We start from the raw sequence: 114,671 nt of genomic DNA, 5'->3' as shown, positions 1-114,671 counted from the left end.
CAAACTATTCCGGTGTTTAGGCGGATATAGCCCTTCTTGTAAATCCCTACGAACGGCTCTTCTTCTTTGATCGCCCAATTAGGTCCACGATCGAAAACTGTTTTTCTCGCTTGGATTGCACTAGAAATCGCAAGCGATTTGTGCGTTGAGATTGTATTCTCCAAATTTCCAAAATTCGGAGTTAGTGCGGCGCGGCGTGGATGAAAGCACTTGACCAAAAATTTTCTCAATTTTTCTTCAAGGTGGCCGTGAACCTATTGGAGGAAATTGGAGAAGATTTTTTTGAATAAATCTTATTTATTCTCAATCCATAATTAGCCAAACAATAATTGATTCTCAATCAATAATTTAAGCAAATCCAATTTGCTTAATTTGGGCAAAAATTTCTTCCAATTCTCAAGATGATGGCCGTGACTTTCAAGGAGATATTGGAGAGGATTTGTGGTGATTTTGTGTGCAATTTTTCATCTCCCAACAATGAGCCCTAATGTTGTATTTATAGAAGGAGACTCCTAATCTAATTAGGAGTCCTTTTCCAACAAGGACTCTAATAATTTCATTATATTTAAACTCTCATATATTTAATATATAATGTATTTATTAACATTTAATAATACATGATATAATAATATCATATACACATATTTTATATCACCATATAAAATATATACATGTATATGTTTATTAAATTAAATAACCATTATTTAATTTAAAAACTAACTCCTTGGTCAATTTAATTCTAGACTCTTCTAGAATATTTATGGGAATTTGTGTATGTTAGTAGTCACCACTACTAGCACAATCATTTAATTAGTAAATTCTAAATTCACAAAAAAAAATGATTCCGAACTCATTATAACCCCAATCGACGATCCGAGGGCGCCGATGTATCAATGATACAAATCTTGTTCATATAATGAAAATTGAAAATTTCGAAGATCAAAATTTTCATTTACCAAATTTAGAACTTACCATATATGGCAGTTACCATATTTGGCAGCTGCCAGTTTTAGTGAACTCCTTCACAAAACAGGCAGTTCCACTCTCCTTCCATATTTAGCAATCATGCTAACTTCCACTTCTTCCATCCTATGGAATCAGCTCATAAACTCCTTTATAAGCTTCTCGTTGGATCTCCATCAAACTATAGTCGCCAAATTCCAACTTCTTAAAATTTGACTATCTCAACGAGAACACAGAATCCGATACTAGTGTGAACCTCAATGGTTCAGGGATACAGCTAGCCGTGGGTTCACATCTCCATGTGATTCAGAATAACATTTATTCTTATTCGGGTTTACCCTAGTTAACCCCATCCTTTTCATCAACTCTTTGATCAAGAATGTCAGAACTCATTTCTGATTGCACCCATCGGATCATGGTAAGAGCGTCTAGTTGCATCGCCCCATGATCCCCTAGGTATCACTGATAGTGCCTGCAAGAACCTTTAGTCATGGTTAGCGTACAGTACGGTCCCTTCAACACATATATCCCGATCGAATCTGCAACCATTGGTATATCGAGAGTTGCATATGAATTCGATAACGATGTGATTTATCTTTGAGTATTAATAGTCGCATGGCATGTGCAACTAGGAAAACACCTTTTCCTAAAGCACATTTCTTGCTCTGGCCAGAGACTCCTTGCACTATTAACTCATCAGATCACATAGGATATCTTCACCCGTAGGCGAACGGTGAATCCCCGGCTACAATGCATTTGCTCCTACGTATTTCGAAACTGCACCCAACCTCGCCACCTGATGACCCTCGATGGAGTCGGTAAACGGATCAAAGTGCATGCTAGTACGTATAGCCCCTACATTGCCCCGGGTCAAAGGACTAATGGTGTACAACCATAACTGCGAACTATTCCACTCGATAAGTGGGAACCACTTGGATAGTCCGAGGGAGGGTTGTTCAGTGCATCATCATATGATCACCCATCTGTGTGAATGGACATCTCCATGCCCTTGCCAATGAAACATGGCGTTTACATCACAGATGCTAGTCTCGAGCTCGAGCGACCTTTATCCTTGTTTTAGACGGCTGATTCGACTAGGAACCTGTTTAGAATATACGGTACACTTCCTAATGAATTTCATGATCTTACGTTGAGTCGCAGACCTCATGGTACCTATTGTATATTCAAGGACTTTATCTATGCAGCTTGCATGAGTATACAGATAAAGTATAATGTCATAATCGAATAAAATCGTAAAATAATATTAAAATAAAGATTGTTTTATATTAGAGTCAATAAAGCCCAAGCCACAAGTTGGCTTGCCGGGCACCTACTCTAACAATCTCCCACTTGCCCTATAGCCAACTACCCATAGATCTTAGGCTCATTGCTTTGCGATGCTTCTCAAACAATGGTCCTGGCAGGGGCTTCGTCAGTGGATCAGTAACGTTATCTGCGGAGGCGACTCTCTCTATCGAAATGTCTCCCCTTCCCACAATCTCTCGGAATAATTGGAACTTCCTCAGTATATGTTTGGATCACTGATGAGACATCGGTTCCTTTGCTTGCGCTACGGAACCGGTGTTGTCACAGTAGACCGGGACTGGATCAACTGTTTGAGGAATGACACCCAACTCTTGGATGAAATTCCTCATCCAAACACCCTCCTTTGCCACATCCGATGCAGCTATATATTCGGCCTCAGTGGTTGAATCCGCTGTGGTGTCTTGCTTGGAACTTTTCCAAGAGACAGCACCACCATTGAGCTTGAAAACAAATTAAGAGGTTGATTTCAAATCATCCACATCTGATTGGAAGCTTGAATCAGTGTAGCCTTTCAATTTTAGTTCTCCACTCCCGTATACCAAGAACAAATTCTTAGTTCTTTTCAAGTACTTAAGAATGTCCTTCACTGCTTTCCAATGCAGTGGAACGGGATTCGACTGATATCGGCTTGCAATACTCAGTGCATATGCCACATCGGGTCGAGTAGATATCATACCATACATAATACTGCCTATGGCAGACGCATCTGGAATGCGGCTCATGGTTTCTATCTCTTCATCAGTCTTAGGGCACATAGACTTGGATAGATTCACACCATGAGACATTGGGAGATATCCTCTCATGGACTCCTCCATAGAGAATCTCCTCAGTATGGTATCGATATGTGGATTGGGTGAGCCCTAGCATTCTCTTTGATCTATCTCTATAGATCTGTATTCCTAATACATATGATGCTTCACCCATATCCTTCATGGAGAATTTACCAACTAACCATACTTTAGTTGACTGCAATATCTCTACATCGTTCCCAATGAGTAGTATGTCATCAACATAAAGCACTAGGAATGTCACTACACTCCCACTAACTTTCTTGTATACACAAGGTTCCTCGGGATTTTTGACAAAATCAAACTCTTTGATATTGTTGTCGAATCTGAGGTTTCAGATCCTTGATGTCTGTTTGAGTCCATAAATGGATCTCAGAAGTCTGCATACTTTATGCTAACTTCCTACTGATGTGAATCCTTCAGGTTGAGACATGTAAATCTCTTCCTTAATCTCCCCATTAAGGAACGTTGTCTTCACATCCATTTTCCATATTTCATAGTCATACCATGCTGCTATGGCTGGAAGTATCCTAATGGACTTGGATATTGCGACTGGAGAAAAGGTTTCCTCATAGTCAACACATTTCCTTTGAGTATATCTTTTTGCTACCAATCTAGCTTTGAAGGTCACACCTTCCCATCCGCTCCAAGTTTCCTTTTGTAAATCCATTTACATCCTATTGAACAATTCCATCAAGTGGATCTACTAAGGACCATACTTGGTTCGAATACAGGAAGTCCATTTTGGGCTTCATGGCTTCAAGCCATTTAGATGAATCGACATCAGACAATGCTTTCTTGAAATTTCTTGGATCACATCCAGGAATGGGCTCACCTTGGCCCTCCTTCAAGAAGTAGGCTCAACATATTAGGCGGCCTCGAGATCCTTTCGGATCTTCAAAGAGCTTGTGTTTCTTTGATTGGATGTTGGGGTGTGGATTCTACTACTTGTATAGTGGGTGGTTCTCGAATATCATCGAGTTCTATCATCCTGCCTTTTCTATGTAATAGAAACTCCTTCTCTAAGAAGGTGACATTCCTTGAAACAAACCCCTTTGTTTCATTAGGATAAATAGAAGTAGTATCCAACAGAGTTATTTGGATATCCCACAAAGTAGCAAAAATTGTCTCTATTATCCAATTTGTCTCCCACTGCCTGCTTCACATAAGCAAGGCAACCCCATATTCTTAGATAAGAATATTTGGGCGGCTTTCCAATCCATATCTCATATGGAGTTTTATCCACTGCCTTTGTATGGACTTGATTCAACAACCTTGCCACTATATCAAGCACATATCCCAAAAGGATGGTGACAACTCAGTGAATCCCATCATAGATCGGACCATATCCATCATTGTCCGATTACGATGTTCTGACACACCATTCAACTAGGGTGTGGCAGGCGGAGTCCACTGTGAGAGAATCACATTCTCTTTAAGGTAGTCTTGAAACTCAGTACTCAAATATTCTCCACCTCGATCTAATCGTAGTGTTTTAATACTCTTTTCTAATTGTTTCTCTATTTCTGCTCTGAATTCTTTGAACTTTTCAAAGGCTTCAGACTTGTATTTCATTAAATACACATACCCAAACCTCGAATGGTCATCGGTAAAGTAATGAAGTAGAAAAGGCCAAATCTCGTGCTAACAATTAGCGGGCCACACACATCTTTATGGATCAAATCCAACAGATCATGTGCACGTTCCACTTTCCCTAGGAAAGGGGCCTTGGTCATTTTTCCTTTCAGACAGGAGTCACACGTCTCTAGAGAGTTTATGTCAGACGAGTCAAACATGCCCTCTCCCACTAGTTTGTGCATCCTTCTTTGGGAAATATGTCCTAGCCTAACGTGCCACAAATGTGTTTGGTTTAGACTATCTTGTTTTCTTTTGGTTGTCGTTGAAATCGTGTTTACTTGGACATTCACTTATCATTGCCAAAATATTTCTGGCCCAGATAATTTCTTATGTCCAGGCTTCTAGCAGTGAAACATACATGTTCTAAATTATCGGGCTTTGTCAAATTTCAGGCCCACCACCTTCTCAATAGGCTCAATCATACATACACTATGCTCATGGGCAAGAGCCCCATCTTGCATACGTGTGGTCATGAGCTCCTTGAAAGTAGTGTGCATCATTATGCGAGTTTCATGCACCATGCAACTCTTGCATGTGTTATTCGAATGTCAGCAGCATTCAATATTTCCTCAAACTGTCTCTACAGTTCATTTGACATAGGCGCGAGCATATAACACTTTAGCTTGCATACTATGGTCCTACCATCTTGCATGCTTTGTCAGTTCAGCAAGACTGACATTAGTGTGTATGCTATTCTCTCCGAATTTAGAACAATTTTCTCAGCCAATCTTGAAAATTAATGTTCGGTTAGCTTGTTTTAATGATAGAAATGGATTACGTGACGAAATCTTAAATATACTGATATGGAAACAGAATAAACGTTACCGACTATTTTAAAATATTTTGTAAAACGTAAAATATGGACTTTTGTTTTTACGAATTGCCTCCCACTATTTTGACATTTTCACCACCCTCTGATGACAAACGGGAAATCCAATTTCCTTAGTGAGTACGCAAGGCCCAATTGCGAAATTATGATCCCGAATAATATCAGCCAATCATAACTTCCAAAAGGTAGAGCCCAATTGCAACTCCTTGCAACCCTTACGTAATTTTGCCTCACGTTTGAGGAGGGTCCAATAATATGATCCCCTTTCTCTTCACGTGTCGAGCCCGGCCCATCAAATATGTCATTGGAAGTCACAACTTTCCGGCGTCCAGGCCTCCCCAATAATATGAGCCAGACACTGACCGCGGGTAGCGTTCATCATGCAACCACCGTTGATGGAAGGCAAGGAATTATTAAACTTTCTTTTAATTATCCTTTTAATGGGCTTGATTTAAATTTTGGATCTCATCCAAAATGAGGGATTTTAATTTTAAAAATTTTGTCTCATCATTAATTTTAAAAACTCGTGCCATGATTGTTTGTATGATTGCCGGATTCATGCAACTCTTGTCATTATATTAATAATAACGCACATACATATTATTTAGAATATATCACATACATCATAAATAATAAAGGATGATCGATAACCGAGAGCTAATTGATCCGTACGAGCCACATACGGATCCATGTCCATAGCCTAGGGAAATGCAAATGCAACTATTACATAAGCTTCCAAAATTTACATGTCTTCGATCTTCAAAACTCCTTTCGAGGATCTCGGGCCCACCGTCTTCAAATCTTGATCTCCCACTAATTCTAATATTTACATTAAATATCCATGGCACATTGGGATACAAATTTAGGGGGTGGGAACAGACCATAAACCAGATCCACTTTTAATTATCAAAAAATCAAAAATTACAACATGTAAAAACCTAACATACACCTAGCAAATTGGTCATGGCTCTCGATCATCCTTTTAACATATAATATCATATATTATATAACTCCGATAATATCACATACTATCAATAAATCGTGTATCTCGTAAATTATCACTAACCGCCATAATTATCAAATTAAATAAACACTTTTATTTAATTTCAAATAATTAAATTTCTTGTAAAATACCTTTTACCATAAATAATTAAAATCATATTTCAATTATTTATTTGGTAAGAAATTGATTTTATAAAAATTGTTGTAGGGGTAAAATCGTCCGTATTTTCACAAAATATCAATTTAACCCAAAATTTTAAAAAAAATCAGAAAACCGCCCCAGGGCCCGAACAATTCAAGCCCACGACCCAGCACGGTACCCGAGACGTTCCCGGGCACCCGCCCGCGCCGCCCGCCTGCGCCGCCCGCCCGCTGCCCGATCCGATCGGGCGCTGGCGGGCGCGCTGTGTGCTGGCCGCGCGCACGGCCTGGCGTGCAGGCCGTGCGGCGCCGTGCAGGCCGTGCGCGCACGCCGTGCAGGCCGTGCGGCGCCGTGCAGGCCGTGCGCGCACGCCGTGCGCGCCTGCTGTGCGGGCGCCGCGCGCCTGCCGTGCAGTGCCTGCGCACGCGTCTGCCCAGAACAGTTCCGGGCAGACCCAGAAAAAAAATATTTTTTTTTCAAAAATAATTTTTAGGGGCGTTTTTCATAAAAATTCTTACGCGGTTAGAAATAATAAACTCAACACAATTTAATTAAAACACACGATAGAGAATAACCTGGCTCTGATACCACTGTTGGGACATCATATTCTCGCACCCAAAACGCAGCGGAAGTTTAAAAATTTTGTTCTTGGGCGTCGTATGTTCAAAACATTCATAGGATGATTGATTAATTATACCTTCGCGTTCTAGACGCTGGACTCCAAACTATTTCGGTGTTTAGGTGGATATAGCCCTTCTTGTAAATCCCTACGAACGGCTCTTCTTCTTTGATCGCCCAATTAGGTCCACGATCGAAAACTGTTTTCCTCGCTTGGATTGCACTAGAAATCACAAGCGATTTGTGCGTTGAGATTGTATTCTCCAAATTTCCAAAATTCGGAGTTAGTGTGGCGCGGCGTGGATGAAAGCACTTGACCAAAAATTTTCTCAATTTTTCTTCAAGGTGGCCGTGAACCTATTGGAGGAAATTGGAGAAGATTTTTTTGAATAAATCTTATTTATTCTCAATCCATAATTAGCCAAACAATAATTGATTCTCAATCAATAATTTAAGCAAATCCAATTTGCTTAATTTGGGCAAAAATTTCTTCCAATTCTCAAGATGATGGCAGTGACTTTCAAGGAGATATTGGAGAGGATTTGTGGTGATTTTGTGTGCAATTTTTCATCTCCCAACAATGAGCCCTAATGTTGTATTTATAGAAGGAGACTCCTAATCTAATTAGGAGTCCTTTTCCAACAAGGACTCTAATAATTTCATTATATTTAAACTCCCATATATTTAATATATAATGTATTTATTAACCTTTAATAATACATGATATAATAATATCATATACACATATTTTATATCACCATATAAAATATATACATGTATATGTTTATTAAATTAAATAACCATTATTTAATTTAAAAACTAGCTCCTTGGTCAATTTAATTCTAGACTCTTCTAGAATATTTATGGGAATTTGTGTATGTTAGTAGTCACCACTACTAGCACAATCATTTAATTAGTAAATTCCAAATTCACAAAAAAAAATGATTCCGAACTCATTATAACCCCGATCGACGATCCGAGGGCGCCGATGTATCAATGATACAAATCTTGTTCATATAATGAAAATTGAAAATTTCGAATATCAAAATTTTCATTTACCAAATTTAGAACTTACCATATATGGCAGTTACCATATTTGGCAGCTGCCAGTTTTAGTGAACTCCTTCACAAAACAGGCAGTTCCACTCTTCTTCCATATTTAGCAATCATGCTAACTTCCACTTCTTCCATCCTATGGAATCAGCTCATAAACTTCTTTATAAGCTTCTCGTTTGATCTCCATCAAACTATAGTCGCCAAATTCCAACTCCTTGAAATTTGACTATCTCAACGAGAACACAGAATCCGATAATTGTGTGATCCTCAATGGTTCAGGGATACAACTAGCCGTGGGTTCACATCTCCATGTGATTCAGAATAACATTTATATTTATTCGGGTTTACCCTAGTTAACCCCATTCTTTTCATCAACTCTTTGATCAACAATGTCAGAACTCATTTCTGATTGCACCCATCGGATCATGGTAAGAGCGTCTAGTTGCATCGCCCCATGATCCCCTAGGTATCACTGATAGTGCCTGCAAAAACCTTTAGTCATGGTTAGCGTACAGTACGGTCCCTTCAACACGTATATCCCGATCGAATCTGCAATCATTGGTATATCGAGAGTTGCATATGAATTCGATAACGATGTGATTTATCTTTGAGTATTAATAGTCGCATGGCATGTGCAACTAGGAAAACACCTTTTCCTAAAGCACATTTCTTGCTCTGGCCAGAGACTCCTTGCACTATTAACTCATCAGATCACATAGGATATCTTCACCCGTAGGCGAACGGTGAATCCCCGGCTACAATGCATTTGCTCCTACGTATTTCGAAACTGCACCCAACCTCGCCACCTGATGACCCTCGATGGAGTCGGTAAACGGATCAAAGTGCATGCTAGTACGTATAGCCCCTACATTGCCCCGGGTCAAAGGACTAATGGTGTACAACCATAACTGCGAACTATTCCACTCGATAAGTGGGAACCACTTGGATAGTCCGAGGGAGGGTTGTTCAGTGCATCATCATATGATCACCCATCTGTGTGAATGGACATCTCCATGCCCTTGCCAATGAAACATGGCGTTTACATCACAGATGCTAGTCTCGAGCTCGAGCGACCTTTATCCTTGTTTTAGGCGGCTGATTCGACTAGGAACCTGTTTAGAATATACGGTACACTTCCTAATGAGTTTCATGATCTTACGTTGAGTCGCAGACCTCATGGTACCTATTGTATATTCAAGGACTTTATCTATGCAGTTTGCATGTGTATACAGATAAAGTATAATGCCATAATCGAATAAAATCGTAAAATAATATTAAAATAAAGATTGTTTTATATTAGAGTCAATAAAGCCCAAGCCACAAGTTGGCTTGCCGAGCACCTACTCTAACAGTTGTTATTCTAGATTTTGGATTCTTATTTGAATATCATTTAATGTTCTAAGAATTTATTTCTGTTTTTCAATGATTTCTTCAATTTCATGTACTACATAATGTAGTTTATTGTCATAATTTTAACGTCTTTTGGATTTCTATAACATCTCCCGAAAGTTTAGAGAAATCATCCGATCCTTTATTATTTGCTCTCGATATCTAACATTTGTTAGATTTCCTTGTTTCCGATACTCCGAAATATTGGAATAAAATCTGAAAATAATAAATCTCGAACATATGTTCAGATTCATAAATTTTGAGAAATGTCACCTCCTCGAACATTAAAGTTACACAATAATAATAATAATAATAATAATAATAATAAAAGTATGTTTGAACCGTTCCACACACAAACTCTGATACTATACCCAGCCCAGAAGAAAACCAAAAATATATTTAATATTTTTGTCAAGGTTGGGTAGTACAAACTAAATTCTCATGCCTTAAGAACTGAACATTAACTTATTTTTATGATCGAATATTTTTCTCCAATTTATCCATTTTTAATACCACTCTATTAATTTTTATACTATTCATTTTTAATATGAATAGATTATTATTATGTTTTTAATGCGCTCACTGTCTGTAGTTGAGAAAATGAATTAAATGACTACATAACTAGGCAGTGTATTTTTGCAGCCAAACCAACTAATCTTCGATAAATTAAACTAATTATTAATTTGTGTGTTGAATGCGTGATCGATCTTCGATAAATTAAACTAATTATTAATTGATAATTCGTGTGTCACGATATAATATTACATTTTATGAATATTATTTTAAAGAATATGAAGCCAACTAATCTTTTATTTAATTGTTTTTTCATCTTTCACTTGAAATTTTAATTAAGGCAGCACGTAATTTGTTGAAATTAAACTAATGGGTTGGCGTATACCTCTTTCAGAAATAATTTGAGTGGGTTGGGTTGAACTGAAAAAAATATTATTTACACAATTATTTTTCAAACGTGACATTTAATGAATGAATAAATGTATACAATTTATTTGAAAAGGAGATGGTATTGTAAGTCAAATACAGGGGGTGATATATTGTGTCGAAAATGTCATATTGAAAATTATATTCATTTTTTAATGAATAATTTGCATAGAGATTCGGAATGAAATAACATTAAGGGGGAAATAATATTATTACAATGCTGAAATTTTAATTTTTATAATCACACTCTCTTACATTCAATTGGGGTTAATGAGATTTAAACGGGTAAAATCTTGCCACACATACAATTTCAAAAAAAAAATGGGTCATATGTATACATGGATAAATCTTGAGCATCCATGCCCACGTCGATGAAGTAAACCTTCGATTGGCTACTCATTCCGTCTCCTTTTCTGAACGATATGAAGTGAATCAGCTAATAACTATTTATTCAACGTCATCCTAAGAAAAATTCTAAACAAAGAAGAGCAAGCAGATCAAGAAAATGGGCTCTGCGGTTCCCTACGATGAATCTCTGCACAATATCCATATTTTCATGGTAACTTTTCCAGGTCAGGGCCATGTAAACCCGATTCTAAGGTTGGCCAAAAGGCTCGCATACTCGGGTCTGCTCGTCACCATTTCTGCTCCTGAGTACGTGGGTCAAAGTATCCGGAGATCCAATAGCATCGCCGAAGACAAGCCGACTACAGTGGGTCGGGGATTGATACGTTTCGAATTCTTTGACGACGAGTGGAGTTTGGACGATCTCAACCGAGGTGATCTCGACTTGTACTTGGGTCAACTCGAGGTTACAGGCCGAGAAAATCTCATCAGGATGATTAGAGAGCATGAAGAGAAAGGCATACCGGTTTCTTGTCTGATTAATAATCCTTTCATCCCGTGGGTTTCTGATGTCGCGGAGAGTTTAGGGATCCCGAGCGCCATGCTTTGGGTCCAATCTTCTGCTTCTTTTTCAGCGTATTACCATTTCTGCCATAATCTCGTGCCTTTTCCCAGTGAAAATGATCCGGAAATCGACGTGCAGTTGCCGTTTATGCCTCTGTTGAGGTACGATGAAATCCCCAGTTTTTTACATCCTAGTACTCCATACCCTTTTCTGAGAATGGCCATTTTGGGTCAGTTCAAGAACTTGACGAAACCTTTCTGCATATTGATGGACACATTTGAAGAGCTGGAGCACGAAATTGTTGAACACATGTCCAAGAATTGCCGTCCAATCAAGACTATTGGCCCTCTATTCAAAGATTTGGACACCCCACCTACGTCCTCAAACGCGACAGTTCGTGTCGACTTTTTGACCGCAGACAATTGTGCAGAGTTTTTGGACTCGAAACCAGTTGGCACAGTAGTATACATTTCATTCGGAAGTGTTGTCTATTTGACGCAAGAACAAGTAGACGAGATTGCTTACGGGCTTCTGAGTTCCGGGGTTTCGTTTCTATGGGTTCTGAAGCCTCCGGGGCCGGAAAGCGGCCGGCCACCACATGTTCTGCCTGAAGGGTTTATGGAGAAAGCAGGTGATCAAGGAAAAATAGTGCAGTGGAGCCCACAGGAGGAGGTGCTGGCGCACCGTTCCATCGCCTGCTTCGTCACTCACTGCGGTTGGAACTCGACGATGGAGGCGTTGGCCAGCGGTGTCCCAGTAGTGGCGTTCCCTCAGTGGGGTGATCAGGTGACGGATGCTAAGTTCTTGGTTGATGTTTTTAAGGTTGGGATCAGGTTGTGTCGGGGAGAGGCTGAGGGGAACATTGTTAACCGGGAGGAGGTGGAAAGGTGCTTGAGAGAGGCGACAGGCGGAGGCCCAAAGGCGGCGGAGATGAAGGAGAACGCCCTCAAGTGGAAGAAAGCGGCAGCTGAGGCGGTGGCAGAGGGTGGGACTTCTTATCGGAATATGCAAGATTTTGTGGACGAGATCGTTAGGATAAGAGGATCGCGGGACCAAAAGGCAAATTCTTAGCTTTTTGTCCTTTGTTTTAAAAATTCTCGTATCGTTATCATTATTATCATTACAATAAATCATTTTATGTAATTTATTATATTTAATTAAAAAAAATTTCTACAAGAAAGTGGCATATACAACATATTGAGTACGTGTCTTTGATACGATCTCACGAATATTTATCTGTGAAACGGATCAACATTATCGATATTAACAATAAAAAATAGTACTCTTAGCATAAAAAATAATTTTTTTCCATGGATGACCAAAAGAAGATATCTGTCTCACAAAATACGATTTATGATACTGTCTCACACAAATTTTTGTCCAAACATATTTTGTCTTTCTCCTTTTAGTCCACGTTGAGTTGCTCGTATCTTCATTTTTGAAAAGTCAGACAAATTAAACGATGGACACGTAAATTTTTGTCTGGGCATTAATAATATGTGATTAATGAGTGGCCTAACAATACAAATATAACATATTTTTTCATTTATTTAAGTGAACATAGTAAAATTGTACTTATATGTGAGGAGATTTTTAAAATGTCCATATATATAATCACACACTCCAAATAATAAATTTATATAATTATGACACACTGTCCCTCTTCATCTATAACGTGTGAAATTAGAATTTAATTTCCTAATCAAATTAAAGAGGCACGTTCCTAGGAAAATATAACCAAATCGACAAGATCAAAGGTAGGAAAGTTAATTTTTTCACACACGTTCGGGGACCTGTAGGAAAAACTCGAAACTGGAACGATGATCTCTGATATTTTTGAGTTCCAGTTCAATAATTTTTTTAAAAAAACCCAATATAGTTCGGGGCGGATACGAGGATATTATCCTCATATCCGAACCCGTCTCAAAATTAATATTAATAATAAAACTAATATTATTATTAATATTAATAATACTATTATTTTTTAAAATAATAATAATAATAATAATAATAATATATAATAATAAGTTTTGCTTTGTAAAATTCTTGTACCTACCCACGTCTGGCTCTATTAATATTTTGAAACTAAGATATAGACAAAGATGATGATTTGATCTCCGCATTCCCCGAACCCTAAGAATTCGAAAACGAAGATGAGAATGACAAACCATCTCAACCCACCTTATTGCCGTATATATGTAATCAAAAGCTTGATACAGTATTGATCATTGACCGCCATTGACAAAGAATTAATTGTTTTACAGTGGAAAAGCTTAGCGTAATAATAATTGAAAAATGACAGCTTGAATCGCGTGATTTGAGTAAATGAAAGATGATGGCTCCATTTCATATTTCATTACGGAAACATAGAGCAAGTATAATGTTGGCAGGTTATTCTCAGTTATATGAACTAAATTAAGGCATAAAAATCATAACCTAATATTATATCACAAGTTTATCACTTTTATTTATTTATAACTAGATCTTTTGTGATACAGCATTACAAATTTTTATCTGTGAGACGGGTCAACCATACGAATATTCACAATAAAAAATAATATTCTTAGTATAAAAAGTAACATTTTTTCAATGGATGACCCAAATAAAATATCCGTCTCACAAAATACGATCCGTGAGACCATCTCAAACAATTTTTTGTCTTTATTTATTTTTCTCTTTTTAACTATTGTCGTTTTTAAATTCACTCATGAGGTTCGTTACGATAAAAAAATCTAATTATTTTTAAATGTTATACTTACGTGGAATAAAAATTTAAAGATGGTGTGTGTAATATTAAATTTGATTTATTTCTTAATTTTCACAAACTTCAACAGAAGTTAATGTAATATCTAAATATAATTGGTTTTTTATTGATATGAAAAATTATAGGGAAGATATATGTAATTGACCCTGTATTTTATTATTTTTTATTAAAATTTCTCTCCTTCAAATATGAATAATATAAGAAAATTTCCAAAAGTTAATACGATGAAGGTGAGATAACTAGCTAGCCAATAAGTATAAATTTTCTATTGGTTGGTTATTTATCGAAATATGCATCAGTTTTGATTGTGGACAAAAACTTATGTGAGACGGTCTCACGGATCGTATTTTGTGAGACAGATCTCTTATTGGGGTCATCAATGAAGAAAATATTACTTTTTATGCTAAAATTATTATTTTTTATTGTGAATATCGGTAGGGTTGACCCGTTTCACAGATAAAGATTCGTGAGACCGTCTCACAAGAGACCTACTATTGATTGTGTTGACTTAATCTACATTAAGGCGGAATTAGCAACCAACAATTACATCATCGTTTGTTTTAAACACTTTTTAAATTATTCGGATCAAAATTAACAATGAGAGTAAATAAAATAAACTTTTTTTCGGGACAAAATCATAATTTTTTATATTTATTGGAGTGTTTTTAACCTCTAAAAAAAGTGATTATTTATTTGTTATTCTCAAATTTAAGAGTTCAGAATCATGGGTTGGTCTATGCTACCCATATATCTAAAAAGAGTAGGTCTCTCGTGAAACGGTCTCATGAATCCTTATATGTAAGACTATGTTAATCCTATCGATATCCAACATAAAAAGTTATTTTTAGCATAAAAAGTAATACTTTTTCATGGATGACCCAAATAAGAGATCCGTATCACAAAATACGACCCGTGAGACCGTCTTACACAAGTTTTTTCCATCTAAAATATATAAAATTCTAATGGAAAGAATTCGGCCTTTATTTTCTTAGATATTTAATTTCTTATTAAAGATGATTTTATAGCAATTTTCCTAGTATAAATTTTTTTTTTTCCGGCTAAATCTATGTTGCACCAGATATATGTGTTTCAAAGCAATTTATAAAATATGTTTAGAAAAAAATATTAATTTATTTATAAAATAAAGTCGACATTGCATGCATGAGATGAGATGGAAAATCTTTTGCTTCCTCCAAATAAAACCCTTCCTTTCCAAATAAAACCCTCCACAATTTTCAATCTCAAATTTATCAGAATCGAGCATATCACAAAATCTACAAGTATGGATCTTTTCATTTTGAAATCTTTTTCATTCTAAAATTCTCTCTTTTCACCATATCACAAAATCTATCAGTATCAATTCTCTTTCTTTAAAAAAAAAATACCAGAAAAAATCAAAGAAGATGGAAGAAAGCTTCTCCGCCGCCCTTTATTCCGTTCCAGTTCATCCCCATTATGAGCGTCCACTCGAGTCGGTATTCAGTGATCTGAATCTCTCCGAAACTCCACTTCCGGCGGCCTTCATGGGGACGCCACCAGATTACGGTCGCGCTTTTTATACCCGTGGAGATCCTGTTAATTTTGATAGCCAGTTTGAGTTGCCACGAGGGATGGGTTTCTCCTATACAAATCCACAGGTTTCTAATGGGAGTATACAGAAACTTAGGGCTCAATATGCTGCAAACGGGAACATGGGATTCTTCATCCAACCCCAAAATTATACCGTTTATGAAAATCTTCAGAATTCAAACCCTTTGCCTGTCAATGGTAATTTGAACCCAAGTCCTGTTTGTGATTTCAATAGCGCGTACAATCTTCCACTGAACCTGAACGGTAACTTTTATCGAAACGGCTTCAGGTTGCCTGAAAACAGGAATTGGTACCCCAATTTTGAGGGGGTGAATTTGCTAATGGCGGCCAAGGATCAACAAGGTTGCAGGCTACTGCAGAAGAAGCTCTTACAGGGAACCCCTGAAGAAAAGAACATGATTTTCTCTGAATTGTTAAGTCATGTGTGTGATTTGATGATGGATCAGTTCGGGAATTATCTTATTCAAACAATATTTGAAGTATGCAGTGTGGAACAGATGGATCAGTTGCTTTGGTTGGTGACAGATGATTTATTAAACCTCTTTCATATTTGTCTTGATATTCATGGGTAAGTTAATGCATGGTTTTCTTAAATTATATCACCTCATCAATATTTGTCTTGCTATATATCCGAGGGGAACCAACAGATAATCCTAGAATGATATATTTATATGACTTCCTAGTAATCCTCGGTCTGCCCTTGCTTAGTATCTCGATTCATCGCGATATAGAAGATTGGAAGCCTACATTAGCCTGAATGATTCATAATGTAATGTAAGGGGACTGGAATATTGGTCACAACAACTGTGCTCACTATTCTTGCATTAGATTTTATCAAGTTTATACTATTGAGCTATGAGAATGAATATTTTCCTCATAGTATTAAAGTTTTTATTTTGTTTAGTCAATCTAATTAGTTTTCTGGCCTAATTTGCAGGGCAAAAGCTATGCAGAAGATGCTCGAACATCTGAGAACACGTGAACAAACGGCTCATGTTCTGTCTGTTTTGAGGAGATTAACTGTTCTTCTCTCGAAGAGTAATATTGGTCAACATGTGATTCTTCACTGTTTGAAATCCTTCTCTCATGAGGAAAACAAGGTATTTGTTATTTCATTATAAAATGCTTGTCTTTTACATAAATAACACTTAGGGAAGCAAGAGAATCATTCATTAAATCGACCCTAATATTGCGAAATAATGACAATGTATACCTTATCTCAAGATTATTTTATGTTGTTCCATCTAGAACTATTTATATTTAGAATACTTTCACGTGACACAAATCTTTATATTTTTTTCGTTGTATGAGAAATAAATGTATCTTTTCATTGACATTGATTTATTTTTCTTGCTCCTAAATGAGGGAAACCTTGTATGCATGTTTAATGGAATATCTTGTTTCATAGCACATTCTCAACGAGGTAGCCACTCATTGTGTGGAAATAGCTACGGACCAAAACGGATGTCGTGTTCTAAAACAATGTGTATTCCATGCTCAAGGAGAACTCCAGGATCGACTCGTGGTTGAGATAGCAGTGAATTCGGTGTTCTTATCTGAACATGCTTACGGGTACAATAGTCTTTTAGCAAAATAATTCATTTCATCAGATGCATACCGTATGAAAGGAAAAATGGGATTCCTATTTCCTGGATTTTAATACATTTCACTAGTGTTCCTCCTTTTTGTCCTACTCTAGGAACTATGTTGTACAGTATCTGTTAGAACTCAGGATCCCGCATGTGACAGCAGCTATTTTAGCCCAGTTATCAGGAAACTTTGTTGCTTTATCCTTGAACAAACATGGAAGCCACGTGGTGGAACAATGTATGAAAAACTCGGGAGGCGATCAAGTGATAGAGATTATCAATGAGATCATTAACAATCCAAAGTTCTTGACAGTTCTTCAAGATCCTTACGGAAACTTTGTTGCTCAATCTGCGCTAAAATTTTCCAAGGTTCCGTTATCTTAACAAAACTATGAAAGTTACATTTGGCACTTCCACATATTATGGGCATGTCTTTATTTATGTACCATTTTAATCAAGAATTTGTCATTCTTGCAGGGAACATTTCTTCATAAAAATATGGTCGCACTCATTCTTGAACACTACCCGTTCCTGCACAGTCATCCGCATGGACAGAGAGTTCTAACAAAGATCAAAGGAAGAAAGAATTTGGGAGATCATGTAAAGTATGTTCTACGTTCCAGTCACATGTAAAATTCTATGTAGCACTAAATGCAGTAGTTTGTGTGCCTATTGCCTGTGTATCAAGAGATATGCACACACACTAGGTTTTACTTGCATATAGTGTTACATAGAATTACTATCTTGTCCATCCACCTATGTCCATTTTTCGTGAAATCTTATGTTTTGTTGTAGGAATTTATGTTCAGTAACTTTGAAGAGTTGATGCCCATGGAATCAGGGTTTTGTTGTTGTTTCATTTTGTAGTTTGTTTTCTGGTACATATCTGAAATTAAGTATGCGCGTCTGATTTCTTGGATTTTCTTGAAATAGCGTGTTGGTATTTGTTGTTGACCAAAACCATGTGCAGTTTTTAGGTCAACTTTGCCATAGTTTACTGATTTTCTCTTTTTTTTTTTGTTGGAATGTGGAAGTGTTTGGATTCGCCGTTTACCGAAGTTCAAGTGTAACTAATATTTGGTAGTATATCTCTTGTGAGACGATCTCACGAATTTTTATCTGTGAGACGGGTCAACTCTACCGATATTCACAACAAAAAGTAATATTCTTAGCATAAAAAATAATATTTTTTTATAGATGACGTAAATTAGAGATTCGTCTCACAAAATACGACTCGTGAAACCGTCTCATACAAGTTTTTGCCAATCTTTTGGATTGTAAAAAAGCTCAAAAGCTACTTCTTGATCTCGTAGTATAGACAAATATTATACTCAATATCTTTTCTTAATAATTACACTTCTCCATTGAAATATTTGAGAATCAAAAAAGTGATTTTGATTCTGATATTAATTATAAGATTAAGTGACTTTGTATATTTAATTTTTGACAATTTTATTTATTTTTAATGGAAGAAAACTCGATCTTAATCATATATGTTGAATCTTTGACAATTTAATTTGTTTTTAACCGATTATGCTAATGTGATATTGTGCACGTGTATAGAGAAAAAAATCCAAAAAATATACATAAAAGTTTGAATATTACATTAAATTGTTTTGGTAGTTCATTTAATTATCCCCATCAAATATTTGGTGAAAAGTAAATTAATTAGAAATTTAATTTCAAACAGATGAAAAGGAATTTATCTAATTAGAAAGGGCATATATGTGTGTGTGTGTGTTTGTGTGTGGATGAGTAAGATCAGAATAGAATATTTAATATATTGACACAATTGAATATTGACTGTTAAATGCGCATGAAATAAGTTACGAAGATTCAAGTATAAGAAGTGATCACTTCCTGATACTGCACCAAATGACTATAGATCTGCGAAGAAATTGTTTGATGTGCTTAGATTCTGCGATTTGCTGCTGTTTTTCCTCTTCGTCCCTGCAAACGTGCATGAAACAGACTCATAGCATCTTGAGAGAACGACTACACATCAATATGAACCAAGCAAATGAATAGAAAAATAACGCATTCAAGAATCAAGAATGCATAAAGCCAATATCCCAACAAAAGCTGTCTAAGCTTCCATTTGCATTGGTATGTAACAGTTCACCTTTAGTTGTCAGGGATAAAGTGAACCTGACTGTTGACAAGCAAATTTTTCGTTATAAAGTCGGAGCTGAGAGCGTAAAAACTCATTTAAGATCATTCAACTACAACCACGAGTGTACTCCAATAATCATCACAAATGAATAAGCTCCACGCAGCCATTGTATTTTTAAAAATAATTTATGAAAGACATTGGATTACCTTTAGAAGATTTCGGAATGGTATCCTCGATATCCATGCCATCACTATCGCTATCTGCACTAGCAGAATGATTTTGGGTAGGATTTCCAGACCCTTGCAGCAAATCATCCAGATCCCACAGCAATAATTAACGGGAAAAGGTACGTCATGGACATACACATGTAAACCAAGATTACTTTAGAAACGATGCAGACAGGAACAGCTAGAGAAAAAACTAGAGGCATATGGAACCTTTAACGTCTGATCATGCGATACGCTACCAAGATATTTTCTATCATGGGAAAACGCTGCATTATCAATTAAACGACACATGAATAATATTAGTACAAGAAGCTAATGTTATCAATTTGTTTTTTTATTGTAATTGTACTCTCATCGTATGATGATAATGGTCCAATATGCTAAAATTTTGATGTCTTCTCCAATTAAAAGGGTGTATGAAAGTCATACGTACCAAGCTGTTCCACGGGATACTCAGAATGTTCGGCCATTGGTTGAATCACTCTGTTGGGTAATATACCGACCAAACTATACAAATTGATGAATAAATTAAGTACAATGTCCAGGACTCCAGGCGTCAATTAATTAAGGAAATTATCTCAAATATGGAGGAAAATCTCACCTAATAATTCCATTCTCGGAACCAGTTATCACTCTATCTCATCGAGCTTCACACAGAAATCAGTAATCAGAAAAAGAAATGGAGTTAAGTGGATTCCAGTCGGATAAACCATTTAACCAGCTTAAACGGCTTGTTCAAAATGGTACAGCTAGTCCACTAGTCTTGATTTTATATAAACACAAAATTAATGACTTCTTTAGCTTCAGTGATAAAAAATTCATTCCAGAATAAGATGACACACCTGCAGTCTTTGAAAAAACCCCACGAGTACAACAGTAAAGTTCCAGTTTGAGTCCCACATACAACCTTTCGACCATTCTAGATATAAGATGTAACAGTTAAGTGCATCTCAGAATAGCAAGGGACGTCAAAATTTCAAGTTTCTAACAGAAGACAGCAATTTCATATCATTAATAAGCCACTTCTTTAATCTAAAAAATGGCCAAGAGCATGTGGTAGACGCAAAAGCTAAAACTGTCAGTTGGACACCGAGAATAAAGCATGACAGGAAATGGATTAAAGTTCTACAAGATACTCAAATAGTGAAAAACAATAATCTTTATACAAATATACATAAAGGAAGTGTGGACATATGACTCGAACATGATTAAACTCTTGTCGGAGTGGGAAGTGCGCAAATGCCAACAAAATCCGGTAGGAAAAATGTACCAAATTTTTTAGATTCATTATTCTACAAAGGCGAAAAGACCATTGGAAACAAGAAAAAAAATAAAAAAATAAATAAAAAACAGCAGAAAATTCTGTCACTTAACGAACCAGAAAATAGTAGATTATACTGATTTTTATAAAACAGACCTCTATCCAACCTTCTTACTAACATAAGAATCAAAGCAATTATTATCATTATTATTATATACGGGCATATCTCTTTATATGCAATCTGGAAAATTTATTTGTGCACTTCCAGTAGTTGAATCCAACCTTCATAATCACAACAGAAAGTAGTTCATTCTCAGAGAACTCTGAACTCTTCTGAACCTGCAGTATAGTAATACCAAAAAAGAAATTATTTATCAACTGAAATAAGTTGGTTAATGGTCTAGTCCAATAAGCATTAGAAGATCAAACGCAAAAGAACAGATAAGTTAACCTTGTTGCTCCTTAAATTGCAAACAGAGCGTACCATCTCCACTGAGGCAAAGAAAGCAAAAAGAATAAGCGCATTTTATTCAAGTGAAAGGAGTGCATTGCTAAGATGAGTTGAGTACAGCTCAACAAATGAGTGGAATTAATATTTTTAACAAATGATTTCAACTTTTGCAACATTACTAAAGTTGGAGTTCTGTCTTAAAAGAAAAATCACCACATTTATGATATCATAGTAAAATTATAGCCGAATCATTAACTGTGTGAAGGAAACAGTCTCAAAGACAATTTATTCACATCTGCTGCAATATGTGAGAATGCTCACAGAAAGACCGGCTACTCTAATCTGCGCAAAAAGCACAAAAGAAATCTACCCAATATATTATATATGTTAAAACAAGAATATGAGTGCAGATAAACTGAAAATGGATGAACCACAAAACACCAGAGGCATCCGTCCAATTTGTAGCCATATCCATTAATTGGTCTACTAGTCACCTCCAAACAGATATCATGCAATGCAAGAGATTGGGGTAACTACCCAGGAAAAAAGACGACATGTCACATAGATAAAAGGAACACACACAATGAAGAAAGAAGAGGAAGAGAGGGGGACAGAGAATATAAGACAACCTTGTTCCTAGTAATTTCATTAAATCAGATGCATACATCATATCAGATATGTATTCTTCATGAGCATCGAATGTGTCACAGCAAGAACGTTGCCTGGTATCCCATACCTGTTTACAGATGAAAGTGAGGATCATAATAACAAAATAAAGGGCCAAGAACTTCAAATTCCTGGCGGGGACTTTGATAATGCCTCATAGGAACAGAAACAGGAACTAAAAAAGCCCAATTAACTGGGACATAAGGTAAATATAACTTCTTTTTTAAAATATGTAAATATTAACTTAGATGTCCTTTCTCATATCCAAACTAATCGACAAAAAGAATATATGATTAAACTCTCTCTCCTTTATAAAAACAAGACAAGATGCCAAATAATACAACCATGAAATGATCTTTGATGACAGGTATATGCTCCAGTTGCTAGATCAACAAAGAAAGTTATAGTGAACTGGAAACAAAAGGAGGAAACAGATGGAAATGAATATCTACAGCTAATATATCATCCAGTTCATTGCTAGCCAGAACACGACTTTTTCAGAAATAAGACCATAAAAACATAGGGTGGTCATACGAAGCTTGATTAACTGGATGCACATCTATGCCAGTCCTTTCAAAGATTTACCATAATGCGTTATCACTGGCAAATAATTCACTAATTAAAATATATTTTTTGATACTTGGTTGTCAGAATTTAAACATTACTTCTGCAACTAAAGGCCAAAAACAACACCATGACGATAATAGCTTTTCTCTTCAGAGTACTTTGATAAAGTGATTTTAGGGAAATGAACCCAATAGCCCAAAAAAAAAAAAATCAAAACAAAACAAACAAACAAACAGCTACTAGATCATTCGACGGATGAAAACCCAAGTCAAATGGAGGTTTTCCCAGATCAATCTCCATTTAGTTGTCGTGACAATCGTGTGAATGATTAAGTAAACTGTTACCGGAGTCTTAAACCCTAGAGAGGTTTAACTGGTTTTTTTTTTTTTTTTGTTCGTTCTTCTTTCTAATTGTCTGAAAAAGATTTTGAAATACTTTCAAAAGATCGAATGAAGTTCAATTTATTAATACCTAAAGTAATTATTTAATTTTTTTATTTTTAATACTCGAGAATGAAAAAATTAAAAATCAAAAATTTTATAATATTTAGAGAAAATGGGTTGGAAAATATATTTAAAATAGGGAGTATAAATTTCTATTTAGGAGAGTAGAGAATGGAAAAATAAAGATTTGGGTTGGACGAGCCTCGTGTATTTTTTAGAGATGGGAAGCGTGCGACTCAACTTGGAAGCTAATCCATCTGAGACACGATAAGTTAATTAGTCACGGGAACCTAGTTTACTTCAAGAGTTCTTGCTTAAAATCATCATAATAATTAGTAGTATAATATATTACATAAAAATCCCAATAACAAAAATTTATCAAAATAATTTCTGGGCAAGGCAAAATGAAATCTAATGCTACAACAGATTGTCATCAACAACAATACCACAGTAGACTTCCAATTCATGTTTTCTACTCAGAGTCCGAGGAATAGGAAGTCGAGCTTTGCCGAACGTTCCTTTTTGGGGCTTTGGACTTAGATGGATTGAATGAAGATTCGCCTTCATAAAAGATTACTTGTGCTTTCGACAATCTCTCTTCCAATTCTTCTGTGCTGAAATCTTCCGTCCCCCCGAGCTCATCAAAGCCAACCTAATTTTAACAAGGTGAGATCGATTGATCTTATCAGAGTAGTTGTAAACTCCAAGATGATATAGCAGAACAATGCTTACCACGTAATCCTCCACTTTAGCGTTTTTTACAAGAGCGAGAGTTGGAAGAACAACAATCCTCAGCTTTTCAGCCAAGTATTGACTTTTCTCAGCATTAAGTTTTATGAAACGTGTCTCAATATGTTGTTTTGCCAATATACCCAAGTGCTTGTCCATGACCTGTGAATAAGGTGTGCATCTATCAGAAATTACTTACTTTCTTAGCTCAAGAAATTTTGCAGGTAATATACAGGAAAAAGATTCATACTTTACATTCAGAAAAATACTGCTGAGAAAGTTCCATTATACCATACCAAAAAATCATAGCAAGAGCGAAAAATAGTTACTAGATTAGCGTACATAGTTCCTAGGACATGAGTCTGAAACTCCCTCGGTTAACATCTCAATTACAATTTGGTTGTAGACATGGTTTTCACTATTTATGAAATCTTTTAACAGCTAAAATCTAACTACACTAACCACAGTGTAACGGGGACACGGTATATTCCCCATCTTCAAAAAATCGAGTAGAACACAACCTACTTTAACTGCAAATGAAAAGCACTTCTTTTACCGTAAGGATATCATCTTTAAACTTAATATTCTACCTTTCCCCATAAACTAGATGATCACCTGTAGATCTTATTTTGCATGTAAGATATACTGGAGAGCAGTCAAAATTTATACACTGAAAACACGCCATTTGCATAAAACAGATAGCCAAGAAGGAAAATACAATACAAAACTCAAGAAACGATGGTACAAGGAAGATAAATGTGAAATAGGATCTAAAATGTTCAAGTGTAGATCAAGGCAAGGTGATGAAGACACAAAGAAAGACACAATTTTGAAGCTTAGTTTATGCCGAAGTGCCTAGACTGGTCCTCATGTAGTTTATTGGGTGAGGATGAATACTTTGCACCTATTAATGTTTAGCTTAAAAGCTCATCCAAGAGAGAGAATACATTCAAATTCATATTTTTCCTCGTGTAGTTTATTGGGTGAGGATGAATCCTTTGCACCTCTTAATGTTTAGCTTAAAAGCTCATCCAAGAGAGAGAATACATTCAAATTCATATTTTTCGGAAAAATAAGGCTATTCTTTCAGTATCCTCTGAGGCCAAATACATTTAGGAATCTTTGGAAGATCATTACCCAGTGCAGTAACAAACAATGCAACATTTATGAAATACATGTCTATTGAGACTTTGGACACAATAAAAATTCTTGGAACAGTACAACTGTGACAATAGATTTCAAACTGTGACCAATCTAAAACATAATCAAGCAACACACGTATTTAGCATATCATCTGCATTATAAAGTTGATAAAAAACACAGGAAAAGAACATCAGGATCAGTCATTGCCAATAAACATTGTTAAGAAAAAGACAATAATGATCCACGAGAAAGTGCACCAAACACATAAAAACATGACCTACACAAGCAATGGGTAAACCAAACAGTAGATATCACAGCGAGGAAAAAACTAATTGCCACTGTTAGTTTTCAAGTAGACAGTCCTCTAGTAGCAAACTACTTAACTTGAAATTTATCAATCATGATTAGCAAAGTTTACAGCCTAGAATTTCTATTAAAAAAAGTATGCATCAATGATATCTAAGATAGATCAATAAAGATATGATCTTGAATCGTCCAATACTGCCACCCAAAATAAATAAATATATATCTAAATGGGGCATGCACTCAAAGACCTAAGGGCTAAGGCACATATAAGAATTTGGTCAACGAACACCACTTGATGTGTTTTGGGCATTCTTATATAGAAACTAAATATAAAAATTGATATTTATAAATTCGAAAGAGACTCATTACTCAGCCACATTGGTTCTGTTACGAACCAAAATACAACGGCTTGTAAGGTGATAGAAATGAAAACAATATCAGCTACCACGCATCTATATCGTGATTATAATTTGTGATTGCTATTCAGAATAATTACTAAAAAAACACAACATAGCTATTCAACGCAATGTCGGTCCAGCAAAAAGACATAACTCAACTCGAGAATCCGAAACGGTAAAAAATCTTAGTTTCCCAAATATCGTTCATAAAGTTTAATCACAATGCACAAATAAGGTACAACCATCCAATTCGTTCAAAAAGGTCTAGCTACTTCTCCATTTAATTTATTATCTAACAGTAACAATAATGGGGCAAAATTACCTTGCAAGGCCAATTTTCGCGGTAGAAATGGCAAACAACGCGCTCACTGGCCTTAACCACAGAGAAAAATTCCTTCTCCGTTGGGATCTCTGAGTACTCACCGTGGCCGAGTGCGACCCAGCCTCTTCTTTTTTCCGCCATTTTCTTCATCTGCTGTAACCTCCGCTCCCTCAACACCTCCACATCGTCCAAATCTAGCCGATCCAATGCCGCGATCTCGTCATCTATCTTGTCCTCTACCGCCTTCGCCACCGTCAGCAGTTGCTGCTCCAATATCTGGCAAAAGACAACGAAATTAAACAAAATCGGATCTTGGTAATACAAATTCCCATTAACGCCTCCTACCTGCTGAATGTTTGGATTATCCATGAGTGATTTGACGGTAAAAGGATGGACGAGTGACTTGAGAGGAAATATTTCAAAATTGAAAATGAGATTTGAGGAGCTTATTGGGTCGAACATTGAAGTTGCTTTTTATACTAGACCGGGCCTATTTGCATTACAAAATCGGCCCATGTTGACAAATTAGTTTTCCCATACAGTCCAAGCCCATACAATAATTAGGTTTGTGTGTGTGTGTGAGCCAAATTTGGGAAAATTTTAATTTTAATTCGAGAAGTTTCTATGATTGGGATTTTAATATTGGAGTTTGTCAATATTTGATTATCATTTGATAATTTGGATTTTTATTATTTTATTATTTTTTAATTCAATACCATTAAATCCATCAAATATTAATTATTTCTATTGATGTTCTCCTTAGGATGACTATTATGACAAAAATAAAAGTTATATTATAAAATTAAAATCTATTTAAACAAAAGCAAAAACCTGTGCGAGACGATATCTTATTTGGGTCATCCAAGAAAAAATATTACTTTTTATATTAAGAATATTACTTTTTATTGTGAATATCGGTAGGATTGACCCGTCTCACAGATAAATATTCGTGAGACCGTATCACAAAAGACCTACTTATTTAAACAAAAAAGAAATGATAAGACTTTTTTATTCTATTTGGAATATTTTGTGTCGCTTTGTTTTATTTGTTTTTGTTAATATTTATTTTAATGTATGTAATATATATTTATTTTCACTATAGGAGTTGGTGAAAGAGATCATTAATGTCAAATAAAATTTTTTGACAGTTTAGTTGTTTTTGGCAAAAAAACTCTAAAGATATTTTATAATTTTTCAGTCAAATTTTTACTTAATTTAATCTGAATAAATAAAATATATGTAATTGTGAATAATCTTTGGCACAAATTTGCATGAAACGGTCTCACCGGCTGTATTTGTGAGACATATCTCTTATTTTGATCATCCATGAAAAATATTACTTTTTATGTTAAGAGTATTATTTTTTTATTGTGAATATCGGTAGAGTTGACATGTCTCGTAGATAAAGATTCGTAAGATCGATTCACAAAAGACCTACTCGTAATCTTTTGTCAAGTAACTTTTCCAACTTCAATTTTTATTTTTTGAACTATTTTTTAAAACAACCATTTATTTAATTTCCAAAAAGAGCCAAATTACTTTGTTTTTTTTTTTTCCCAATCAAAGATATGTTTTTGTAGCATATGAGAGTACAAAAGCTCCACCCGTGCCTCCTGGTGCACCAATGGCAGAAAAAATAGCTCTCCCCCTCCTCCTCCCAAACCCACCACCGCCAAAACCCTTCTTCAACGATTCCCACCCCCACTCCTCCGCCGTCGTACCCTCAAACTCTCCGCCGAAGTTGACCCCTCTTCTCCCAGAATTGCTCCACCAGAACCCCTCAACCTCCTCCACTTCCCCCGTACCCACAAATTCTCTGAGCCTGCCTTCCTCCGTCCCCAGAACACGACATCGCATTGGCAAACACCGCGACGCGAACAAGGGAAAACCCTGGCTCCACCACCACCTATCCCCTCAAGGTGAGCTCACACTTCAATCCCTTACTGACGATGGATTTAACATTGAAAACCTTGACGAGGTGTTGGTTCCTTTGTTTGATTCTCATAATCGACATAATGAATTTTCGGAAGTGTTTATGGGAGGTTTTTCGGCTGATGTTTTGTGTATAATTAAGGCATTGGGGCATTATAGAAAATGTGATATGGCTTTAAGTGTTTTTGAGTGGATTAAGAAACGTTGTGGTTCGAAAGATTTGATAAAAGGGTCTGTTGTGGCTGTGATCATTTGTACGTTAGGCAAAGTGGGTCGGGCTTCTGAAGCGGCTTCTTTGCTTCAAAAATTGCAGAAAGATGGATTTGGAGTCGATGTTTATGCTTATACATCTATGATATCGGTTTATGCAAGGAATGGTAGGTATAGGGAAGCCGTGATGGTTTTCAAGAAAATGGAGGAGGAAGGCTGCAAACCTACTTTAATTACATATAATGTGATTTTGAATGTATATGGGAAAATGGGCATGCCTTGGAATAAGATCTCTGCGGTTTTTGAAGGAATGAAGAGTTCAGGTGTTGTTCCTGATGCTTATACATACAACACTATCATAAGTTGTTGTAGACGAGGATCTTTGTACGAGGAAGCAAAAGGGATTTTTGAGGAGATGAAATTGGCTGGATATATGCCAGATAAAGTTACATATAATACACTACTTGATGTTTACGGGAAATCCAGGAGACCTAAGTTGGCAATGGAAATTCTGAGGGAGATGGAATTTAATGGGCTTTTCCCTAGCATTGTGACGTACAATTCTCTCATTTCTGCTTATTCTAGGGATGGTTTGTTGGAGGAGGCGATGGAGCTAAAAGCCCAGATGCTCGAGAAAGGGATTATACCAGATGTGTTCACATATACTACTCTATTGTCAGGATTTGAGAAGGCGGGGAAGGACGAGTCAGCATTTAGGGTGTTTGAGGAGATGCGGAGTTCAGGCTGTAACCCAAATATATGCACATTCAATGCACTGATTAAAATGTATGGAAACCGAGGAAAATTTAAGGAAATGATGAATATTTTTGATGATATAAAGGAATGTGGATGTACCGCGGATATTGTTACATGGAACACCCTTTTGGCCGTGTTTGGGCAGAATGGGATGGATACCGAAGTGTCAGGGGTGTTCAAAGAGATGAAAAGATCAGGTTTTGTGGCCGAGAGGGACACTTTTAACGCCTTGATCAGTGCTTACAGTAGGTGTGGATCCTTCGACCAGGCCATGGCTATCTACAAGCAAATGTTAGAAGCAGGGGTCACTCCTGATCTTTCCACTTATAATGCCGTTTTGGCAGCTCTGGCTCGGGGAGGACTGTGGAAACAATCTGAAAAGGTCTTTGCTGAAATGAAAGATGGGCGGTGCAAACCTAACGAGCTGACTTATAGTTCTTTGCTACATGCTTACGCTAATGGGAAAGAAATTGAGAAGGTACATGATCTTGCCAAAGACATACGTGCGGGTGCAATTGAACCTCATGCTGTGCTCTTGAAAACTCTCGTTCTAGTATATAGCAAGAGTGACCTGTTGAAGGAAACTGAGCAAGCTTTTCTAGAGCTTAGAAACAGAGGTTTTTCTCCAGATATCACCACATTAAATTCCATGGTTTCCATATATGGCAGGAGGCAAATGATTGATAAGGCAAACGAAATTTTGAGCTTTATGGAGACAAGAGGGTTCACACATAGCTTGACAACATACAACAGCTTGATATACATGTATAGCCGTTCCGTAAATTTTGTGAGATCTGAAGAAATACTAAGGGATATGTTGTCAAAAGGAATGAAACCGGATATCATTTCATATAATACAGTAATATATGCATATTGCAGGAATGGGAGAATGAGAGATGCATCACGGGTTTTTCTTGAAATGAGGGAATCTGGTCTCATTCCCGATGTTATCACATACAATACCTTTGTTTCAAGTTATGCAGCCGAGGCAATGTTTGTTGAGGCTATTGATGTGATCCGGTACATGATCAAGCAGAAGTGCAAACCAAATGAGAGCACCTATAATTCTATCATAGATTGGTACTGTAAGCGTAGCCGAAGGGATGAGGCTATAACCTTTGTCAGTAATCTTCGGACACTCAATCCTCATGTTTCTACCGAGGAAGAACATAGATTATCAGAAAGATTGAAGTTGAAGTGAATGCGTACGCAATGGCTCGAAAAAATGGTACCAATTCTTGACAGATTCAAAGGTGGGAGCATGGAAAACTAAAATATACTGTATGTATAGTGTTTTCCGAGCAAGTAGGTATGTAAATGTAGCACTTCATAGATAGTGGATAATTCAAGATCGTTGTACGATTTTGGTAGCTCATCAAATTATAAATCGACACATCTTGAAGTCACAAGATTCACAACAAAATACCTGTTGTTTCGTGATAATGGAAACTTTCTTCGGTTCAATCGGGCTTGCGATGTTAAACCTTGGACCGTAGCAAGGCTAATTCCTCATCACACACTTTAGCGTCGACGCATGCTCCAGTCGAGGTTGCAATTCCTGCTGCAAGTTGATGTTTACATTCCCCTCGATTCACCGCGTCATAGAAGAAGGAATAACAAGCACAATAGTGTTCTCCATAGCACAGATAGTCCTCCTTTCTCCGAGATTCTCCCACAACCTGTTGAACAGAATTTGAAGAAATCCGAAAGCCTTGTATTACGCTTTTCACGATACCCAACTTAATCGAAATCAGTGAAACAAAACAAATAAAGTAATATAGATACCTGAAAAATGAAGCGACCACTGGGCTCCCCGAAGATCCTCTTGACACCCCTTTGATCAACAATCCTCGTCGCTCTCTCGAAATTAAAGACAATCCCAACACTCGAGTTGCAAAAAGGAGTGATAGCTACACAGCCAGCTGATCATCGATCACTGTTCCCATTTTCCATCAGCGTCGTCAAAATTTGATAAACCCAACGGAGAATCCAAAACACAGGAAGATGAGTGTGGAGATTCGAAAAAGATATTGGCATTATTATTGTGAATTAAATGGAATAGATCCGTGAGATGGAACTCGATATCCTTCCACACCAATTCTGCCACCAATTTACAAAGCAAAGCTTTCGAGTGCGGAATACTGAAGAAGGAGGTCACACAATTTGTTTCTGTTTTGTGTCTGTTCCTTAATGTCGGAGCGGGAAGGTATGTTCGAGCTTTAAAAAAACACACACAAATAAAATATACATATACTTTTTATTTTTTAAAAATTAATTGGGGTCAAAATGTTCATGACGATTTCAAATACAAGACATCTCAAATAATAGCTCGACTCGAAAAAAGTTTTCAATTAAATATTAATTTTCAAATTTGAGCTCGACTCAAAGAATATATTTTGTTACTAAATCCGAGCTCAAAAAGCTCTATTTACGTTATATTTTAATTCTAAATGAATATAATATATAATTATATATATAGAATAAACACATGCAAAACTTGATTTTGGATCGAATTTTCAACGAATAATTAGAGGAAGGAAAACCAACTATTTTAGACAATAAAATACAAGAGATAAGGAAAGCAGTCTACTTGACTGTCCATCTGAGATGAGAGCAGGACGGTAGAAAGGAAGACGAAGTCATTCGACTAGCTTGATTCATTTGTCGAGGCCGATGCTACTAAACCAACATGTAGTGTGTGCGTGCAATTATCTTTATGAAGTGAGACACTTTGTGAATATTAATATTAATTAATAATTAATTTACTACAAAAATATTTTGGCCATGAACATTCAGATTAATACTATATTCTACTTGTATTATTTGATCATATGATATTTTTCTACGGTGGTAATGTTACATATTCATGATAACAAATTAATTGATATGTTTAAGAGAATCAACTTGACAATGAATGTCAAATAATAATGATATTCCCTCTAATATTTTTTTTTTAAATTTAAATCTTTTTATATATAAGCAACCTAAAAAGTTTTAGATGAAACCATAAAAAACCAAAATTTGTGAACCAACCCAGAAATTTGTTCAACTACCAGACTCTTTTGGCAAAAACAAGACGAAATTGATGACCAAATAACAAAAAGAACGTGCAATTTAATGCCAAAACTACCTCAATATACAAGCCGAAATGTACACAAAAAGTTCCATTACATATTCAACTACCAGCCTATCAGGCTAAGAAGGCACGGTCAATGGGCAACCCTTGATAGGAATTCCTCGTTGGGAAAAACCTTGTCGCCTGAATTCTCTACTACTTCGTTTGAGTTAAAAGAATATATGTCAATGGGAGACATCACGCAGCCAAAAGAACCTTGTCTATTATTAATATTTGAAGGGTTTTGATGATCGAGATAAACAACTATAACAGTTATGTCGTCGTGGAAATGTCGTCTGGTTCCCCTCTCGATCTTCTGAATGGCTTTATACCTCATTTCTTTCTTTTTGGAAGCAGCTTGAAGTGCAGCTACTACTAATCTCTTGGCTATTCCCTGCAAAAACATTCACCACAAGATAAGTCAGGTAGCTCATTTAAGAATCGATCAAATGATTCATGGACCACGACAAGAGTGAAATCTCGACCAAAATTGAAAAGAAAAGGGACAAGCATACAGCCTAACTCATTGAAGTACAGAGTATGGGTAATAATGCAATATGACAGTTCAAAACTTTTGTACAAAAGATAGCTTGTCGATGTGGCAAAACCTATGATTAATTGTACAACACTGTGTTTCGATTGTCATACCACATAGAGGACGTTATAAGAAAGAATAGACAGACTTCTAGTTGGGATTCAATCAAGCATGCAGATGCAACCTTATCATGATAATAATCCAAGCAAGAATTCAGTATATGTATGAGCACTCATGGAGAACAATAAGACCAAAACAATGCAAATCACAAGGCGAATGAACGAGAATTATTCCATGTTGGTCGCCCAAGAGAACATGGCGCTTGATTGAATTACAAAAAATGCAAGACCTCAATTGTACGTTTACAGACAGCTATCAGAAATTTACAACGTTTAGGAAGGAAACGACTTACAGATCTTGGACTTTTTGATACTATTTCCACAGCTGTTTCATCACTGAGGTGTTCCCAGAGACCATCAGAGGCAAATATTACAAACAAATCCTGTGGCTTAAGGTTTCTAGTCACAATGGAAGGTTCAGCTGTCAACAATGGTTGCTTCATGGGAATGTAGCTTCCATATTGTAGGAAATTTGGGTCTCTGTAAAAGTCGGGTTTCTTTAAATAAACATCGCCTATGGATCTTGACACCTGATTGTTACAAATAAAATTATTAGTGTTTTCTCGTCAATGGTGTATGTAATAACAGATAAACAAGAATGGGGAAAAGTGAGCAGACCACAATTCTCATTAAATCACCATGCAGACTTCTAACTTAAACGTGAAGAAACAAAAAATAGAACCTAAAAGCTTGAAGACCTTTGAGTAAATATGGTTATTCGTGATCTTCAGGTTGGGCAAACAGAAAGGTAAAACACTTTATATTCACCGGAATCACAAAGCTTTGCTTTACTAAGTCTTCATGTGCATCTCATGTGGCGGAAGGCACAGTACTTTGACTTCAGCTACATGAGACAGGCAAGAGGCAGAGCATGTGATTCTTGGAACAGTAGCCAATATATAATAATCCTTCAGAAAAAACTCGATGGTGTGCCTTACATGCTGCTTTTCATAAATCATAATCCATAGATAAAAAAGAAAAATGTAGAATCAGCCAATGCACAGTGACTGATTCGACTCATCAGAAGAACCAGTTCATCAATCAAAATCTCATTAACATCAGAACTATTGCCATGAATAATCAAGAGAAGCAAATAAAACACTAGTCCACCAATTAGGAGAGAAGCAAAGAAAAAACTACTCCATCAATTAACTCATGTTTAGCTATGTTGATACGGGTACAACTTACAAGTATCGTATTATCTGTAAATTTTGAAAATATTACACACAATATGGCTGAGATACTGCAATTATTAAAATATATATAAATATTAAAATATAACTTCAGACGAGTGATTTAAAAAGAAAAATAAAAAAAACGAAATGTATCCAGAAAACGTATCCTCGCCGTGTTCATGGTGTATCTAGCCGTGTCCAAGACATAACTGACCGATCAAACGTACAAAAAGTCAACGATATGGATTTTACCGTATCCGACACGCATATCGACGTTTCGTATCCGTGTCCATACTTCAAAAGAAAAAAAATTACGAGTATTCGTGCTACATGGATGTTTAGAGAAAAGTTGTGCCATAAGTTTTCGGAAAAAGATATTTCAAGTCACAAGAAATATAAGTTAGCAGCTTGTTTCAAAAATGAATACAGCTATAAACAAGAAGCCTCGGATGATCAAAGGTCCGTTGTTCCATCAATCATCACCGATAAAAGTTGGATGACAGCCAATGGTAGATATTATCTATTTGAAATCAACTTAATATATGAACTGAGAAATACACTGAGAAAAGTCATCAAGGAATCATTAACTCAACGCTGTTAAGGCCACCGATCTAGATTCTAAGGTGGCATATGTCAAAAGTGAGGTTGAATCGTCAATACATCAAAAATTCAATGTACCTTTCAATGAAGAAATTGATTCACAAATTGATTACCTGAATAATGCCCTTGATTCTCCAAACACCGCGGCAATTAATCACTACAGGCGAATCATCTGGGTGAAGCTCTTCAACCTCCTTCCTGACGGTTTCATAGGAAACATTATGATCTATCGTCAATCTTTCCGCCATAACAGAATTCCTCCCCTGAATAGAACCTCTTTTGCCGAGAACCGCTCTTGAATCACCTAAGTTTGCTACATATAACTCACCATTTGAAATTACTCCGACTAGGCAACATGATCCTACCAAAGTTATCTGGGGTCTCATAGACATTGATCTCTTTACTAACCGAGTAAAATCCTCTTCCGTTTCATTAAAAGCCTTCTTTATAGCATCTGGTGATAATCCCCCCAGTTCCTTAGCAAATTCTGCAAAATAAAACTAAATTTCTGAATTTTGGAGCAAACAAAAAATTAATGGTTGAGAATATATCAAAAGTTGGAACATTAAAGAAAGAGAACTATGTGAGCAAATAAGCGAAACATGCATCTATACTAGGTCGGACCGAGGAAGGAATATCAAAATTTATGTTTAATTTTGCCAACGCTAAATCATAGAGACCATATTAAATCATCAAAAAACATCCAGAAAAATTCACGATAAAGAGCATACTGCGAAGGGAAATTTCAAAGAAAAGAACATTACTGCGTATATAAGGGAAGAGGTAGCGGTTGACAAAGCGGGAGGCCTCATATCCCCCATGACCGTCGTAAACACCAATATAAGTCGCAGAAGGGGACGTAAAAACCTGACTTTGATCTTCAAGGTTGGAATTCGCCTGAACCATCGCCATCGAGAAGTCCCCGGTGGCGTGCGGCTTCAATTCCATTTTCCACATCAATTCGTCGCCATTTTGACGCCCGAGGCAATGATCAAGTAACCTCATATAGCGTAATCGCGTATTTCCTTTCGAATTGGGACGTGTTTCCGATTCTTTTCTGGTTGCAGTTTGAGGCTTTCGAGGTACGGTTTTGCGAGAGGTTTTACGTCTGAGGTGGAGAGGTTTTTGAAGAAGAAGTGGGAACGCCGAATGCTTAATTCTGCTTTGGGGTTTATAAACGCGTTGTATACTTTGAATTCTCCAAAAAATTAAAAAATAAAAATAAACATAAAAAACAATTTATGGAATATTTTTTTTATATGATAAACATTATTTGTCAAAATTGCGGATCACGAGTCGTGTATTGTGATACGGATATCTTACGTGGATCATCTATAAAAATTATTATTTTTTATACTAAGAGTATCACTTTTTATTGTGAATATCGGTAGGATTGACCCGTCTCACGGATAAAAATTCATGAGACCATCTCATAAGAGATTTACTCTTTAATTTTACACATAAAAATAATGTATATCTAAGTATATGATTGCTATGTTTTAAAATTGTGAGAAACTCTTAAAATACATTTTATTTTAGATGCATAACCTTTCAAACACGTAAAGGGAAAAAATAATGGTAAGTTGGTGCTTCTTTATCTTAGATATTGACTTGGCCTAATCTGGTGATGCAAAATTTATAGTGGTGGCCCGTTGGTGTTTGGTAAGAGTTGCGACAGCGGTAATGCGTAATTGAGGGGTTATCATCGGTAGATATAAGAGCGTCTTTTCAGAAAAGTTTATTACATAATTGAGTCTCGAACTCGATATTTCATAATAATTTTGATATATTAGTGTCAGATGAGTGTTTCATCCTTCGAATAAGTGAATGGCCTAACCATCACAATGATTTCAAAGTATGTGGTTTTGAATTGGTTTGTTTTCGTTTTATGATGATTTGCGGTTTTGGTTCCTAACTCTTACTGCGAACCAAATTGTTGTTAGTTCGATCCGAGTTCCATACCTATATTATTGAGGAATAATGATTATTGTTTCTCACGATTAGAAAATCTATTATAACATGATGTTTTGATTTTTTTATAATTTATTATTATAAGAATCTAATTATATTGTCACCATAAGTTATAGATTTTATAATATAAAAATACTTATTCAATAACTGATATTAACACAATCATATATTATGAGTAGCAAAAAAATTATTTGGTGACATACTGTTAAAACCAAAAATAATCTTGGTTAAAAGTTGTAACAACAAGAAATTTAAGTTGTTGTATAATTTAAAATGATCGAATTCTATAACATAGATCGAATATTTGAAATTCATTACAACAACATATAAAAAAAAAGTTAGGAATCTCATAATTGTTGAGAATAACTTCAATGGACTCACAACGTCCTAGAAGGAAAAAAAAAAAAAAACTTCCACGGAGTGATCTAATTAATGATGTAAGTTATTGTTTGACTAATACTTAAGAGTTTGATTTCCTCTGTCAACACATTCTTAAACGAGCTTGTCACACATGATTTGTCCACTATGATTTATCTGACTAACATGATTTGTAGACTATTGCGTTTCTCAAAGATTTACTCAATATGCACGTAACAAATGAGAGTTTCACGTCATTAAAAAAAAAAAAACACACACTTGTCACATAACTAGCATTAGACAAAGTGGGCAACGAGTGACTTGACTTTGAATGAATCAAACATTTGAAGTCTCCAGATAATTACAGTCAAATTTCCATGCAATTTAGTTCAAGGGATGACTTCGAAATGGGGCCATATTGCAACCATTTTCTAATATTTCATGCTAGATTTGGATTTTAACAGGAATATAGGATTCTAAACAAACGAACAATTAACTTCCATACAATTATTTAGTTATTTGAAAATTGCGAACTATTTAATTTCTTGTTTCACTTAGGTTAGATCGTGGGAGATGCATGTCAACATATTTTTATTGTTTGAAACATACGTCCCGAACGACACTCGATGTCAAAGACTTATCTTCCGAGAAAACTGCCAAGTAACTGTAAACTTTCTACTCACTGCTCACATCGGACGTAGTCGACTCTCTTCGACTCCATCCACATTTACAACAATGCCCCTACGGCAATATGGGCACTCCCCACAGATTCGGACCCATGGATCCAAGCAGCAAACATGATACCTATGAGCACAAGGCAGGCGTATCAGCTCATCTCCCTCCAAGAAACTCTCTAGGCATATGCTGCATTCCATTATTTCTCTTGATGTGTCTTCTTTGTTTCCTTCCTCTAGCACTCCGAACACCTCAATGCACAAACTGTCCAGTGCTTCTTGTGTGAGTCCTGGGGGTTTTTTGCTCGTTAGTCGGCTGATGGAATCAGTTACAGAGGTCATCGTGTCTAGCCAGTCTCCGGATACATCCGTTTCCCCATATCCAGCATCAATGAGTCTGAGCACATCGCCAATCACCGTTTCACTACGGTGGTCAATTTGGGAAGTTTGATTTCTCTGCCTACAAATACAAGAGTTACAAGTTATCCTATCGCCACAAATACGGAGAGACAAATCCAAAAAGTCATAAAATCGAGTCATCTACAGACAGCAGTTGATCAAAGGATTTACAGGAATGAAATTAAGTGCATATTGAAGAACTCAGACTTGAGAGATCAATATTAAACAAATCACATAGAGAACCATAAGCGAAATATAACACAAAAAATTTAATTTTGATTAGAAATTTTGGTCAATTTCTGAAAGCATTTAGCAGTATACTAACTTTTAGCTAACAAGAACATAAGCATAAATGATAGTGCCACCACATTCCTGCACGTGGATGCAAGTGCTGCCACAGAGAAAAGAAATTAAGACGCATCTGAGGGAGGCAAGCAAGTTGAGAAGCTCGTTATCTACCCGCTCTAAGCTCAGCTTGAAGTTACTTCTACCCGCTCTAAGCTCAGCTTGAATTTGCTTCTAACCGAATCCAAATCAAGATCGAGTACCTCAAGCTCCCTCTTGAGTCTACCACGAGCTTTATTATCTTAGGCTCAATCCCCCATTGAGTATTTGAGCTCAAATAATAATTTTTTAACATGTTATTTAAATTACTGTTTAGCTTTAAATTTGATCATAAAATTCCAGTTATAGAATAATTAAGCGACACAAGCTCGAGTTACTCAATAATTACTCGAGTAAAGCTTGAATTGAGAAATATTTGCTTGGTTGAAGTCAATCTCGACCACTAAAGAGCTACGTGAATTCAACCAGCTTGAATGCACCCCTAGTTGGGACACTGAGAGGAATTATTCTAAATGGTGATGTAACATCAAGGACAAAGAACGAGGTAAAAAGTATGGAAGAAGTGGAAAACAGTCGAACAGGAAGAAGACAAAGAATAGACGAGGGCAGGGCCATGGCTACTCGATAACAAGAAACACAGAGCTGGAAAAATAAAAAAATGATCTCTTATAATTCATATTTTGATATGGTTTGTTGGAACTAATAATGGATTCTCTCCGAGGTAGCAACTGAATAACCAATATAATTTCAAATCATAGTAAAAATATTTACTCATGCCATTTCTGATCATGCAAACCAAATTATGCATGTCCCTACTATCTGAAAGCTCTTGGGGTTGGGGTTGGGCGGTGTTTGATGGGACCCATATACCTGCTACCGGGATGAGCGACACCTCTCAACCTGTGTACAAGCCTCTCTCTAGCAAGAAGCACAGCTCCAGGGAGCCTGTCATTCCCACTGAATTGCACCCTATCTAGCCCATTGCTTTGATTTCCAGAATGTATAGCATTTCCCGAAGCAAATTGATGGCCACCATGTTCAGGCCTAATAAACTCACGATCCTGAGCAATTCAAGGAGAAAAACTGAGAACAGCAGAAAGGACTGATCCGGACGGACTTTCCTCTTGAATAATTAGTAAAGAAAGCGCAAATGTCAGTGAAACCCCATAAAACTAGACCTCGAGCACCAAAGTTTCAGTTTCCTGATATAGTTAATGATTCGAACTTAAATTTCGAAAGGATCAAATAACATGAGACATTATAATATAACTTTTCTTGCTACTTAAGCAGCCAAATTACCAAATCCATTTTCGTGGCTTGGCTCATACATGATAAATCGTTTTTTTTATCTCATGAGTTACAACCGTGAATACATTAGGCTTACAGAAACAAAAAGCAACTTCGGACCTCATAATCAAAGTTAATCAGCAAAAGGCACATAATATACTTCAGGTTGACAATATCGGAAATTGGGTTGCAATCGAATCAAACTGCTGGTGAATCCCTAGGTCAAAACACTCATTTTTTAGCAAGCTCGAATAAAGTTCACACAAGCCCAAGTACCTACTTGAGTCAAACTACAGTATTTTAGTTTCAGTTTCGGGTGTGATCGAACTCAAGTTATGAACTTTCAATAATGTATTTAAATTACTGTGAAGACATTCAGAAACTCAAACTTTAGCTCACCAATTTCTATTCTATGAAGCTTGATGAAAGAACTTTCTTTCAGATCGAACTCGAGAAGGGTGTTGCAGGAGATTTGATTTCTTTAAAATGGTAAAGATAGTAAATCAATAATATGAAGAGAGCATTATTTCTATTTAGAATCAAACCAAAGGACAGGCCTCAATATTGAAGCTACGAGCTGACTTAAAGCCAACTGGGGCAGATTTTGCCCACTTTAATCAACGGAAAAAGGGGATATCATTTATAACCAAAATACCCATCTTAACTTGTTTATCATAAAAACGAAAGAGACTTGCAAAAAATCTTCATAAACTCAAATATCTCCCAATGCATAACATGCTGAATAGACAAAGTCGGTCCCTCAAAAACGAACTTAAAATTCAAAAGCTGAATCTCACCTGAGGCGAATGGGAAGGGCGATGGAAATGGGGCTGCCTGGAATGATGAGGAACACGGCGCGGCGGATCGCAGCCGTCGAGCTCGGTTCTATCACGGCGCGTGTTAGTGCTCTGATGGTGGGAGTTGGGTGGACAGCGGCTGCGGCGGATGCCCCGATCAACAGGCGAATGAGACCCGACCTCAAATGGATCCGAATTCCGACCGAAACGCGACCTTCTGGTGTAGAATAACTCCGAAGCGCTCGTCATACAAATTCAACAACGCACACCCGCTGAATCGCCCCGTTAATATCCCTGCAACACGAAAAAATCGAAACTTATGCACATCAACGCGTCGGAGAAACGTACACGCACACAATTTATCGCATTACAATTTCTTGGAAATTTCTAAAATCCCCAGAAAAGAAAAAAGAGAGATAGAACAACCGCTGGGCCAGGGTGATACGTTCGAGGAAATGCAGAGCGATAACGGAGGAGCAGAGAACGGGAAAGTGAAGTATCTGTCTTTCTTTAATAAATTCATACGGGATTTGCGGCACTAAACTCACCCAAATCCCAAACATCCAAATTTAATGGCTTTCCATTTATAGTCGTCATCAAATTTCTTGAACACTTGTAACATAACAACGTACGCAACCCGAAATGAATCAACTCCTTGTCCTGTCCAGTATCAGATATTATCTTAATTTCCATGCGATAAGGTTACAGAATGTGCGACAACGCTAGTTTATCTCATGTCACTTTGCTTATTGTCAGTAAAAAATGAGATATCAGTTAATTATATTTTGGAAAAAACTTGTGTGAGACGGTCTCACGGATGCTATTTCGTTTGACGAATTTCTTATTTGGGTCATCATGAAAAAATATTATTTTTTATGCTAAAAATATTACTTTTTATTGTGAATATCGGTAGGATTGACCCGTCTCACAGCTAAAGATTCGTGAGACCGTCTCACAAGAGACATACTCTTATATTTTTGTTTTAACTGAAATTTTAAAAAAAATATCTATGCATATTAATTGATCATAAATCATTCATCATCAACAAAATAATATATGAATAATTCTTTTTGACTTATGGAAAACAAAATTTAGGAAATAGACCCAAAAGTAGAAAAATCAAAGCATAACTATATTAGTTTGACAATTGTGAACCTACGAACGACACTTCAAAATCTTACAAGTGATCGGATATTCGCATCCAATGAAGATGACGTGAGTGATTAATATTTCATTATCAATTATTTAATTAAATCAAAATATCTTGTGTGTAAATTTAATGTGCCTAGGCTGATAGGCACCTTTTTTCGTTTTTTTATTCGTTTTTTTATATAAAAAAAACATGTTTCGGGTAACAACATTCTATCATTCATAATTATAGATGTAATAAGTCGAGCGGAGTCAAATTCTTGAATATTTTAGTTTGATTTTGTTTATAATCGAACTGAACTTCAACTTTATTTAACGAATATTTTCGAGTTTTTATTGAGCATAAACGAACTTGATAAATATATTTACAAATTAAAATATTCATTAAAAATTAAATTATATTTAGAATAATATTATATTCTTATTAAAATCTGTAATTCTATTTTAATAAATAAATTTAATAGATTTTTCTATATTTTTTATTAAGTAAAGTGTAAGATCGATAAATTAAATATCAATGCTATTATTTCTCAACTAAAAGTTGACTTGTGAGTCACAAATAAACATGTTCACGAGCTAACGCGTCAAATATTATAAAACTTGAGCTTGATTCGTTTATCTTAACGAAAATCACGAAATAAGCTCAAACGAGTTTTTATCGAATCTTTCTTCGATAACTTACAAATGATTTGATTCATTTACATCCGTGTATACAAAAACTCATTTCTGTGTTGATACCTCTCTTTTTAATTAAACAATATAATAATGTTCCCACGTCTAATTATCAATAAACAAAATATAGCATTACACATGACATCCCAAAAAAAATTCTGCAAAAATTCGTGTCTGCTGATCTTAAATCACTAACATGTTATTGTACATCACAAGTAACTCGAAAAACAATGCTCAAAACCCACAGAAACTAAGACACGCTAAACACTGTCAAATGTGTGAAATCCCTAGCTTAATGATTCCCTTTTTAACAACTGACATCGGTAACATCTGTATGCAGAGATAAGGCAGACCTTGCTCGAATCCTGAGCTTTTTTACCTCCAGCGATGCTTGGAGGTACTGCGTTAAAAATCGACAATGCAATTCAATCGTCTCTGAATGTATTAGCCAAAACTAGTCCTAACTAAGCCGTCGGAGTGGTGTCAATGGTACACTGTTTACTTCTCTAGGGGGTAAGTGCAGATCTTTTCAAGTTGTGTAGGCCAGTCATCCCCAAGTATACGAGGATTTGACTCCATTGCAACACGGAAATCCAACATGCTTGCAGAAGTTGGACATAATGGTCTTGGTGCGAATCTTCCTTGCAAGATTTCGTTTGTAGAGGAGACCATCCGACCATTTGAGTGTGATCTAGCAACTCCCAAACATGGTTCAATCAATCTCTTCAAGAAAACATCCAAGCTATTGTTTATCAAGTTAACACAATCTAATGAAATTCCAACTCCCTCCGAAGCCACCTTTTCCTGCAGACGACTCGATAAAGATCTAGTATCGGGCAACTCAAAACTACTTTGACATGTCTCTGCAAACTTTCTACGATTAAGAGCAAGAGGGACATTTGGATAAGCATCCTTAATCTGAAACACACCAAGAGGGGCTGTGATATCACCCCATCTTCGAAATCTTGTACTTCCTGCAACTTGGTTCACCTCTTCCCCATCGTCAACCAAAGGCCTACTATTGAGAGAATGCAAATCTTTCCCATTTGGTTGTTCTAGTGTCATTATTGTTTCTTCAACTGTGAGACTTGGGCTCTTACCCAACGGCCCAAGAGGACTTGGCCGATCCCGAAACTTACGATCCCTATTAACAGGAGACCGACACTTACGAGGAGACTGAAGCAACATATCACCATAAAGAGACTTTGAACAAGATTTTTGGTAACCACTGGAAACTTTAACTCCAAGCCCTTCAACTTTCCGAGGTTTTTGAGGAGGAACTTTAGCATGACAAGCATTTTGGAGTATAGATTGAATGAGCCGATTATGAAGAGACAGATTCTCTCTTCCAATTGTCTCTATGCAGCTTTTATCAAAATCAGCCTTGTTAACCTTAAAGCTGAGAAACTTCTTCAGCTGATCAAAGTAGTTATCCGCTCTTTTTTGCCCAATTTTTTTATATATGAAATCTTTAAGCTTGGGTGTGTCCACTCGACTAAAATGGTGGCTAGCCACCATTTTAGCTTAAACTGTTCAATATCCAATTCACCAAATCCAAGTCAAAACTCAAAAGAAAAGATATATATTCAATATTCACAATAAATCTCCTGCACTTCGAGAATGGATGCACAATGGCCATCACACTACAGATTCAGGATCATATCGAACGCAAAGACACAATTTTGCAAAATTGTCATCTACAATGCAACTTAAAACACAAAAATATACACATCATAGAGATGGATCACTGTATCAACAATTCGCAATCAACGCAAACACTTGAAGCACAGGGAATTTGTTGTTCAGAAAATAATAATTAAATTCCCAATCACGACTACCAAAAAACTCAACTTTCATCATCAATTCGTAAGGGACCGTGTTAGATCGAACATTGCAGGTACATCAGCTTGAAACAACGACACCGCAATAAAATAAAGAAAGAAAATCATGTCTAAACCAAGATTCTCGGAATCGATTCAAACCCATTTCACGCAAACAATACCTACTTGAACAAAGTCTAGAATTATAAATAAAAATTTAAAATTGATTCCTGATACGGACCCAGTTCACATTTGGCCGAGGAAGTAAAACCCATATATCGAATTGAATTTTCCAAGAAAATTAGGGTAAACATGAAGAGAGAGCTTGACCTGATTGGCAGAAGTTCGAATTGTGCGTAAAGTTCCCAAATTTCCTATTTGATCCGGGGCCTGAGTTCCCTACCGTGGGTTGAATTTGTCTCTAAACTCTGAGCCGAGGAACAGAACAAAGCCAAACACGAACTTTATGGTCCGTTTTGATCATCCTCTTAGGTTCGTACAGAGAGGAATCTGATTATTACAGACGTGTTGTTTATATAAGGCTCTGTTTGGTTGTATACTTTTGGTCAATGGTTCAATTTTTTCCCTCATAAATTGAACCGGTTTCGATACAAGGTCATTGACTGAAAATACTTTGAATAAACACATTTAGAATAATTTATTTTGACAAATATAATTACTTCTTACGATAACTAGAATGTAAATTTAATAATCAAGTGGTGCACACTCTTTGCCCGTTGTTGGTGTGGATTTTTTTAATACCTTTATTTGAATTGCAACGTAAAGATAATTAAACTCGTGAAAATATGTTAGCAATTGAAGTTGAAGTAAGAGGATACTATCTGTCCTTAAAACGAATTTGTCTCGCAAATGGTATCCACGGGATATGACAATCTTCTCCCAAGATACAACACTTCTAACCTGTGATAGTAACACTACAAAATCACAAGATTTATAACCAGAAAATGAACAAACTCCCTTTTGACAAAAAGAAAGAAGAAGTTTAAAAAGATTCGAGTAGTCATTTATTTGGGACCTCCCAATGAGCAGGAACTGCCATTCTAATACAAAATACTCTTCTTTTGTTGATTCTCTCAAAGTTGGTGTTATTTGTCTCTCTTATTGTTAGTTCATTCAAATGTATTGATATTTAAGAAAAAATCTAGAAAATGTGACCAAAAGACACTTTTTTGGTAACAAAGATTCATGAAAACTCGCAACTCTACAACGTTTCCCTCTCTTCTTTGTAATTATCAGGGCAACAAGGGAGGTGCTAAGGCGCCTCCCTTGCTCTTTGGGGAACTTCCTCGCAGTTTTAAAGCGCACATCTGAACGTTGTCCGGTCGATTTTTTTTGTCTTTTCTTTTAGTTAATTTATGTTCAATAATATCAAACATCCCAACAATCCCCACGCGAAAAAATTAATGCATGAATGCATGTGATGTCGAAAGAGAGTTTACTCGGAAAATCATCGCATCAGGAGATGTGGCTTTTGGTTTTGAACATTCCTTAGTATAACACTATCGGATTTACTAGGCCACGAAGCGAACATAATGTTTTGAATTCTTAGCAGTTTGTGTAAAACCAGAAAATAGTACATACACAATAACTTGCATATCATTTTCTTTTGATTTTTCGGTTGTCTCTGTTTTGGCTATGGAACATATCTTGGCGTGTTAAATGTTTTTTTGAAGCGACTCATCCTCGCTCTCACATAGGTTAATTTTCTTTAAGAATATCTTACCATACTCTATCTTTTACAAGTAAAAGAATCATTGAAAGTATAATACTTAACTTCACTACATTTGTATGTTACAACACTCACCGTCTTAGAAATGAGAAGGGAATAATTCTCGGATGTTAGTTCAAATTCTCATAATTTTGTTATCGCATTGAACCAATATCTTGAGATCTCCAATCAACAATGTTAGGTTACCACTATGAAAATTTTATTTTGTATATTTAAAGATCATTCATCTTGACAAGCTATACATTTGATCTTCTTCCAAGACTTTATACAACAGATCCATTCAGTTATCTTATGATTTCACTCAAACAAAATGATAACACCATTGAATATTAAGTTTAACATGATATTCTGTATTTGACGTACACATCCAAACCTACCATCATTCATTTAACTATCATGTTGTATTTTAACATTATATTTTTACCTTAAATACGGCACCTCCACACTTCGAATTGTTTATAGGACTTTGTGACATTTTGAAGTTACACATACTTTGAAATGTATAGAGTGCTATTAAATTTGAATTTTAAGCGTTGAAACTTATAAATCCAAATCCAAAAATTATTTTATTGCAAATTTGGATTTAAGCGAAATTTCTTAAAGAATTCAAAACAACTCTATAATATAATTTTAAATTTCAAATTTAAGATAATAAATTAGAAAATATAAACTCAATAGTTTATATATTATAAATTTTGGATTTTTTAAGCGCTGTCCGCATGTAGAATTAAATTATATAGAAAAAAGATAAAGAAGAATGTTGTAGTTCAATTAAAATTGTCAAGTACTCCCCCCACAAATTTGTGTAAGCATAACTTTATCAAATTCTAAGCAATATGAACTTATAAATCCAAATTCGAGATTTATATCTTGTTAAGTTTGAACTTAATCGTTATAGCTTAAATAATTCAAACATTACACATTATTCTCAAATTTGACATTTATATCGTATTTTTCAAATATATTACTTCACTTATCGTTGGATTGATAATGAAACTTCTAAGTTTTCAAATTTTAAGCATTATAAGTTAGATATATAATTTAAGTTTTTAAACATCTTGAAATTTAGATTTAAGCGTGTTTTCTTACAAAATTTTAAACTTGGAATCTCAAATTCTAATCATAATTTGATTTTTAAGCGTAAAAGCTTGCAAAACTTAATTCAAGACTTAATATCTTGCAAATTCAAAGTTTTAAGCGTACATAGCTTACAAAATTCGACTGGATTAAAAAACAGAGAGTACAACTATTTTTCACAATATATACAACATGTTGTATATAATTGATGGATCATTATTATGTCCATGAGAATCATTAAAGATTCATCTTTCATTTCGCAAGATATGCATCTTGTATCCTGTAATCTAATCAATAAATATGATGAAATACTATTTTGTTATATTTAAGGATCAATAAAGCTTTCAAATAAAAGTTTGAGACAATTTATGTTCGATGCATCTCTCATTTGATGTTGTAAAATTTTAGACATATAATCGATTATCTTTTTTCAATCAATAATATAAATTTAAGATCTCGAATCTCATTCCGATTTTTTGTTTCTTTAATTTAAGAATCTTCTTAAAATCAATGCACATAGTATTGAATTCTTAAGCCAAGAAACTGCTTGAATGGACTTACTCATATTCATGCATTTAACATGATTCTCCTGGTTTATAATTTTCAATATTTGTATATTGCGAATAAAAATTAACATATTCTTAGTTCTGCAATAAAAAAATTCGAAATAACGTCATATTTAAGGATTATAATAATAAAAATAATGAAAAAATTTCAAAACTTGATATTTAAAATTCAGAGACTCACAAGTTGTCTCATTGTCGTGAGACTACATGACTTGAAATCATTAATGTTCACTGTTATACATCTTCAAAGTTGCAACAAAAAAAAAAAAGGAATCCAAAGAATATAAATTTGTCTTAAGATTTTTGGTGTCGATTCTCCTTAACATCTTCATTTGAACTGCAACATGAAGATATGTTAGAAATTTTAAATTGAGGCAAGAGAAATTTTTTGTCCTTGAGACGAATTTGCCATGTACACGGTGTTAATTGGATACGCTAATCATTACCTAAAATACAACAATTTTCAACTTATGATACTTCACAAGTTTCATAAAAAGAATAGTTCATATTATATTATCTATGTTAATGTTAATTCTTTCAGATATATTAATATTTAATTCAGAAATCTCGAAAATGTGACAAAAATATATTAGTGGGTTATCAAAGTTTCAATCAATAGATCTCGAAAAAGAAAAAGAAACCAAATTACATAATATGGGGCGACTGTCGAGTAAACGTGTTGCCATTGGCAGCGCACGATGTCCAATCCGGTGCAGCATCTTCTCGAAGCATTTACAGGGATTTTGCAATGTATCCAAACTCAGCTCTCAAGATATATTATACGCTCAGAATCAGCCTTCAACTTCGCTCAACAAGAGTCACAGTTTTGTTGTACTCTGTAATGCTTTTGGTTTGGTTGAATGGAGTGCTGTTTGATAAAAGTTTGAAGGGGAATTATGTATAGACAGCATCATTGTTTACGCGAAATTTCACGATTCATGTGATTTTTCTTCTCGGGATTCTTCTAAGTTTTGAGGAACTGTCCTTTCAGCTCCATGCTAATTACTAAACTGCAGATTGACGCATGTGATCAAGAGACATTTGTCATTTTTTGTTGATAATCAGCAAAAGTTTTCTGGACCTACGACGAAATAGGAACTTGGGAGGGCCACTTGGACGTTTCTTCACACTCTTGCTGCCAGGGGCGGATCCAGGATTAAATGTTTGGGGGAGCCGGTTCATCACCAACTATGAAAATTTTAAGTTGGGCCTTTGACCCTTTGTAAAGGCCCGTTATTTAGTTTTTCGAAAAAAAATTGCAGAGAATAGAACGCGGACAATATGTGTAAACCTTTAAAGTCTATAACTATTGAACTAATTATAGATACTTTATTTTTTTTATGGTCAAATAATATATATATACTAAATAATAAAATATATCTTATATAGTAATAATTTTTTAAAAAAATTTCGGGGAGGCCGTTTATAGTTACTCTATCCTTTTTATGGTCAAATAATATATATATTAAATAATATAATATATCTTATATAGTAATAATTTTTTTAAAAAATTTTGGAGGGGCCACGACCCTCCCGGGTCCTACACTGGATCCGCCTCTGCTTGCTGCTCAGTTCCTTTCCAGACATGCATTTCATCCTTGACTTGTTAAAGGAAGTTTTTTCATCCTTCACTTGTGCATAATTATCTCTGCATAATTATTCCATACATGCATTTCATCTTTGACTTGTTAAAAATAACGCAGAGATAATTATGCACAAGTGAAGTAAATTGCATCATAAAATATCAATAACAAAAATAATCAAAACATAAGAATGCAAATCCATGTGATCGAAATTTTGAGCAACAAAACAATTCTTCAATCAACACTTTGTATGAGTATATATTCTCTCTTTGTTCTCTCGTATCTCGCTTGTACATTGTGCAACAACTATTTTTCAATACACAAAGACTTGTTTTGATCTTGATAGGATTCCTTGAGTAAATTCTTATAAGATAAAGGAAATAGCCTTTCATACAATTTCTTTAAATCATCAGAGATCAAATCTAGAGTTTAAAAAACCGAATATTTTAGAAAGATAAAACTCTTAATGTACAATCTCATTTAAAAGGAAAAATATTTTTAAGTAATTGTGTCTTGTAATGCAAGTTATGTTTTTCCTTTCTTTCTCCGTCTGTCTTTATTCATGCATGTGGTTACACCAAATGACTTCTTTTAAATATCAAGTCGAAAAACCTACAAGGAATGTGTGTTATTGTTCTAAATCAGTTTCTGATGAAAAACAGATGAGATTAGGTGCTCTCAAATCAACGTTTTAAGCAGTATGTAGGAACCATCTAACATCTTTGCATATTTCATGCAGATGACCATATTGTCTCGGATGTATCCTTGCAAGGAATGTGCGGATCACTTCCGAGAGGTGTTATTGTAAGTGTTATCTTTTTTATTCTTCAGTGCAGCAATTCTTCTCCGTTGTTTCATTTATTGCAGTGCAGTTTTTCATCTCAATGTATCATTTTTCGAATATCCATTGCCATTTTTTTCCTTTTTAAAAATATTTCACTTGCTTGAACTAAATATCACGTGCCCTTTTTAAAACATAATAATTTCTCGATATGTCTTTCTTCACGTTACTGACTGTTTCATGATGCGACATACTATCTCATCAACTTCGATACAGTTGCCAAAAACCATTTTAAAAATTATGGAAAGAAACCTACACTGCGGTTTCGTAAAGTTTGAGATGAAAAGTTGAAAGACCAATCAAAACACACGTCTCCCTCTGCCTCTAAAAACATGTTTGTTTTCTGAATCTGTCGCAAAATACTAATTTTATGATATTGGAACAATCTTTTTTGCAATAAGTTTAGGCAACAAATGCTAGTTTACCTGTAGTGGTAGCCTAGAGTTGCAGAAAATGACACAATTGAGTGCTATTATCTTGGAAAAATCAATGATTATTATAGCTGTTGTCTACACTATCTTTTGATCGTCCCATACGTGCTTACTCATGCCTTGTTGTTTATGATTCCAAGGATTTAGATGTTACGACCATAAAATTATTTTGATGCAAATTTTACACAAAAATAGTTTGATTTCTGCACCAAATACAACATTCATCTCCAACCCATTTACTTCAAATCTTACACCAACAAGAATATTCTCAAAATATTCTTTTTATTTTACATATATTAATTATTATATTTTATTTAATATATTTTTAATTTTGTATTTGTATTAAATTATATTAATTAAAAATGATAAAAAAATTAGTTTTTAAATATTATAATTAAAGTAAATAAATAAATATTTTAAAAATGAACAATTATTATTTTATAATTTTTATGATTAAATATCTAATTATTCAAATAATAAAATCAATAATATACTATTATTTAAATAATATTTATAATTTTAAATATAAATATAAATAAAAAATCAAAAATAAAAATAAAAAAGAAATAGAAAACCCCTGGCCGGTCTCCATTTGGCGCAGTAGGAAGGCGCTGCGCTATTTTGGTTAAATAGCACAGCCTCCATTGGAACAATCGAAGCTGAACACCATTTTGGTGCAACGTTTGAGATGGCCAATAAGCAACGTAAATGGGTTTCTAATACTTTGGTTCTCTTTACACTGATATTTTTGATGATGCTAAACAGTGGCGAGCCACCTGCATGTATTTTATAATACTTTGGTTCTCTTTACACTAATATTTTTGATGATGCTTAACAATGGCGGAGCCACCTGCATATATACAGTGGCGGAGCCACCTGCATGTATAAAGCCCGGGTGGCCCAATTTTTTTAAAAAAAATTTATATGTAAATTTTGTATAATTCTGGAATAATATGTTATTTGCCCAGTTAGATCAATTTAAAATATTAAAAGATTCTAGAGTTTAAAATTTTAGTCCGATATAGTCATATTCTGGCTCCGCCACTCACTGATGCTAAATGCTTCCAAGTGGCAGGTAATTCTTGTTTCCTAATGAGAGAATTTTTCTCCAAATCTTATGCAGAGCAACTCCCGTAAAGGCTGGATCTCATGACGAATTCTCCAAGTACTGGTTATGCTTGCAGGTTCATAATGTTGTTAATCGAAGGTACCTAATGCATAACATAATCTTTTATATTTTGCTTCCTTCATTTCTCGCGAGCTCAAGACAACACATGGATTCAATATCCAAATACTGTCGAACAAGGGTTGGGTGTTTCCATTTTCTTGCTTACACGAGTTAGTAATCTTATTCTTGTTTCAACAACCTGGCAAGCTCACTTTTCCATGTGAACGAGTTGATGCACGATGAGGGAAGCTAGAGTGTGAGCATCGTGCTTGTCATCTACAAGGGGCTGCTTCAATGGATGTTGCCGTTGTTACAGAAAATCGAAGATAAGTCCCCCATAACCAATTTAGATGCAGGAACCACACAAGACTAATGCCTGTTTTGCTCGGTTTAGTATAGACTAATCCTGTCTTTCCATATATATCTTTAGTCTTTTCTACTTTGTCTTCGTATTTCTCCAACACTGATTAAAACTCAAAATCTTTTACATTAGTTTGAATCATATATTATGGTTTATATATATTTTTAAATATATATAATGACACAATTTTTGGTAAAAGTAAGGCCATTTGCCAACTTGCACCCTCTGATCTAACTTTTTTGACATACTCTATCATTAAATTATTATTTTTGACAGATTCCACCCTCAAATAAAATTAAAATCATTATTTTTATTATGAATAATGAAATATACAGAGACGAGAGAATGAATTGGAATGTTTATTCATCATTTGAAATTTTTATTTATAGAGTACATAATTTGAATATTTGATAACATGATAAAAAATATAAGTATTGTCTAAATAATCATCTACAATATTTTATCTATAACAATTTTGCAATTTTTTTTTATATTTTTTATTATAATATTTTCTCAAATATTATAATTAAAGGGATAAATTTGTCAATTGAGAAAAAAATTATTTAACCTAATTATTACACAACAGCTTTAGGCGTCACTTGGATATCAAGCACCCATTTATGGTATGTTTTTCAATTTCTAATTGTATTTTCTTTGATATCAATAAGAATGCAAACTTTCAATTTCAAATTTTTTTTCCATTTCGAAGTTGTGAAATCCATTACAAACATGGGAAATTTTCTAATGCATTTTTGTCAAAACATTTTTTTAATTTGAAATTAGTTAATTATATTTTAGAATAACTTCATTATTTTTAAGTTTTGTTGCAGATGATTAAGATCTATTAATGTATAACGAGGATCATTATTTTATTCTCAATTATTTTGTTCAACATTCTTTGCAGATTCTATTCAAATTATTTAATTATTCTTTTCAAACAATTTAATAATTAATCACAAATAAATTATATTTTAATGTTTGAAAATAAAGTTAAAAATCAATAATTGATACTCTTTATAGTTTTATTTGGTATCTTGTAAGATGGTCTCACAAATATTTATTTGTGAGCTGAGTCAATCTTACCGATATTTATAATAAAAAATAATACTATTAACATAAAAAGTAATACTTTTTCATGGATGACCCAAATAAGATATATGTCTCACAAAATGCGATACGTGAGACAATCTCACACAAGTTTTTGCCTTATTATAAAATTATTCAAGTTGCAAGTGGAAAAATCAATGAGAGATACCTAAAGTTGGTCAATACCAGCCGATGAGGCCATGATCCAATGATTAAGGTTGAGGCTCTGAAATTTGTCGGAGAAATCAAACTCATACATGATCAACTGCTACCCTAAAGGCAATCGAGCAAATATGGATGCCTCATGATACTCACGGGAAATTTAGAGTCCGCTCCCAACAAGTGTCACTAGTGCAGACGCAGGGTTTTGCAATTTTCCTGAGCCTGAAATCACGGAAAAGACCGTTAAAGGGGGCCAGGAGGGTGTCCTGGCGTAGCCCCTCCGACGCTCAAGTCAGTGACTGAGGATATATAGGGGAAGCAGTTAAGGGTGCTGCTGAAAATAATATAGTGAATGAAATATCATACGCTCAAACCTGGTATTTATAAGAGAATACATGGGCCCTTGATGGGCCTGTCTTCCATTTGGGCTAGGGATGGGCCAGGGATAATGGGCTCATCCATGGGGTATCACCAGTCTCCCCCTCCCGAGTCGAACTGAATCGCAGGTTCGAAGTTCGATTAGTCGTGCTATCCTCGAGTTACCGGGTGCGAGTTGTGCATTATCTTCCAGCCTTTCGTCAGTCCCCAAAAATTTGGAAACAAATCAAATCGTAATCCTAGCACCGCTTCATCATCACCTCGCCATCACCCGAGCTACCGCTTCACCCCGCGCGCCGGCCCCGCCTCGCCCAAGCTACCACTCCACCATCGCCTCACCCGGCGCAGCTCCTGCTCGCCCAAAGCTTCACCCCCGCTCACCCGGCGCACCTCCTGCTCGCCCGAGCACCACGCTCGCCCAAAACTTCACCCCCGCTTGCCCGGCGCACCTCACGCTCGCCCAAGCGCCACGCTCGCCCAAGCTTCACCCCAGCTCGCCCGGTGCAACTCCTGCTCGCCCAAGCTTCACCCCAGCTCGCCAGCTCTCGGCGCAGCGGTCGCCCAGCACCGCGCGCAGACGCTCGCCCGGCGCCATGCTCGCCCAAGCTCGCCCCGCGCATCCTGCTCGCCCGAGCTTCACCCCAGCTCGCCCGCTCTCGGCGCAGCGGTCACCCAGCACCGCGCGCAGACGCTCGCCCGGCGCCATGCTCGCCCAAGCTCGCGCCGCGCATCCTGCTCGCCCGAGCTTCACCCCAGCTCACCCGGTGCACCTCCTGCTCGCCCAAGCGCCACGCTCGCCCGCCTTCTGCTCTCGCCATCGCCTGCCGCGCTTCACCCTCGCCCTCTCGACGCTCGTCTGCCATCACGCTGCATTAACGCCCAAGAACCTTCTTCGCTCTCGCACGCTCGCCCAACCAGCGCACGCTCGCCCATCACACCTGCTGCGTGCTCGCCCCGCTCCCTTCACCTGCTCGCCCCATCCCCTTGTCAAGTCGACCTGCCGAACGCACGCTCGCCCGAGCACTCGTCCAGTACTTTGAGAATTTTGATACATTGCCTTGCGAATGGTTGTGTGATTTCTGAAAAATTTTTATGGGGGCGTTGCAGTGGCAAACATTGTTCGTTAACGACAAACGAAATAAATTTTTCTAACACAATATGCCCTCGTCGCCCCCATCTTCAAGGTCCTCTACTAAGCTTTTGAAGGGAAATAGTTTCCACTTCCCCGTGCCCTTGACTCCTCTGCTAAAATAGTTCATAGAAGGAAAATAAAATCAACACCTCCATCCTCTAACTCCTCTGCTAGGCGATGCCTTAGCAGGAAAATAAAATTCAACGCGTCCACCCTCTAACTCCTCTGCTAGGCGATGCCTTAGCAGAAAAATAAAATTCAACGCCCCCACCCTCTAACTCCTCTGCTAGGCGGTGCCTTAGCAGGAAAATAAAATCAACACCCCCACCCTCTAACTCCTCTGCTAAGCCGGGCCTTAGCAGAAAAAATCAAACTCTCACATCATCATCTCATAACTCCTCTGTTAAACCGGGCCTTAGCAGAAAAATAAAATTCAACACCTCCACCCTCTAACTCCTCTGCTAGGCGATGCCTTAGCAGGAAAATAAAATCAACATCTCCACCGTCTAACTCATCTGCTAAGCCGGGCCTTAGCAGGAAAAATCAAACTCTCACCTCATCATCTCATAACTACTTTACTAAGCCGGGCCTTAGTAGGAAAATAAAATCAACACCTCCACCCTCTAACTCCTCTGCTAAGCCGGGCCTTAGCAGGAAAATAAAATTCAACACCTCTACCCTCTAACTCCTCTGCTAGGCGATGCCTTAGCAGGAAAATAAAATTCAACACCTCCACCCTCTAACTCCTCTGCTAGGTGATCCCTTAGCAGGAAAATAAAACTTCTCCTCATCCCCAACTCCGCTCACCCCCTAACTCCTCTGCTAGGCGACACCTTAGCAGGAAGACAAAGATTCTCCACCCTCACCCCTAACTCCTCTGCTAGGTGACGCCATAGAAGGAAAATAAAATTCAACGCGCCCACCCTCTAACTCATCTGCTAGGCGATGCCTTAGCAGGAAAATAAAATTCAACGCCCCCACCCTCTAACTCCTCTGCTAGGTGACGCCTTAGCAGGAAAATAAAATTCAACGCGCCCACCCTCTAACTTCTCTACTAGGCGATGCCTTAGCAGGAAAATAAAATTCAACCCCTCCACCCTCTAACTCCTCTGCTAGGAGATACCTTAGCAGGAAAATAAAAATTCTTCTTTTCCACTCCGCTCCTCTCATCGCCGACTCTGCTCCTCTGCTAGGCGATGCCTTAGCAGGAAAATAAATATTCTCCACCTCACCCTCTACTCCTTTGTTAGGCGATGCCTTAGCAGGAAAAATTTAACTTTTCTCCCCCCCACTCTTCTCCTCTACTAGGCGCAGCCTAAGTAGGTAAAATAAAATTCATATAATCCTCATAATACAATAACAACCACGTACTTAATATAAGAACTTGGCTTTATTAAATATCAACTGATAACGTAAGACAAATTCAGGAACGAAATACATAAAAAATGAAGTAAAGATATTCTCTAAGGTGGTAAGCGTTCCCATGCCTCTTTAGAGCCTTACCCAGCGCATTCTCCAACTTTCCTCTCAGCTCCTCTTGTACCTCCACATGACAAAGTTACCCATTTAGAAGCTTCTCCGAATGACTATACAACTGCAAGACTGAGCTCAAGCTTCCATGCGAATGCTCGTGACCTCTCTTTTCTTCTTCCTTCACGATTCTTTCATAACAACGACGTGCGACTTTTTGATCCCCGCACAGGACTCCAACTCCTTTTCCCACAGGAAACTTAAGCTTCTGATGATAACTGGAAGCTACTGCTCTAAAATCCTTCAGGACTGGTCGTCCTAGAATTCCATTATACGCTGACGGGGTATCTACTACAGTGAAGGCTATCATCTTTGTTACCCGCTGAGAATCAGTCCCCAAGGATAGGGGAAGAACAATCTGACCCAAAGGCAAGATGACGTGTTCTGCAAACCCATACAGCGGGGTGGATATCGGCTCAAACTCAAATCCTCCCATCTTCATTTGATCCAACGTGCTCTTGAACAAGACGTTCACAGAGCTTCCATTATCAATAAATATTCTCGCCACATCATAATTGGCAATGGTGGTTGTTACCACCAAGGCATCGTTATGTGGAGTCACAACGCCTCGGAGGTCATCCAGCCCAAAGCTGATGACAGGGTCTTGTGGTAAGTCTGCACCCCTAGATATCTCAAAGTTCTCCAACCTTCTCCCATGTGCCTTCCGAGCTCGCCCAGAGTCTCCATCAGTAGCACCCCCCGAGATCATATGAATCATTCCTCTCGTAGGGTGGTTATCCTCATTCATTCTCCTCCTCGGTTCGACGAGCTCCTGAGGGACATCTTGACATCGACCTTCCCCTCTCTGCTCCCCGATCCTCTGATTTATCCATGGAGGGCCTTGACCACGCCTAGGGGGCGAGCGAGACCTTTGTCAACTCCTGAATGAGGATCCTTCTCGTCTATCCCGTGAAGGCAATCTAGCACTGCACCCAACCCTTCGCGACTTCTCCCACCTCTCCGCGGGCTCCCTCACCTCCATCACCTCGTCCCGACTCCTATCCAGGGGAACATGGGATGAGAATTGTCTTCTACTACTAGTTCTGTCTTCCTCTCTTTCCCCCGCACCCCTCTTCCTTCCTCCTTTCTCCGCTCCCTCAACTCTACTTCCTCCGGGCCATTTCTCCATCCTTCTGTACCGTTGGGCATCTTCCAAGTTTACATATTTCTCAGCTTGAGCCAACAGATCATCATAGCTCAACGGAGGCTTCTTGACCAGCGACTTGAAAAACTCCCCTCCCCTCAGTCCTTGTGTGAAGGCACTTATCATGATGTCAGGGGTAGCCGCTGGTATTTCCAGCGCTGCACTGTTGAAACGCTGGACAAATTCTCGCAAAGTTTCATTCTCTTGCAGTTTCATCATGAACATGCTCAAATAATTTTTCTGGTGCCTCTTGCTGCTAGCAAATCGGTGCAAGAAGGCAACTGAGAAGTCCTTAAAAGAACGTATAGAGCTGGGCTGCAAAGTGTTAAACCACTGCTGGGCTGACCTCACCAACGTGCCCAGAAACACCCTGCACCCGACTCCATCCGAATATTGGTGCAACAGAGACGCATTCTCAAACCTCCCCAAGTGTTCCTCGGGGTCAGTATGTCCATCGTACTCTCCCACATTCGACTGTCGAAAATTTGGATAAAGCCCTTCTTCTAAAATGGTTAGTGAAAAAGGACTTCCTCTCTTGGGTGTCGGCGCTCTGCTCCCCAACTGCTGCCTCAACATCTGTATTTCTTTCCACATCTCCTCTATCTCCGGATTCTCCTCACTTGGGAGGGGTCGCGTCTCCTCCCCCCTACTCTGACTGCCCTCCACATTCTCCTCTTGCTCCTAGCGAGCGGTTTGTTCTTCTACAAACATAGACTTTTTATTCCTCTTCATTGCCTCATCCACTGTCCGGGTGATAAATTGGCCCAACTGTTCCAAAGTCAAGTTCCCAACATTCTCATTGGGATGGGTTTGCTCGACCCTTGTATCCTGAAGGGGCTGCTCGGTTCTTGTCTCTGGACGAGGTTGTTCCTGTCTCGTCTCGAGACGCGGTTGTTCCTGTCTTGTCTCAACATGAGACTGTTCGGGTCCCCTTTGAGAACGCGATGATGCTGAGGTAGCTCTTCTACTTCCTTTATTGCCTACCATCTCTACGTCTCAACTCAAGTTTTCCCACAGACGGCGCCAAGTGATACTCATGGGAAATTTAGGGTCCGCTCCCAACAAGTGTCACTAGTGCAGACGCAGGGTTTTGAAATTGCCCTGAAATCACGAAAAGACCGTTAAAGGGGGCCAGGAGGGTGTCCTGGCGTAGCCCCTCCGACGCTCAAGTCAGTGACTGAGGATATATAGGGGGAGCAGCTAAGGGTGCTGCTGAAAATAATATAGTGAATGAAATATCATACGCTCAAACCTGGTATTTATAAGAGAATACATGGGCCCTTGATGGGCCTGTCTTCCATTTGGGCTAGGGATGGGCCAGGGATAATGGGCTCATCCATGGGGTATCACCTCAAAATTTTGTTGGCGGGGTAGTTGATTCACAAAAATTCCAATGTGTTATGTTCTTCATAGTTTCATAATACACTCGGTATCGATTGTTTTTCGCTACATCCTTAATTCTGTCTCAACTCTCAACTAATGCAAAACGAAGATCAACAATTTTTCACTGTCAGAAAAGCATTTATCACAGAGAACAGATGTGATAGTCCTCTTTTGTTAATTAGTGTCAAAAATTAAAGCATGCAGCATAAAGCGACGTTGAAATTTTTGTGGTTTCATACCCATTTTAGTGCCGTTTGTGTTCACTGATCATACATTGAATGTTCGGTATTTCTTTTTACTATTGTTCGCACGATTTGGCGCGCGGGGTTGCACGAGCAGCCTCGTTTTAGCTTGCTTGGTGCTTTACTTCAGTTGGATATCACAACTCTTGGATAATCCCTTGTTATATCTTTATCTATAGCTGTGCAATAAATCATGCACGGGAAATTTATTGGCTTCTTTTTCTAGTTCTTTTTTGTAACGATAATTGATCATGGGTCGTAAGCTGGTCCAGCACCATCACTCGTAGAATATCTCACGTCTGGAAAGCAGTTTCTTTCCACTCCAGTCGGTTTTGGCAGTGGTGTGAGAGGGTTGTTGAATTCTTTCACAAAAAGTAAATTATTGTGGAGAAAAAAGAAAGTCGAAAAGGCAATAGGTTAGGGCGCTATGATTCTTTCGTCTACGGACGTAAGTTATGGCCTTTTACTAATTACTTTTAATAATCACCAAACACGACTTAATGATGGTTTAACCGATGTATTGTACAACGTTTTAACTAAATTCATTTAAACAACTCACATGCCCTCTAAATCTAATTCTGCAACTACCTTTCCTTTGTTTATATCATTGGATTTATACCAAATAAATATGCAAAACCCCAAAATAAAATCCGATGTAGATAAACGATTTCACAAAAAAAAAGTTTAAATATAAGTCATCGATAAAATTTACATAAAAGTTCATGTAAGACCATTTCACGAGTCAATTTTATGATACAGATCTCCAATCCGACTCAACTCATAAAAAAATATTAATTTTAATGTAAAAAATAGGTCGGGTCGATTTTAAAACCGAACACTAGCCATATATCCTCAAGTCAATTTACAATAATAACGTCACATGGAACGTAAATCCCAGAAATAAATATAACATCGATTAGACAACGATTTATGTGTACCACCACCAAACATAATTTAGGTCCCGAGTTTATATCAAAATTTAAAATAATAGTAACTGCGTGAAAGGACATATAAGAATTCCGAATTTTTTTTACCAATTTTAAACGTGCTAAAATTGCAGAAAATAAATAAATAATTTTAGAATAAGAAACTTATTTTTTTTTTAAAAAATGTGATTTAGTACTTAAATAAACAATCTTATATAGTAATAAGTATAATTATAAATTTATAATCCATCAACAAATCAATTTGTATCGACTAGGTCTTCTGTGAGACGATCTCGCAGATTTATACATGTCGATCCGATTAAAATTTTGAGCGCAAAATAATATTTTTCATGGGACAGGCTGGACCGGATAAGAGATATATGTCACAAAATTGATTCATAAGACGTTCTCGTATGAATTTTTGTGATTTATATTTACTAACTAGTTTCAACTTTTGTCCTTCTAGTTTTTATTAATTCTCATTAATTAAATGGTATCCTCAGTCCTTCCATTTGTTATTAGTAATTAATTAATAATAATAACTCAAATGAAAGAGAAATGAATATAATTAAAGACACAACGATTTGGTGTGTGAGAATGGATTTATTGAAAAAATGAATATTACCCTAAATATTGCTCTTATTTAACTCCTTTCAATTAATTATCTACAAATATTTAATTTTACTCGTACTATCAATAAAATAATTCCATTTTCTAAAAAAAGTTATCAATGTAAAAAGAAATTAAAACAACTAACCTTCTGATTATAGATAATGCTTGATAAATAATAAACAATTAGTTTCTTCGAATTAAAAAATAAGTTAATTAAACAATTAATAACAAAGTTCTTTTTTTTAAAAAAGAGACCTTTAAGTGATGGGGGATTGGGGATTAACTTTACTCATCTATGTCATGAATAAGCCAAGTTTTAGCCCAAAATGATCTAGAGAAATTAAATAAAAATAATTTTTAGTATAATATTTATTATTATTGTTATTTTTGTGAATTTTTTATTATGTGTTACCAAGATATTATTTCTGTTCGATTAGATATCTTATAAGATAATCTCACACATCTTTTTTATTCGTGAGACTGATTAATCATACTCATATCTACAATAAAAATAATATTTTTGACATAAAAAGTAATATTTTTTTCATGAGTGACCCAAATAAAATATATATATCACAAAATTGACTCGTGAGATCATCTCAAATGAGCTTTTAAGTTTTCATAATTACTCATACTTCATTTGGTTTCAACTAATGAAAATATTTTTCGACTCCAAAAATAATGACAAATATTATTGTCTTATTTTTTTCATTTTCCTCAAAACTATAATATTTACCGATGTAATCATGGTAATGTATCACAATTAATCTATATATATTTGTGTGTACGCGTGCGTGTGTAAAAAAGTAGAGTTATTCTTATACATAGTATTCCCGTAAAAAAATTAATGTTAAAAAAGAAATAAATGTGAATTTGTGCTATATTGAATAATGTCCGATTATCATTAAACAAAAAAAATATTTATATATAAGTAAAGTAATAATTTACATGAAAATATAATAGTACAAAAAATTTATTATTTCACTAAAGAAAAATTTATTCAAAAAACTTAAATATATAATGACACACACCATAATTACGAATTATGTAAGTATTTACAAATTTTTTTTGTAATATATAAGAGTTTTTGTACTGGATTAGAGTATACATTAAGTATTTTATAGCTTTTTCAAATTAGTTCATAAGAGTTTCACAAGAGTTATTGTGAAATAGTTTTAATATTTTACTATATTTAATAAAAATTATATTTGATAAAAAAAATGTATAAAAGACATTGTATGTTTATATCAATATTTTTAAAAATAATTTGAGTATATATTAGATATTTTAGAGTAAAGAAAGAAATATCAATTGTATTTTTTTAAAAAAAGTGGATTGTAAATAACATTCTCGTAAATTTTGCATTGATCATATCATTTAATTTAATTTCGGTTATGATTTTGGGTATTGCATCCAATAAAAGTTTTTAATTTTTTTAAAAATATTTATTTATTTATAAAAAATTTTGACCGACAAATAACATATGATTTTTAATATTTTTTATTAATAACAGTTTTACTCAATCAATATATCGAATACAATGATAAATATTCAATTTGACGTCGTAATTGTTATCCTTATTTGAATATGATCTCAAATTGTATAATATATCGAATACAATGATAAATATTCAATTTGACGTCATAATTGTCCTTATTTGAATATGATCTCAATTGTATAAATTTTTTATATAATAATTAAATTATTCATTACATCAATAAGGTTAAGTAATTATGTAAATGCTCATACTTACTAATTGTAATATGGCATACATAGCAGAAGTGAAAAACTAATATAATATATACAAAAGTTCTCAAACATCCTCAAACCAGTAAAAAAAAAAGTGAATAAATCTACATTATATGAATTTTACAGTGAAAAAATTTCTTTAACAAACTTTAACCGGTACACATATTATAGTTTTTGGTTACAACACACTTATATAAAATGTGCTTCATAAGCACTAGCTAAACTTTCGAGCTTAATGAATTTCTGCAAACCACATCTAATTGGATAAACCGTACTATTCAAATCATGTAAGATAAACTTTATTGAAAAAACATGGACAAAAGAAATCGAACTCGTGACATTTTCTAGTCAGTGGGAATTTGATTGAAAAGATTTTAAGTATAAATTGATAAAATTAAAATACCGGGACCAGATTTGTTAAAAAACCAGGGATGAAAGTAATCTTAAACGTGTAAAACAATGGTTACAAATCAACTCAGTTTTTCATTATGCTCTCACTTTCAAATTGAATCTCAATTATACCAATTCATATTTATTAACATTTTTTAAAAAAAAAAAAAAATCATTACAAGTTTTCCTAGAAAACTAACACTTGGGCCACGAAATTGTACTATGATAGGAAAGTTGACCAGGAAAATTTAAGACCAAAAGAAGATAAAATTACATAGTTGTCATCCAAACATTCAAAAATCTTTTTTGGCAAAATTTTAAATATCACAATACATTATTGGTGATAATTACTCGAATTTTTTTAAAAAAATCAATGAGACATCATTACGCAATCCCAGCTAGTTAAAATACCCGGTCTCGAGCTAAACTGAATCAAGATCGAGTTCAAGTGGACCTCTCCAACCAGCTACTTTAAAATCTGGAACGACGCGATTCGAGTTCGAGTTCGACCACAACCCTGTTTTATCCCATCAATGCAGAACGAAGGCGATACATACATTTGCAGTATATATTGCCAATAAATATGACAAAATAAAACTTAATCATATATAAAAATACAAATTGTGAAAAGAAAATGAATGTGACGGTGCATCCTATACAAAATATGTCTTGTGTAATAACATACAAACTGGCAAACTTTGTTACAAGGAAATATTTCCTCTAATTATTTTCTCCCTGATAATTACATATTTTGGCAAGGTAATTAACTCCATGGTTTTCTCCAGGTACTATATCCTCCCTAAATTTGATAATAATTATTTTAATCTTGGGTTTTTAATATAATAATCGTGTCCAAAATTTGAGCCTAGCTAGATTCTTGATCTACACATCATTCCACACAATTATCATATTTCTTTTGATTAATTAAAAGAAAAAACTTGTGTGAGACGGTCTCACGAGTCGTATTTTGTGAGACGGATCTCTTATTTGGATCATCCATAAAAAAATATTACTTTTTATGCTAATAGTATTATTTTTTATTGTGAATATCGGTATGGTTGACCCGTCTCACAAATAAAAATTTTTGAGATCGTCTCACAAGAGACCTACTCTTAATTAAAATAGACATTTTAAGCTAAATCATAGCTTTGGTCAATATTTATGGTAGGGTGATCGAAATTCAACCTTGTGGAATCATCGTAGCAGTTGAGGAATTTATGATGCCATATGAAAAGATTTATACGAAATTTAATGAAGCATCACTAATTCCCAAATCATAATAGGCTAAATAAGTCAAATATTGGTTAAATAGTCACAAAATTTTCTTGAAATTTTGAATGGAGTGACGTATGGGATGTTTCGTAATGGGACAAAGTGAAATGCACTAGAGAAACCCAACCCGCGTGCGTTTGTGGGGAAGTTCAGATTTTAATTAGTTCAAGTATAAATAATTTTTAGAAATAATAACTTAGTCTCATCTGATACAAGTTCACTGATCTATATATATATATATGAGAAGTTTCGATTAGATCCATAACTACAGTATTTGTGTATTGTCTTTTCTCACCGCCATTCTGGAACGTCTTGACTTTAAGCTTTGCTACAACGTTCATTATTGTCCTTTGACTGGACAACTGCTTCACTTAATGCGCACAATTGGATTTCACTTAAATAAGCTTGTCGTGTTCTGCAAACTGGTCGGCTTCAAACTGATGCTCTGAACTGGTTTGATGAAATCAGTTGGCTCGTCAGCTGAACTGATTTCACTGCTTCAGTTGAACTGGTCAGCTGGACTCTTCATCAGTTGAGCTCTTCATCAGCTGACCGGGCTTTTGAAGGTCTTCTGCTGGACTATCTATCAGCTAAATGATCAGTTGAACTGATCTTTGATACATCAATTGAACTGGTTCAGTTTGGACAACCAGTTGATGCTTTTAGTTTGCGTCTCGATAGGTTCAGTTTAGGCTCGGTAGCTTTCTACGCACTTATGTAAATTCATTAGAAACAAAATAACAAGTTTTGTTAACATCAAAATCAAGATTGCGAATTTAAAATGTTCCAACAATCTCCCCTTTTTGATGACCACAAAACTTGAGCAATTAAAATGATTTTTTAAAGATAAAATTTTAATACTAATTCTATCCCTTTCTGAGAATAAAAACATTTAAATCATTCAATTGAAAAAAAGTCAATTCGATGGATAATTAATGAAATCTCCCTTCAATAACTGAATAAAAAAAAATTTAAAATATTTTTCATTTCGAGAGATAAAAAAACTTCTTCTCAAAGACTGAATAAAAAACGCACCTTGAAAAATATCACACACTGACGAAATTAACAAGATTTACATGACCTTACCAAATTTATCACACAATATTTTGGAAAAATTAATTAAGATTGCACTTTTGATTAAGGATGGCTTAACGTCTCACCAAAGCTCACTAAGCTCCAAACCACCCCAAAGTGTACATACGAACAAATATTGTGCCCTTGGTCTCTCAGTCCCCCACACCAACTCTCTCTCTAAAGCCTTGCCGGAAAAATCTCGGAAGTCTCAAAATTTCTTCAGCTTTTCTAACATAAAATCAAGTTTGGTGCAATATAGCTGTGTTACGTTCATACGAAGAAATATTGGTGAAAAATGTGGAATCTTTCAAAGTTCCATTATGGATTTCTCAGCTACAGTGCGATTTCTTGATCTTTCTTTCAGGTGTATTGTTTTGGAAAATGTCGATGCCTAAAGGGTTTCTGGGTAAGTGTAATATGTCGCCGAGCAAAATGTGAGTTGAATTTTTACGTTTGGTGTGTGTTTGTATGTGTTTTCTTGGTTGCGACGATGGTGGCTGCTGTTTCTGGAGCAGCTTCAATTACAGACCTAGAAAACCCTAAAAGACCTCCATTGTTACCTTCCGAGAAAGATAATAATGGGGTTTCAAATAATCAGAGAAAGCCCAAATCCAGAATGGTTTCTTCTAGGTACATGTCCTCCCCTTCAACTTCCACTTCCACTTCGAATTCATCATCTGTTTCCTCGTCTTCATCTTCATCTAGAAGGTTTCCCTCCCCTCTCCTTTCAAGAAACTCAACCGCAGTGTCCAATTCGCCATCTGTTGTTCCCAAGAGGTCTGTATCTGTAGACCGCCGCCGGCCGGCTGTGGCCAGGCCATTAATACCCGATCTTGACTCCAAGAATGACAGTGCCTCTGATGTTTCAGCTGCCACAAAGCTCCTTGTCACATCTACCCGGAGTTTGTCGGTTTCCTTTCAGGGTGAAGCCTTTTCACTTCCTATTAGTAAGACTAAGGTGACCCCTGCGTCACCTAATTTGAGTAGTTTTAGGAAAGGAACCCCTGAGAGGAGGAGAACTAGCAGTCCTTTTAGGGGAAAGGGAGACGTGGGAGGAGATCAGGCTGAGATTGCTAAGCATGTTGATCAGCATAGATGGCCTGCAAGGAACCGGATGATGGACTCGTTATCGAGGAGTTTTGATAGTAGAGGCAGTGTTGTGGGGAGGAGCGAGTTAATAGGATCTGGAAACATGATTCGAGCTTTGCAGCAGTCGATGATTGATGAGAGGAGGCCTTCGATTGATGATAGATCGAGTCTTGGTTTGGGCAGTTCTGAGCTTCTAAAGGCCGTTCAACCAGTCTCTGATGGAAATTCGGTTAATAATGATTCATCGGTGCCATCTGATCTCACAGCTTCTGATTCAGACAGCGTTTCTTCTGGTAGTACTTCAGAAGTTCAAGAGTGTGGTGGGGCTGCCAGTAGGCGAAATGGTCTTCGTGGGATTTCTGTTTCAGCGAGGTTTTGGCAAGAAACAAATAGCCGATTGAGGCGGCTTCATGATCCAGGTTCACCTTTATCAACAAGTCCTTCGTCCAAACTTATTATGCCCCCAAAATTTAAAATCTATGCTAGTGACGGTCCATTATCATCCTCACGAACAATGTCGCCTCCTATACATGGAGGTATTAGACCTGCATCACCTGGCAAGCTGATGCCACCCGTGGGTTCATCTCCATTGCGAGGCCATAGTCCATCTAGGATCAGGAATGTTGTTAGCACTATTAGTAACCATTTTTTTGAAACACCTTCAGTTCTTAGTTTTGCTGTTGATGTTCGGAGGGGAAAGGTAGGGGAGAACCGAATTGTTGATGCACACTTATTGAGACTTCTGTACAACCGGCATCTCCAGTGGCGCATTGTAAATGCTAGAACTGAAGCAATCTTACTGGTGCAGAAACACAGTGCAGAGGTGAGCTTTTTTTCGTTCTTGTTATAATTGCTTGATCTTGCCAAATGCAAGATGTAATTTTGAAAATCTCTATTAAGAGTTACATGGTTTCCTGATTTAGAAACAAAAAAAAAAAAAAATTGACTCCAACAATGCAGTGTATCCTACTTTTAAAATTACTGGGAGATCTATGAATTTGCCGTCGACTCGATGTTTGTTCAGAACTCGGTGATTCTCTTTTATGCACTCACGCTAAACATTTCCTGTGCAATGTGGAGGGGATTTTCATTAAAAATGGCCCGCAATATACCTTCTTAATTATGACTCGGGCTTGGCTGAGTGATTTATGTACGATGTTATCTTATGATGCTTCTAAGATCAAACGTTTTCATTCTAGCTCATGTGAATAAATTTCCTTATTTAGTTAAATTCTACATTATGATTAAGTAGTTAGAGAAATAATCAGATAACCAATCATCGGCAATCTTAATTTCTTGTTTCATCATGTTATATGATTATCTTGTAAAACTTCACAGAATTGCTGGAACCTCTTGTAGGACGAGGTGTAAGATAATTGAACCATGTTCTTTGTGAATGTAGATGATGTTTGGTGAAGAAATTTTGCAAGTTTTTAGGACAAAAGCTGATAATATCGAAGAAGTTTCTCAACTTAGTTATTTAATTTGTTGACTAATGCTAGTGCAATATAAGTTATTTGGATAAAGAATTATGGTGTAGGTGTGATTTGATTTTTTTGTCTATGTTACTTCTCTACTGGATCCTCTGGCTTTTAACTTAAAAAGTTTCTGACTTGGTTTTTGCACAAGCACATGCTTTGTCATCATTCTTTTTTTTACTTATGATTATAGAGATTTTGTTGTTCCCAATTTTCTTTTTTAGTATCTTATATTGCCGATGTATTTTATGAACGGTATCTTTGTCTGTACCAGAAAAATCTATGGAATGCGTGGATAACAATCTCTGATTTACGTGACTCTGTTACCAAAAGAAGACACAGATTGCAATTGCTGAGGCAAAAGCTGAAAATAGTTTTCATTCTGAAAGGACAAGTAAGCTCGATCCTTGACTTCTATTTATATAATATCGGAAAATTTTGGCTCACAAGGAAGCAATTTTGTTTCATAAATTGATATTATGATTACTTTAGAGAAGCGTTGTGAAATCTGACTTTTAGCATTTAAATCTTTATTCAACTGATGTTAGTTTTTAAGTATTGACTTCCACTCACACACCAAAAAAGAAACGGGATCTTATAACTGCAATCCGTATCTACTTCTATTTTTTCCATCAATAGCTTGCCGTATTTGTCTTCAAAGTCTTAAAGAAATGTTGAATTACAGCGAAAACTTTTTTTGATCTTCTTGAATCACATTCAATTAGTTTCTATATAGCTTTAATAGGTAGTCATATTGAATAGTACTTCTACTCCACCGGTTGGCAGAAGAAGAGACTAATAATTATATGTTAAAATCTAGTGTTGCATTGAAACTTGAGGATTATAAATCTAAATTTACCATTTTTTAATATGGCCACTGATTTCTTTTGACATTTTCCATGGTGTCTTTATGGTTGTAAGAGGTGGTGTTTTGAGTTGCTTTATCATTTAAAATATTTGAACTACATTTTTCTATCAACTATAATTTTTGTTAGACAACAAGATTCTCAATCCAACAACACTATTAGGTTGCTGCTTATACTGGATGAGTTTATGTACTGATTTTTCTCTAACCCAAACTGATTTGATTCTACCGCGCACCTCCTTGTGCGTTTGTTTTTCTTGGTCAAAATTTATTTGAAGCTGGACAAATTTTTTTTTCCATTTAGATCTCCTTTTTAGAAAATTGGGCTTCTTTGGACAAGGATCACTCAACTGCTGTTCTTGGAGCTATCAAGGCTTTGAAGGCCAGTACCCTCCGTCTTCCAGTTGGTGGAGGAGCAGTTGTATGTATCTTGCAAGCATCTTGTAGTGTAAAAACAAAAACTTGTCCGAATATTTTACTAAATCAATTTTTTTTTTAAATTTTGACAGACAGAAGTCCAAAGCTTGAAAGATGCAATCGGTTCAGCAGTCGAAGTTACACAGACAATGGCATCCTCTATATACTCACTTCTGCCAACTGTAATTTTTGAACCTCCTATTCTTGGATATCCTATGTTGGTTTTTTAGATATGAACAATTGTAAAATGCAAATAAATTTAACTTGCTATGTTCTACATTAATTTCCAGGTTGAGGAATTGAATTCTCTAGTGACCGAGCTTGCAAAGGTGACGGCAAAAGAATGTTCTTTGCTCGAACAATGCAAACATTTCATATCCTTGTTAGCTTCCATGCAGGTAGATCCACTTTTTGCTCTTGCCATGGAAACATTTTTTTGCCCCATTATTTGACGTTCATTTCTGGTTCATACAATCGAATTGTACAGGTTAAAAACAATAGTCTGAGAACACACATACTGCAACATAACCGTGAAGAACTGATATTGTACTCGACTGTCCACCCTAATGCTAACCATACCGAAACATCTCGACCCAAGTGGGGGCAGAATAAGAAAGACCAAATGTCTGGTTTTTGGCTTTTCGTTTGGCAATTTTGTAACACGGTGGCTTCTAGTCCTGTACTCTAGGTGATCCAATATTACAGGAGATGATGGTCTTTATCCTTACTAATTAGCTGCACACACTCAGCTTTTTCTTCTCCCAACCTCTGGGAGGACTGGAAAACTGTTGTATATATGTAATATTCTAACTGCATTGTCATTAAGCATTTGTTACTCCATTTTAGTGTTGTCTAAATGTTTCTTGGTATTAGCAATAGTTGCAGCCTCTTTATGGAACTCATATAAAACTATTCTCGTGTGTGCTGTGGTGGTTAAATTGCATATCATCCCCTTGTGTTGTTCCAAAAACTTGAAATGACTGCAAAATATTAACGAGCTAAATCCCATTGAATTTCAAATGGATAGGTAAAAACCCATTGATTTTCTTTGCCGTAATTTGGGACGTCAAAAGATGAGGCAAGAATAGACAATACACAAGACATGAAGGAAAGAGGTAAAATTTTATTTAAGCCTTATTGATGGAGTTGCCCCACCAGTGCCACTAACGTGAGCCGTTAAGGTACACAGACACAAATCCTTAGCTCGTGCTGCAACATGCAAACAAAGCTATGACGATTTATACGTTGTCGACTTATGTCGGCCTCAAAATAACAAATAGAAATTAAGAAAACAGAAATTCTATCTGTATTTTTTATTAGAATATAAATACTGATGCTACACGAAATTACCTTGATGACATGCTGGCGACTTCAATGATGAGAGGGTCCGAGAATGTTTTTTTTCCAGTCTTACCATTTCGATGCTTAAGCTAGCAATTGATTGGCTAAAGGACCGACTCTTCGCGAAGTGGTGACATGGTAATCATCTGTCATTAGATATTGTTATTAGAATAGGTCTCTTGTGAGACGGTCTCACGAATCTTTATACATGAGACGGATCAATCCTACCGATATTCACAATAAAACGTAATACTCTTAGCATAAAAAGTAATATTTTTTCATGAATGGCCCAAATAAGAGATCCATCTCACGACCATCTCACATAAGTTTTGCCTTATTATTATTATTAATTAGATCATGTTGAGAAAAAATAGTTTCTCATCAAACGTATGACAATCTCAGAACACTTGGTTAACGTTGATCATGTAAAGCCATTGTTGTCTGAAACTCCAGCAATTACATGCAAGTCTACTTGTATATATTCTCTTCATAAGTCACCGTTGGTTTCTATGGATCGGACATTTGGGAGTACCTAATATCATTTCAAATGCTCATCCCTTTCATTATCCTAAATTCTTATTTGATCCATTCATCATTCTAATTTGATCTGCCAAGCAAAAGAAACATGCGTAAATCACTATTTTCAGACAGACGCATTAGATATTATTTTCCTAAGTTTTGTATGTTTCTTTGTACGCATCATTCCAATTGTAAAAAAAAATGTACAATTATTTAAAATTTTATTTTAGTAAGGTTTCCGAGTCTCCACATTTGACGGTGTCTCAGCCCCCATTGTAGCTTTCATCATGATATCCGTCACCATTCCATCGTATTTCATGATTTATTACATCGAGTGCACGCAACTACTAATCATGGTTTAATTGAAAATTTAATAATTATAATATTAAAATTTTTTTATAATATAATAAAATATAATTATTATTGATCACCGTTAGAGGTTCCTTGAACCAGGACCAATATTTTTTTAGTTAACATTTAATTATCATGAATATTAATATCTGGTCCCTGAATTAGAGCTGACCCGATGAAGATTCTATGCAACAATAACTTTAATTAATAAAAAAAATTAATTAATTTGAATTTAATCTTAAATGTGAGGTCATACAATCATTGGAGTAATAAAGATTTACACATTTTTGGGTATATATATATATATATAGGCAACATCTTTGATTATCCAATGCTACGCCTATACTTGGTGCTAAAGTGAATGCTTTTAGATTATCCACCTAATTAATCACCGAGTTTAAGGAAAATGCTTTCTGTCAAACGTATCTAGATTGCATATCCTTACCATTCCCCTCCGCCACCTCCTCCCCCTCCGCCACCTTGCTACTACAAAGAACATTGTGGTCATTATGACCAACCGGGCGGTGGTCCAGCCGTACCACCGGCTCCATTGACTCCTCACTACCCGCCTAAACCCCATGTCCCCACAGAACCGCCGCAAACACCAGCATATCCACCCAAAACACCACCGGGAGGCCCAACGCCAGGATCACCATACCACCCACCATCACCAGAACCAAAGCCCGGCGTTCTAGTTAAACCACCGAAGCCAGGTGCTCCAGCATATCCGTCGCATGATCATGTCCCACCAATTGCTCCATCACCATATTTACCACCAAGCCCTAGCTTTTCTCCACTGTCAGACACAGTTGTTCCGCCTCCTGGGAACAACCACACCACTATCATCGCCGTTTTCGTGTCTCTAGGTGGTTTGATCTTCCTAGCTTTCTTGGCAGTTGGGCTCTTTTGCTTGGCGAAGAAAAAGAAGAAGCCTATAATGGTTCCAGCTGCCGAAGCTTGCGAGGAACCCGAAACCAGTCCTCACGGTGGTGGAGATACTAATGGAAGAGGCGGTGGCGTGCAGTACTGATAATGAATGTGAAGATCGTTAGAAAAAGAATTTATTGTTTATGGCGTTATCCATTGAACTTTATCTGCGGTGGTTCTATGTAAAATCCTATCCACTATTTACCAGGATTAGTAATCCAAGATTGGGAACCTCTTTTTCTTATCCAAAATAATAAATAATTAACGAAGTGATCGTTGGTGTTTACCTAGGTGATGTCCAACCCACGTCCTCTGTTTTTCATATCTATTTTTCAAAATAGAGATTCGTGATCTCTATTTTTAAAAACCTTCTTCAATCCATATCCTCTAAAAATATTACAAAATACTTCATTTTTTTTTTTTTTTTCATTTTAAAAAACACACACATTTTCAAAAACACACACATATTTTCAAAAACACACGGGGTTGGCTCCGACAGCACTTCTACGCCTTTTGGACAGTTCTTCGGAGGAACTTCACCATCAGGGTCTGACCTTCCACCATACTAGTGTATTGTTATGATTGCAATTACCAAAAATCGACGTTTAAATTTATTATTGTGTGTGTTTTTTAAATTGTTGGTGATGTCTTTTGATTGTTTGTGATGTCGCTTAGTATTGTCTACTGTTTATCATCTAAAAAAATCGCATATTTATCAAGTTAAATAAATTAAATAGACAATAAGTGTTTATAATAAATTATGTTATTAATTTTTGTGATCATTATCTTGTTTATTATTTTTATTTCATGATTATTATAAACAATAGACTTATAATTAATTCATGAAAATAATAAAACAATTAAAATAAATTAACTAAGTATAAATATTATTTAACATTAAAATTAATTAATTAAATAATTTAAAATATAATAATATAAAATGGAGTAAAACAAATACATAAAAATACAAAAGGACTATTTTGCAATTGTTAGGATGGAATTTTAATAATTAAGTGGAATCTCCATATTGATCTTCAAATGAACAGGAGGATTACTATTGCAATGTCCAAAATGAAGATTGTATTTGGAGTTGGGTTAGAGCACCAACCCATACTCTATTTTGGAGATTTCCTCTAAAATAGAGATTGGTTGGAGATGCTCTAAATAGAGATGAATTCCAAAAGAATATATATATATATATATATATATATTCATGTTTATTATATGAAAATTAGCGTTTCTTTTGTATATTCCTAATCATTTAAATATTATTTTAATAGCAACAACAAAATTTTAAGTTAATTTAAGCGTTGACTGTTGAAAGTCTTTGAAGAATATATATAGTGAAATAATGAATGTTCAAACAAGAATAATCTCTTGGAATAATATATGTATGTATGTATATATATATATTGTGAAACCATAAGTCTTTGATGATGTTCAAACTCGAATAATTATCCACTAAATTTTCCACATAAATATGTCACGCTTGATCATCCTTTTTCTTCACCTATCTGATACGTTTTACGCCATGAAATCGCTCCAAATCTTCCTGATAGCATGCACAGTTAACCCCTTCGTCCTCGCCTTCTCCTCCGCCGCCGTTGCATATCCTTCGCACTATGACATCGAAGCCGCTAAGATTCTCGTGCCCATCCGCCGTGAAGTGTACGGAGGCGGCCGAATAATCGACATCAGCCACCGGTACCACCCGGACATGCCGTCGTGGGAGTCTCCAGATGGCGTCGGGCAGTACTTGTGGCTTCCGAAGAGCATGAAGAATGGGTCTCTTGCTAATAACTCGGAGATGAAACTCCCATCGCACATTGGGACGCACGTCGACACACCAGGGCATGTGTTCGATCACTACTTTGATGCAGGATTTGATGTCGACACGCTCGACCTCGACGTTCTCAATGGTATTAATCAATCTAAGGCGGTTTAATTGCAATTACTTTATGAATTTCTCGTGCCACTCTGGTTGAAACATTTGACGTGTTTAACTGCCATGTACACTTATCATCGATGTTCAAATTTTGAACAGGTCCTGCGTTACTTGTAGGTGTTCCAAGAGATAAAAACATAACCGGTACGCTTCATTGCTCTGTTGAATGTTTGAATTCATCACTCAAATAATACTGCACAAAGGAATCGTGCAAGAAAAATCTAATCTTTGTCAGAATTAGTCTCTTTTGAAGATTGATTAAGGCTCTAACTGGCAGAATTATAGTTTTGTATGTTTTCTGTTTGAAGATGACATTTACCTTGTTTTCAAGAATCTTTAATGGAATACATTTTACAATTTTCTGTCTCGTTTGTTGTATGCTGTGTGGATAGAAATTGAATATCCCGTATCCCCATAGTGTTTAGTGTGATAGCTGCAAGAGAGTGATAATCGCCAGAGACCTCTGCTGAGGTTTTATTTAAAAAAATTGTTTTCCTTTCAAATGTAGGTCCGAACTTGCAGTAGTGGATAAATTTAAACCTCTTGCTGGTTTTTCCCTTAAGAAATTACCTCATTCATCAAGGACCAGTGACAGAAGAAAGTCCCGTAGATTCTTCATTCATATAGTGCCAAATGAGCTTTTGATTGTGTATAGGCTCATCCACTCAAGTGATTCACCAAAAACAGTTTTTCTTAGTTGCTTACATGCTATATATGTAAATTTTACTCAACTGTTTGAGTGGACTGGTAGTTCAAATCATGGTTTCCATGCCTTTAGCGTTCGTCTCAATAAAAATTGACTTCCCTCTCGTTGAATTTGTAATCTGTTTAGCTGAAGTTATGAAGACTTTACACATTCCCAAAGGAGTAAAAAGAGTGCTTTTCAGAACCCTGAACACGGACAGGTACTTTTACCAAGAATCTTTGTGCAGAGCTACTTGATATCCGAGGTGCATAAACCATATATCCGATCAACCTTAAAGCCCTGGTAACCTTTTTCCAGTTGATGCTCAAAAATTAGCTCTGGCATCTTTTTAGTTGTGTAATTAGTGGGAACATGGACCAAATCTGTAGTATTTTTATATTGGCCTGACATATGTCATTTTGATAATATAATAAATATAATTCTTTTTTCAGGCTCCTCATGTTCAAGAAGGAGTTTGACACAAGTTATGTGGGATTCATGAAAGACGGGGCACGGTGGCTTGTCGATAACACTGACATAAAACTTGTTGGTAAGCCGCTGTCCGTATTGAGTGTGAATCAGAACCAGTAGTTAGTTTATTTGCTGATTATTCCTAGTGTCAAACATACACCATCTTTTTGCAAGATTTCCAGTCAAACTATCAATACTTTGCACTATTTACTAATAGTTGTTCCATCCATACGCTTATCTTCCCCTTAGGAATTGATTACTTGTCCGTTGCTGCGTTTGCTGATTTAATACCTTCCCATCTGGTGTTCCTCGAAGGCAGGGTAAGATTTCTTTTCAGATCAACCTGGTGATCTGAAAACTAGACGGTGTCCAGCCCGGGATATACTCCGTGCATTGTCTGCCATTGAGATTGCTTGGTGCTGAGGGCTCCCCCATAAGATGCATCCTGATTAAGTGATGTTTATCTGTTTCTACAATCCTATAACCTTCATCAATAGAATCAATCCCCATGGCATTGTTATCTCTGAAAGGCTCCAAGTAAATTGAGATGTGCAATATTTATTTATTCTCATCCTTTTCTTATTGAAGTTTATGCTTGATTTTTCTTCTCTTTCTTTTTCTTTTTCTTCTTTTTTTTTTTCCTCCCTATAATTAAATTATCTTTACTCAACACATATAATGAAGGGTTCTCATAAAATCATCGTCGTTGGATACTACTCTATGGCTGTTGGAGCATTCGGAAATTATAATTATTTAATTAAGAAAAAGTGTGTGCATCATTAACACAATCAACTGCTGATGCTTACTTTACTATTTAATATTTATTATAATAAAATTAATCTATCAAATATAAAAATGAGTAAATCAGAAATTAAACTTAATTTGGAAATATGTAATTTGCACTTTTTAAACAGTGATACATAATAGAGTATGTCTCACGGTTTCACGAAATTTTATCTGTGAGACGGGTCAACTCTGCCGATATTCACAATAAAAAGTAATACTCTTAATATAAAAAATAATATTTTTTCATGAATGACACAAATAAGAGATCCGTCTTATAAATTACGACCCGTGAGATCGTCTCATACAAGTAATATTTATTCTGATAGTCAAAATAAAATCAAAAGAGAAGTATAACTGAATCAAAAACAATAGCATAAAATCGATTCCTGATCACAGAAATAACCAATGCCTTTGGAAAAATTACTGAAATCATCATATTTTGAATTTGGATCTTTATGTAATAGATAGATAAATTCATCAAAGGATTGTGGTTTAGTTTCCATCGTTCCCGTGACATCACCTCAGTTAAATGCATGCAGGGGTAACGGCCTTTTTCCATATTCAATGGAGTGAGTTTAAAGCCACTAAATGCGCTCGATCCCATTCATGCTTCTTGTTTAGGTCCAAGCTCTGAATGATGACGACGAATTTTGGCTACCTTCAATTGTTGCTACTTATGGCGACGTGCGTCGCTGCCTCCATAGTCGAACTTGGCGATATCTTCGATATCACCCATGAGTACAGGCCTGGAATGCCCATATTCGGCTCGTCCGACGGCGCCGGACTCATTGTTGGTCCATACAAAGGAATCAATGACACGGAAAACCGCGAGCTCAACTATTCCCCCATGCAACTCGCCACCGATTCCGGGACGCACACCAAGGCCTACACCACTGTCGAGGAACTCGACCTTGAGACTCTCAATGGTAACGTCGTTTTCGAATTTTGCACCGATGGGTTTTATGGCATGGTGTACATGATCGATATAAACTTATCGGTCATGATCCACTGGGTAATGCTCTGATTAGTCAATGTTTGCATTCTTGACAAACTATCATCTATTATATTGGTTGGCAGGTCCTGTGTTGGTTGTGGAGGTTCCCAAGGACAAGAACCTTACAGGCATGAATATTTCTGTGGTTTCATTAATATAGTCAAAACCTAACACGAACGCTTCTTTGATTGCTTATTTTTCCAGCTGAGGTGGTGGAGTTTTTGAAAATCCCCGATCATGTAGAACGCGTGCTTTTCAAAACATCGAATTCTGACAGGTATTTTGATTTTTTTTTTCCCATGTTTCAGCATGCAATAATTTGTGTGTATTGCATGAGCTAAGTTTTGCCAACATGTTATCTGTAATCCATATGACACTGGTTTGGCCATAATCTCTCATGTGGCTACTTTTCAACGTTCTAATGTGTTGTTGAAGATTTCGATCACGCAATCTAATCGGCCTCGTTGTATTCTTGATTTGTAAAGCAATTTAATGCTTCAGGGATCTAATGCTTAAAAAGGAATTCGACTCGAGCTACACTGGATTTACAACTGATGGGGCAGAGTGGTTGGCAAAAAACACCAATATAAAACTCGTTGGTTAGAAATCATTTAACACACACACACACACGCATACTGTTAGGCATAGTGTGTGTTCCATGTTTTTGGTTTTGGTTTCTAATTAGGCGTCTTTTGAGTTATTTGTTACAGGAATTGATTACTTATCTGTTGCTGTAATGCACGATAGGGAGTCAGTTTATAAGCTCCTGGGCAAGGTAAATGGTGTTAATCTTAGCTTCTTGCTGTTCTGCCATATGATCTAACACAGTGTGTTTTACCCCAATATGCGTCGAAACGCCACTTTTAGCTAACAACACTCGCTTCTAATCGTTCCATGTAATAGTGTTGTTGATCAGTGATAGACAGCCTAGCTAATCAAATTGTTTCAGGACATTATTCCTCTGGAAGGCTTGGATATTGGTGGCATTCGTCCGGGAGAATACACTCTCAGATGTCTACCACTAGGCATATCTGATGCATCCGAGGCACCAACAAGATGCATTCTGATCCATTGATTTTTCGAAAGTAAGATTTTCTCCATTCAAGAAACATCCTCCTGTGCAGATACACATATTTTCTTCTTGTCTTACTCGGAGTCCTTACACGTGCAGCGTCGCTCCAACCCGCACACAGCATTGTTACAGCTAGTGAACATGTCACACCATAAACTTTTTGCTGTCTCAATTTTAACATAACACAATGAATGCTTCTACAGACAAATCATATAAATGCTTGCTTCTGAATGGATATATAACAGCAGCAGTATCTCATCATTTTTTCTTATGTTAAGTTAGACATATACAAACCATTCATGCACAACTCACACACACACACAAAAATGTATGCATGTAGTGCAATTTGATGCGGTTCCTTAGTGGATCTCTAATTGGACTTCCCTCTCTCAGCCCAAACAAAATATAGAGAGGATTTCAAGCCCTTAATTTCTCAAAAAAAAAAAATGATATGTAAAATGTATATCATGTGTCTCGAGTAAATGGTGCGTGAGAATCAACGTTTTAAGGAAAATTCATGTCCGATATAAAGGACATAATTCGTCGTCTCATCTCACGAACTAAACGATTTCTCATAGTAAATCACAATAATAATGCTGGCTGTGTGCTTGATTAAAAATTGTTCTAAACTCTAAGGGAGTGTTTGGTAGGTAGGGGTGATAAGGTGGATTTATAATTTTTAACACACATTATCTCTTGTTTGGTACGAGTGATTATTTAACCAAGTCAATCCCTCCTATGAATGATTAGGTTATATTAACTGGGATAAAATAATCACTCTCTCACCCCTTAGGATTATTTATCCTACTCTTAATCCATCTTATTTTTTCAATTTTACCCTTCTCCTAAATCCAAACTCACCACCACTTACCTCTACCGACCTCCCTCGCCGCCCGTCGCCCGCTGGCCGTCACCAGACACTGTCGACCATCGCCGGACGCCGTCGCACGCCGCCGACGCCGATCACCCCCTCCGACCCCCGCCGGCCGTCCCCGACGCCGCCCTTGCCGACCACCCCCTCCTCCTGCCGTCGCCGCCTCCGACCGGCAATCACACCGCTGGCCGACCACCACTGCGGCAAAAGTGGAAGGTCAATTTCGTAAATTCATCAAAAGACTATTATTTATATCATTGTTAATAATCATACCAAACATAATATTATTTTATCATTATCTACTTCATTCATTTTTTTATCATTTATGTGTTAAACATTCTGTAATCCTATCATTTAATAAGGAGTTGGAGCAACTATCAATTTTGTTTTTTCCGAAAAATACTTACGAAAGATTCTTTAACGTGGCCTGGCAAAGTTTGATATGTGTTGGGACAAAGGATTCAGCCTTAATAAAAGTGACATTAAAGGTCTAAGGATGAACTGTCGGTGCCCACGTATCCATATATTATCCATTTGAACTCGAAACGAGAATGAAATTATATATGGTCCCCCGATTGCCTTTCCATCAACAGTTGTTTCGAACATTTTGGACCACTGCCTTCATCAATGCTTTCAAATCCTCTCGTCCCATTGAAAGATAGTCGATTGAGCTGAGTAATCCCCCAGCTTGCTAGTTTGGCCCGACCAATCTGCGAGCTTTTATAGATCTTTCGCATTTTAGAAACTATGTGTTGATTATCCATCGACTAAAATTTCATCACATCATTGAGGAAGAAACATTCGAGAAGTCTAATCAGAAGAACATGTCGGTTACAAATATATAGATTTATATATGTTGAGGATACTTGAAAATGCCTTTTCAAACTAGAGTAGATCTCTTACGAGACGATCTCACTGATTTTTATCTGTGAGACGGGTCAACCCTACCAATATTCACAATAAAAAGTAATACTTTTAGCATAAAAAGTAATATTTTTTCATGGATGACTCAAATAAGATATCCGTCTCACAAAATACGATCCGTGACATCATCTCACACGAGTTTTTGTCTTCAAACTAAGGATGAAGTAAATTTGAAGTGGTTGCGTTGCAATTGAAGATGGTCCAAATTTGTGGGTTCGATTGATGGAGAATAAAATAAGGTCCGAAAATTTAGATATTTGAGGGTGAATTGAAGGTTTTAATTATAATTTATAGGCTCTCTCCGTGTTGGATTGCAACAAATCAAAATATTTCATTAATGGAGAGCCTTCTTTCACGGAGATAAAGACGAGGTTGTTGGTCTAGGTGGGGTGAGCATCGTCCCATTTTCAGTTATGTTTGTAATAAATCTTGCATGCATGTAATTAATATAAGATATAGTTTCATATGTGGTAGATTTTTTAATGAAATGGTGTGTTGAGATTAATTTCTTTCTTTCAAAATTTTTTAGATTTTTCCCCGGCGTACATGATATAAAATTAACACAAAAATTTCAATGAGACCGTCTCACAAGTCAATTTTGTTAGATTGATCTCTCTTATCTGACTAGATATATTAAAAAATAATATTTTTTATGTCAAAAATATTGATTTTATTATAATAATGAATTGGGTTCGTGAGATCCTCTTACATAAAACTTTGTTAAATTTTAATGTGAGATGTGAATTGGTGGAAAGAAGTTTCGGAAATTGAGGGTAATAAATGCAAATTTTGCAATAAAAAGGAGAAATAAATTCAGAATTATTCAGCTCACGCCAAGGCGATGCTACCTGGTTATTGAGGTCAGTTTCAGATCCATGCAGGGCCACAGAAATGGATCTTTCTGTACGATCAGGGCCCACCCATCCTCATCAGCCCAATATTACGATGGGCCCATTTCTATTGCTGAATATATTTTCTTAAACACTCATCCAAATAATTTATGTGAGACAGTTTTACAGGTCGTATTTTGTAAGACAAATATCTTATTTGGATCATCCATAAAAATTATTACTTTTTTATTGTAAGAGTATTTTTTTTTTTGAATATCGATAGGATTGACCCATCTAACAAGAGACCTACTCATATATATATTTATGTCGTTAAATCGAGATATATAATATCTACCACATACATCCAACTTCAAAACTACCATACCCAACATCACGTATTTCTTTTTATTACATGAAAATAAATTTTAGAGATTTATATCATTACACCAGACGCATCGTGTATTTTAAGTAAAATATATACAAGTATATGTAACATGTGTATAAGCGTATATTTTGCTCTATATTCTCTGTTATACCTTGGGGATGTAATTCATGTTTATATGAATTCAAAAACCTTGGGTGCATTAGTGTGTTGGTGAGTCGAAAGATTTAACTTCAAAAATCTTTTGTGTGACGGTTATACGAGTCAATTTTGTTAGAGAAATCTTTTATTTGTGTAATTAATGAAAAAACACTACTTATAGTTACTTATTATTGTAAATATGTGCAGAGTTGACTTATCTTATTGATATAGATCAATGATAACGTCTCGTAAGAGACTCACTAATTCAACATACATACATACATATATATACATACATACATAAATACATATATATACATATATATATATAGATACATATATATATATATATATATCCACATGCTACGTAACTTCAAAAAGCAAAAAAAAAAAGAAAGAAGAAGAGTGAATTTGCAGCAAAATTTCTTGAAAGAGCATGTAAACTCGAAAGGAGAGGGGACCAAAATTTAGTTGATACTTGGAAGAAGAGGCCTTTTTTTTCTCTGTCACTTGCAGCTTTACAGCTGTAAGAATAAAATTAAAAATAAAAGGGTCAAAGTTCTTTGAAGGTCTTTTACTTTCTACCATGTATATATATTATAATTATATATATGATATATTACATAAAATAATGTCCCTTTTTTTGATTATTTTATATAATAAATTCAGATGAAAAATAACAAGAAATCCAAAAAAAAAAAATCAAAGTTAAAAATGAACAAGGTGAGAACGACTAATCATCATATTTGAATGCAAATGATGTTTATAAAAAAAAATGTACTTTTGTGTGTAGTGTATAATTCATAGTTATTATTTTATTCAAGCTGAACCCTGTGTTTTTTTTTCGAGTTCGAGTTAAAATGTTTTAAATCCTATGAAACAAAGTAATTGACAAGAGTATATAAAAAAATTACTCATATATAATTCATTTATAGATTTAGACAGATGAATTAAGATGCGATATTTAATTTAATTTTTATTGATAACAACAGCAAAAAGAGGATTATATGTGGTATTTGAAAGAAGAGAGAAAATTAAAAAAGTAGATAAATGACAACTTTCACAAAATCAAAGATTTTTGTCTCCCAATTCGAAATCTGTCACGTCCAAACTTTCCATTCATGGTGGAGAGATCGTCCCGATTTCCCATTATCAATTTTTTTTTGTTTCAATCTTTTATTTTAAACTGTTAAATTTTTTTAATGAAAAAAATTTATTAAAAATTAGTGATGATGAATTATTTAAATTTGTTTATTTATATAGCAAATCTCGCATTATGTATTCTTTTTAAATACTTTTTACCTCTCAAACTTGATTTATATTTACCATTTTGCTGGATTGGCTTGTAATGAGCAATCAATTTTTCTTAGCTATAAAAGAAACACATAGAATTTATGGTTGTTGGTTTATTATTAAAAAGCCAAGCATTAAATGAATTCACAAGAAAATTCTGCTCCTCAAACCAAGAAAAGTGGAATGATTTTCTTTTTAAAAAATTTCCAATTGGATTCTTTAATGCCAAATAAGTAAGCAAAACTCCTCTTCAATATAAAAAAAAAAAAAAAAAAACCAAGATAGGGTTCCCTTGGTGGAATTTTTTGCTTCTAAATTTCAACTATACATATATTTATAATTCTGAAAATCTGAATGCTTTCAAATTGGCCTAATAATTGATTCAATATAGGTGGTCACCCCACTACTTTCGATATCTAGTTGTTCTATGTGAGAGTGTAGCAGTAGTTTCCCACATTCTTGGCTTGCATGCTTTCTAGGAAAATTATTTTATGCTCTTATTCCAACGCAGTATTATTTTTATTACCTTTCTTGTTGTTAAACAAGGTTTTTGTTTTATCATTTTGAGGAAAAAGACTTCGTCTCAAATTTAATTTAAGACGTTTTACGCTTTTAAAGCATTGGTGTAAAACGGGAAACAACCATCGTGCAACCAGCACCTTCACCACTATACTCCTGATACACACGCTTCGAAATGATCAAGAATCCACGCAGAGTCAAAAAGGGTACTTAATTAGTGAATGAATTTGGATACAAAAATGGCTCTGTAAAAGATACTTTCATTCATTAACAATATTTAAAAGGAGCTTTTTTTAAGAATTGAAGTAGTACAACATGTGGATGCATGCTACATTGTGAACGTTTAGTGGCATGCAGCTGACTCGATACAACAGCAATTATATCTTACAGCTCCTGTTACATGGATATAGAAACAGAGTCTAGAAATCTTGAATGCTTTGCTTCACATTCTCGGATCTCCTTTTTTTTTCTCTCTCTCTTTAATTCGATTACCAACTCCCTTTGATCTTTACTTTAATTTTGGCAGAGATTTTTGGAAAGAAAAAGGCAGTTTGAATTTAATTAGGCATCCAGAAAAGATAATGCTAGAACACGTTATATGTATATGGACATTCTTGGAAACACGGATTAGAGATTTAATGAGGGCTTCCAACAGCATCCACAAAAACTCTGTTCAATTTCATCTGCCTTTCTTGAACTCTGCTTTTCTTGAAAATGGGATGATTTGTTGCAGAAGAAATGCATGATGCTGCGGCTAACAATGAATTGTCACTTGGGCTACTTGGAATGGAAAATGAATCCATTGAATCCATTGCACCACCTGGGCTGGTTGAGATCTGGCAAAACTTGCGCTTTTGAGTCATGTTTTTGCCATTTAAACCACCGCTGCAAAGTGTTTCTTGAAAGAGCTCAAAACATTCATCCACTTCTTCCTGATGAAATGAGAGAAAAAAGGGTTTTATATATTACTGGTTATGCAACAAAAAATTCATGACACCATACAGTGTGTTCATTGAGGGATATTAAGAATATACATAAAAAAACAGGTGGGAATGGATAGAGTATGAGGAATATTTGCTATTTGAAATAATATGTAGTTTTTTTCATAAAACATTTGAGCTTTTAATGCAATAAAACAGCCGTAAACATTCTATCAAATTGCTATGAAACTGAAAGAGTTGTCACCATGACTGCCCTTGAGGACCGTAGTGTAAATACAAACCTTGTTGATTTTGAGAACTTCAAGGAGCTGGTTTTCGTAGCCAATGGCATTGCATTGCGCAACTTGATGAATAACATGAAGCATGGTGGCAGTAGCCAAAACAGACGGCAGATAACGTAGGAATCTTGAATCTTACATTAAACAAGACCAAAAGACATGGAATCAGAACCAAAATTTGGTCACAAAATCCGACCTTTATCGAATTTCAATGAATCATTGTAATTCATACCCGAGATGATAGTGAGAAGTAGATTTTCACAGAGCCTGAGGAATTCCCAGTGGATGTATCTCTTCAATCCAAGCCTCCTCACAATGTGATCAAGAAATGAAAGTGGGGTCACGGGATTCATCCTCCATTTGAGAGATGAAAGCACTAAAATCTCCATTCTTTGAATGGTTTTTGCCTCGAACACATACTTGGTACACTCCACCTATTTCCCCAAGAAAAACAAAGCACATGTTCTCGATTTCAGAAACGAAACAAGCTTATAAAATGGGACCCCAAAAATGTAATGCAATGCTTGCTACGTACTTGAAGATCTAGGAGTAGAGGAACACGAGTTTCTTCAACTTTAGCAGCCAAAGATAGGCAAGTAACAGCTGCAAGCTGAATCATCCATGGCTCATCTTTCTGCAAACTCAGGCTAGAAAGAAACCTGTCCAGATAATTGACTGCAAGGATAGCAGTCATGGCTGAAAACCCAAAAAAGGAATTGGTTCTCAGAACCCATTCTACTGCCTCTTCTCTAGCCAGAGAAAGCGAAAATCCAGCTTCAATAATGGTGTTAGATTTAATACAAGTTTCTTTCTCTTTAAAGAAAAGAGATTGGAGCTCCTCATCATCCCAAAACAAATCTTGCTCCAATAACAACTTGGAACGGCAAAGGGAATGATTTTCTCCATTGAAACAGTCATTGTTCAATGTAATTTCGCTCTCTTCTTCTTCATAACAATAGAGGGTATCAAACAAAGAACTCTGATTTGTAGACATTTCTTGTGAGAAGAAGGGCTCTCTGTTTTCTGTTCATTATGGTGGAAAAGAAGAGGAGAGTAAAGTAGAAGCCATTTTGTATATTTGAATCTGAATTTGCGATTGGGCTCTCCAAAATAGAGGGATAAAGGAGTAGATTTTATCAGAGTATGCGTCACGCTTGTCCTTTCTTTATTCATGAATAAACATGGAAATACAGTATTACTTGATCTCCTATTGCCACTCATTCATTCGAGAATTAGCCTGCATTCTTTTATTATTATTATTTTGCTTTAATCCTCCAACTCTATAAACAACTATTGAAATATTTCATCATTCTCAATAATAAATATTGCATTCGTCTCAAATATATAATTCGATATATACATTTAACATTCCTTTTGCTTCTTTATTAATCTACTCATACTCATTAAATACATTACTTATTTTTAACAAATTTTTATATTTTTTATAAAACTTGTATTTTCAATAATTTTCTTAATATGTGTGAAAATATAAATAAATTAAAAAATATGCAATGGAGATATAGCAAAAACTTGTGTGAGACGGTCTCACGGGTCGTATTTTGTGATACGGATATCTTATTTGGGTCATTCATGAAAAAATATTACTTTTTATGCTAAGAGTATTACTTTTTATGCTGAATATCGGTAAGATTGATCCGTGTCACAGATAAATATTTGTGAGATTGTCTCACAAGAGACCTACTCATAACTAATATAAGACAATCAAACATTACCTTTTAAAAAACAAAAAGAGAGAGGAACAAAAATACACTTAATATGTATAAAGTCAAATCCAATCCTAAAAGCACAAGAGCACCAAACTCATCAAATCTTACAAATGGCTAGCTTTGAAGACAAAATCCACAACCAAGTTCACAACGATTGAACGAATTCGTAATTTCATTTTTATTTTGTTGGAATTCGAAATTTAATGCTTCATTTATACAAAATTTAAACCTTTTAGATTTCTAAAAAAAAAACTTTAATTTATTTTTAATTACACATAAATTTATCTCGCATGAGTTACTTTGGAATATCTTATATACCTTCAAAATTAAACCAGCAAAACTTATTTCTATATATAAAAAAAAATGTTGTGTTAATTTAAAATGGCAAGATCACTAATTATTTCTGGATTTTTTGCTTTTACAGGCTGGATGGGAAGTACAAAAAGATAGTTTAGCAGAATTTGAAACTTTGAAAAGAACAAGTCTCTGCCTATGATTGATGCATATATGTAGGAATGACAACTGAAACAATAAAACAAAACTGACTTTGATCAAGTACTTAATTATGTAAACTAAGTAGTGACAAATAAAATCATTAAAGTATCAAAATTATGCTGATCCCAAGAATTTTCAGACACAGACAAAAAAAAAGATACTACATACATTAATAGAGAAAAGGATTTCATACACTCTGATTATATTCACGACTTGTTCTTGAATATAAATATATAAAAAAATTCACTCAAAATAAAATCTAAAATGTAATTCTTCGAAATATTAGCCCCTAAATTTCCTCATCATAATGGTCAATCACGAAATTCAAAATAAACAATGATAATGCTAGCTCTATGCAGTGTCTAAAGGCTAGAAAAGGAAACCAAGATGCTCATTTCCCACCAATTGTAGTTTACCCTTGTTGGAGAAAGAACAACTAGCCTCAACTACTACAAAAAAAATAATGATAGTGGAACACCGAAAGCACTAAGCAGCATTACAGTGCTGTAAAATGGCTACCACAATCAACAGTTTCTGTTTCACAATTATAGTAAAGTTCCTATTGCATGCATGAACATGAATTATGTTTTATGTTTTTGTTTTTAGATGGTCTTTTATCGGATTATCTATCATACAATTTCTTATGCTCCTGTAATATAGTTAAATTTTAGTATTTGGATCAGCGATACATGACGTGAACTTTCGTTAAGATGTGAGAAACCTACATGAACATGGACTGCATCTTTTATCCATACATGAAATAAAAATTCAATATCATTATGAAACAAATATCTGCAGTGTGTTTATCCATGGTATGCAGAAAAGTTCACTCATTAGACAGATCTGAACATCATTCTCACCTGATGATTACATCCCTTTGCTGCAATCTTTCTTTTGGATAAAAAAAAATTTAATCTCTTAACAAAATGTCCTTCTTGAAGGTCTGTTGGTACATTGTAGATAGAACTCAACAACAAAAGAACATATCTCAAACATAAAAAACAACCACCAAAGAATTTACAACACATACATAGCTTATGAATTCTATCTTTTTCCAGTTTCTTGATTCTATCGTAATTGATCGAACAAAAGAGTGTACAAAAGAACATCGAAGAATTAAGAGTAAGAAACGATAGTTGTAGCATATATGATAAACTATCAAAATATATATTACATAACAGCAAGTGATTCGCGCTCATCTTATCTTAAATATCGGATCAAAACATGTGATGTCGTGGATGCGGAGGTGGAGGATATATACCTGCCAGAATGAAAAAAGCATTGGGAGTAAATTTAATTTTTTTTTTACTGAATACTGCAAAAGAGCTACAAGTGAAATAATACATGTTACCTTGAGGGTAATAATATTGAGGATTGGGGGGTGCTGGCTGATAAGCTGGTTGTTGAGGATTTGGTGGAGGTGCTTGATAAGCCGGATGATAAGGAGAAGGCTGATGATGATACAATGGCTCTGGATAGGGAGGAGGAACTGGTGGTGGGTAGCTAGCTGGTAACGGAAGATGTGACGATACAGGATGGGGGGCCGAGTAAATAGCGGGATAAGTCGGTATTGTGGCTGCATATGGTGGAGCTGATGGACCATAGCTAGTTGTAAGCTTCTGGAAATTAGAGAAAGAAAACGAAATATGCATGCTAATTAGACACAAACACAAGCATTTATATATCAATCTAGACCGCAGGTAGATGGTCGATATAACTTATGTCAAAAAAAAAGGAAAAGGGGCCTGGCCTGGCTTACCTTGGCATTAGCATAATGCATTACTAATCGAACTTCTCCAGCATGCCTATATATGAAGGCAAGCAATAACATTCAGAAACATCACAAACTTTAGTATCAAATTAGGATGAAAATTGGAACCGGTACATGCGTAGCTCGCATCAAACTTAGACATAAAGCACGCTCAACGGCCTCGCGGGTATCTTCTTGCATGCATGCGTGCACACAAACAAACAGAACAATACAACAAGCCACCGGTTCATGAATATCAGACAGTGATCACGCCGTCGACTTTCTCCAAATAGAAACTATCAAGTATTCACATTGAAAATAGTTAACAATGTAGTTAATCTGACTGAGTACCTGCCTTTCCTGTCCTGAAGAGGCCAGCAATTGTCATCGTAGCCTTGACATAAAACTCCCTGTAATAGAAGTCTGGACAGACAACCTCAACATGAAAATAAAGAAGAAAGAAATTCTAAGAAGAGAAGGAGATTTCATATATATTTGAAGCAAATCGATTTATTTACTTTCCGTTTCCAATAAAATCGTCAGAAGTCGGTTTGTTGCTATTCCAGACCGTAATATTTATCTCCAGGAACCCTTCTATCAATGTAATCTCGAATTTCTCTTGAAAGGTAGGATTTTTCCCTCCGCCTGCAACCAAGAAACTGCATTCAATAAAACATCGCATGCAAAAATTATCGAACGCACCGGATGCATGGCTTACCATTACAAGTACGCGTAAGTCGCTTCAAGCTGGCGTAATCCAGACAAACATAGGGATCTTTCCGTGAAATCCACTCAGTGTTTCTCAACTTATTACAACCAACAACTGAATCCCAGACCAATTTAGGAGACGAAAAACAGAAGAAATTAGCTAGGAATCAAAAACCATCAAAAGATAACCAAGAAACAACTTACCCGTGATCTCTAGTAGTTGACCTTGGATTCCAGAAACAGGCATTGAATTACAAGGAACATGAAAAGCCCCCGATGTATAGTAGCCATTCATTGACTTAAATGGGGTATTAGCATTGCATTGATCGAATTTGGCTTAGTAATTGTATATTGATTGATTTTGACTTGAACAAGTGGACTTTTTTAAAATTCAATTTCAAGAATCTTACGTTGGCTAAAGGTCACATCCATTGGAAGGATAAGGTGGTGATAAACTAATCGACTGAGTTTAATATTTTTCAAGTTTTAAGCAGATCCAAATTAAGATCAGTGACTCGAGAATATATAAACAATTCTAAACTCAGAGCTATATCAATTGAATCAAATTAGGATAATTACTTTTAATAATTTATATTGACAATGATACCCATGGATGGGCACACTACTCCTGGCTCATCCCTAGCCCAAATGGAAGATAGGTCCATCAAGGATTCAGATATTTTCTATAAATATCAGGTTTGAGCGTATGATTTTTCATTCAATATATTGTTTTTCAGCAGCACCCTTAGCTGCTCTCAACTTTTATCCTCAGTCTCTGACTTGAGCGTCGGAAGGGCTACGCCAGGACTCCCTCCAGGCCCCCTTCTAACGGTCTTATTCGTGATTTCAGGCTCGAGACAATTTTGAAACATGCATCTGTACTAATGACACTTGCTGGAAGCGGACTCTAAAATTTTCGGCGAGTATCAGACAAATTGACCGATTATTCTGAAGGTTTTGTGCTTGTGTGTGATATACACAAACATAATAACATTCAAAGTCAACTTGATTTATGTGGTTTATGTATATACATTTGATGTCAAAAATCGAATATTATTTTACGAGTTTTCTTTCCTATGGGCGACGATCGAAAAGCCGGGATAATGATGGAAAAGTTGACATTTGAAAACCAACACCATTCTTTTATTGACTAAGAAAATGATAGGCGTGGATATGTTTCTTTCTTTATTCTCATACATTCCAAGTGTGTATTTCGTTGTCCGTGCAAATTTTAGGCCTATACAATGCATGCGTGAATTGATGGCCCAACGAAAAAATAATAAGATAAATGAGCTAAAAATTAATGATTTCTCGCTTTCTTCGGCGAGTCTGATTTGTTCCAATTTACTAAATTAATGTAAAACGCAACGTTGCAGAGTACTAGGAATATTCAAATTAACAAGACAAACTCTAAACATGAAGAAATATTTACAAACAAGTATTTTGATTAACTTCAAGAAACGGTGATTTTCCTGTCTCCGCCAAGACTGGCCCAGTTGGGAGTGGCAGCACCTCGTCTCAAAGCTTTCACTCCCATTGGATTATCCTTGCTCTGTAACACCACATCATCACAACATTATTAGTACAACAGGACGGAACCTTTGCTAACAGTTACTATTTCTAGTATATTTTTTTCTTACTAACAACGGAGACACGATGGGATGTACAAAACACAGTAGAATTACCATTAGACAGGTGCCGGCTTCAAGATCACAGACAGGGTAGTCGTGGGGGCAGCAGCTAGAGTGGTCATCACAGCACGTAGCAGACTCCAACGGGCAGCATCCCCAACCGAAGCAGTAGTTTCCATACTGGTACACGCAGCAACAAGTACTGCCCTCCGGGCACGTGTAGATATCGTCGCACACAGTGGGGGGTTTCACCGGTGTTGGAGGTGATGGGCCTGGGTTTGGAGGGTTCTGACCCGTTTTGAGAGGATAAGATGCTTCTATAGCTATCCCACACTTGCCTGTGGTAATATTAGCCACATTACGTTGAAGCCTAATGTAGCCCTTCTCTCCCCAGCTTGGACCCCAGGAGTTTCTCACGATCCAGTAGTCTTCACCCTTTTCGGTTCCATATCCAACGGCAACAACACCATGGTCTAGAGCGGTGCCACATTGACCAGTGAACACTCCCTGTACGGTACAAGAAAATAGGTAACATTCTGTATAAAGAAATGAAGAATCTTATATACCGTAACAGAAAGCCCATTGTACTTTTCTTGATTCTTGAAATGTGCATATATCATACCGATTGGTAGAGTTGGAAAGCTCGGCCTCCAGCTTCAATGGCAACACTGACTGGTTGATTTGCCACAGCTTTCCTCAAAGACTGCTCATCGTTTTCAGGAACATCCTCGTAGGTATCAATGGAGACTACCTTCGCATTTTTCTGCAAGAAAATGTGAAATTTTTCTAAGCAATATATAAACTAATCATCATCAGAAACTGAAAAGGTACGAAGCATTTGTACCAAAAATATGGATTCATGAGTTATACCCGATACTGATCACAGGTTCCATCACGAGCCCTGTAAGGGTAATCGACACTTGTATCAATGCCACCATTTTTAACGATAAATTGGAATGCATAGTCCATAAGACCACCATTGCAACCCTGGTTGTATGCTTTATCGCAATCAACTAGCTCTTGTTCCGACAAGACTACGAGATCTCCAGTTACAATCTTATTTACTCCTTCAACAGCAGCAACAGTCGAGAAAGCCCAGCAACTCCCTGCATTGGAAACAAAAAGAAAAAATCGAACTATGTTAAGATTTGATGGAACAAAGCTTGATAAAGATCAATAATTAAAAAAGTCGCAAAAATTTAGCTTAAAATAAAAATAACACACAAAAATACTTGGGACAACCAACCTCAGAGAGAAATCATAACGTTTTGCTCAATTTTTCACAGTTGATTGATCTTTGTCAAGAATGAAAAGTATTGTTTCTTCCATTCTATTACTCAGCCAATCTTATTCAGACATAAATTTGTAAATCAAGACTTCGATAAATAGATAAAGAAAGCATCAGGAAACATACTATCTAACCCAGAGAAGCCCAGAAAAACTCTCAAGTTAATTTCTAATGTTTCAAACTCCCAATTCTTCCAACCTGAATGATGCCCAATATCAGTTTCAACTCCCAAAAAAATTGGTCCCTCAATCATTCATGAGAGAACCAAAATTTTCAAAAGAATCGAGAATAATGATGGAAGGAATACATTTTGCGATTAATATCTTAAAAATAATATTTTAATCCGGTCAAAATGAAAATACTACCATCTTGTCACATGGCTATTCTCCAAACAAACAATACACAAGTTTCCAAGAGAAAGATTTAGTTTTGGTGCATATATATTTTTTAATCTATGAATTTTTTAAAATTAACTTTCAATTGTTTAATTAGGGTGTCAATGAATCGAGTTTGGTCATGAGTTCATATCCACCAACCCCTCTTTATTTATTTTATCCATTTCATCTTCTTCGGATATTCAATTTTTCATCGTACAGAGAATTGGATATTTATTCCTAGAAAAAGTGAAAATGAAATTTGAATTGGGTTAAATTACAGAATTTCTCAGGAGAGAAACAAACAAAAAAAATTGGAAAAGTCCCTTTCGGTCGACCCAACAGAATCAAGACTCTTGTCAAAACACCATTGACACCCATTACCTGGGTCACCACCCACGCCGACAAAATCTCTCCAAAATACACACATATATCTGCTATCAATCTTTCGTGTTTTCGAATCAAAATCAAAAGGCAAACATACCGCATTGACCCTGATCTTTTACCGGAGCAACGGCTCCTTTCTCTCTCCAATCAACGGATTCCGGCAGCCCATCGCCCTCCTTGTACGCGTACCGGTTACTGGCTTTCCCGCTCATCAGCCGGGTCTTCCTGTCCATCCTTCCGCCAACGAACATGGACCTGTACTCCTCGTTTGTCAGATCCGCGAATCGGTTCAGCCCTAGTTTATACGTCCGGTCTTCGGAATTGTGTTCTTCGATGAATCTCAAGTTGTCCTTAAAAATCTCGAAACGTCTCTCTTTCTCGCCTATGGCGTTATAAGCTTTACCGTGTTTCACGAGCCATGACTCGTAAAGGGACATGGCATCTTCTTCGGATCTGGTCAGACCCACACCGTGGGCGCCATCGTAAGTGATTATGGACATATCGAGGGCGTATGAAAAGATGAAAAGGGATAGGAAAAGAAGACAGAACAAACGGTTGAATGTAGAAGCCATGGCCGCAGAAGCTTTGAAACCAGAGGAAAATAACAACGAGTTCTTCGCGTTTCTTTATCTGTGATGGGGTGGAGGTGTTTATATGTAGTCGGGAAAAAGGGCTAACGACGAGAATATCGTGGAGATTGTCAATGGGGCAAGGGAGATTCGATTGGGACTACTAGATATGAAAGGTGGTGGGACATTGGACTCAAATAGAATTGGGACTTTTTTAAAATTAAAAAAAAAAAAAAAGAAGTTCTTATTTATTTATTTAAGAATAAAAATATTTTTCTTACTTAATGCACCCACGTTGGTGCATTAATGGATGATTATTAACACCCATTAATATTCACCCACCAATGTGGGTGCATGAATTATTAATCTTGGCTGCCATGTCAGCCAAGAAATTCATCAGAATTAACGGCATTATTTCGCAAATAGCGACAGTTTTTCGTAAACCGTCGCAAATTGAAAAACGTCGCTACTTGCGACGGTTTCTCAAAACCCGTCGCTACTTGCGATGGGTTTTCCACAAATCGTCGCTATGTGCGACGTTTTCTCACAATTTACTTCTCACAAAATAATAATACTATTTATTTTTAATAATATTTGTTATAAAATTTTAACAAAATTAGAATGATATTGAATTAATTAAAATTAAAAAAAATGAGTAAGTGGACAGTGGGACCCATAAATAATGAAAGTTGATATTAAATGAATGTGAGTGTGTGTTAATAATGGAAAAGTGTTAATGTAATGAATATGTGGCTCGTGGACCCCATAATTTTTGAGGATATGGAAAGTTAATAACATAAATTAATGTGGACGGATGCAGATGCCCTTACTAGAGAGAAGATGAGTGAAAGAGAGAGGCGAGAGCCGTGTAGAGAAGTTGTTGCAGACGTGAAACGTGAAGGAGCAGCAACTAGGAGTATTCATCGATCGGTTCGGTTCAGTTTGATTTTCGGTTTTTTATTTCGGTTTTCGGTTTTGAAAATATATAATCCGTTGTCCGAACCATTATTCTTCGATTCGGTTCGATTTTCTACCAAAACGGTTCGATTTTTTTGGTTGATTAATTCGGTTTTGGTATAATTATTTAAATTAATAATATAAATATATTATAAAATATAATATGTTAACTCTTACTTAGTAAAATATTTAAATATAAGGTCTAAATTAATTAAACAAACAATAATCAACTAAAAATTGTTCAAAATGATTTTTCATTCACCAAATATCATATCAAAATATAAAATATAAATAAAATATAAAAAATTATTAATTTAATGAAATTTCATTTTTTTCGATTTTTTGATTTTGACATATATAATCCGAAATCGAACCAAATAAACTTCGGTTTTAACATTTATATCCGAATAACAAAATTCGGCTTTTCAGTTCAGTTCGGTATTCGGTTTGGATTTTTGATTTTCTTCGGTTTTATCCGAAGTTTGAACACACTTAGTAACAACCCCTACTGCAGACATGAACTGATTTGTTTTTTAATTGGGTCGTCAGTAACATTTATATAAATTTTTTTAATTTGAAAAAAAGGCGTTTATTGGGCCGGGCCTTGAAATGGTGGTTTGGTTTGTCCGATGGAATGTGTACATCAAAGAATCTTGTTGCTTCAGCGTTCTCTTGACGACTTTTGAGAATCCAGAACCATACGAGATTAATTTAACAGAAAAATGGATGAAATGTAAATTCCTGCTCTTTCCTTTATTGACATCTTGGGGGCCTATACGTTAAGTTAAAAGGGTGTTGGTGCAAAAATCACCGATGGGTTCGACCAAATCTTGGGCTGCCCCGCAACATGGACGTAATATTTATTAATTGCTGACAACGTTGCGGTATGGTTTTTACAACCCAAATGTGAGAGGACTGCATGAGTACTTGTGTCATGCCATTGCCTTTCACCTCACTCCTCTATTAATTTGTCCCTTGGCCGACATGTCTCGCAAAGCCAAATATATCTCTTGTTTGGGACTTTCGGGGTTTGAAGTAGTTTTGACACCCACCCGACGGATGGAGTAATTCTCAACATGTTCCAACATCGTTAGATCACGTGGGATCATCATGTCTTAGTATTTTATTTTTTAGATCATTGGGGTTCATCGTATCTTAGTATCTCATTTCTTATTATCTTACTATTTAATTAAAGTTGAGCATGTATACTAACTAACTTTTAATTGATTTGCTGAAGAGATATTTTAAATTATAATTATTCTCTTATTTATCTATGTTTTAAAATTTGATCTTATCTTTATCTATATTTTAAGATGAGTTGGTCTCTTGTGAGACGGTCTCACGAATCTTTTATCCATGAGACGGGTCAACCCTACCGATATTCACAAAAAAAGTAATACTCTTATCATCAAAAATAATATTATTTCATGGATGACCCAAATAAGAGATCCGTTTCATAAAATACGACCCGTGAGACCATCTCACACAAGTTTTTGTCATGGTTTAGAGACCGTATTATAATTTTATTATGTTATAATGACATAAAAAAAATTAAATTACACACGAATAGGCTATATAACGTTGATATATTAATTTTGCTTATCAAGCTCGTGAAGGTATTTCTGTAAGTTCATGGAAAAAAAGTTGCTCGAGTCTCTTTATGTTTTGAAATTGACTTTTATCGAACTTAAACTTGAACTTGGTATTGTAAATTATATTGGTGTGGTTAAAAATTACTATAAAATCATGTTTATCCCTCATGAACTAGGATTTTTTTATTGTCGGGATTTGTGATTAAAAAATAATATTATCATTGGCAACATATATTCACAATCATATTGCTTGTTTGGAAATGCCTTGTTTATATATTAATTAAAAATATTTTGCCATCACATTAAAAAAACGAAAAAAGTAATATTTTTTTGTATCTTTAAGTTTACCAAGACTACTACGTAATATATATATTTGTATTCTTAATTCATCACATCACATATCTTCACCCGTAGGTGAGTGATAAATCATCGACTACAATGTATTGACTCATATATATTTTGAAATTACTTCCAATCTCGCCACTTGATAACCTTCAATAGAGCCGGTAAACGGATCAAAGTGCATGTTAATACGTAGAGCATCCACATTGTATCGGGCCAAAAAACTAATGATGTACAAGTACAACCATTATAACCGCGAACTATTTCACTCGATAAGCGATAACCACTTGGAAAGTTCGAGAGAATGTCGTTCAGTACATCATCAAATATCACTCATCTATACGAACCGACATCTTCATACCATTACCAATTAAACATGACGTTTAAACCACATATGTTAGTCTCAAGTTCGAACGACATTTATTCTTATTCATGCGGCTGAATCAATCAGAAACCATTTTAAAATATAAAATACGCTTCTTAATGAGTTTAATGATCTTACGTTGAGAGGCAGAACTCATTGTAGATATTGTGTATTCAAAGACTTTATCTATGTAGCTTGCATGAGTATACATATAAAGTAGATGACATGTTGGATGAAAACGTAAATATTATCAAAATAAATATTGTTGAGTAAATAAAACTAAATCACAAATTGTTCGTTAGATACTTACTCTAACAAATTCTACCCTCGGATTTGATAAACACAAAGTGATGATCAGGGACCACGTACGGTGAGCTATTTATAAAATAATTAAAGGAGTTCTATATCAATTATGATATTTACAGCGGTCCGTCTACATTCAGCCCAATTCCGATCGTCTTAAAACCATTGTGTTGCACATTTTCCAGTAAAGTTGTGCATGTCAAGGCCTGCGTGGCCTTCAGGACACCACGAAAACAGAGGCCTTTGTGTCCATTATCTTGCAGAATTTGTATTGCTCTGCAGTCCAATTTGTTGATACGGGCAGCAGACTTGGTGGTCAACTATACTCCACATTTGCATGGAAGTAATTAGGAATTTATGTCGTCGACTCAGCTGCTCGTAGGTGGTGACGAAATTGATTTATTTTAATAATATGATAACATTTGCAAGTACGTTTTTTTTTTTTTTAATTGAGTGTCTCTTGTGAAACGGTCTCACGAATCTTTATCTGTGAGACGGGTCAACCTTACCGATATTCATAATAAAAAGTAATACTCTTAGCATAAAAAGTAATACTTTTTTATATATGACCCAAATAAGATATTTGTCTTACAAAATACGGCCCGTGAGACCGTCTCACACGAGTTTTTGTCATTTAAAAATACATATTTATAATTAGAGTAAGTCTCTTGTGAGAGTGTCTCATGAATCTTTATCTGTGAGACGAGTCAACCCTAATGATATTCACAATAAAAAGTAATTCTCTCAACATAAAAAATAATATTTTTTCATGGATGACCCAAATAAGAGACCCGTCTTACAAAATAAGACCTGTGAAACCGTCTCAAACAAGTTTTTGTTTTTTTTTTATTTTGCCAACGCTAAGAGTATTATTTATCCATTTACAATCAAAACTCTACACTCTATTTGGAAAAGTAATCAGGTAAAATCCAATATATTTTTTAATTTATAGTTAAAACATTAAATTAAAAAAATAATGACCTCAAAATTGCTGTTATTAAATTTGTAACTAAAGCTCCCTCTGTCCTATTGAATGTATAGCTAGAATCATCGAGGCAGCCTTTTTTTTTTGGTTATGTGTATTTCTTTCTTTCTTAAGAGGTACATTGTGAAATAGTTTCGATAGTTTTTATTAATGAAACGTGCCAACTCTATTTATATTTAATATAAAAATGATTTTTTATGAGTGACGCAAATAGAATATATATCTAACAAAATTGACTCGTGAGATCGTCTCACGTGAATTTTCATGTTTTTAAAAAAAGTAATACTAGATATAGTTTTTAAAAGTAATACTCGATATAGTTTTTCCTTATCAATCACAAAATTCCTTAACTACCAAGTTATTTCTTTTGATAGCTAGTTTTGTATTTGGTAAAAAAAATATATAAATTAACATAAGCTAAAATGTACGCTATATAAAGTGTACATCTGACATTTTTTGTCTTTAAATTAAATGAATACACGTGAATTATATTGAAAATTACATTTCTTAAAGTCTGAAATAATATTTTGAATATGATTAAAAAAATTATTGTGATTTTTTTCCATCATTTCATAACACATCAAAAATTTCAACAAAAAATAAGAAAAATTTCCTAAATATCATGGAAGAAAATATATACACACATATATTGCTTTGTTGCATTCAATACATTTATTATCAATTTTAGATATTTTAATTTGTAATGTAATTTTATATACAAGTGTTTTTTTGGATATACATTAAATAACATAAGAGTAGTTCTCTTGTGAGACGGTCTCACGAATCTTTATCTGTGAGACGGGTCAACCCTACCGATATTCACAATAAAAAGTAATAATCTTAACATAAAAAGTAATATTTTTCATGGATGACCCAAATAAGAGATTTGTCTCACAAAATACGATTCATGAGACCGTCTCATACATATTTTTGCCATTAACATAAAGGACTTAATCGGATTTGAATTGAAAATTTGAAATGATTTTAGGTTGGAATATATTTGAAATTATAATGATCCACAAAATAACTATTTAAAACATAGTAAAATTAATTTATTCAAATTAACTAATAAACTTATTATTATAAATTGAAATACTTATATTCAATAATCCATCCAAATACAACATTAATTCTCATATTCAACATAAAACGATGAGTTGATATAGTAATTCTATAGATTCAAACCAAACATAAAAAGAAATACGATCTCAATTATTTACTCCTCCGATAAAAGACTCAATTCTTCAATTAAAGCACTCAAATCAGTGTAAGATGATCCACCTTCTTTAATAGCTTTTCTTGCCATTTCTCGGTAACATTTTGCTCGGTTTCTCATCTCCGCCACTTCTCCGCTCACCATCACATGCCTCACCGCCTCGGCCACCGCCTCCCGTGGCACGCCTTCTATAGCCACCGTCCGCCAATGCTTGTTCCCAACCGAAACTCCGATCCTCAAAACCTGTGTCACCAGTTTCTCATTAAAAAACTGCTCCGCAAACATCGGCCAGGTAACCATAGGCACACCCGCGCATACTCCTTCCAGGATTGAATTCCATCCGCAGTGCGTCACAAACGCCCCTATCGAAGGATGATCAAGAATCAGCATTTGGGGAGCCCACCCATTTATGATCAAGCCCTTTTCTCTGATCCTCTCCTCGAACTCGTTCGGCAAGAAATCGCTGTTTATTTCGTCGATTCTCGTTTCTCTCACAACCCAAATGAAATCTTGGCCTGAAGACTCGAGCCCAAAAGCAATCTCGTGTAACTGAGCTTGAGTACAGCTCACCATGCTTCCGAAACACGCGTAAACGACAGAACCAGGTTTCTTGGAGTCCAGCCATGCAAGGCATTCATGTTCATCAATGGACGATTTCCTTCCTCTCCCCGCCTTTTCCTCGTCTCCATTGTTGCACAGCAAAAGAGGGCCTATATTCCATGCCTTGATCCCTAAAAAGTTCCTGTAATGATCAGCGTAACTGGATTCAAGCTCATAAAAGCTGTTAACCGCAACTCCATAGCTTCTCCTATCTGCCTCTCTTGACTGAAAAATCAACTCTGCAAATTCACCTTCAGTTTCCCTTAGATCAAATGGAGAAATCTGTGTTCTTGTAAACTTCAGCTGATGCGGAAGATACGGAAGAATAAAGGGTTCTGAATCAGAAGACACATTCTTGAAAGGCTTGTGTAGCCTCATTTGCTCCGAGGCACAACGCGCTAGATACCCCGTACCATGGAAAACCAATCGTGGGATACAGAATTTGGCTGCAGAATCTGTGGTCCATGGAAAGAACGTATCAGAAACAAGACAATTGGGATTGAATTCTTGGATCAGTTTCTCAACTGGTTCTTGCAGTAAAGATATGGCCTCAACAAATTTTTTGACTAAATCTACTGTAGTGACTTGATCAAGTCTTTGAATGTACTCAGGCAGGCCTGATTCTTGATTCGGTAGCCTGATGATTATTAAACCGATCTCGATTCCTGATTCTTGGGCCTTTTTAATGGGATCTGAGAACGCAAGAGTCGATAGGATGGTTGTTCTTACACCGCGGGAGTAGAATAATTTGGCCATGTCAAGCATTGGGATCATGTGGCCATGAGCCATGAATGGGAGAAAAAATAAGTGCAGCTTACTCATTAATTTTGAGTAGATCCAAGAAAGCGATTTGATATATGAACAATATTATGGGATTGTAACAAAATTGGTTGTATACATAGAACAACAAAAAATGGCCCTGTATGTATATATATATATATATATATATACATGACCTCTATTGAACCTAGTATTTATCACCATATGTATGTGTATCTCTTCAAACGAGGGTGGGCTCCAGCCATGCTTAAAAATAAATTATTTTTTTATTAGTTATAATATAAATGAATTGTTTAGGACCAACAATAATCTTAGCATATACTAAATTTTTTTATTTAACCCAAGACTTGGTCTGACTCATTGCCTGAAATATATTTGTGTATACTTTAGTGATCCAACCTATTTTCTGAAATATATTTGTGGGATTTTCTTTGTTTGATTTATAAACTATTTTTCAAAAGAAAGCGAAAACAAATGAAAAACATCTCCTTCTTCGCGTCATTTTCTCATTCAGTTTTCTCCGCACTCGCTGTAAATTTCAATTTTTATCTGTATTTTTGTGTTTCTTTAAATTAGATTTTGTTGTTTTCGAGCTGCTTGATTTTCTTGATGTGTGCAACTGTGGGAAATAATTGTGAAGTGAGCTTTTTGATATTTTTTTTTGAAATAATTCCATTTAGTTTTCTATGCCATTTTTGCATTTTCTTAATTGGAAATGGAAATGATGTGTAGTGATTCACTTGTAGAGTATAAATTTTGCTTGTTTCAATTAGAAAATGGAAATGGACATTTTTGCTTTAAAGTTCTTTCATTTATTTTATCAAATGAGGTGTTTTTTATTAGTTCACATGTGAATTTTTTCGTGTTTGCTCGATTATTTTAGGTACCATATTTTTCCTTTTGAGTATATTGTAAGAATATCGATGGAAGAGAAACTTTACTATATTATATATGCGAAAATCATATTTTTTACAAACACCGAGATTTTTCGTAGTAAACGCACTTGAAACATTATATCTCCAGTAGTTTAGACTTTTTTCAAGTCAGCATGTAATATTGTATTTATGATTATGCCTATCTTTTGGTATCTTTATTGTGTTGTGCCTGTCTGAAAAATGAATGGTAGAAAATGGTTTTTCCTACATAAGATATGGCCTTTTCAAACGGCTGAGACGTGAAATTCGGAGTAATTTAATTAAGAAATTGTGAATAATGGGGATTGGACTCACAATATCCATCCCAACAAAAAAATTTAAAGTTTGAAAACTATTAAAAATATACAAGTAAAAAATCTCACCTGAATTTCTAAATAATATTTTGTGTGAATTCAGTAATAAATTTTTTTATGCTTTGTTATTTATATTGATCTCGAAGTTCGGTTTGTAGTGATCGTGCATTCAGGAAACACGAAAATCTTACTGAGACGGTTTTACAGCTCACTTTTATAAGACGGATTTTCAACTCGATTCTACCTATAAAAAATATTATTTTTTTTATTAAATATAAACTGAGTTGAGTCATATCCATCCACGTTTATTCTACTTTAAAAATACAAAATGATTGTGGTGGAATAAGTTGTCAATTCTTTGGCCTTGCCGACAAATTTGTTCGCCAAGTACACCAAATAAACGTTAGGAGAAAAAAACAATTGAGGATTAATTTAATACTGTATTTATTGTCATAGATATTGTTATGTCAACGGCTAGAACATCTTGTTTATTTATTTATTACATTAAAATACATGGCATGTTTTCCGTCAACAAGATATCTAGTCTATGCTTATAAAATATAGAATAATACTAAAAACACAATCAATTTATCGTACATCGATAATAACAAAAATTATATATTAAGATTTTGCTATTATGTCATGATATTTTTATAGTATCTCCTGATATTTTGTATCGAAATTATAATAAGATTTTGATAAATGAAATTTTTGTATTGAATTTTTTATATTGTAAAAATTATTATACAAATTTGTTTCACACGTACTCATTCAAACCAGATTTATGTCGATCTCTTTCTACAAATAACAAACATGTAATAAAATTATTATAAAAAACCAAGGCAGAAACTGACAAGTAGAGAAAAAATGAGATTCTAAAATTTGTAAAACATAAAGAGAGAGAATTATAAATTTTGACAAAAACTTGTGTGAGAGTGTCTCACTGATCGTATTTTGTGAGACAGATATCTTATTTGGGTCATCCATGAAAAAATATTACTTTTTATGCTAAGAGTATTACTTTTTATTATGATTATCGGTAGAGTTGATCTGTCTCACATATAAAGAAAATATACCATAATACCAAAAACTTATCTCTTTTGTGCTTAAACATTATAATAGTAATAGATTTCGGAATTTCAAACTATATTTATCATATTTAATTCCCTCGTACTGTATTATCGATAAATTATAGTTTAATTATAAATAGCCATGTGATTATATTATATTAATCATATAATTGAGAAAGAAGATAAGATTATCGTTTATTATGTAGATTAAATCTTTGTATTAATCTATTTTGACAAAACTATCGATCTTGAAAAAATAAGGTACTGTGAGATCGAGTAATCTACGATATGCATCCATATAATTTGATATATGATTGCTTGAATTTGAGTGAAAATGTATGTCCATTTGCTTTATTTGAGTTGTTGTAGTATACATGATATTTTTTTATTAGTAAATCAATGTATAAAATAAATATTTTTTTAATACATATCATTTTATATATACATCGATGATATTTGAATACTTTGATATTATTGAATTTGAGATTTATTATGAGGTTTTGAACATGATAATATGTTTAGCATTATGTAGCTCACAAAGGCACCATTCGCGGCCCCCTATAATTGATTAGTTGAGATTTAAGATTTGATGACGTTTTGTCGGCACTATTATATGGATATTTCCTTATACTTGAGTGATGTTTGTATGTCTGCTCGAGTATTGATGATTTGACACTTAATCGATTGACTCTTATGCATGCTTAGTAGATGAACAATTAACTTGATATCGCCATGAATACATGCATTGCATATCTTATATCATTGAATAAATACATTTATTTATTATTATGATCGTCTCATACAAAGCGTCTGCTCACCCCAAGGAGAGTTGTTGTTGTCTTTGTTAATGTATTCATAATTGGACCGATGATCGAACTAGTCAACCTTAAACAAACGATTGAACCGGTCGGTCCAATGATCGTAAATTTTTTTACCAGACTACGTCCGGATCGGTTCCCGATCAAACCGAAAAGTCTGATCCGTTTTTAAAAACAATGATATTTGTGTGTTGACAATTACATGTATGCCATCAGGAGTCCAGAGATAATATTTTTGGGAAGTGTCACACTTGAGATTGACTTGGTAGTGTTCATCCCCAATCTATATCTTATATTTATGCTGGGCCATGTTCGGAAAATATGAAACGCTTGTATATATTTATTTTGAATAAGCTGTGTATGTGTAAGGCCCGAGAAATTTATCCTGTTAATCTGAAATGAGTTAGTGATTAATTGATGTGATTATAGACGGAACGGATTAGACCGAGAAAGACGAGAAAAGACGCAAAATTATGTGCGAGGGTGTGCCATTCGCGCACATGCGCGACGTGATGCGCGAGCTATGCGCGGATTTGGCAGAAGACCCCGCGCATATGCGCGACGTGAGGGCGCGCATATGCGCGAGGTGTCCAGTAGCCAAGGAGCTATAACAGAACATTGCGCGCACATGCGCGACGTGAGCCGCGCACATGAGCGAGGTAGGCAGAGAGTAGCGCGCACATGCGCGACGTGAGCCGCGCACATGCGCGAGGTAGGCAGAGAGTTGGGCGCACATGCACGGGTTGAAGTCGCGCATATCCGCGAGCTGCCGAGATTACACGCGCTGAGACTTAAGGTCTCGCGCATATGCGCCGAGTAGTGTCGCGCATATGCGCGAGACGTGCAGTGCAAAGAGTTGTGCCACGTTTCTTGAGCATGCATGGGATATATATATATAGGTACAATTCGATTATTCCTTCAGAAATTGGAAGGAAGAAGCACCGAGACGCTCCGTAAAATCCTTACGCCTTTTAATATTTTAGAATTCGATTTGTTCAAGATCTGCCTGTCTGATTTTGAATCCGAGTACAGCACCGAGTTCCTAGCGACGACAGCTAAAAACTAAACGTAAGTTTTGTTACGTTTAAATATGATTTGAAATTATGATATTGTCATAATTGAATAGGAATCATATATGGTGTTTCTGATACAGTGGACATCCTATATTTGAAGTCAGATTGAAGAACAGACTGTTTATGTAATTGTTATGATTTTCAGAGTTGATGTGATTGAGATTCAATATCAGAGTTGTATTGTTATTCAGATTATAAGTTGTACTGATACTGATAATGAGTGCTGGTATTATATCTGTGATGTTGAGATTGACGGGGATATCGAGACTGTATTGTTATACCGTCGAAACATGAGTAAATTGATATTGATCAGATTCAGTAGTGATTTCGATTATATCGTGATATCGTCGATATAGATTAGATTGTATCTTGATTCGATATTGATCAGATTATGTTTGATTTGAGTATTGATCAGAATAGATTTTGAATTGAGTTGCATATTGAGATTGTGCCTATGCGATATTGATTTTAGATTGATATGGACAGATTTGACTTCGACTTCGTCAGACCGCGAAGACAAATGTATAAATTTATGTTGATGTGGGATTGTACAACTCGAGTCTGATTGACTTGAGTTTCCCAAACTTTACTTTATTGTATTGATATTTGCAATTGTATGAGATTGATACCTTTGAGTTATTGATTTATGTATTGATTCATAAGCGGATACGCTTAATTGTAATTGAGTAATCTTGTGACAGTAGTGCCGGATAGTGATGGAATCGTCACTGGCACATTGCACATTGCACATTGTCACAGGATAGGATATTGGTGAAAATGCCAAAGTCTGTGACGGTTAGGTCAAGACACCGGACGTTTGGCTATATCGGAGTGGATATAATTGGAGTTTCTTCTATTACTGGTGTTCGATATGGAAAGAGCCAAAATCCGTGAATAAGAACATACCACCACCCCGATCGGGAGTGTAGGTGGGTGTATGTTATTATTCCGATCGGGATCCCTAGATTAGGACTGAGTCGAGTCTGAGTCTGAGAATCACGGAGAGTGATTCATTGTTTGATATGGAATTATGTTCCTGATGATGATATATGTTTAGAATATAATTTATTCTTGATATTGATTCATGTTTTGAATTATAATACATGTGATGAATATTTGATTCACGTTCTGATTTTGATACATGTTATGAATATTTATTTCATGCTTTTATATTGTTTATATGAAAGGCATGTATACATGATTTATACTGGGAATATAATTCTCACCGGAGTTATCCGGCTGTTGTCTTGTTTATATGTGTGCATGACAACAGGTGGGACAGGATCAATGTCAAGACAAGAAGAGAGAGAGATCATGATTAGAGTGGAGACTACGGACTTGGATTAAAGATAGGGTTTGAACACTGGATAATTAGTTGTTAAACCTTAGTTTTTATTGAATATAGATTGTACAGGACTTGTACTTTATTTATACGAATCTGTATATTAGTTAGATTCCATTACGTTCCGCAATTAAAGAAATTTTTTTTATGACCCAAATTACTTGAATTAATAAATTGATCCTAATGATGATTAAGAATTGAATTAGCGTCCGGGTCTAAATTCTCTAATTTATTACGTTTTGCTCCTCTTATAGCTGGGAATGATGAAACTATAGCGAATCAGTTCATCAACGGATTGAATGCTGAGATATCTTCCTTGGTAAAGGTAGAGCGACCCCAGCATTTTGGTGATGCTTTGAATAAAGCAAAGAGAACTGAGGCAAGTTTGAGTCGACAACGAGGGAGGTTGGATGTGATCCGACCCCAGACACAGCAGTCCCCTCTCAGATTTGATAGTGGCAGTACAAGTGGGAAGCCAGATTGGTTGAAAGTTCGAAAGAAACAGTTTAAGAAATTAGGGAGCGGACCGAGCGGTTCATCTAGCTCCAGTGGTTCTAGCCCGAGTTATACTGGAGTTTATTGCAGGACTTGCGGAGGAAGACATCCCACTGAGCAATGCCGATGAGTATTTGGTAGTTGCCGTATCTGCCGACAGTCAGGACATTTTGCGAGAGTATGTCTACAGAGAGGTTCCCGAAGATTCCAGGGAGCAGAGGCATCTGGTGGTAGTGACCGAGGAACAGATCCAGGATGCACTTGATGATGTAGTGGCATGTATCTGTTCTTTTATGATTTTGTCCCATATGTATTGGGAGATTCTCGTACATCTTATACATGATTCTGTATGAATTGCATTGACATATGCTTTATTCTATTGGGTCTGTATATATTGTAGTATTGATTTCTTTATCTTTTGGGGAAAGATTGTTACCAGTGAATTCTGTAAATATCGTATACTGCAGTGAAGTGAGAATGAGATTGAGTTAGATTATGTTGTACTTGTATTGTCTGATTCTGGCAGCATTATTGATATGAATATATTGAACAAGTACAGAGCTATTGTAGATTCTTACCAGGAGATGGTAAGATTCGGACTTGAAATGGCAGAAGAATGAATAATGTACGGTAAGGATTTTCGATTTTGAATTCCTTTGATTTCCGTATTAATTAGGAATCGATGATTATCGAAAGGAATGGAGTTATTCCTTATGCATTCAGTTGATTACTGTAAATGAATATACCATGAGCTGATTTGTCAGTAGCAGGACAAATGCTGAAGTCTTTCTAGATGAAATTCCGGATTTGCCTTATATCAGGGAGAGTGATTCCCGCCTTGATTTGATACAAGGTACTGGTTTTATTTTAGAAGTCCGTACAGAATGATACTGATTGATTTGAAAGAATTGAAATATCAGTTAGAGGATTTACTGACCGAAAGTTACATCTGATTGTGTGTTTGTTTGTAAAATACTTCCGTTCTGATTATGGGTTGATGAATCCGGTATTCAGAGGCATTCTGATGATTTTATGCCGTTTATCTATGATATTTTGTGATATACTCATGGCATATGACTGACTAAATCGAATATCTTGTATTGAAAGATCTGAGAACTGAAATTATTGTATACAGAAATTGTTCAGATATGAATCTTGATTTGTTCAGATATGAATCTTGATTGAAACAGACTGTATTCCGAGTATGTGATATCCGAATATGGTATACCGATTGATATTAGCACAGTTGAGGCAGTGATCAGTGGCTGAGAATGACACCGAGTCAGAAATGTCAGAAATTTATTTTTTTTCATGAGTTTAACAGATTATTGTATATGTGACTGTTGTTATGAAATTGCTTGAGAATTGTTATTGTTCTAAAACAGTATTAAAGACAGATTATGATGTTTGTGGGACATTACATCCGAAAATGATATAGCAGTTGATTTAAACAACGTCGAAGATGTGATACAGATTATTGGAAACCGTTGAGAGTATATGCAGTTCAAGCCGAATCAGAGCTAAACTCTCGAATTAAAGCAGTCCGGAAGTTTAATCAGAATGTTCAGAACGCGGTTTCGATAATCAGAACAGGGTGTCGATCAGAATATCAGGTAGGTAATACTGTATTATATGTGAATAATCAACTTGTTTGTGCCGAATATTTCGAATATGAAATGACAGATATAGCCAGAAGCGCACGGTAGTCGATTCAGTATTTATTCTGGTGACAGAAAATGTATGATTATTAAAAAGACAGTTTTGATATAAACAGAGGAGATCTGTTGTAGCAGAGTTTGTACTGAAATGTATGCATCGTCGACAGATGAAGACAGGAAAATAGAAACCAGGAGGTTGGTTATATAGATTATCGATTCTTGAATAGAAATGAGAGTACATTTCTATGGATTGTGTGACGACACTACTGAAATCTGGATAAGATTGTACTATAATGTAATTATGATTAATAGATTGCTTGAATATGCTTATATGATGTTGTACAGGATGACGTACAGATACGACCAGACGACTGAGATTTATGTCAGAAAAAGAGGATAGATTATACTGAATGCCAAAGTTGACTATATCATACTGTGATTTTCGTTTGATTTTGTACTTTTGGCAGAGTATACAATAAACTCTTTCACTTATCGTCTATAGATCGACAGATAATTGGAGCAACTATCCTGATACTGGAGAATATCCAGGAACTGTATTGCTGGATTTTAGCACTAATTGACATGATTTATTGTCGCTTGTAAATTATTGTATAACGATAGTTATCGAATGAGTATGGAGATAGCATCATTCGAGGCATTGTACAGTGAAAACTGCAGATTGTCTTCGTATGGGGAGTAGATCTCGGTGATACCTGAGATTGAATTTGATAGGATCACAGATATGAAAAAGAAATTGAAACTGATTCAGAAGAGAATAAAGACAGCTCAAAATAAATAGACTGAATATGTCAACGTCGGATGATGACTGTTGATATTTAAGGTTGAAGATTGAATATAACCCTGATTAAAATTACCAGATTGATAGGAGATGATAGTATTGATTTGTTATAAGTTGTTAATTGGTATATACGGATGTTGTATAGCCAGTATTGTAAGATTGATTCTATCATCAGTTATTCGAGTGGTATTATGAGATTATACTTCTTGAAGCATTATTCCAGATGGAAATCAGAATCAGCAGAAGAAAGATGATTCGGGATAAAACTATTCTGTTGTTGGAAATTGAAAGGAATGGTGATAAGTGCAATTTATTGTACTTTTATTACTTGTTTTTAACTTGAAATTTTGTTATTCTTGAGCAGGTTTTATGTGATTTGTTGTTGTTTTTGTTGTTCTAGTTTGGAAGCTTAGAATAGAATTTGGAGTAGCAAATTGTTGAATTGGAGTAGTGCAAAAGATAAAATAGCCGAAGTATGACCGCACCCGCGGTATCATATGGACCGCACCCGCGGTCACTGAATTTCGAGACTGAAAGTTTCTCCGAAATTTTTCACCGCACCCGCGGTCCTTCGCAAAACAGAGTCCGAAAAATCTGTAACTTTGTGGACTTCGAATAAAAGAAGAGGAAAATGGTGTGCTGCGTGGGGAAGTTTGTATGGACTATAAAAGACTTCTATTATTCACCATCTAGGGTATTGGGGAGCAAAAGGAAAGGAGAGGAGGCTACAAAGAAAGGATTGAAGCTCAAGTTCATCATCCTTGGAAATCTATTGCACATTTCTGGACAGAAATTTCATTGCACTCCAAATCTCTTGTTCTAAGTTCTTCTTTCTTTATTTTTATTTGATATGTCTTGTTTAAGATTCATGTGTTGTTGTGTTATTTTTATTATGAACTAATTCTTATTTCTAGAGGAATGATGGAACAAAACTAGACACCATGTGTTGGGATTTATGAATTATGCTATATAAGTTTTCCTTATTGTTCATTTGTATTTTTCCAATCTTAATGTTTTCATTTTATTGGCCATATCTTGAATAATTCTTATGTTTATAATTTATCACTTGAAAAAGGGAATTTATAAACAAGAAAGGGAAAAATACATCGATAGTATTTATATAGTTCGGGAGGACATATATTGCTATTGAAGCCATTAAAAGAAGTTATTGCTTATTGTGTTATTTAATTATAGATTGTTGACGGGGACGTTACAATCCTTTGTTAGATAATTAGTATCTACTTAGCACTCGGGAGAGGGAGTAGATAATTTAGAATTCTTGGCTAATGTATAATAAGGACATTTATAATATAGCTACACAAAATAACACATGGTGGATAGTTGCGTGAAATCGGACCTCTAGATCTTTTATTTCATAGTTATTTGTTATAAAAAGTTTGGTGTTATAATATAATTAAATTTATTTTCAATTTAGTTATTGGTGCAAACAAATCTGTCAATTGATTTTTCTAAATAAAATTGAGACTATTTTAATTGCAAGCATTAATATACATTTAAATACGTACTCCTCGTGGGATCGACACTTGTACTCGAAAATACATTTTATCACAACTTGACGTTGTGCACTTGCAAGCAATTAAGAAATCACGCGACAAGTTTTTGGCGCCGTTGCCGGGGAGTGTCTATTTTAAATTTATATTAGTATTGTTACCAATTAGTCTTTAGTTTAATTTAGAGCTGTTTTTATTGTAATACATTAAACATTGATTTGTTTCTTATCTTTGTTTGACAGTGCATGCGAAGATCGCAAAATCTTGACTTGCTTAGCTTTGATCCTGAGATCGAAAGAACCATAAGAAGATTAAGAAAGGCAAGAAGGGAAGAGATTCGAGCAATAGCTGAAAACAGAGATAATGAAAATCCACCCCCTGCAATACCCATCAGAGATCATTTTAGGCCGGTACTAAATGCTCATTACTCGGGCATAGCACGAGGGACTATTAATGCAAACAACTTTGAGCTTAAGCCCGCATTGATAAACATGGTTCAACAGAATCAGTTTGGGGGAGCCGCTACTGCAGATCCTCATCTACATCTCAGAATATTCCTTGAAATTACTGACACGGTAAAAATAAATGGTGTTTCTGATGATATAATTCGATTGCGTTTGTTTCCTTTTTCTCTTAGGGATCAAGCAAGAGGATGGCTCCAATCGCTTCCTTTGGGGAGTATCACTACATGGCAGGAGTTAGCAACCAAGTTCCTTGCTAAATATTTTCCACCTGCGAAGTCTGCACAATTGAAGATAGAGATAAGTATTTTTAGGCAGACTGACTTTGAGCAATTATATGAGGCATGTGAACGGTATAAGGAGTTGTTGAGGAGGTGTCCAAACCATGGTTTTGAAGATTGGGTACAGATTGAATTGTTTTATAATGGTTTGAATGGACAAACAAGAGGCACTGTGGATGCAGCAGCTGGTGGAACGATATTTGCCAAATCACCTGATCAAGCATATGATTTGCTTGAACAGATGACCATTAACAGTTATCAGTGGCCATCTGAAAGGTCAGGAGTAAAGAAGACAGCTGGTATTTATGCCGTGGATCCTATCACTTCACTAACCGCCCAAGTTTCTGCATTGACCACACAACTAGCAGCCATGAATAAAGTGAGCATACCTGACACTGAAGGTCCTTCCGTGGTTGCTGAAGAAACTCATTCTCTTGAAGAAGCCCAATATATCAACAACAGAAACTTTGGTGGATTTGGAGGATATCGAGGTAACCCTCCTCCTAATACTTATCATCCAGGTTTGAGAAATCATGAAAATTTTTCTTATGCAAACAATAAGAATGTGTTGAATCCTCCTCCGAGGTTCAATACATCAAAAGGGGAGGGAAAGCCTTCGTTTGAGGATTTGGTAGGTACATTTGTGGCTGAATCTGGAAAGAGGATGGCTAGAACTGAGTCTCGGCTTGATAGCATGGAGACTCACATAGGAAACATGGGTGCTACGATGAAATCTTTGGAGACACAAATTGGACAGTTGGCTAATGCTTTGAGAGATCAGAACAGGGGTCAATTTCCGAGTAATACGGAAGTTAATCCAAAAGAGCAGTGCAAGGCAGTCACTTTGAGGAGCGGAAAAGAATTGGAGGTTCAAAGTCCCAAGGAGATGGTGGAAAATGAGAAGTCAGTGGAAGATGTTGAGCTTGAGGTTATAACAGAGAATAAGGTTGAGGACTCTAAGACAAAAGTTGTACAACCTCCTGCATTTAAGCCTGTCATTCCATACCCTCAGAGGTTCAAAAAGAAGAGTTTAGATGATCAATTTGCAAAATTCCTTGAGATTTTTAAGAAGATACACATCAATATACCATTTGCTGATGCATTGGAGCAAATGCCCAACTATGCCAAGTTCATTAAAGATGTGATGTCTAAAAAGAGGAAGCTGCAAGAGTTTGAGACAGTGAAGCTTACTGAGAAGTGCAGTGCCATCCTACAAAAGAAATTACCACAAAAATTGAAAGATCCAGGGAGTTTTACTATTCTTTGCTTTATTGGTGGTTCTCATTGTAGTAAAGCTTTATGTGATTTAGGAGCAAGTATTAATTTGATGTCATTTTCTATTTTCAGGAAATTGGAGCTTGGAGAAGTTAAACCAACCACTATCACCCTACAGCTTGCAGACAGAAGTCTTACATATCCAAGAGGGATCGTCGAGGATGTATTGGTAAAAGTGGATAAGTTTATTTTTCCTGCAGACTTTGTGATTCTAGATATGGAAGAGGATAATGATGCTCCATTAATCTTTGGGAGACCGTTCCTTGCAACTGGAAGGGCATTGATAGATGTGCATAAGGGTGAACTCACCTTGAGAGTTGGTGGAGAAGAAGTCATTTTTAATATTTATCATGCCATGAGGGGATCAAATGAGGTAAGTACTTGTAAAAGCATTGATGTTATAGACTCATGTGTATCCTTTGACTGTGCAGGAACTAGGGACCTTTTGGAGAGTTGCTTGGTTGGAGCTGCTGAAGCTGTTAGTGAAGACGACTGGGAAGTGAAAGAGCAACTGGTGGCTCTTGAAGTATTGCATAAAGAAAAGAAAACGGATGTGTTGATTGAGGAGTTGAACGTCAAAGAGAAAATAGAGGTAATATCACCCTCTCCTGATCTGAAGGAATTGCCAAGCCACCTATGTTATGCATTCTTAGGAGAGAAGTAGACATATCCGGTAATCATATCTTCCTCCCTTACTATTGATGAAAAAGATAAATTATTGAGAGTATTGAGGGAATATAAAACTGCATTGGGATGGTCGATTTCTGATATTAGGGGAATTAGCCCCACTATATGCATGCATAAAATTTTAATGGAGGAGTCGTATACTCCTTATGTGGATCATCAGAGGAGATTAAATCCGGCAATGAAAGAAGTTGTGAAAAATGAGGTGCTTAAATTGTTGAATGCTGGTGTGATATATGATATTTCTGATAGTAATTGGGTGTCTCCTGTACAAGTTGTACCGAAAAAGGGTGGAATAACTGTGGTTAAAAATGAACATGATGAATTAATATCTACTCGTACTGTAACTGGTTGGCGAGTTTGTATGGATTATAGAAAATTGAACAATGCCACCCGAAAAGATCATTTTCCATTGCCTTTTATTGATCAAATGCTAGATAGACTTGCTGGTTATTGTCATTATTGCTTCTTAGATGGTTATTCAGGTTATAACCAGATAGCTATAGCACCAGAGGATCAGGAGAAGACTACTTTTACGTGTCCCTATGGCACGTTCGCTTTTAGAAGAATGCCTTTTGGGCTATGCAATGCACCGGCCACTTTTCAGAGGTGTATGATGGCTATATTTGCAGACATGGTAGAGGAAATCATGGAAGTCTTCATGGATGACTTCTCGGTATTTGGATCTTCATTTGATCATTGTTTACATAATTTATCTCTTGTGTTGCAGAGATGCCAAGAAAAGAACCTAGTTCTTAATTGGGAAAAATGTCACTTTATGGTCAAAGAGGGCATTGTCCTGGGACATAAAGTATTATCTAAGGGATTAGAGGTGGATAGAGCCAAGGTGGTTGCAATTGAAAAACTTCCTCCACCAAAGAACATCAAAGGAATAAGGAGCTTTCTAGGACATGCGGGGTTTTATCGGAGATTCATTAAAGATTTTTCTAAGATCACTAAACCCTTATGTAATTTGCTTGAAAAAGATTCCACATTCATATTTGATGATGACTGTTTGCAGGTTTTTGAGAAAATCAAGAGGGCATTGGTGACAGCACCAATCATGATAGTGCCGAACTGGAAGGAGCCCTTTGAGCTGATGTGTGACGCAAGTGATTATGCCGTTGGTGCAGTATTGGGCCAAAGAAGAGAAAGTATGTTTAGGGCAATCTATTATGCAAGCCGTACTATGGATGCTGCACAGCAAAATTACACCACAACTGAAAAGGAGATGCTTGCTGTAGTATTTGCCTTCGACAAATTCAGGCCATATCTGATCGGCACAAAAGTAATTGTTTTTACTGACCATGCAGCCATTCGCTACTTATTTGCCAAGAAGAATGCGAAACCACGCTTGATAAGGTGGATACTGCTATTACAAGAATTTGACTTCGAGGTCAAAGATAAGAAGGGAAGTGAGAATCAAGTGGCTGACCACTTGTCAAGACTTGAGCTAGAGGATAGGAAAGAAAAAGGAGCAATACAGGAAACATTTCCGGATGAACAACTTTTTGAGGTAAGTTCAATACTCCCTTGGTTTGCTGACATTGCGAATTTTTTGTCTTGTGGTATTCTTCCTCCAGATCTGAACCACCATCAGAAAAAGAAGTTCTTTCATGATATCAAATTTTTCTTCTGGGATGATCCTTATGTGTATAAGAGATGTGCTGACCAAGTGATTAGGAGATGTGTTGACGGTGTTGAAGCACACCAAATTCTTGAGCTATGTCATTCATCTGCATATGGTGGACATTTTGGAGCGACACGAACTGTAGCTAAGGTATTGCAATCAGGTTTTTTCTGGCCTACTTTGTTTAAGGATAGCTATACCTTAGTGAAATCATGTG

General features: G+C 35.7%; 14 protein-coding genes and 1 pseudogene across 14 annotated transcripts; 6 read left to right on the top strand and 9 right to left on the bottom strand.

Moving 5' to 3' along the window:
* Positions 1-11,017: 11,017 nt before the first annotated feature.
* On the top strand, positions 11,018-12,775 carry LOC142531747 (gallate 1-beta-glucosyltransferase 84A24-like). The gene has a single exon (XM_075637998.1). It carries the CDS (start codon positions 11,196-11,198, stop codon positions 12,669-12,671), a length of 1,476 nt encoding a protein of 491 aa, XP_075494113.1. The 5' UTR covers positions 11,018-11,195; the 3' UTR covers positions 12,672-12,775.
* A 4,122-nt stretch (positions 12,776-16,897) lies between these two features.
* LOC142530351 (uncharacterized) lies at positions 16,898-18,460 on the top strand. The gene is made up of 4 exons (XM_075636153.1): positions 16,898-17,054; positions 17,363-17,526; positions 17,654-17,912; positions 18,021-18,460. The coding sequence occupies exons 1-4, from the start codon at positions 16,902-16,904 to the stop codon at positions 18,174-18,176; spliced, it is 732 nt and encodes a 243-aa protein (XP_075492268.1). The 5' UTR covers positions 16,898-16,901; the 3' UTR covers positions 18,177-18,460.
* Positions 18,461-19,366: 906 nt separating this feature from the next.
* Positions 19,367-23,323, bottom strand: LOC142532078 (WD repeat-containing protein 55-like; annotated as a pseudogene).
* Positions 23,324-23,600: 277 nt separating this feature from the next.
* On the bottom strand, positions 23,601-26,611 carry LOC142531826 (thioredoxin domain-containing protein 9 homolog). Its single transcript, XM_075638098.1, has 4 exons — positions 26,515-26,611; positions 26,170-26,445; positions 24,004-24,162; positions 23,601-23,923 (listed from the first exon to the last, which is right to left on the bottom strand). The coding sequence occupies exons 1-4, from the start codon at positions 26,536-26,538 to the stop codon at positions 23,744-23,746; spliced, it is 639 nt and encodes a 212-aa protein (XP_075494213.1). The 5' UTR covers positions 26,539-26,611; the 3' UTR covers positions 23,601-23,743.
* A 1,135-nt stretch (positions 26,612-27,746) lies between these two features.
* Positions 27,747-30,427, top strand: LOC142530961 (uncharacterized). Its single transcript, XM_075636911.1, has one exon. The coding sequence runs from the start codon at positions 27,794-27,796 to the stop codon at positions 30,266-30,268; it is 2,475 nt and encodes an 824-aa protein (XP_075493026.1). The 5' UTR covers positions 27,747-27,793; the 3' UTR covers positions 30,269-30,427.
* A 1,734-nt stretch (positions 30,428-32,161) lies between these two features.
* On the bottom strand, positions 32,162-35,746 carry LOC142531488 (putative protein phosphatase 2C 63). The gene is made up of 4 exons (XM_075637637.1): positions 35,376-35,746; positions 34,725-35,098; positions 33,130-33,366; positions 32,162-32,576 (listed from the first exon to the last, which is right to left on the bottom strand). The coding sequence occupies exons 1-4, from the start codon at positions 35,614-35,616 to the stop codon at positions 32,277-32,279; spliced, it is 1,152 nt and encodes a 383-aa protein (XP_075493752.1). The 5' UTR covers positions 35,617-35,746; the 3' UTR covers positions 32,162-32,276.
* Positions 35,747-37,513: 1,767 nt separating this feature from the next.
* Positions 37,514-41,089, bottom strand: LOC142531475 (putative E3 ubiquitin-protein ligase RHY1A). Its single transcript, XM_075637604.1, has 4 exons — positions 40,868-41,089; positions 40,442-40,735; positions 39,228-39,418; positions 37,514-38,073 (listed from the first exon to the last, which is right to left on the bottom strand). The coding sequence occupies exons 2-4, from the start codon at positions 40,688-40,690 to the stop codon at positions 37,626-37,628; spliced, it is 888 nt and encodes a 295-aa protein (XP_075493719.1). The 5' UTR covers positions 40,691-40,735; positions 40,868-41,089; the 3' UTR covers positions 37,514-37,625.
* Positions 41,090-42,341: 1,252 nt separating this feature from the next.
* LOC142531489 (uncharacterized) lies at positions 42,342-44,639 on the bottom strand. The gene is made up of 2 exons (XM_075637638.1): positions 44,413-44,639; positions 42,342-43,791 (listed from the first exon to the last, which is right to left on the bottom strand). The coding sequence occupies exon 2, from the start codon at positions 43,778-43,780 to the stop codon at positions 42,761-42,763; it is 1,020 nt and encodes a 339-aa protein (XP_075493753.1). The 5' UTR covers positions 43,781-43,791; positions 44,413-44,639; the 3' UTR covers positions 42,342-42,760.
* Positions 44,640-65,028: 20,389 nt separating this feature from the next.
* Positions 65,029-69,628, top strand: LOC142531068 (QWRF motif-containing protein 2-like). Its single transcript, XM_075637081.1, has 6 exons — positions 65,029-66,851; positions 67,781-67,900; positions 68,676-68,792; positions 68,881-68,970; positions 69,079-69,186; positions 69,276-69,628. The coding sequence occupies exons 1-6, from the start codon at positions 65,430-65,432 to the stop codon at positions 69,474-69,476; spliced, it is 2,058 nt and encodes a 685-aa protein (XP_075493196.1). The 5' UTR covers positions 65,029-65,429; the 3' UTR covers positions 69,477-69,628.
* A 3,709-nt stretch (positions 69,629-73,337) lies between these two features.
* LOC142532030 (cyclase-like protein 2) lies at positions 73,338-75,635 on the top strand. The gene is made up of 5 exons (XM_075638337.1): positions 73,338-73,845; positions 73,971-74,015; positions 74,704-74,776; positions 75,009-75,106; positions 75,277-75,635. The coding sequence occupies exons 1-5, from the start codon at positions 73,407-73,409 to the stop codon at positions 75,375-75,377; spliced, it is 756 nt and encodes a 251-aa protein (XP_075494452.1). The 5' UTR covers positions 73,338-73,406; the 3' UTR covers positions 75,378-75,635.
* Positions 75,636-76,313: 678 nt separating this feature from the next.
* On the top strand, positions 76,314-78,095 carry LOC142532031 (cyclase-like protein 1). Its single transcript, XM_075638338.1, has 7 exons — positions 76,314-76,739; positions 76,891-76,935; positions 77,012-77,084; positions 77,309-77,406; positions 77,518-77,582; positions 77,757-77,892; positions 77,979-78,095. Exons 1-6 carry the CDS (start codon positions 76,448-76,450, stop codon positions 77,880-77,882), a joined length of 699 nt encoding a protein of 232 aa, XP_075494453.1. The 5' UTR covers positions 76,314-76,447; the 3' UTR covers positions 77,883-77,892; positions 77,979-78,095.
* A 4,987-nt stretch (positions 78,096-83,082) lies between these two features.
* LOC142531653 (cyclin-D3-2-like) lies at positions 83,083-85,240 on the bottom strand. Its single transcript, XM_075637872.1, has 4 exons — positions 84,597-85,240; positions 84,294-84,495; positions 84,065-84,195; positions 83,083-83,774 (listed from the first exon to the last, which is right to left on the bottom strand). Exons 1-4 carry the CDS (start codon positions 85,053-85,055, stop codon positions 83,478-83,480), a joined length of 1,089 nt encoding a protein of 362 aa, XP_075493987.1. The 5' UTR covers positions 85,056-85,240; the 3' UTR covers positions 83,083-83,477.
* A 1,282-nt stretch (positions 85,241-86,522) lies between these two features.
* On the bottom strand, positions 86,523-89,079 carry LOC142531248 (uncharacterized). Its single transcript, XM_075637344.1, has 7 exons — positions 88,946-89,079; positions 88,752-88,856; positions 88,552-88,678; positions 88,385-88,456; positions 88,043-88,088; positions 87,635-87,902; positions 86,523-87,544 (listed from the first exon to the last, which is right to left on the bottom strand). The coding sequence occupies exons 1-7, from the start codon at positions 89,034-89,036 to the stop codon at positions 87,501-87,503; spliced, it is 753 nt and encodes a 250-aa protein (XP_075493459.1). The 5' UTR covers positions 89,037-89,079; the 3' UTR covers positions 86,523-87,500.
* A 951-nt stretch (positions 89,080-90,030) lies between these two features.
* LOC142531801 (cysteine proteinase mucunain-like) lies at positions 90,031-93,151 on the bottom strand. Its single transcript, XM_075638063.1, has 5 exons — positions 92,519-93,151; positions 91,243-91,478; positions 90,995-91,135; positions 90,427-90,879; positions 90,031-90,293 (listed from the first exon to the last, which is right to left on the bottom strand). The coding sequence occupies exons 1-5, from the start codon at positions 92,991-92,993 to the stop codon at positions 90,195-90,197; spliced, it is 1,404 nt and encodes a 467-aa protein (XP_075494178.1). The 5' UTR covers positions 92,994-93,151; the 3' UTR covers positions 90,031-90,194.
* A 5,542-nt stretch (positions 93,152-98,693) lies between these two features.
* LOC142531512 (scopoletin glucosyltransferase-like) lies at positions 98,694-100,171 on the bottom strand. The gene has a single exon (XM_075637666.1). The coding sequence runs from the start codon at positions 100,169-100,171 to the stop codon at positions 98,750-98,752; it is 1,422 nt and encodes a 473-aa protein (XP_075493781.1). The 3' UTR covers positions 98,694-98,749.
* Positions 100,172-114,671: the final 14,500 nt, after the last annotated feature.

Source organism: Primulina tabacum, chromosome 17, assembly GCF_025594145.1.
Source record: "Primulina tabacum isolate GXHZ01 chromosome 17, ASM2559414v2, whole genome shotgun sequence".
Lineage (NCBI taxonomy): Eukaryota > Viridiplantae > Streptophyta > Magnoliopsida > Lamiales > Gesneriaceae > Primulina > Primulina tabacum.
This window is presented reverse-complemented; position numbering and strand designations above follow the sequence as displayed.

Bases quoted from the DNA above. Each gene is read 5' to 3' on its own strand.
- LOC142531747 (XM_075637998.1), top strand. From the start codon at position 11,196: ATGGGCTCTGCGGTTCCCTACGATGAATCTCTGCACAATATCCATATT.
- LOC142530351 (XM_075636153.1), top strand. From the start codon at position 16,902: ATGCAGAAGATGCTCGAACATCTGAGAACACGTGAACAAACGGCTCAT. The intron at 17,527-17,653 runs GTACAATAGTCT...GTCCTACTCTAG, and splicing joins TTATCTGAACATGCTTACGG to GAACTATGTTGTACAGTATC. The intron at 17,913-18,020 runs GTTCCGTTATCT...TCATTCTTGCAG, and splicing joins CTGCGCTAAAATTTTCCAAG to GGAACATTTCTTCATAAAAA.
- LOC142531826 (XM_075638098.1), bottom strand. From the start codon at position 26,538: ATGGATAATCCAAACATTCAGCAG. The intron at 24,163-26,169 runs GTAATTTTGCCC...CCTTATTCACAG, and splicing joins GCGAAAATTGGCCTTGCAAG to GTCATGGACAAGCACTTGGG. The intron at 23,924-24,003 runs GTAAGCATTGTT...TGTTAAAATTAG, and splicing joins CTAAAGTGGAGGATTACGTG to GTTGGCTTTGATGAGCTCGG.
- LOC142530961 (XM_075636911.1), top strand. From the start codon at position 27,794: ATGGCAGAAAAAATAGCTCTCCCCCTCCTCCTCCCAAACCCACCACCG.
- LOC142531488 (XM_075637637.1), bottom strand. From the start codon at position 35,616: ATGAGGTTACTTGATCATTGCCTCGGGCGTCAAAATGGCGACGAATTG. The intron at 33,367-34,724 runs GTAATCAATTTG...TGTAACAATCAG, and splicing joins GAATCAAGGGCATTATTCAG to GTGTCAAGATCCATAGGCGA. The intron at 32,577-33,129 runs GTAAGTCGTTTC...ATGTTTTTGCAG, and splicing joins TATCAAAAAGTCCAAGATCT to GGAATAGCCAAGAGATTAGT.
- LOC142531475 (XM_075637604.1), bottom strand. From the start codon at position 40,690: ATGACGAGCGCTTCGGAGTTATTCTACACCAGAAGGTCGCGTTTCGGT. The intron at 39,419-40,441 runs GTGAGATTCAGC...TGAATTGCTCAG, and splicing joins GCCCTTCCCATTCGCCTCAG to GATCGTGAGTTTATTAGGCC. The intron at 38,074-39,227 runs GTATATGGGTCC...TTGTATTTGTAG, and splicing joins GTCGCTCATCCCGGTAGCAG to GCAGAGAAATCAAACTTCCC.
- LOC142531489 (XM_075637638.1), bottom strand. From the start codon at position 43,780: ATGGTGGCTAGCCACCATTTTAGTCGAGTGGACACACCCAAGCTTAAA.
- LOC142531068 (XM_075637081.1), top strand. From the start codon at position 65,430: ATGGTGGCTGCTGTTTCTGGAGCAGCTTCAATTACAGACCTAGAAAAC. The intron at 68,793-68,880 runs GTATGTATCTTG...AAATTTTGACAG, and splicing joins CAGTTGGTGGAGGAGCAGTT to ACAGAAGTCCAAAGCTTGAA. The intron at 68,971-69,078 runs GTAATTTTTGAA...ATTAATTTCCAG, and splicing joins TATACTCACTTCTGCCAACT to GTTGAGGAATTGAATTCTCT.
- LOC142532030 (XM_075638337.1), top strand. From the start codon at position 73,407: ATGTCACGCTTGATCATCCTTTTTCTTCACCTATCTGATACGTTTTAC. The intron at 74,016-74,703 runs GTACGCTTCATT...TAATCTGTTTAG, and splicing joins AAGAGATAAAAACATAACCG to CTGAAGTTATGAAGACTTTA. The intron at 75,107-75,276 runs GTAAGCCGCTGT...TCTTCCCCTTAG, and splicing joins CACTGACATAAAACTTGTTG to GAATTGATTACTTGTCCGTT.
- LOC142532031 (XM_075638338.1), top strand. From the start codon at position 76,448: ATGATGACGACGAATTTTGGCTACCTTCAATTGTTGCTACTTATGGCG. The intron at 76,936-77,011 runs GCATGAATATTT...TTATTTTTCCAG, and splicing joins CAAGGACAAGAACCTTACAG to CTGAGGTGGTGGAGTTTTTG. The intron at 77,407-77,517 runs GTTAGAAATCAT...TATTTGTTACAG, and splicing joins CACCAATATAAAACTCGTTG to GAATTGATTACTTATCTGTT.
- LOC142531653 (XM_075637872.1), bottom strand. From the start codon at position 85,055: ATGTCTACAAATCAGAGTTCTTTGTTTGATACCCTCTATTGTTATGAA. The intron at 84,496-84,596 runs GTACGTAGCAAG...TTGGGGAAATAG, and splicing joins CTCTACTCCTAGATCTTCAA to GTGGAGTGTACCAAGTATGT. The intron at 84,196-84,293 runs GTATGAATTACA...GTTTAATGTAAG, and splicing joins ACTTCTCACTATCATCTCGG to ATTCAAGATTCCTACGTTAT.
- LOC142531248 (XM_075637344.1), bottom strand. From the start codon at position 89,036: ATGAATGGCTACTATACATCGGGGGCTTTTCATGTTCCTTGTAATTCA. The intron at 88,679-88,751 runs GTAAGCCATGCA...TCTTGGTTGCAG, and splicing joins ACTTACGCGTACTTGTAATG to GCGGAGGGAAAAATCCTACC. The intron at 87,903-88,042 runs GTAAGCCAGGCC...TCTAATTTCCAG, and splicing joins TGCATTATGCTAATGCCAAG to AAGCTTACAACTAGCTATGG.
- LOC142531801 (XM_075638063.1), bottom strand. From the start codon at position 92,993: ATGGCTTCTACATTCAACCGTTTGTTCTGTCTTCTTTTCCTATCCCTT. The intron at 91,136-91,242 runs GTATAACTCATG...ATTTTCTTGCAG, and splicing joins GAACCTGTGATCAGTATCGG to AAAAATGCGAAGGTAGTCTC. The intron at 90,294-90,426 runs GTAATTCTACTG...GTGGTGTTACAG, and splicing joins AAGCCGGCACCTGTCTAATG to AGCAAGGATAATCCAATGGG.
- LOC142531512 (XM_075637666.1), bottom strand. From the start codon at position 100,171: ATGAGTAAGCTGCACTTATTTTTTCTCCCATTCATGGCTCATGGCCAC.